Source organism: Emydura macquarii, unplaced genomic scaffold (genome assembly GCF_026122565.2).
Source record: "Emydura macquarii macquarii isolate MOO-44397 ecotype Brisbane River unplaced genomic scaffold, CSIRO-AGI_Emac_v2 contig_1551, whole genome shotgun sequence".
In the NCBI taxonomy this organism is placed as follows: Eukaryota; Metazoa; Chordata; order Testudines; family Chelidae; genus Emydura; species Emydura macquarii.
In genome coordinates this window covers 2,421,821-2,565,999 of record NW_027131688.1, presented here as the reverse complement: position 1 = coordinate 2,565,999, position 144,179 = coordinate 2,421,821, and the positions used below count along the sequence as shown (strand labels likewise).

Below are 144,179 nucleotides of genomic sequence, written 5' to 3'. Positions count from 1 at the left end.
GGGGTTGGAACCTAGGAAGGCAACACCTAACCGGAAGCAGATAGGTGGGGCTAGGCCTATAAAAACCAGGCCTGCGGTCAAGGGAGAAGGATGCCTCTCCCTTGGTGATCGAGCCTACAGCCATACCCATCCACTATCCAGAGGAGACGCTGCCAGATCTACCCACGGCGTGGGGCCCTGAGGATGTGGAGGAGCTGCCTGAACCAGACGAGCTGCCGGAGACCCCCAGATCCTGCAACCCGGAGGAGGGGCTGCCGGAGCTGCCTACTGCCTGCGGCCCTGAGGTCCTGGAGGAGCTACCTGAGTTACCAACCCCTGGTGAGTCAGAAGAGACACGCGGACCCTGGGACTTAGAGGAACTGCCCTCTGCAGAGGACCCTGAACTGTTTCTGGACCTGCTGCTGTCGACGGTGAGGGACTCATGGGACTCCCGCTCGCTGTCTACCCCAGCGACCCTGAGGGAGACGACTGGCCACAGGTGCTCTAGGGAGAGGGTGGGAGGAAGAAGTCCAAGGAAGCCGACTACGGTCCGGCTGAGCTTGCACTCGCTGTGAGTCAGCGCGTTTCAGCCAGAGCCCCGCTGACCCGGTGATGGGACACCCCGTCACTGACAGGGCCCTGGGCTGGGATACAGTGGAGACGGGTGGGCCTGCGTCCCCCTCCCTCCTTCCTACCCTGACCTGGAATGAACACCCGTTAAGGGCCAGAGCCTAACCCTGACTGTCAGCCAAGCCCTGCCGAAGGGCCGGGTATGGACTACTTACTCACCCTGCCAAGGGCCTGAGACTGTTTGCCTGCCTGCCCTACAGAAGGGCCAGGCCATAGACTGTTGCTCACCCTGTCCAGGGCTCGAGCCTGTGTTTGCCGGCCTGCCCTGTCAAAGGGCTAGGCGATAGACTGTTTCCTCACCCTCTGGGGCTAGAGACTGCTTTTCCTGCTGCTGGCCCATCCCTGGCTGAGGGCCATGCCCTAGACTGTTTGCCCGCCCATGAGGACAAGAGATGATTCCCCTTTAGGAGTGACCTGAACCCCAGGCTCGCCCTAAAAGGGCCGGAGACGGCCCTTTTAATTTGGACTCTCGAAGGGCGTATGCACTGGGAGGTGTGGCCTCCTTCGGGGATTGACACCGAGGGAGAACCGCCGGCACCGCCCCCTACAGGGGGATCTTCTACACGCAGTCTGTCCATTGAGCTTCACCTTAACATCAGTAGAGTCCAACATGGGTACAGCTTCTCCAGTGTACATCCCCAGAACGATTTTTGTTGACTTAAATGGGAGATGCTTTAACTTCCCCTTATACACAGTGTCTGAGATCGGTGAGACTGCTGCGTCGGTGTCCAGTTCCATGCGTACAGGTTTACCTTCCAACAGCGGGGTTACCCAGTATTCATGTGAGCCAACTGCCATGGAGAAGACATGGAGTGGCACTTCTTCTTCTGACTGGGTGTCACTTTGATCATCCTGAGTCTGCTCTACCGCATGCAGATTTTCCTTTTTGGTCCGCCAGACAGCAGGCTTCTTTTTCTCTGGTTTGCCTGTTCTGTTTGACTCGTCTTTCTTTTGTTTGCAGGCACGCTCAGTGTATCCCGTTTTGTCACATTGTCGACACACCAGGTCTTTACACCAGCATTCCGATGCATGGTGACCCGACTTTCCACAGCAGTAACTTTCCCGCCGCCCCACTGTCTTGTGGGTAGGTTCTTGTGACACCTTGTGCACTCTGGTCGATGCACTGAGCTGTTGGGCTTCTTTTGCGGCCAGCTGCATAGAGATTGCAATTTCAATGGCCTTCTGTCAGGTGAGCTGGGCCTCTGTCAATAGGCGCTTCTGTATTGCTTCATTGTGCAGACCACACACTAACCTACCATATAAGGTGTCATTTAACAAATTCACAGTGCTCAGCAAGCTTCTTCAGAGCTGTTACAAACTGCAGAATTGTTTCACCTTCTTGATTCTTTCTGTGGAACCTAAATCTCTCTGCAATTACCAGCAGTTTTGGAGAAAAATGTGCCTCCAGGATTTTCACTGTGTCACTGTAAGATTTTGTCTCTGGATTATCAGGGTGCGCTAAACTGTGCAATAAAGTACAGGTTTTAGCTCCTACAACACTTAAGAAAATGGGCACCTTCTTTGCGTCTGTAATTTCATTTGCAATAACAAAAAGCTGAAAATGCTTCGTATATGAGTTCCAGTTCTCTAGAGACTCAACAAAAGGTCCCAGGGTCCCCGTAAGTTTAGCCATTTCTGCCCCTCTTTTTTTTCTTTCTTTCTCTTGTCTTTTAGTGTCTTTTATTCCTGTGCGTTGGGGTCATTCACACACAATTGCTGTGATTTCCATTCACTAGCTTTGTTTCTCCCTGTTCCCAGTCTGTCTGCTTCACTTCAGTCAGAACAAAGCAGAGCCTGTTTTAGTTTCAGTTTGAACCATTCTTCTGTCTACTCACGTATCCAGGCAGAATTCCTCTGGGCCATGTCCACTAATTCCTTACACACTTTTGAGGAGCAGTGGGCGCTGTCTGGGGTTCTCTGCTCCGTGTCCCCTTCAGGTTCCTTTCTTTTAGCCCTTTGACCTTCACACCTGTTCCTGTTTTTTTCATTCATTGTCCCCTGTAATCAGTTGAGTCCCGGAGTCAGTAGCTCCTCCCCTTCGGCTGGGGAGGGGCTTTTAGCTGTTGGCTTTTAGCCCACCCACATCCCAGGACCCAAATAGTAGCACTCTCCGGTAGTCATCTGGTCTTACCCTGTCACACACTTAATGTTGGAAACAATGCTTTGAATGTTTTAGTTTTGTGTGTCTAAACCATTACTATGAGAACCAGAGAACCAGAGAATTCCCTGATGAAGGGTCCATGCAGCTAGTTCCAGGGAGATCTATCAGAAGCCAGATAGTGTGAGTGCATCTTTCTGTCTGTTCAGCAATGGGTATCACAATCATCATTGTGGTATCTGAGAGTGCGACATAATTGTCAAATCCAGAAAAGATCAAAGTGCTGCCTCTCTCCACCATACCTGGAAAAGGTAGCTTGTATGGTTTGATGGGTGGGAAAGCCATGTTCAATTAATTGATTTCACAGTTGTCCTGAAGGCTCTGGTAAGAGTCCTGCTGCACTGAACTCATGCAGAAATGGTTTCCATGGCTATGAGACAAGTTCTGCATTTGGGAAGCTGACAGTTCTTGGCTGCTGATTGTATCTTAGGTAGGAGGCCTTGATCCACAAGAGAGCTGTCCTCTTAACAGCAGTCCCACACAGTGATGGTTGTCTGAGTCCATGGGAAAAGGTTCTTAATCTCTGTTTGGAAAAGATATGATTAAACTTTATGAGGAAACTTTATCTCCCATTCCCACAAAATTGTAGGCACATCTAAATTTTAAAGAGGCCCAGGACGTATTGCATCCATCTTCTTATGATCTATTCTATCTGTCTTCCCAATATCATTTGCAATGACGACTCCCTGTCTGGTAATAATACCACGCTACAGAGTGGCTGTGTCTGAGCATTGAAGAGCAAAAAGGGTGGAGAGGTAGCGCCGTCTGTTAGAGGTGATGCCTTCGGTTAGCAGCCAAGATTATACGTTGACACACTGGTCTTCATTTTTATACATGGGAGCGAAATGTAGTCTGGCTCTGATTAGAGAGCAAAAGCTGTCTGCCATAGTGCATAGGGGAACTTTTAGAAACAATGACATGACCAGCTGTTTTGTAAGTGGGACAGCACTCCACGGTATCATAACCTAAATACGGACAGGTTCTGCTTCATCATTTCTGCTTGAGAGGAAAGCATTAGGCCAAGGCAGCAAAAATTAAAAATAAAGTCTTCAAAACACTAAATCTGGGAATATGTAAGTGAAAGCACATATGAAAAATAGGCCGAGCGGCTGCTCCATCAGCTCCAAGGACACAGGAAGAGATAAGTTAACATACCCTTTTAATAACGACTTGCTATTTATCTGTCATATTTTTGTTAAAATCTCAGTTTGCTTAGGACCTTGGAGACAGAAATAAATTACTGTGATGTTTTCGATCTCCCCTAGAATCAACGTAATCTGTTTTACATGGCTAGGGGTAGAAGGCTAACATTTTAAAACTATGCAGTTAATTTTCTCTCCCTGCCCAATTCTGAACTTACACTCTGCTGCTTAACTAGTTCATCCATTATGATCACCCTCCTTGCTTTATATTCCTAATGGCCATGTTTGTTCTTATAGTATTTGGAATTGAAAGTCTCCGTCAAATGCAGAGTGTATAAGAACTTAATCTCTTTTTTGGAGAACTCTGAGGCCTGAGTTCTCTTACGTTCTCTTTGGGGTTTTTTTAAAGGCCCTTCCCACTTTCTCTATCACAGTGAATAACCCCAACCTTACTCTTGTCCCAGACAGTCAAGTCCTTTATCTGGGCATCACCTTGATTTGGCCATTTCTTTAGATCCACGTATCCAGGCCATGTCCAGGTCTTGCCACTTACACCTACCTAATCTGTCTAAGATTTGGCCTTTGCTGTCTATCCATGCTGCCAAGACTCTTCTTTAGATCCTATCTCAAGCCTTAACTATTATAATTTCTTCCTCTCAGGCCTTGATATCAGCCACATTGCCCCACTCAAGTCCATTTTAACCACTACTGATAGGACCATCTTCTGGCTCATTGCTCTGACCACATCATTCCCCTCTTCGTCTCTCCATAGTCTCCCCTCCTCCATCAGTTGGGCACAAGCACCTTCTCTTGATGCCTGCAAACCACTCCCATTGGTGAGGCTAGCAGCAAATAATGATAATTAGTAGGATTAGTATTGCATTGGTAGTGCTGTTCATACACTAGAGCACCCTCAAATGCCTTACCAAACTATCTGATTAAAATAATTGGATTGTTCCGTGTCAGCCAAGGTGTCACCAGAACAGTTCCTCCTCTCTCCTCACGGTTATCCATGATCATCTTCCAACTGAAGACCATTAGTTCCTTTGAATTATTGCAACTCCTTTATAGTCATTTTATCAATGACGACATTTTGGTTGGGCTCCAGAAAGGCCTAGAATGTTTAGGAGACTTGTTTCAAGCTGACAGAACTGACGTGGGTTCATATATGTGGGCTGGTTATGCCTAAGTCTTCTCATGCGTGCAGTCAACACAACTGACTAGGAGCAGAAGCAGAAGCAAGGAGCAACGTAAAACATTAGTCACTGACATTACTGTCCCTCTGCCTCAGGAATAGTTCATCTGGCAAGGCAGTTATAGCCCTGCCATCCAAAAGTGGAAATGAAGTTTTGCTGTATTATTACTTTCAAATGCAGTTTTCTACAGGCCATTTATTGTTGATTATGATGCTTCCAAATGACATTGGACTTGAATTTAGAGCGACAAGAAGGCGCTGACAGATGCAAACCATTGCTTTTGGCAGCTGGAAGCTGAGCAGCTGAAAGAATGGCATTTTGCAGCTGAGCTGGAATACTTGGCAATAGCTGAGACTTATAAAGCTTACTTGTCTGATTTGCTGGTTAGATGGTTTCCAGCTTTCACAGACCATCAGGCCCCATAATGGTAAGTAACTCATGCTTTGGAGAGAAGCTAAAAAAATGGCAGCGTTAACTTGCTGAGTTCTCATTCAACATCTGTCAGAGAGAGACTGCAACACGACACAGCCTTCAGGGGAACAAGAACTATGAGCACCGAGCCCCATGGTGTGTAGGAAAGAAAAACCCAGTGGAGGGAAAACTTTAAATCATTTGTCTCCTTGCATTTCACTCAGTAGTCACTGAAGCCCAAGAAATACTAACATAAGAACGTCCATACTGGGTCAGACCAATGGTCCATCTAGTCCAGAATCCTGTCTTCTGACAGTGGCCAGAACCAGGTGTTTCAGAGGGAATGAACAGAATAGGTAATCCAAGTGATCCATCCCATTAGCCGTTCCCAGCCTCTGGCAAACAGCAACCCCTGCCTACCCTGGCTAATAGCTCTTGATGGACCTATCCTCCAGGAACTTATCTACTTCTTTCTTGAACCCCATTTATAGTCTTGGCCTGCACAACATCCCCCGGCAAGGATTTCCATAGATTGTGCATTGTGTGAAGAAATACTTCCTTTCGTTTGTTTTAACCTGTTGCCTATTAATTTCATTTGGTGAGCCCTAGTTCTTATGTTAAGAGAAGGAGTAAAAAGCACTTCCTTATTTACTTTCTCCACTCCAGTCATGATTTTATAGACCTCTATCATAGCCCCCCTTATTCATCTCTTTTCAAAGCTGAAAAGTCCCAGTTTTATTAATCTCGCCTCATATGGAAAATTTTCCATACCGCTAATCATTTTAGTTGCCCATTTCTGTATCTTTTCCAATTCCAATAAAACTTTTTTGAATTGGGGTGACCAGATCTGCACGCAGTATTCCAGATGTGGGAACCATGTGGATTTATTATTATCTATCCCTTTGCTAATGGTTCCCAACATTCTGCTAGCTTTTTTGATTGCCGCTGCACATTGAGTGGATGTTTTCAGAGAACTATCCACAGTGACTCCAAGATCTTTCCTGAGTGGTAACAGCTAATTTAGACCTCATCGTTTTATATGTATAGTGGGATTATGTTTTCCAATGTGCATTATTTTGCATTTATCAACAATGAATTTCATCTGCCATAATGTTGCCCAATCACCCAGTTTTGTGAGATCCTGTTGTAATCCTTTTCAATCTGCTTTGGACTTAACTATCGTGAGTAGTTTTGTGTCATCTGCAAATTTTGCCACCTCACCATTTATTGCTTTTTCCAGATCATTTATGAATATGTTGAACAGTACTGGTCCCAGTACAGACCCCTGCGGGACACCGCTATTTACCTCTCTCCATTCTGAAAACTGACCATTTATTCCTTCCCTTTGTTTCCTGTCTTTTAACCAGTTACTGATCCAGGAGAGGATCTTCCCTCTTATCCCATGACAGCTTAGATTGCTTAAGAATTTTTAGTGAGGCACCTTGTCAAAGGCTTTCTGCAAATCTAAGTACACTATATCCACTGGATCATCCTTGTCCACATGCTTCTTGACCTCCTTAAAGAATTTTAGTGGATTGGTGAAGAATAATTTCCCTTTACAGAAGCCATGTTGACTCTTCCCCAACAAGTTGTGTTCATCGATGTGTCTGATAAATCTGTTCTTTACTATCGTTTCAACCAATGTGCCTGATACTTTAGTCAGTGGTTGATTGTAGAACAGATGTCCAGACCTTTTACTTGTTATGGAAAGTTAATAAGTTAATAAAAATGATGCCATGGAAAAATGACTTAAGAAGCAATCAGCAATGTAACAGCCATTGGTTGAGTGCTTAAAAATAATCATAGCCGGAAAACCATTATTTGTATTAGAGTAGCGGCTCGAGGCCCCATCTGGTCTCTGATCAGGGCCTTTTTCTATCAGGGGCTCTCTTCCCTGCCATGAAGACCTTACAGTCAAAGTAAATAAAGTTCAGGACAGAGAACGCATGGTTTATCCTCGTTTATAGATGGGAGAATGAGGCAGTTATGGATCAAGTCACTTGTCCAAGGATGTAGGAAGTAGACAGAGAGTGCCTGAGACCTAGTCTAAGGCTTGTCTGCTCTGTGGAGGACTCGTTCATCTGTGGGAAAGGCTTTTGAAATGTGAACCATAAAGCTCTGGCAAGTCACTGATTTTAAACCCTCTCCCTACTAGCAAGCCAGGCACACACAGCTGGTTATTTTTCTCCAAAAAGCATATTATTCTGATTGACTTAACGGAAAGAGGGCTGAGGCAGCCATTCAAGCTGCTCCCAGTCAGCGGCTTGTGGGGAGAACGTGTCCACTGTACCAGTGTGTGGGGATCAGGGTACAAAGCGATGGAGTTAAAGTTCATAGGAGACACAAAGAACCATCATGTTATACAAAGAGAATTTTTTTTTTTAAAGTTAATGGTGGAGTGTTTGAGTAAATAGCTCTCCTGGTCCTTTGTTATAAGAATTTATTCCTAAATATCAGAAGGATTGGGATCTCAAAACACCATCAACTGACATTATAATTGAACCAGTCACTATATTCTCAGCTTTTCATGTTAGGAAGCAGTATTTTACTTTCCAAATCCTGATCCCGATGTTACCGGTTACTTAACTTATGGTCCAAAAACGCAATGCCTTTGTCAGTGTATCAGCCCACTTCAAGTACTTATGGTGAGAGTTTTTTCAACAGAGGAATAAATAATTATATCCAGTTATGTACTAAGTAGATTTTTTGTGTATTGCTGTGTCAGGACTCAGGCTCTGGCTGGAGAAAGAACTTTCCCCTCTGTAGTGCAAATGACAGGCTTTTGTATACAAGTGAAGCTATTTTGGCAAAAATATATAGACTAAATCTGGCCCTAACAACAGTTTATCTGGAGAACAGGCTGGTATAAATGGATGAAACACAAGATGGTGATGGAACACAATCAGAGTGAGTCTGGGACTAGAGAAAATTGTGTGGCTATTAGTTGAGACAGCTGTATATAGTCAGTAACTTCAAAACACCAGCGTTTGGAAAATCAGCAAGATTAGCATAACTTTGTGGCTAACTGTCCCACTTTAACTAGCAGAGACATATTTTGAAGTGGTTATGTTCAAAATAAGTTGGAAAATAGATCAGCAAACTGAGTAAACATACTCCTGAGTCTCTGAGAATGCAATCCTGGGTCAGTGTCAACATGCCGTTATCAGCAGTGAATTATAATAATCTGAACAGGAATTTGTTAACAAAAGGAGACAATTACAGAAATACACTTACAGAGCTAGCCTCTCTCTCCAAATATGCATGGAGTCATCAACCCAGAAGTGATTTGTGCCATGTCCATGGGCCAGCTCCAGCACTTGGATGTATAAACAGGAGAGTAGTGCGTAGCAGTTCAGGAGGTTTTCACCTAGGTATACTGCAATACTGTGTCCAGCGCTGGTGTCAACATTTTAAAAAAGATGTTAAACACTGCAGAGGTTGCAGAGAATAGCCACAAAAATGATTTGAGAGCTGGAGAAAATTCCTTACAGCAAGGGACTTAAAGAGCTCAATCTGTTTAGTTTATCCAAAAGAAGATTTAGAAGTGACTTGATTACATGAAATAAATTCCTTCACAGGGAAAAACCCTGGGTACGAAAAGGCTCTTTAATCTAGTGCAGAAAGGCAGAACAAGAGCCAATGGCTGGATGTTAAAGCCAGACAAATTCAAATTAGAAATTAGGTATACATTTTTAACAGGGGAGGCAGTGCATCATTTGTTCCAGGGCTGAGCCCCAGCACCTCTATGCTTGGCAGTTCATAGACCCCCCACCTCTGGGCTTGCTGGGTCAGTTATGAAAGTAAAACAATTGCTTGAGCCCCTCACCTAACTAGATGAGCCCTGGCACCTCTTTCATTACAAGCTAAGCACTGAGTGAGTGTGATGAATCATTGGAACAAACTTCCAAGAGAAGTAGGAGATCCTCCATCTCTTGTCTTCAGATCAAGGCTGGAGACCTTTCTGAAAGATGTGCTTCAGTCGAACCAAAACACAAGTTATTGGGCTGAAAACAGAGGTATCTGGGTAAAATTTAGTGGCCTGTAAGACATAGGACAGAGTAGATAACGAATGGTCCCTTGGAGAAAGGACTAAGTAGTATCTAAACCATCCCTGAGAGGTGTTTGTCTAACCTGCTATTAAAAATCTCCAACACTGGAGTATCTATCTGTCTGTCCATGTCCATGTCCAAGCAGTCCTGGAAAAAATAGCATCTTTCAGCTCTGTAATGGTGAAGCTACCTGTACGTCTTTCACAGAAGCACAGCTTTTGGAGAAGTGCCTCCAGGAAATGAGGAGGCTAGCACCATATTGGCCTTAGTGGACGGGCACAGGTGCATCGGTATCCTAACTCTAGTAGTGGGTTATTCTTAAACTGTTTGTTTGCAGATTTGGTTCAGACTGGCCCCTATGTACATATTTGGATACACACGTTCAAATACAGCAAACCTCCTGGCCTCTCACTAACTTACAGATGATAAACGCTGAAAAATTATTTAACTTCATAAGAAGAAAATGCCTGTGCTTGCTGTGACAGACATGCATGTTGTAGGAGAAGGAAAAAGAGTTACTTTCCTCAATACTGAGACCTGAACACTATTGGTAACGCAGATGCTGCCACGTTGCTAGTGGCCAAATTAACGTCTTCCTCAGCAGATCGTAGCCAAGGCATTGAAACGGGTATGTGTGGGCACACAGACTGTGACTGCATGCAGAATCTGGGTTAACGTCCACAGAAATTACTGCTTGGTCGGGTTGGCCAGAAACAGAATTTACCTTTTTAGTGACAAAATTGAACAAAGTTTTGAAACTTTTTAAGTTTTTTCCCCTCACTTCCCCTCTTTGTCCCATTGGGCGTGGGGAGTAAAAAAGGTGGGAATAGGGAAAACAAATAAAAAACCTTAGACACAATTTTTCAAACTTGTTTTTAATTTCTAAGAGAAAAATGTGGTCATGAAAAATGTGATAAACACACATTTGTCACAGTTTTTCATTTTAGTCAAAGCCTTTTTTGACTAGCCCAGCTGCTTGTGCACCAAACTCGCCATTTGCACACACATTTGTGTGCTTTGCACACGCTGCGTGGCAAATGTGGCTGCCACACGGTTCTTCAAACCCATCTCGCTCCATCGCCACACAATATCCTCTGTTGTTCCTGCTGAGTACACGACTCCACCCCTCCCGCTGGCAAAAGGCAGTGCTGGAAACGTTCTCCACAGAGCTGGCATTGGTGGCAAGGCAGTAGCGGGGAGACAGCATGGAGAAAATGCAGCAAAACACGGAGACAGAAAACAATGGAGTCTGCCCTGCTAGTTTCTTGAACCAGGATGTCCTACACAGCCTGTGGAGACGGTAACAACAGGTATTTTTCTAAGCTATCCAAACCTTGAACAGGGGTGAGATTTGAGAGAGAGAGGTGGAGATTCGTCCTGGTTCCAATCTGATCAGATAACCGGAGTTATCTGGCTATTTTAGCACGATCCAGCGAGCCCTTCACTACAGTTACTAGCTACGGTTTCTGAGGTGGTGGTTTTTTTTGTTTCTAAGAAAAAGAAATAAGAAGCTATACCTAATTGAGAGTTCATTGCACTGTTACAGGAGAAATACTAGGAGACTGGGAAGGTGTGAAATCCAAGATCATTTTCTGCTTGTTATGTATCAAATTAGAGTAAAGCTTCCTGAGGTGAAAAGAATCTCTCTCTATTACCACACTCTGGGCTATAAAATGTGTAGGTTACATCTCATTATCACTTAAGAAATTAGAAGCTCAAGGTCACAAATAACAAAGTATCTAGTGTGACCCTCTGTAGAATTGGCTTATTAAGTCAGCTGAGTATATTGGTAATTTTCTGTCATTTTTGATGACCTTCATCTATGACGGTCATTGTAATAATGTATATCACCAGAGCACATTTCTTCAAGAGGCTGAGGCTTGGCATAATAAGGGAATAAAATATTTAGAGGCATTTCACATAGCTAATGAAAATGTCACTGCAAATCTGACCCCAGGCCCTCAGAGGTGTGGTTTCCCAGAGACAGTGGAGTGGAGCGACAGCTGCACAGGCTTGGAGCTGGTCTAAGGTAGCAGTGTAGGAGGTGTGCACGTCTTGCATACAACTGAGCACAGATGATAGTTGGGGGCAACTGGGCAGAAAAAGGCAAGGGAAGAGCAAGATGGCAGGCGGGATGACCCTGCTCAGGGTGTGTAGCATATAGGAATAGGGCAGAGCAAAAGCCCCAATGAAGGAGGTGGGCACAGCAAGTCAGGGGACCATGAGAGAAGAATTTCAGAGGACCCGGCTGGCTGCCCACGTCCGGTGTGCGGAGACTTACTTTGGAAATTTGAAGGTGAAAAGAACAATTTAAAAGAAATGTTAACTGTAGGGGGCTTGAATAGGAAAGAAAATGGCACCACGCATGGCCTTAGAGAACCAAGTCCTGGCAGATGGGTAAGGGGACCTGGAGTTATCTGCAGCCAGACTGTGTTTGAGGGAGATTGCAACAGGAATGAGCGAGCCAAGGAATCCCCATGGGCGTGGCACCCTCCCTTGAGGAGGTGAAGCAGAGTTTGCAATCATACACTCAGGAGTCCCAGGGCATGCTGGGAAGCCTCTCAGGAGACATCTGCAGTATGGAAGTAGGAGAAGCTGGCAAGCCCAAGGGGGCCCCTGGCACCAACAAACGGAAACCCCTTTCTTCAGATGTGCTCAGAGCCCCCCCAAACGACACGACATGGCTGACCAGACAGCACGCGGTCAGGGGTGATGCGGCGAAACACACGTGGAACCGTAACACCCACCAAAGCCCGTTGCTCTCATCTTTTCCAGAAGAGAATATTCTCGTCTCCTCTGTCTGCCAAAAGATTCTCACGCTCATGGGGAGATTCTTGCCCGCTCCTCTCACCAGTGTGGACTGGGGGCAGGCTCTCTCACGCTCTCCTGATGAAGCTGTTCCATTGTGTATCAATCCTCACTCGGTCATCGGAGCAGTAGAGTGCCCTAAGCCCGGGGCTAGAGTCACCCTTGTTCTCTCTGGCTCAGTGAACGTTTAGGTGTTTATACACAGTGGAACAACCCAAGGGAGATAAGCGAGGGGAAGCCTCGTCCGTGAATGCCCTCCAGGGCTTAGGTGTGAGCTAGGCGCTGAGCAGCTGGGCAGCGTCAGGATGTAGGTGGCTGTGCGTGTGCCCAGCAGCAGAAACGTAGATGGCTTGTGGACTTTACCAGTGGAAACTTCGGTACCTAGGAACTTGACACGGTGTTTACAAGGTTAGGCAGCTGCTGATCCAAGGTTTTGTGAATGCCAATGATGCCTAAATGTTAGAGGTAGGTGCCTAGAGTGGCAGGTAACTACCTAAGTCCCCTTTGTGAATCTAGCTTCTCAGTGACTGACTTTCAGAGCTGTTGAGACACTGGACGCCTCCAACGATTTAGTGGAAGATGCTGGGCACGAAAAAGTCAGTTCACTTATTTAGATGCCTAATTAGACAGCTAGGTCAAGGGTTAAAAATAAATCTATAGATGTCTGTGATGCTGTGAGTTCAACATGATGCTATTGGTTCTATTTTTTAATGTATCCTTAGCTCACTTCCATTAGGTTGTGATTTTTGTGAGTAAATGAATCTGTGCTATTCATTGTGCACAAAAGACATATTCACAGCTAGAGACAAGGTGGGGGAGGGAATATCTTTTATGGGACCAGCTGCTGCTGGTGAGAGACGGACATGCTCTTCTTCCGGGGCAGCTTGGAAGCTCATCTCTCTCACCAATGACACTGGTCCAGCAAGAGATCCCCTCATCCCCCTTGTCTTTCTCGTATCCTGGGACTGACACGGCTACCACTACCCTGCATATTCACAGTTGTCAGCTTTGATTTGTTTTCCCCCCCTGCGTGTAATTCTGTGGGGCGATGCACAGTCAGCTTTGTGATCAGTAGCTACCTAAAAAGTCAGCTGCTTATCCCGCAACGAAAGCCTCTGCCTTCCTGTTTCGTGCCGAATATTTTTTGTTTCTTTCAATATTTTAACTTATCGTTGTAGTGCCCATACCTTGTTAGCACATGGTTTGGAGAGTGATGCTGCTCACTTGTTATAAATAATTCATCAGCAAGTAGGTAACAGTCCAATGTTCATACCTTGGCAGTGGTGCTATCCATCTGAGTAGCATTGTAATGAAGCAGTGCTAGAGAGCAGGCCTGGAATGATATGAAAACCCTTTCACGCTTTGCAAATGCAATACACGCATTTGCTGTATTGTAATGGACTTAGTGAGTGATACATATTGTATAAAGGATGATGAAAGGCTTAATGAATTATACCCATATGTTGGAAGCAGTTCTACTCACTGGGGCCTTATTCAGCTACTTTAACGGTGGCAGAATTTGGCCCTTCAGTATTACAATGACTTAATCGGACATAATAAAGTGCCTAACTCCCAGTGAAATCAGTGTGTTTGTACAGTCCTGATCCATGACTAGCACTCCCAAGTGCTACAGTAATACAAAAAATAAACACTGATAATAATGGAACTTCTTGGAAAGGTTGCTTTTGAAGATTTTCCCCTATGTCTCCTTTTATCATTAAGCAAACACGTGTATCATAAAATGTCCTTTATAAACTATTGAAGTAGAGAATTTCCATGCCTTGTACTGCAGGCTAATGGTCTACAAATCCCATTTTATGACAATTAGTCTTATATTTCTTAACTGATTTTGAACATTTTAATTTTCAAGTAGGTTCACCTCAAGGTTATTTCTGAAAGGAAGGCAACAATTGGGAAAGTTCAAAGTCCCTGTTGGTTTGCATATCCTTGCCTCTATGAGCTGGTGGCATGAAGTCAGTACCCATGGCTGTAATAGATAAAGCCTACACTTCCGGATGTAACTCAGAGCCTGCCACTTGGTGGTGCTCTAATCCTGCTGCTTGTTAACTCTGCTCCAACGTTCAATGAACGTTTTTTTGTGTGTGGTGGTGTAGATTTTGACAAGCAAATCAGTGTGGGAATACGAAGATAAAGTGAGCCTGAATAGATTCTTCATATTTTTTTTCCTCTTTATCTGTGCGTAAATATATATATATATATATATTTTAAATATCGAAGCTCTTCACAGTTTGATCAACTCTACCAAAAACTTATTCTTGACAGGCAGTATGGGAATATAATTCAACTTGCCACCTTGATTCCTCTTTGGATTGTCTGCACCAACTTTGCAATGCTGAAAAATAGCATATTAGATCAAATAAAAAGGCTGGTTGATTGGACTTCATGAATCCCAAGGCCCATGCAAATAAAAGGGCTGTTCAAAAACAGGGATTAGATTTTAGATGGTTTAACACTTCCCTCCTTCTGAAAAGCTTTACAGCAACTTAATTCAGTTTTACAAAACTCAAGAATACTGGTATGTGTGCTGGGCATGTAAAAAGCATAGAGGATAAAAGAGGTGGTAGAAGAAAAACTCCAGTAATTCAGGAGCTGATAGGTCTGATGAATATTAAACTATTGTTAGCTTCTTCAAAATGTCAATGCACGGGAGCTGGGTGGATAACGGATTTTTCAATTTGCAGGCAATTCCAAAAAATAAAATAAAATAATGAAAATGAAACTAATTTTGAATCAAACACAATGTTTCAATTTGAGGCATTTTGTTTAAGTCATTTTGTGGGTTTTTTTTTTTTTTTTTTTTAATAAAAATGAAGGAAATTTCAAAACAAAAAGTCATTTTGAACTTTAAAAATTGAAATGTTTCATTTAGAAAATGTTAAAATGAAACATTTTGATTTTTTTTCAGATTACGTTTAGGGGTTTTTTGTTTTGTTTTTTTCTGGCCAAAACAATTTGACAAAACTAAAAAGATTGGTGAAACATTTTGAAGTCACCAAATCCTCATTTTTTGCTAAAAAAATTCAACCACCTATTTTACCCAACTTTATGTTACACTGTCTTTACTCCTCTCTGTTTGTTTATTTATGTAACGAAAAGGCAGAGAAGACCCTAAAGTTGTGAGTTTTACCACATCTTAGTATGTTGCCAACATGTAAATGATACATATGACAAGATCAGGTGCTAAAGGTGTGACTGCAATAGTGTAAGTAGACATGTCATCATTTGCATTGATAACATGATAGTAGCTAGAGCCGCAGCTGAGTGAAGTCCCATTGTGGTCGGTGCTGTGTAGACTCCAGTAAGAAAGAGTCCTTGCCCCAAAGAAGTGGCAGTCTAACTATTCAAGACTGAAGAAGGGTGGGAGTGGAACTAGAAGCACAGAGAGAGGAGGTCTTGTCTTGTCTTGCTCAAGCCCTCACACAGCAGGCTGGCGGAACAGCTGGGAACAGAACTTAGGTCTTATGACTCGTCAACTGGTGACCTTGACATAACTGCCTCGCTGGGTACGGGAGTTTGGGGAGAGCAGAGCAGATGAGCTCATCTTTGTAAAGAGGCCAAGAGGTGACAGTAAAGCTATTATCAGGATTGATCTCCACAAGCAATAATAATAGGAGCAGGATTGGGACCCGGTGTCAAGTCCAATGGCAAAACTTCCATTGACGGTGATGATTCAAGCTGTTAAGAAAGAAGTGGTGGGAATTTAACCACATGTTTAGGGCAGTGTGTGTGGCCCCAGAAATTGCTGGTGAGTGGTGCATGTATTGTTCATGGATTGGGGCCTCCTACAGGATGGAAAGAGACTGTAAGCTAAATTTTATAGAACTGGTCTTTTTCATTTTAAATTACGTGTTCTGTAGAAGCCAAAAATGTTCCACATTCTCTTATGCACATTAATGAGTAACAACCCAGCTCTTGCAATATCCTGTGACTGCAGCTAGTACCCGGTGTTTCAGAGGAAGGTCTGAAATCATACATACAATGGGCAATTTTGCATTAACAAGACACTGGAGACAACTTTTTCCTGTCCTCTAGCTAGTCAGTGATTCCCTGGTTACCTGAAGCACAATGCTTGCTGTTCCATATAAACGTGCTAATTCCTTTAACTGTGGATGATATCCTCATTATTCATGTAAATGACTATTCCTGCTTTGAATCCTCCTAAAATATTTTCTCAGTAATATCTTATTCCAGTTAATCCAGCAAACTCATAATATAGTGTAATAAAAATGTATTTTCATTAGATGTTCCAGGGCAGTGGTGGTGGATTTTGTCAGAGAGGTTAAGCAGGGAGTGCTCTGTGCTGTTTGTAATTTGCATCCCCCTTTTTTGTCTCCTCACTAAACTGAACACTCTTCTCTTCTCTGGAATTCCCCTAATGCCTCCTAATTACTGTTGTTGCTCGTCTCTGGACCTAGTTCTGCTGTTACTTCTTCCAAGGTGGAGTGATCAAAACCGAATGCAATGGCCAGGGTGATTGTGTGTCACCTGTTTGTATCGTGGCATTCAGCCTATAATCACACCATTCTCTGTCACTTGTTGAATAGTCAGAACACTGGTAAGCACTACGCGATGCCTTCACTGAGTGTTTCTCCACCTTTTGCCTGATATTTCAGTCTTTTGGATGCTGTTACGTAGGAACGTAATGTCATTGGGGCACAGATGCTGCCCCTGTCTGATGCTTCAAGAAGGGCCTGGCATGGCCTGGAGCTGTTGATTGGCTGCATGGGGGATAAGCCAGGGAGAATCCTAGGCAGGTGATCTCTGTAATCGGATGCATGTTGGCATTAATGGCCCTGCGGTTGGTTCCATCCGTCCAGTCCCTTTATGAAACGCTCCTGCCTGCAGCCCATTGCTCAGGTGTGCACAGTGTGAGCGAAGCTGGCCTGTGCTAGTAGACTGTAAATAGCGAGCAGTCCTCCACAGACACGTCTGCAACAAGATCTGCACAGGAGGTAGGGGTGGGGTCTGAGGCGTTAGAGACACACGTACTCTGAGGAACAGGACACCGGGCCTGCCTCTAGCTCAATTTCTCTCGGTTCTATGATCTTATATTTTCCCCGGGGTGAGTTCTCTGGAGCAGGAAGTGCCCTTCTTGTCTGTACAGCACCGAGGACAACAGGATCCTGATCCTCAACTGGGATTGCTAGTTTCTATCACAACAGAAATAACTCTCTCTCCTTCTTCTTCTGAACCAAGCTGAGTTTTACTTGAACTTCTCCTGACCTCTTTATTTTAACTGTCCACGTTATTCTGCAAGGGCAGGCAGGTGACAGGAGGGCATGCTGTCTTTTCTGGAGCCAAAACATGACAAGTGACTGCAAGAGACGATAGGCTTCTGAAAGCAATGGGCAAGGCTCCACTGGTGCTTGTGGATACTGGCACTAAGGACACTGTATCACAGATACCTCAGAGAGTATAGAGCACTTCCAGGAACCCCCCACTCCAGGAATTGCCACAGATGGCTTGGCCTATTTCCCAGTCGCTGGCAGCTCAGAGGCAAAGGATGCTGAATACTTATGGATCCATATCCTAAATGACAAAGCACAAGATAGGATATTAGTCGATGTCTGCAACAGAGTACTAATCATGCTAGGGAACAGGATGGCCACCTCCTTGTGTACCAATCTATAATATGAATGGGGAAAAAACCTGTGTGATCATAGGCGATTTCATAGAATCATAGAACCATGGAAGATGAGGGTTGGGAGGGATCTCAGGAGGTATCTAGTCCAACCCCCTTCTCAGAGCAGGACCAACCTCAGCTAAACCATCCCAGCCAGGGCTTTGTCAAGCCGCAGCTTAAAAACCTCTAAAGATGGAGATTCCACCACCTCCCTAGGTAACCCATTCCAGTGCTTCACCACCCTCCTAGGGAATTTTTTTTCCTAATATCCAACCTAGACCTTCCCCACTGCAACTTGAGATCATTGCTCCTTGTTCTGTCATCTGCCACCACTGAGAACAGCCTAGCTCCATCCTCCCTGGAACCCCCTTTCAGGTAGTTAAAGGCTGCTATCAAATCCCCCCTCATTCTTCTCTTCTGCAGACTAAAGAAGCCCAGGTTCCTCAGCCTCTCCTCATACGTCCTGTGCTCCAGCCCCCTCATCATTTTTGTTGCCCTCCGCTGCACTCTCTCCAATTTGTCCACATTCTTCCTGTAGTGGGGGGCCCAAAACTGGACACAATACTCTAAAAGCGGCCTCACCAGTGCCAAATAGAGGGGAATGATCACTTCCCTTGATCTGCTACCAATGTTCCTACTAATGCAGCCCAATATGTCACTAGCCTTCTTGGCAATAAGGGCACACTGCTGACTCATATCCAGCTTCTTGTCCACTGTAACCCCCAGGTCCTTTTCTGCAGAACTGCTGCCTAGCTCATCAGTCCCCAGTCTATAGCTGTGCATGGGATTCTTCCTTCCTAAGTGGAGGACTCTGCACTTGTCCTTGTTGAACCTCATCAGATTTCTTTCGGCCCAATCCTTTAATTTATCTAGGTCACTCTGTAACCTATCCCTTCTATCTGTCTGTCTAGCTATCTATTTGTCTAGCTATCTATCTAGCTATCTAATCTTGGTGCTTTGAAAAAGCCAATTTCACAAAGCTGAAAACAATTCTGAGCCAAATCAACAGGGACACCCGGAGGGTTTTGGGGAACTTCAGCAAAATCTGAAATTGAAGCCCCTACCCTTCCAAATATTGCCATGGAAATTAAAAAGTTTCAGAAGAATACTATTGAAAACTTTATTTATTATCACAAAAGGTGGATCACATCATGTTTCTCTTGCTTGCTTCTTTGAAGCAACTGATTTATGAGGCCATCATAATTTGGGCTCCTGGCACAATTGTGCTCTGACAGCACCACAGAGGCAGATACGTGGTCTTGGCTCATGGTAAATTGGAGGCAGTTGATTTTTATCAGGGCTAATTTACTAAAGGAGCACTCTCCTCTGGAAACTAGTATTGAGATGAAAATCCTTAGGGTGATGCAGGATCTGCAGGAAATCATTCTTCAGTCCTTTTTCATAAATCTTGTTTACCCACTTAATTGCAGTCACTTTTCAAAATAGTGTGTCTCAGCTTGTTTAAAAGGCAAGTTTTTTCAACAAAATCCTCTGCTATCAAATCTCTCGGAGAGAATTGTGATGTTTCTCAAGGTTTCGTGGTACTGGAGTTGGCAGTATTTGTAGTTGGGGTCTGAATAAATGAAAATGTGCTGTTGATTATTTCCCCAGCTATTTCAGGTTATCTTGTAATTTCACAGGTAAGCATGTCTAGAGCAACACAAAAAAAGTCAACCTTGAACTTGGTTTCTTGGTGTTAATGATCATATGTTCTCGTCCTGTCTTCATGTAATGTTTTCCTCTTTCTGCCTCTTTTCTTCTTGAAATCTTCTTCAAGGCCCAGGCTAACTGCTACAAGTTTGGACTCATCTAGTTTTGGTGGAAAGGTTCTCAAAGGCACTCTAGTTCACTTAGAAGTGATTTCTTCAGCCTTGATTCTTCAATGGTAAACTCAGAGTCTTGAAGTAAATGTCTTACATTGTCGATGGTGTATGGGGTTTAAACCAGAAAGTGGCCAGTAAAATGAAATTGAAAGAGGTTAACAATTTACAAAAACAGTCCACTTTGTTGAATCAGTTAATAGGCAAGTCGAGTTCTTCCTTCGGTTTCACCAAAGCATGTAGAATTTCTCTCAATCTCTTTGCTAGTGATTTCACTACATCAATTCTTGCACTCCACCAAGTCTGCAAAATAATATGCAACACGATCTTTGCTGCCTACTGTAGAATTTTCCATCAGGCAGTACTGGAGCTGAACAAGTGTTAGAGTTTTTGAACATCTGCAAAGAAACTTTTCACCTCTCTGTTAGACTCTGCAGCATGCACACCCTAAGAATTCAGACTGTGTGCGCTATATGGTGAATTGATTGCCTGGGAACTTTTCTATAAAATTACAGCTTGTGCTCCTTTATAAATCTTAGCCAGATTGGATCTATTATATGCTTGGCCTCTACAATTCTGGAGGATGACATAACTCTCTTCTAATACTCTGCATGTTAGCTCTGCAAAGTCCTGTCCTTTCGTTTCTTTTTGCAATCCTCAAATGTCAAAAAACATTCTTAAATTTCCCATACATTGTCTTGATTTTGATGAGCATGTTACAAAAGAAAGTAATTTGCTCTGGATGTGCAGCATCAGGAGTCCCATCACCAACAATACCATAGTAGACTGCCTTCCATACTTCTTGGATAACAGCATTCAGGACTAGCTTTCTACACTCTTCTATGAACTCGTTCTGAGACCTCCAGGAAAGATAATGTGCTTGCATCCTGATCCTGATTCATTTGTACTTGATTTGGTTGTAAGACTGTTGTGCCAAGAAACAACTCTAAAATGCCAAGGAAAAGGCCATTCCCATGGCCCCCTATTTTGCAACTAGAGCCACGAAATAAAGGATTCCATTCAGCTAAAAACAATGTGACATCTAAGATGCACTTCAACATTTTGAGAGTTCTGTAGCACTTTAAAGACTAACACATTTAATTTCTGCAGGCATAAGCTTTCGTGGGCTGTAACCCACTTCATCAGATGTAAAGAATAGAAATTAGATAGGAGGTATGTATATACATCTAAGGTTAAGGAACAACAATAGGGAAGTTATGTATAAACAAAGTCCATTCAGTTAGAGTAGTTGAGGCCTATTCACAACCATTGATTAGGAGGTGAGAATGTGTGAACAGTGACAATTACTTCTTGTATTGAGAGAACCATTCCAAGTCCCTATTTAGACCCAGTTGGATTGTGTCAAGTTTGCAGATGAATTCCAGCTCTGCAGTTTCTCTTTGAAGTCTGTTTTTGAAGTTTTTTTGTAGAAGTATGGCAACTTTCAAATCAGCTACAGTGTGTCCTGGGAGGTTATTACTATTTCTGCCTCAATTTGGTTTTGAAGAGCATCATCAATTCCAGTATGGTTCTTCAAACTTTTTTCCCCAGATTTTTGCAGTCAAAGTACAGTGAGAAGTGGCTCTTAACATCATCGTACAGCTTCTTCCAGTTACCCCTGAGTCCCTCATCAGAGCTGCCAAGCACTGGTAATTTTTACTCACGTTCAGTGCATCCATCAAAAAGAAAACAAGAAGAGCAGAACGGTCCTTGAGCAGGCTGACTCTATGCAAGCCAGTCTCCAGATACCTTTTCTTGACTGGGCAAGTATGTTTACTGGAAAAGCAGAGGTACAGGAATCTCATGGAAAATGGCTGAACTCTTAGAAACCTCGCTCAATACCATCAACTCTCTGTCTGAGCTTGTTAGCTGTCTTCATGGTGCTGGGTCCCTGCAAGGCAGCTGTTGATCACTAGTTTCACTGTACCATTTCTTATCTAACGTGAATTCAGGACAAATATCTTTGTTCTCGTTATTTCAAAGAAGAAATTCTTCCTGGTGAGACTCCTTCTGAACCTCTGGGATTGTGACAGGCTTCTTTTGGTGTCTTCTTCACTTCTCAGCCAGGCTCCTCTGAGTTCACTTCCTTTTCAAGTGGTATTTCCTTTTGCTTTCATTTAGCAAAAACTGACACATATCAATGTGTCCAGGCATTTCTTTACTAGCCCGGGGTCCTGCTCCAAAAGTAAAATAGCTTTGTTATTTCATCTGTCTTTTCATCTCGGGTTTTATTCAATACAGAATGTAAATGAAATAGAATATATATTTTAGTATAGTTGAAATGGAATGCAGAGAATGCACATACCGTGCTAGTCATTACAGAATGAGGCCTTCAAAAAGCCCAATAACCTAAGCAGGAAAGACTGTCCATTATCAAAACATATATATTTAAACCAGAGTATTATTGCTTTCGATGAGCAGTTCAAGATTACATCTAGTAAGATGGGTATAGAGAAGTTAGTGCAATGCAGCCCTGATCTAGGAGCAGCCACAATACACGTCAATAATAACACTTGATAGTTTATTCAGGGTAGAGCTCTACTCTCAAAGACAGGACAAAGGAGCGCTGAAGTGGCTTGCTGATCTGCTATATACACCAAGGACGATTCCCCAAGCGGCAGATTCTAGTTTTTCTCAAAGAAAATGAGGCACATTTGTACGAGCATAAAAGCAAGTGATGGTTTTCCACAAGTGACTCTGACTAGAGACCAAATATGCCACTTTGGGGGCTTTTCCAACCACCTCGTGTTTTTCAAAGAGCGGCAGGGTTCTACTCAGACGTGTTGTGCAAATCAATGTTCCTCACGCCACGCACCGAGTCCGACTCTCCCCAGCTGTGTTGCATAAACACAGTTCAGAATGCTTCCCCATAGACCCTCCCTTTCAGCAAGCTCAAGAAATGACTGCGCAAGACTAAACCTGGCAGAAGACAGATCGGCAGAAAAATATTTTCAAGGCAGGATTCCAGGCAGCCGCCTGTCAGAGAGGTAATCCTGAGGCTTACGGAGAGTCTCATGGAGGAGCTAAATGACAGGAGAAAGCTTTCAGCATACTTGAGGCCAGAACACGGCGCAGAATGTGACCTCGCCTTCGGAGAAACACTTAGCTGCTACTGATACGCACTTCTCTTTTCTCCACGCTCATGAACACAATCCGAATTATTCTGGTTACAATTTACTGTGTGGGAAACTGATTGATTGTGTCAAACTCTCGGTGGACATTGTCCAATGTCCGCTGCTCACCTCCATCTGTGCCCCTTATTCAGCCCGGCTCGCCACCTCTTCCCCCCACCCTCACCACGGGGGTACCTGGGAAGGAATTTCCAATGCAACCCAGAGCAGCGAGGAGGGCAGGGACTGGGCACCCCAGCCCCAGCAGCAGCAGCACAGGCTCCTCCAGCCTGGTCTTTCCCCTGCACTGCATCTCCCTGCCAGGCCCGACAAGGAGAACAGCCAGACTTGTGCCCTACCTAAATCCTTACCCCTCCCTGCTGGCTCGAGGCTTCCTGCCAGTCCCCAGCGCCCAGAGGAACTGCCATGGGTTCCAGCAGGAGGGCCTGGCAGGCAGAGCGGGACCCAGGTGCCAGCTGGGTTGTCTCTGAGTAGAAGCCTCCCCTGTGCCCTGCCACTGCACTTCTTACCCCTCTGTGCTGATTTGTGTTTTCCCATGACGCCGAGCGGAGGTGCCATGGGTTCTGGCAGGTGGAGTGGGCCCAGGGCGCCGGCTGCTAGCAGGAGCGCTCCTGGCCCACCACCTCTCTCTTTACTGGCTCAAGGCTTCCCACCCATTCCTAGCCAAGAGGAGCAGACACTGGTTCCCACAGGCTGAGCGGGACCCACGTGTCAGTCATGTTCCCGGGCACATGAGATGCACGGTAGTTACTGCATTGCCTCACGTGTGTGCGTCCTAAAGGGAATCCACGCCACACTATGCCTGTCAATAAAATTTGGCCCAGATGCATCTCTGTCAGTTTGGGGGCCCTCTCAAATAGGAGGCCGGGGGTAAAATATCCCTTTTGCCCTTCTTCTCTGGGCAGTTGTGAAAACCAGTGGGGAGAAAGAATTTAAACTGGAAAACATGAACGATAATGAGAACTGTGTAAAAGTATTTTACTATATCTTCCAAACCAGTAATGGTGAGAAGGCTACACTCGTTAAATAACCAACTTGGCTTAGCAGCGATGTGAAAGCAGCTATGAAAAATAAAATAAAATAAAATAAATAAATGGAAAAAAGGGGAAGGTGATAATACTGACTTTAAGTATAAACTAAGAAGTGTAGAAAATTGATAAGGGAATCAAGTACAACCAAGGAGAAATCTGTGGCCAGCAGAGTTAAAGACAATAAGGGTTTTTTTCCAAATTTATTAGGAACAAAAAGAATCCTAATTATGGTACTGATCCATTACTGGATGGAAATGATAGAATTATCCATAATAATGCAGAAAAGGCAAAAGTGTTCAATAAAGATTTGTATTTTGCATTTTAGGAAAGAGTCCGTTAATGTAGTCATATTAGATGATGATGACATTCATTCCATTCCAATAGTAATAAAGAGGATGTTAAACAGCAGCTACTAAAGAAGGACATTTTAAAATCAATAGGTCTGGATATTTTGCATCCAAGCATTTTAAAACAGCTGGCCAAAGTTATATCAGGACTATTGATGTTGATTATTCAGTCATTTTTGGCACACTGGGGGAGTTCCAGAGGACTGGCAGAAAGTTAATATTGTGTCAATATTTAAAAAGGCTAAAGGGGATGAACTGGATAATTTATAGGCCTGTGAGCCTGATGTTAATCTCAGGTAAAACAATGGAAGAGTTGATATAGACTCAATTTCATAAAGAATTAAAGGAAAGTAATACAAATTTGTTAGTCTTCAAGGTACCACAAGACTCTCGCTGTTTTGCTAAAAAACAGACTAACCTGGCTACCCCTCTGAAAGGAAGGTAATATAATTCATGCCAAACAACATGGGCTTATGGAAAATAGATCTTGTCACACTAATTTGGTATCATCTGCTTGTGACTGGCTGTTTCTAATCATCTTGCTGCATAACTTGGAATCTTTCTACTTTAAAAAAAAAATGCTAGGTTTCCTTTACAAGTTGTAATGTGGCCAGATACTCCCGGTGTTCTTTCTGTGCAGGCCCAAGTCCTGATCATTTTTGGCTGCTATTTCTCAAGTTCCCACTCTTGGAACTCCATGTCCAACTCTTGCTGTTGGCAGTGATTTCAGAGTGCCTGTCTGCTCTGTGCCTTGTGTTCCTGTCACATGGGCTGCTTAGTCTGAGTCTGCTGTCCTGTCTAAACTGCCCAGATCTGCTGATACGGATGTTTGCATTGCCCTCTGGAGCTCTCTTCAGTTTGGGGCTCCATCGTTAGGTCAGCAAGCCCATTCATGCTTATGGCTCTTGCGGTAACAGCTGTAAGGGAAATATTCCGTTAATTCTTAATGTGTTCAGGGAGGATATTCTGACCTGAGTATTTTTATTCTCTCTTTTATTTTGCTTGCCAACATATCTTTTGAAATAAAGGAACTCAATACTTCTGTCTTTGGCAGGAGATCGGGTTTTTTTTTTTCTGCAAGTTCTGTTCTTTGGTTCTCTGTTTTAGCTGCAGGACAACAATTACAGGGACGCCGAGAGGGGCTGCAAGCCTGGAAGAGTGCGGTGGCTTCGTGGTGCTAATGGAGACCATAGCCCCTTGGTAGCTCTGCAACTTCTATGGCATATTCTTATCACTGTTAGCAGGGGTTGATGATGCTTTTGCTTCCCCAGTCCTACCCCCACAAGCTCCACTACATGCCAGTGATCACATGGGCACCAGAAGCTTTGGTCACCCAGAGAGCCCGTGATGGACATGGTCTGAATTTAAAATCAGACTACCTTCAGCACCTTGCCCGAGATCGATCAAGGTGGCAATGGATTTGCAAGGAGTACACGACCCTCTGGGATTTGCGAAGACGATGATGATGTTGCGCAGAGGAGTCTGTATCCAGTGAGGAGGATGGATATATCCTTTGTCTTCAATATCCACCTGTAACACAGCAATAATGTGAAAAAACGACAAGAGGGCAGGCACCAGAGCCAGCACTGAAAAGGACAGAGACAGAGGAAATGCACATTTAAAAAGAAGCAAAGCCTAATGAAAGGCGTTAATAATGCAATTAAAAATGTTAACATTTAAAAATGTGAAGCAAACAACCAATTTTTTCATATCCAAACAAGCATCTCCTGCTCTGAAGAAAGCTAAGCCATTCTAATGTTTTATATATGTTTTTTCTTTTTCAGAATTATAACAGAAGCTCAGTGAGTTCAGCTGTGAACAAGTCATAATGCAATTAAAAATCCCTTCACTTAAAGCCCTTGTCGTATGAATACCTGCGGCCCATGAAATGTATGGAACCCTACACCTCTGACAGCCTGTTCCACTATATGGCACCCGGTTTACTCTTTTTCTTTCCTTGTCCCAGCCCTACAGTAAAATCTACTAGTGCTAGAGCTTGTGGTGAAGACACGTCTGGGAACTAGGAGATGGAGGGACAGTTCCCTCTTCAGCCCAGACTGACCTGAGGGAAGTCATTAGGGCTAGATTCACAGAGGAACTCAGGGACGCAGCGCCCAGGTGCCTAGCCCCCCCGCCCCCACTGGAATCGGGCGTCCGGGCTCCCTCTGCAATGCGTGGGGGAAGAGAAGTGCCTAACAATGGTGTTGCCAAAAGCCAGCAAGCTGAGCAGGAAGCTGCCTAAGGCAGCTGATAGAAGAGGGGAGTGGGGGTTCATTAGCCCCCATCCCTCCCAGAGCGTTCAGCAGCTACCCCTGTTTGGGATTCGTGGCCAGGAACCCACTCCTTGAACCAGTTGCCTGAATTGTTTCTTGCAAGAAAGGTGGGAATGCCCACTTCAAGTCACACAAACCAGCTTGGTGGATAAGACCTTTAGCTCTCCTCTTACAGCATTTAGCCCCCCACCCCTCCGGTGAAGGGCACCCGCCCAGGATCGGGGAGACCCGGTTCAATTACCCGTCTCCCTGCTGTGGAGCAGGGACCTGAACAGGGGCATTCCACCTTACAGGAGAATGATCTAACCACGGGGCGGTGGGCTCTTTACGCTGCAGGGGTCGCTCTCAATCTCTCCTTTTGTAGCCGGTCCCCTGGGTCTGAAATGACTCGTTCCCAGGCGTGGGGCCAGAGCACGTGAACATGACTGGCTTGTGCAGTGGTTAGGGCATTCACCCCAGCAGCAGAAGGTCTGTGGTCAAATGCCAGACTGGAATCAGATGGCGGCGGAAGAAGGGGGGAACAGAAGTGGCTTCTCCTGCATTTCCAGGGGTGGGGGAAGGTGCCCTAAGCACTGGAGCAATGGTCGTAGGGGGTTGCTGGCCTCCCCCCTAGCCATTTTTGTGAGGAGTTGGGCAGGCTCCGAAGGGCCTACCAGATTGGGCCCTGCAGCCATGAGAGGCGGCTCAGCCACTAGCTTGAGCATCATGCTGGGTCTGAGGCGCCAAGCAGCTGAGGGGAGTCAGCACGGAGGCGGTCGTGTGCATTCCCAGCTGCTGAGATGTAGGGACCGGAAGAAACAGATGCCTATGGACATTAGGCAGCAGCTGAGCCGAGGGTGACAACATTTCCCTTCCTCACAGGGAGGTTGTCCCTCTCTAGAACCTGGCCTGCTCTAGGATAACAGCTGGCAAACATGCTGGGAGCATCATAACATGGTGCCTGTACGGGGATGTTAACTCTGGTCATGTCCTTCTCCAGTGGCTGGCATGCGTGATAACAGCCTACTACTGCTACCTATGAACAGACTTACTGCTTTAGCTCAAATGGTAGAGATGTGAAAGTTCAAAGTCTGCAGGTGACTCGTGATGGGAATTGTTCTCAAAGTAGAAGCTGCACTGGGCTGAGCTTTCTCTGTAGACATTTATCAAGTGGACACTTCTAGTATACATGCTCAAAGCCACCCACTTTGCAGAAGCCCCTCCAAGAAAATCTCCAAGGTGACACACGCAGGATCCTTCAAAGACCTGCCCATGAATTTATCTCCATGGACATGGAGTAGCTGCACTGACTGTGGAGGGACTGCTCACAGTATGTGAAGTGAAGTACATGTGTGTATTTCTGAAAGAACAGGTCCTTAGGTCTTAATCCTGCAGGTATCTACTATGAAACATCATGATGATTGGTTTGAGTAATCACCAGTAAACAATGATAAGTGTTTTCAGGATATCAGAGCCACCTTTCACGATATGGTCCACATAAGAGTTGATATTTCATTCCAAAATAAAATGTACAAGTACAAGCTTTTATAGACATTAGACCAGAATATTTTTTGACTGGGGGCATCATGCAAATATTGCCATTGATCAATACATTTGTCTCTGCTCCTAGGACAACTAGCAAGTAATGATGGATACACATTTATAAATGACTCCTTCAGCCTCCACTGGTTTGACTTAAAATACCAGTGCATTTAATGGCCTAAGCAAATATTATTTTCAATGACATTTTTTGCAAGATGGAAGTGTTGGCAAAGCAACATCGCACGTCTGACGAACGACGTCAGGAAATAACATCACCGTCGTTGTTACCCTGGAAATGCTGATTTACCTCCGCCTGCACCACAGAGCGAAAGAAAGCACAACAGAGCTTGTAGCCATTTCTGACATCGGGCTGCTTATTTTATTGTTTATGTCACCAATTCCCTCTTCATCAAGACGGCTCCTGCCTGTAGGGGTTAGAAATGCTCGTTTGGATTAAAAAAATATTCTCAGTTGAACTCAAAGACACCCCAGGGCATGATTCTATGGGGTCATTAATCCAGGCCTCAAATGTGTTGTGTTGCTGCTTTAGTCCCTTGGGGGACTTATTAATAGTCCTCTGGAACATGCCCTGAAGCGTCTAATTGCAATTAAAATACGGCCCTTTGTTTGTAACTTAATTTTTCTAATTATTCTCTTTAAAAAACAGTTTCCTGAAGAGCCCTTGTTTTAGAAAAACAGCTGTGCCCTTGCTATAACTGCTTCCTCAAGCCTGTATAAGGAGCTGGGATCTGTGGCAGGTGTGTTTCCTTTACAGGGTAGGACATCATGGTTGCAAAAAAGCCATCATGGCCTGTCACAAGGTGGGATGGACCTTTGAGCTGGCTTAATCCCAGCTGCAATTTATTAGCTGCCTTCCAAGTAATGTCCCCCAGGCCAGGGATCAGGTGAAAACCATCAGGTCATGTGGTCCTTTAGATTTAAGGCCAACCAGGAGCTGAGCTGAGAGAGACTGGTGGGGAATAGGCAGGTGGTTGTAGGAGGCCCCAGGGCTTATTCAATTTATGGTGGACTGTTGGGGTTTTGAGAACTAGACTCATCCCCATAGAGGGCACTGAAATTGTGCCTCTATTGGGAGCTGTATTTAATGCCCTGGTCAGCAATATGGCCTAGCACCTTATGAGGCCCCTGTTTAGGATAGCATACAAGCACCTGCTTCTGGGCCCTCTGAAATTGATGGGAGTGAGTAAGTGCTGTTCTGTCCTGTCCTGTCCTGTGTCAGGGGTGTAGTAGGGCTGACTTTCCCATGTTTCAGAGCATCCAGACATGTGCAGAGTTAGGGTTTACTGGGCTGTTAATAATATGTAATTGAAGTAGACTCCAAAGTATCACTTTACTCCAGAGAATCTACACAATAAGTTGTTTTAAGGTTGAAACTTCATACAGAGCCCCTTTGAGCTCCCTGTACTCCCAAACTCCTGCATGTTTCAAAGGTCTTCCAGCAATGTGACCACATGTGTCCTGTCTGTTACAACCTAAACAGAGACCTTTCAGCCTTGAGATGTTTTCTTTTTCCTTTTAAATCAGACAGTCTGCCATACTTAAACATGCTGGAAGCTGTAGTAGAACACGTGCCAGATAGAATGAGATCATTTTTTTTTTATTCAGAAAGTTTTCCCACAAAGAAACTCTCTGATTTCTTTTCCTGATTTTTTTCCCTGCTCTTTGGGGAGAACAAACAAAATAGGATTGAGTCTCATCAGCTGTGTCTACCTCAGCTGCTGTAATGCATCCTGGGAGTTGTAGTTTTGCTGGGGAACCTGGCCCACAGCGGAGAATGAACCTAAATTACATCTCCCATGACGCTTGTGGTCTCCCTTTTGGTTGAACTGCCGCAGTGCATTTTGGCAGTCCCATGGCCATGGGAGACAGTTGGACTGGGGATCCCAGCCCAGAAAGAGCAAGGGGCAGGAAGCACTGAACTACAATTCCCACAAGGCACCACAACAGCTCCAGTGGATTGAGCTCAGTGTTGCATAATGAAATGTTTTCATCTGGAAAGGTCTAAAACTTTTTAATTACAACAATTCTGAATAAAAAAATTCAAAATTTTCCATTCCATGAAAAATGTTAATTCAACTTTTGACCCGGTTAATGATGGAAACAAATATTTAAATAGGGGAATTTCTCACAGGATGGAAATTCTGGGTTTTTTTTCAGCTAGCTTTAGTCAATATATTTATCCTGTTACAGAGGTGCGTCTGCAGCAGTGGATTAGCATGGCTAGCCTAGCCTTCTAACAGTAATGTGTGTGAGAGAGAGTCAATCCTGCATTAACAGAGTATTTTCTTTAAAGCCTGTACAGCGTGATCTCACTAAGGTTCCTATCAGACCTATCAGAAGTCTCATCATTTGAGATGGACAAGGTCAAAAATTAGCAATAAGGTCAGCAAATACCAGAACAAGTTTTAAGCTCTAATTATATTCTATTAACAGGGGTGTCTCTGATCTCCAATCAATACCTGCTGAGCTGAGGGGTTTTGGAAGGCCCGGAACTGGAGAGAACTGAGGTAAGCAGTTTCTGAGATACAATCAATACTAAAAAACTTTTTTTTGTCATTGGGGCACATACTTGATCATAAGTCACAAAAGACCAACTCTGTCTCCTGATCTTGCCTGTTTGTGGCAGGTGGTTAAGCTCATGCTGCTGCTTTTCATGAATATATATTTCTCCTTTGGATTGTAATATATATTGATCATTCTCTCTAGGGAGCTGCTTTCTATGCAGATGGGGTGATAGGTGTCCCCTTGGCTATGCTAATGGAATGGTGTTATGTGAGACAGGCCATATGGTATGTTACCTTAAAGCTGTTTTAACAATTCTGCAGCTTCTCAATTTAAACAAGTGAAGAGTCTGCAATTCTACATTTTGCCAAATCAGAGAGTTCATTTTAAATTTGAATTCTTTTTCATTCTTTAGACATTGTTTTGAATTTGGGAAGACCATAAATATTGTTTGTTTGTTTGTTTTTAAAACAATGAATATAAATGTATTAAAGGGGCAAATTTATAAATATATCTCAGAGGTTTCTAAATATGATGGTAATTGGGGTCAGTTTTTATACTGAAAATGTGGTTCTTTGCAACATGTGATTGTTTTATACTGGATTTGAAATTTCTTGTCCTAAGAATGTAGGTAAAATTCGCAGCTTTTCACAGAGCAGAAATCTCTTCACTGCCCATTTTAGGGGAAGCATGTGTAATGACTTCCTTTTCATTGTCACACAGTTAGGTTTAGAATGGCTTTTGATCTTCAAGGTTGGCTGTTGAGTTTGTCTTTAATTTCTTATTGATTAAATTGTTTGAGAGTCTGCATAAATTGAACGGTATATTCTGCCTGAGTTTGATGTCCAGATAACGGATATCCATTGTATAAAATCCAGTGATATAACCTGAATTTCTGCTTAATTCTTACTGACATCTTGATCTACATGCTAGGGGTGTATTTACATATTATAAAGGATATTCGTGTAAAATATTGAAACTCTGAGACTTTAAGTTGCTATGAATGCAAATTATATTGTTCTGTTTATTTAACAAACTGGAGACCTCAGTTCCTGCCAGTGTTACTGCTATTGACTGGCATGTCTCTTTTTAAGGATTGAAAGTCAATTTATAAGTCAAGGCAATGCATATTTCTGCTTTTTCTGCAGAAGGGATTTCCTTTCAGAAAGTAAGTGACTTATTTTGGAGTGTCTTTCCCCTCCAAAGTTGCATAATCTTTATTCTGCTGTTATTGATCTGTTTTTAATAAGGCTAAAAGTGATTCAGAGCAAAGATGTTAAGTGCCACTGCATTTCTTTTTTAAAGGCTGCATTGATTCAGAATGGCCATCCTCCTGAGTCCTTTATAGATTTTTCTTACTGCCTCTGTTATGATTTGTGTGACGAGCTATATTTGAAATACAGTGTGCTTATAGAATGTATTAAAGTTTTTAGAAATATTGCTTAAAAGAGGCAACCACAAAAAGCAAGATTAAGTAAACTTTGTTTTCTACTTGGAAAATCAGAATTTTTCTCATGAGATGTTTGAAATGAAAAATCTTTGCTAAAAATTTTACATTTCCTGTGGAGAGTTTTGAACAGATTCTAAACCAGTTTTTTAGTATGCATAACCAAACTAAACCGTGCATGTGTGGTTACAGTGAGGCAGCTGTGGAGGAGCCATGTTTATGTAATGTGAACTTTTTCAAAGTTTGTGGCCTGGTTATTCTTCTGAAGTAAGCCTGGGAACATTCTGAGAGCACGAACTATCATCAGTGCTACAGACAGGGGAAAAAAATCAGTGGTTGAAAATTGTCACCTGCTGAAGGTATTCTGTAGTGTTGGTTTACATCTCACATTTTTTCAAGTTGGCATTCAGCAGAAAGATGGCTTTTCTTTTCCTTGACTAAATACAGCTGCATCCGAAAAAGCTTCATTGTCTCTGGTGTCTGTAACTACTCAGGGTTGATGTTCCAGAACCTATAGAGCCTGGGAGAGTAGGATCCATTTTAATGACTGCGGTCATTAAGTTTTTCATTTGCAGTTTCTCATTTTTTATTATTTTTAGTCCATGGCTGTACTTTAGTGCAGACTAGTAGCCCGCATCAGTACATCAGGGAAATTAAACTGCATTGAAAGATAGGACACATAAAAATAAAATGTGTGAACAATTGCAATGACATGGTCATGTTGGTACAGGAGTTTGTGATGTAGTGAAATTAAACACCTTTCCAATGTACCAGTTGTATCTAAGCAATGCAGATATTACCAGGGTGCTGGGTTAGACTTGTCCTTAGTGAAACTTGGCCTTTAGTTTGAATATCACATCAACAAATTACTACCTCCTTTATTCACTCAACCTCTAAAGCATTAAGTTTACAAAGATGTTAAAAATGTCTTCATTGTTGTTATCACTGACAATATGGGGGTCTACAAGAAGTTTGCCTAACTCCTGAAGTTGCAATTTAAGTAGCTGAATCACCTGAGAGATGAGACATCTGTGCAAGAGAGCACATACCTGCACACTCATGGCTTGCTGGTCACAGTCAGCTGCAGGAAAGCTGTTTCTGTTTGGCATAGGCTGGCTGATGTGTCGTGCTCATGCTGGCTGGTCCTGGATTTATGAAAATAAATCTCACCAGAAAAGCAGTTAAAACCTGAAGGAAGGGGTAGTGGCTGTGCTGATTGTGATATTGCAATTGCTGTCTCTTTCCTTTTCCTCTTACTAGTAGTTGATATGAATGTTGAAGGCAACAAAAGGCTAAGACTTTCCAAAGTGACTAGCAGCCATGGGGACCCAACCTGAGACACCTTAGAAAGGCCTGACTATTTCTGGACGATGATAAGCACCTTTACGCCCCTTTTAGCTGTCTCAAGTAGAACATCCAGAAAACAAGGCACCCAACATCACTAGTCATTTTGGAAAATCTTCTCCAAAGCAGTTTAAAGTGCGTCGTGGGTTATCCTCTTTCCCCTTCCAGCTGTTCTTTTGGAACTCAACACAGGATGTGCTAATTCCACTATTTTCCCCTTGTTCTCACTTGCCTCGGGTCAGAAACTAATGAATCCACGGTCAGAATGCCATCCAGCCAAAGGAAAACATTCTGGTTCTTGGTGCATTGTTTCGTCATCTCTGATTTGGAAAGGTCTGAAGCATTCGGCTGCAAGCGTGATGGGTCCCTGGCATTGTGATATGCTAAAGCTCACAAGGTGTTGCGGAGAATTCTCCGTGCTGGTTCGTACATGATAGTCACTGTTCAAAGCACCCACCATAGCAGCAAATACACTAATTTTGGCTCCACAAATTGCCCATTGTTGTTTTGATTAGTCATCGTTACATATCTTGCATTGTGTTAGTGATACACAGCTGGTCCATCTTATAGCTAAATAATGCCCTGTGGTTTTGCCTACAATACCAACTTATCCACACCCCTGAGCAATACAGTTATACCAACCTAACTGCTGGCGTATACATGGTGCTGTGTCGATGGGAGGGCTTCTCCTGTTGACATCTTCTTGGGGAGATGGAGTACCTACACCATTGGGAGAAGCTCTCCTGCCAGTGTGGGTAGCATTTTCACTAAGCGCTACAGCGGCACAGCTCCATCGGTGCAGCACTGTTAGTGTAGACGAGCCCTGTATGTTATGGTGTAAATGCTAACAACATATAGTTATGAAATAAAACTTAAAATCTGCTGTTAACTATTTTGTCCTATAGCTACAGCAAAAAAACCTACCATTTAGTTAAATGTTCAGCATCCACTTCCGCAGTCATGTCTTCAGGACAAACGCCATGCCAAGTCTTCCTGTGCGACATCTGTTCGCGGTCTTACTCCCACGGATTGGGCTATACAGCCACATGAGAACACACATGATGTTGTGGTATCGCTGTTGGATACGACAGACAGCCATATCAACACACACTGTTAAAACAAATACTAGATCCACATGGGCCAGGAAGCCTGGAGTTAAGACTCCTTATGTCCTCCTTGGTTGGTTGCACCACTGCACTAGGTAACAGGAGATCTGAGTTCAAGTCCCTGCTCTGCCATGAATTTTGTCAGGGCCTGGGCAAGTCACTGAACTTCTGTGCACTTCAGTTTCCCCTTTTGTAAAGTAGGGATACTATTTCCTTTGTCTTGTCTGTTTAGATTGTATGTTCTTTGGGGCAGGGACTGCTTCCTTCTTTAGCTATATGTGGTGCATAGCACCATGGGGCCTTGATCTTCTCTGCAAACTGAAGGCTTTACTATTATACAGTGGATAATAAGCCTTAACCTGGGCCTTTCTGCTTTATTTCTGTACCACTCTCAGATCGCCAATGGCCAGCCACTGTGCAGTGGAAGGAAGTCTGAATTTCTCGGCTTGTGTGTAAATGTGCAGCTAGATCTCCATGTTTTAAGGTGGTGGCTTATTTTGTTTTTCAAATAGTGGGAATGGAAGGAAGCAGAGTTGCATGGAGTCGTCTGATTGCCCCGGCAACGTTACAGCTTTCACTGTAATCCAGACTGCTCGCTCTCACTGGAAATGTCTGAGATGCTGTTTAAGCTTCAGTAAAAGATCCCTCGAAGCCCCTTCACTTGGATTAAAAGGAACAGTTCAGGAATCTGTGCCCCATTATCTTCAGTTCACTGACACAATCAACCCGAACCACCCTTTGGTATTTAAGGGAGTAAAAAGCACCTAGAAATTCTCATCTTACGTTCTGTCGAGGCATTTTCCACATTCCTCCTTATTCTTTCAGATCCCGGGGAAGGGAAGAAGCAGTTAAAATAGTTCCATTTAGTTGCCAATCCACATGCTTTGCCCCAGTCAGACCACTGCTGGCCCTTCCTTCGCATGTTGAGGGGCACCATTACATCTCACTCTTTACGTTGGCACTCTGTTATCCTCTGTGAAAAGTAGACAGCTGCTCCTCTCCAGGCTAACACATCTTTGGGGAGCTTTAATGCAGAAATGAGTTATTAGGGGGTTATATATCTTAAGAGCTATATACAATACAATATATTGGGTCTGATCAGGGAAATATCGCCGCCATGTATAAGGATGCTTACTAACAATCGCTCCGTAGACAAGTGGTAGTTGTATGTTTTCTAAAACTTGGTGTTTTGTAATAAACAAAAATCAATGTTGGACTGTAAAAAGATGGCAGGCTTTGAACTTGAGGAATCATAATGCTTTATAAAAAAAAAAAAAAAAAGCTCCTGGAGCTAGTCAGAAACTTCAAAATTCAACTTTTTTTTGTTCCGCTAAAAAGGGACAACATTTCATGAAAATTCACAAAAGTAAACATCCCCACCATCTTGAGAACAACTGAAAACAAAGAGCAATGAATCAAGTTAAGTCAAATCTGGTTTCAAAAAGCAACGCTTGCTGAAACGGTATGTTGTTTCCGCCTCAAAGCAACGGTTGGAAGGCGAGGGGACTATTTGGATGCCTTCACTGCAGTGTGAGCCCAGTGATCAACTCCTGGCTTAGCCTAGCCCGGGTGTGAGCATCCTCACTGCAAAGCCACCCCCACATTGCTGGTCTTCACTGTTGGGCATGTGCCAGGGTGGGTCTGGGGCCACATCCCAGGGCTCTTTGTGCTGAGATGATCGAGGATTCTCTCCTAATTGAGGGAGAATCTCTGTCCTCCGTGGGGAATTGTGGGAAGGCACTGGAGGACTACCAGCACTCAAGTGAGTTAGCCTGTTTCCTCACTGCAGGGTGGGTGGGATCCAGACCAAGTTAGAATGGAGCTTGGGTTCTAACCCACACCCCAGCTGGGTAAAGCCAGCTTACGTTTAAAGCTCCTGCATAAGCAGTGCTCTTGTGTGGACGACTGGGGGAGGCTAAAACCTGTGACAGAGCTGGGTTAACTCTGCAGCTAAGACATACCCTGAGTTATAAACCCAGGGTAAGTGGGGCTTATCACAAAACCTTCATTCCAGAAATACCAGAGGGAGCAACTGTAACCTGCAATCTCATCAATCATGCAATGCTAAAAGTCTGGATGGAAACAGCCTTTAAGCAACCTAATAAAATCACATAGAAACACACATGAACTAACCTCCCCTCTGAAATATAATAGCTGTGTAATACTAAGGAGGTGTAACTCAGCATGTGGTTAGAGATTAAGAAAGAGAATGAATAGCTCTTATAAATAAAACAAGCCCAAGGATGCCTGTTTTGCTTTGCAGTTAAAACACACTGGGAAGAAAGCACACCTGGCAATTGCTTCTCTTCGCAAATGTGTGAATTTGATGAGACGCCTGGAGATGCACATGAGGGGAGCAGGGACCATGGAGGGATGAATAAGGGAAGTGAACGGATGTAACTCAAAGTGCTTGTGCCCTGGGCCATATGGGGTGGAACAAAGGTTATCAGAAACCGGTCAGATGATCAGAGAGCAAATTCCATATTGGAGAAACTCTGCACGTATCGAGGCTGGTTTTAGGGTTTCTTGATAATCTCCTCCCCGCATAATCTGCCTTTTCCCATACATCCTCCTTCCCACATAAGGAATTACAGAGTCCTGCCTTTCCTTCCCTTTCCTCTCCTCCAGGAATCCCCCCAGATTGACTCCCCCAAACTCCTACATTTATTGAAGTGAGCCACACAGCTTCTGCTTCGATCCATCCATGGGCTAGCCCTGTACATAAAGAATGCTCCTCTTCTCAGGACTGGTTTCTGTAGGGTGCACGGAACACGGGGTTTGGGAAGCCCAAGGAAACAGTGCCCACTGGGCATGCATGTGAGCACCTTGCAAACCGGCCCCAGCTCCATCAGGCACACGTGATGCCACTCTGCAATATGTGAAGCCCCTCCAGTGAGCCAAGCCCCAGAGCCAGCTGCCCCTCTCCCCACACACGGTCTGAGAGCAGCAAGCTCATGGCAAGATTGGCTGCCCTTTTGCCAGAAACATTAACCATCCAATGATCATGCCCCCCCGCCCCCTGAAACAGGTCTGTCACTGTTGCTGTCCCAACGTCGGGTTGATCTTTCACATCGGATTGACGAAATAAACCAAGAAAATAAAAATACGCATTTTAAAGTTCTAAAAAACGTTGATGCTGGGCCCACCCATGGGTTAAGTCTGGTGTTTCTGTTTGGGGCTGTGTAAAAATGAAGCACCTACCAGCAAACCTCTGTGTGTAGATGATAAACTTTAAACACCCAGGGCTGTTAGGAGAAATGATCCCAGGCCGGGACAGAAAGCATTGGTGTCAGAACTGGGGTTGGTCCTTTGTGCTCAGGCCGCTAGACCATTGACCTCCTAGGTAGAGGCCATTTTAGCTGCACAGCAGAAGAGCTGGCTCTGCTGCATGCTGACAGCTGGTCCCTACTGCAAGGGCAGCTTCAGTGAAAATGCCTCTGTATGCTTGACGTAGGCCCTGAAAATCAGCGGAGTCACGCTGTGGATTCTCCGGACCCCAGGCCAAGCCGAGTGGCTGTGATGGGGACAGTGAGAGGCCTGTGCAAAGTCAGGGATTAGAGATCAATCCAGCTATCCACGTGTAGCACCAACTCACGTGCAAGGAAAAGAGTCAGGAAATAAGCGTTGGTTTTCTTACAGAGCTGAGATCCTCGATTTGGGTGTGAGCCTCAGCTGCTGCATGCCCTGAGAACAGACAAGGGATTGGGAGCCCAGCCAGCTGGGGAAGGCTGTTTGAGCGTCTGGACAGAGGCAGCCAATATAGCAAGGCAAAGACTCTGCAAGATGAATATTATTTCCACTTACATGGTACAGTAAGATTTCGCTCTTTGGCTTTAAGACGAAAACCCTTCCCTACACAGGGAAAAAAAGACATGGCTGTACCTCCTCTGCACGTCTCTGTCTAATGCTCCATGGTAGTGTTAAACTAAACAATGGGCTTTGTCCGGTTCTGATGAAGAGCTGCAATTTAGAAAGGAACTCTTAATCTGTTTTGGGTCTAATTATCTGGCCTCCCACAGGTTTCTCTCTCTAGTCCCCCTTCTGCCCTGATCTTCCTTTGAATTCATCCTGTGCATGTTATCATGTAGTCAAAGGTTGGCCCTCTCCTGTGTCTCCTTCCTTTATCTGTCATCTTCAGCACACACGCTTCAGAAGGCATGCGTTCGCCACTTACATGCATGAGGAAATACCCTGTGAGATATGCGCAGCGTAACATCCCATTTAGCACAGCTCCAGCGGCTTAGTCAAAGACAGCCTCCCTCTTGCCATAATGGGAGGGCTGCGGCCTGGAGACTGGGGAGGGCTACGATGATAATTGGAATGAATTATTAAGGAATACCTTTTTTCACAGTTTGCTCAGCTTGTAGATTTGGGGAAATGGTTTGTGAATATATTAATCAATCTTCCTGGCACTTTTTAAATAAAATATTTGTCCCTTTTTCCCTGTTACTCTGCTGCAGAAAGCACTGGGCTATGACGGCTCCAGCAGATCTGTTCTGTGCTATGGCACCAGATGCCAATTCTGCTCCCTTACCACAGTGTACATGTGAAAAAACTCCACTTAAGGTGGCAAATTCATTAGGCTGCTTTGACACGAGTTTGAAGAGTGGAATTAGATCCTTTGGGAGTCCAACCCCTCAGACTGGCATTTGGAAAAGCAGGTAACTTTGCTCATTTCTGTCCATACTGCAACTAGCAGACCAATGTTCGTATGCATGGTTCAACTCAAGTATCATCCCCTCTCTGGGGAATTTTTGAAGGTACATTTTTCAGTGATGATGTATGGAGAAATAGATGTGGTTATACACAATAGTGATCACCACTTGCAAAAAACCATTTTTACCCACCACGATGACAGAGTGGTATTTGAGACATCATAGATTCCAAGGCCAGAAGGGACCATTGTGATGAGATGGGACCAGTAGGACATCCTGTATAATGCAAGCCATAGATCTTCCCCCAACATAATTCCTAGATCTGATCTTTTAGAAAAACATCCAATCTTGATTTTAAAACGACTAGTTATGGAGAATCCACCAAGACCCCTAGTAAACTGTTCCAATGGTTAATTACTCTCATCAGGACAAATTTACACCTAATTTCCAGTTGAATTTGTCTAGCTTCAACTTCCAGCCATTGGATTGTGTTATAGCTTTCCCTGCTAGACTGAAGAGCCCATTGTCAAATTTCTATTCTCCATGCAGATACTTACAGACTGTGGTCAAGTCACCCCTTAACCTTCTCCTTATGAAGCTAAATAGATGGAGCTCCCGGAATCTATCACTGTAAGGCAGGTTTTCCAATCTTTTCATGGTTCCTGTGGCTCTTCCCTGAACCCCCTCCAATTTATCGACATCCTTCTTGAATTGTGGGCGTCAGAACTGGACACAGGTTTGCAGCAGCAGTCGCTCCAATGCCACATACAGAGGTAAAATGACCTCTCTGCTCCCACTTGAGATTCGCCTGTTTATACATCCCAGGATCACATCAGCTTTTTTTGGCCACAGTGTCACACGGGGATCTCATGTTTAGCTAATTATCCACCATCACCCACAAATCTTTTTCAGAGTTGCTGCTTCCCAGGATAGAGCCCCCCCCATTCTGTAAAAACGGCTTTGTTCCCAGATGCATATGTTTACATTTAGCTGTACGAAAACTCATGCTGTTCCCAGCGTACCAAAAAACCCAGATCACTCTGTAGCAGTGACCTGTCCTCTTCATTACTTACCGCATCCCCAACTGGTGTGTCATCTGCAAGTTTTATGAATGATGCTTTTATGTTTTCTTCCAGGTCATTGATAAAAATGTTAAATATCTAAGTGTATTACGTCAATGCTATTACATCTATCTGCCAAAATTGGCTCGGTTGTTGCCCTGCATTTAGAATACGAATGCATGTTGGTGGGCAAACATTGCTTTTTACTGGTGACTGCTCTGGCTTGTGCTGCATTGCAACCCAGCAACTCAAAGGGCGAATGCCTGCTGGAATGTATGCAGGTGCTGAAACTGGATTCCTATCGGTTCGTTCTCTTGCTTACATGGCATAGGTCCACTGAAAGCAGAGAGTCACTGAAAAACCACACTGGAAATCTCTCTCAAAGCCCCGGTATGTGCTGCTTTCCTGTTGGCTAGAAAGGCCAGAGACAGCCTGAAGGTGATACGTTGTTTCAAAAGACATTTTTCATCTGCTTCGACAACTGGTGTGTCTGCAGAGAGAGCACTCGCACCAGACAGGTCAGTGTCTGTAGGAGTTTTGCAGTGCGTTAGGGTGAGTCACACCCAGATTGGTCCCATCTTCTCGTAAATCCAGAACGATCATACGATAAACAGACACTGGGTTTAGTCCCACTTCCCTTTTCTCTTTTCCTTCCTAACAGCATCTGAAAACTGCCTGCCCTGGACTCTGGCCCCCAGCAGGCAGGACAGCCTCCCTCAGAGCTCTGCTCGGTTAGTTATGAGGGGCAGCATGGTGTAGTGGCTCCTGCTGGTCTGAGAGTCCTAGAAACTAGCTAGTGCTGGTAATACTGTGGAAACACTAACTGCAAATAGCAACACACAAAGATTTCAATGTAGACACTCTAACAACCTCATAGCATGTTCACACTCTCCAGCAGTGCCCTGCCCCTGCCATGCCTGGGACAATGTCTCCTGGCTTTCCCAGGAAAGCTGCTGCCTGTCTTTTCACATGCACAAAGAAGCATGACCACATCAGGTGCGGCATCAGACAGCTCCCCAGTCTTTCTTGGATCCAGGTCACAATTGCCCTGGTCTGTCACCTGCTCCACAGGACCCAAAAGACTGAGCCTCTCCCTATTCCTAGCACTGGCTAGTACCAGCCTCCTTTGTCCAGTCACATGTTCTCACCAGGGTCAGGAAAGAGCCTTTTCCTGATTTCCATGTGTCTTGTTGACTGGCCTGTCTCATTCAGAATCTAAGCTAAAGAAGTCATTCCTGCCTCTGTCTGTGTCAGAGTGCTAGGGCCCAGATCTGACCCATTCTGGCCATTAAGGTCCCCTGGAGTGGACTTACCTGGGATATGGGTACTCAATGGCTCAGGCAGGCAGGGGCTGATGAGCTAATGAGAATGCTCAACCCACCAGCTGTGAACAGTTAAAGAAGAGCACACAAGTGCAAGTGGCAGGGGATAGCGGATCTCAGGATGAGGTGATCTTTCCCACTCCCTTCCCAGGGAGCGGGCTACGGGGGGAGTTTATGTCCACGTGTATGTCGCTGCAGCAGGCTGTGCTGGTGAACTGGTGGAGGGGACTAATCATTAACACACGGGTGCTTGCAAAGTTGGAAAGCCTCTAGCTGGTTTGTGGTATCCAAAGAAAGTCGCCCTGGTACAAAGTCCCTTTGCCGTTTACTTTTAAATACCTTCACCATCAAATACTGGTTTTACGGAGATCGCTCTACAAATGCACGTGTACTCTCTTACGTAGCACCGGTGTCCTTGCAGACAGTGATATCGATACAGCCCACTCTGCTCTGACCCAGCTTTCTTTCATTCCCTCTTGTTTTCTAGCTCACATGAGTTTTACAAGAGTTGAAGCCAACAATCAGGCACCATGCTGTATCGATCAGACCTATAAACACGGGGCCATGATCAACAAAAATGACAACCAGAGAATCACAAACACCCCCTATTGGCTTCAACCTTAGCATTCCAACTCGGGCTCTTCTAGCTGCTTCAGAGGAATGGAAGAACATACGCACGTATGTCACATTTCAGTAGGGAGCAAAGCTTCACATACCTACAAGTCACAGCTTCACTTCTTCCGTGAAGGATCTGCTTCGTCTACCCACTTGAGTTAAAAAAGAATCCCTTTCTTGCAGCTGCTTGAGGCCATTTTTATACTTCTGTGTGTGTGTGTTTATTGTCTCTTAGAGGACTTACCAAATTAATGTGTTTTATCGCAGCACGGTGAGCCTGATAAGCTTTATTAGTATAAAGTGCCTTTTATCATCATCCTTAGCTCTATACATTTATTGTAATATTAAAAACTACATTCCACAACAGTAATAGTACTATCAGTCAGCCGTTTAACAGGAGCGTCAGCTACCATTGTTAGTCAGACTTATTAAGGACATCATTCACAGCAGAGACATTGCCGGTACATTTCTGGGGTGGGGAAAGAAGAATCTCAATTGGACCCTGAAATTTGTTTCTGCTTAGCAGTGAAAGTCATTGGTGAACATCTTTAGGCAGTATCGCTTTTCAGCATGGGGCAGTCTGCAAATGCACTCATGCACCCGGTGGCATGATATTTTACCTGTGTGTTCAGCATTCAGGGAAATGCGTTACCACCAATCCCACCTGTGATCAGTGTTGTTACAATGCCTGACAAAGGAATCAATAATGACCAGCCAATTCCTCTGTCCATTGGTACAGCCCTGAGGGACTCATGGACCCAGGAGAACATGCTTGGCGCTCTTGTAAAAATCACTCCAAAATAAACACAGATTAGTGTGTGTGTGTTTCTGGACCATTCTGATAAAATCAGTATTGTCTGTGCTGTTGGTATATATGAGGTTTATACAAGGCTTTAAAACATCTGAGAGGCAAGGTGGGGGAGGGGATATCTTTTAGTGGACCAACTTCTGTTGGTGAGAGAGAAGCATGCAAGCCACACGGAGCCCTTCCTCAGGGCTGGGAAAGGTAATCCGTGCATCGCAGCCACATGCAAGGTGGAACAGATTGTTGAACATAAATAGTTAGCATGTGTTCGAAGGACCATTCAAGGAGAAGTGGCCCGTTACACCTCTGCAGTCAGAGGACAAAAAGGGAGGACAGTGGGTTAGAGAGTGTTGTAATAAACCATAAATCCAGTGGCTGTGATGCTTGGAAGGCTGATTTAACTGACCTCTGGTGGGTTCTCCCAATATAACAGACCCCTTGTGTGACTCAGAGCTTCTGTAGCCGCCTTTGCCCCTTCCCTTTCCTGAGCTCTGCTGACGGCAGGTTTGCGGCGGCACGGGCTCTGGGCTGAAGATGTAACATCAGATTTAAGTGACAGACAGGAAGAGTTTGCCGGAGATGTCAATGGCATTGAATTCCTTTGCTGGTCTTACTGGATTTGGGTCACATTATAGCCAAGCCAAGGTTAACCCTTGAAAGGCTTGTGTTGTTCAGATGCCTATTAGCGTGCAGGCATTGTTTGCAGAAGAATGGCGCGGACATAGAAATTAAATCCCGTTCCAGTGATTTCCTGTTCTGTGCATCAGAGAATGAAATCAACAAAAGCCCAGAAGTGAGTCATGGTCCACTCATCACTTCCTTTCATCCTAATTCGAACATTTCTTCCTTCCTTTGCTTGTGCAGGTTCAAAGGAGTAAAAAACAAAAGCAGAACCGATGCTGTTGGGGACTCACTGAACTATTACAAGAGTTCCTAGAGACCAGTGATGTTGGTGCTCATACCCATGCAGTTAAAGCAGTACATTCTCTTTTGCTGCTCATGTACTTTTAAAATATTTTGAATCTTGAAGCTAAAACATCTGTGGAACGTGGTAGGGCATGTGATACATTTACAGAGTCTGTCGCATTTATCATGCAAAATATTTCCTCTCTCTCCTGTATTCATACATACAAAATAATAAATTATCACAATGTGCATCTGTCTTAAATGAGTAACCAGGTAATCCCATTCACCCTCATCTTTCCTTTCTCATCTTGTCCTTGCAGTTATGTGTATGACACTAGACACGTTGCGGGTGGAACACTGAGCCTATTCACTTCAAAGGGGCCAGGATTTCACCCCATGTCTGTAATTAAATGTTAAGTTCTTTGGGGCAGAGACCTTTGTCAATATTAGAAGACACTTAAATGGGCAACTGAATCATCCATACAAGTTTGAAGAGTTCAGTGAATTGCAAGAATGTATGTCTTACATAGAGAAGGCAGATAGGTTCGGCTACTTTAGTGTCAGTAGAAAAGGTAAAACCAGAAGAAACATTCCTGAACTGGCATCTGACTTGCCTCTGCAAAGTAGCTGAGTCAGTCCTTTATCAGGCACCTCTTGCAGTGTGATGTACACCAAGAACTCAGTGGCAAATATGCACTTTTGCAGTGTGAATGAGAGAAAATGGTTTGTCATATCCAAATTATTGAGAATCCCTATTGGACAAAATGTTCATACCTGACATAAGTCACTCAAATCCATACCAAAAACTTTGCTAAAGTCAAGGTATATCACATCCACCGCTTTCTCCACATCCACAGAGTCAGTCATCTCATCATGGAAGGCAATCCGATTGGTCAGGCATAACTTGCCCTTGGTGAATCCATGCAGACTGTTCCTGATCACCATCTTCTCTTCCAAGTGCCTCAAAATGGATATGTTGAGGACCTGCTCCATTATTTTTCCAGGGACTGAGGTGAGGCTGACCGACCTGTAGTTCCCCGGATCTTTCTCCTTTCCTTTTTTGAAGATGGGCACTGTATTTGCCTTTTTCCAATCTTCCTGGACTGCCCCCAGTCGCCACGAGTTTTCAAAGATAATGGCCAGTGGCTCTGCAATCATACCTGCCAACTCCCTCAGCACCCTCGGATGCATTGCATCCACCCCATGGACTTGTGCATGTCCAGCCTTTCTAAATAGTCCTGAACCTGTTCTTTCAGCACTAAGGGCTGCTCACCTCCTCCCCATTCTGTGCTGTAACATAATTAATGCCAATCATTATGGGTCTATAGAAAATAGATCCAATCAAACTAACTTGATATCTTTTTATGTGATTACAAGCTTGATTAATAAAGGTAATTCTACTGATGTAATATATTTAGAGTTCTGTAAGGCATTTTGACTAAAAAACTGAAATGATACAAAATTAACGTTACACATTAAATGGATTAAAAGATAGTTTACCGATCTGAAAATGTAATTGTGAATGGGGACTCATCATCGAGTGGGTCTGATTCAAATGGGCCCTACAGGGATTGATCCCTGGCCCTGTGCCATTTAACATTTTTGTCAATGACCTGGAAGAAAACATAAAATCATCACTGATAAAATGTGCAGCTGACACAAAGCCTGGGGGAGTGGTAAGTAACGAAGAGGACAGGTTACTGATACTGAGCAATCCTGATTTCTTGGTATGCTGGGCGCACACAACACGTATTTTAATGCATCTAAATGTAAACATAAAGATCTAGGAACAAATAACACGTGCAAAACTTACCAGGGTGGAGAACTCAATCCTGGGACACAGTTCCCCTGAAAAAGATTTGGGGGTCATGGTGGATGGTTGGCTGAACACGAGCTGTCAGTGCAACATTGTGGCCGACATGGCTAACGCAATCCGTAGATGCATAAAGAGGAGCCTCTTGAGTAGGAGTAGAGAGGTTGTTTTACCTCTTCATCTGGTGCTGGTGTGATGGGTGCTGGTTACTGTTATTCACGTGTGTTGGGGTCATTCACACACAATTACTCGTCATTTCCTTTCACTAGCACTGCTTCCTTCCTCCCCCTTCCCTATCTGTCTGCTTTGCTTTCGGTTTTCCTTACCTTTTACTTTTGCGTCTCGCTGGTGGCAGTACCAGCACAGGTCCATCATCCCCGCTGACACTTTGTTAGGTTTGTATACTTGGAAGTTACTTGCACTCAGAGAGAAACCAGCAGACAGGAACAGAAGGAAATGCAAACACACACAGACTGAGTTTATTCTCCTACTCCAAGACCAGACAGAACTGGCTGAGCTATCCCATAATAGTCTATCTCTGTTAGCTACGGCAAGCTAGGCAGGACACAAAATACACAACACCATTCTTTGGTCATTTCATCCCAGGGTCTCAACACAAGAGTGCTCATTGGTTTCTGGCTGCTGCTTTCGGGGGATCGGAAACTTGCTTGATAAGCGACTGTTCTATCTGAATGCCAGAAATTGGATACTCCCAGAAGGGATTGTCCTTTTTCCAGGTTGTGAGTTGGGGAGGGTCAGCTAGCGATGACCTGCTCTTCCCACCTTGGAGATTCCATGGAGATGGCAGCACACTCACCTCCTGGGAATGCATCAAGCCGTTCCGGGGGACCGACCACTCCCATCAGTTAAATCGCTCCAGCGGGGACTGTATCCAGTGTTGTCCTCTGGAATACGGTGGCTGTGATGAGCCTTGTGGTGGTGAACTAAAGCAGAATAAAATGGAGATCTCATACGGGCTTTATCAGGCCCCAGATGAACGGTAGGGAGGTTTAATGTCACATTGGGGGAGCTATGTCCCTTTTATAGCATGTGCCCAGCTGTCTGTCTGTCTGTTATTTGCTCTGGCATGTCCCACTTTCCCTCTTTGCTGGGAGAATGCTCATTTTGTTGCTATCTTGCAATCCTGATAAAAGGGCTTAAAGGTTTAAAGGGCTTTTTCATCTCCACCTTTCATCTCTCAAGTTCTTGACCAGCAAAATTAGTCAGTCATGTTTTTTTATCTCTGTAGTGAACTGGTGTTAAAAGTTTGCTTGCTTTGAAGCTGTGAGAACAAAGGCAGAGATGTCCTCTTCCTCTCAACGTCTTGGGTTTGTGGTAGAGCAGAATGATTCTTATACCAAAGCGTTTTGCTGCTGCTGCTCTCTCTATTTCATGCCTATGGCTCAGATGTTCTGGGCCAGCTGCAATTCTGTGTGGTCTCACTAATGCTTCTAATCTAATATTGATGATAACCTGCACAGCAAACAGAGTGCTGCTTTTGCCCACAGACCTCAGCAGCTGTGGCTTCCCTTTTGTTTTTCTCGTTAGCTTGCTTCTGGCAAAGCCAGAGTCAGACAGTGGGAGCAGAGCTTCCCATGCTGCTCTGGCTCTCTGTTTGAAAGCACGTCTTCTTTTATATGGAATCAACATGCTCTGCACATTTCCCTTCAGGGAAGCCTCAAACTCTGAGGCTTAGTCCCTCAAGTGTCTTCAATAGGACACATTTACTAGTGAAATCAATATGTCTTGGGGCAGTGAAGCAGGGCTTTACCTGATCCAGTGCCAGGTCCTGTAGCTGCCTCAGTTTCCCCTTCTTCCCCTATTAATCAGTTGTCCTGCTGTGGGTGTTTGTTCCTTTTTTGGAATCTGGTTCATTAACACAAAGATGAAATGACAAGAATACCCCCTCCTATATCCCTCCATGCTAGAAGCCCCATAACGCATTGATTTTCCTTTGTGATTGTGCTTATAATTCATAGGCCTAAAATTATAGCCTGTTCATTTTAGCAATTAAGTGGTGCCATTTATGCCCGCAGTCAATGGCTGACAAAGGTCATGGGATGCCAATCACTTGCATGTACAAAATCAGGTCCATGAACAGGGAAGCCACAGTCCAAATCAGGCTCAGCACAATTAACTAGGGTTTCTAAGAAGGACGATCATGCATAACGTGATGTGGAAACTAGTCAGCGCTTAGTACCAGCAGTCCTGTGTGGTTGTTGCAGGCAGCAAAAGTCCCTTACAGTACTTGAGTGCAGGTTAAGCCCATTAGGAAAACTAACAGTGTGTGTGCCTCTCTGCAATTTTTGTGTAAAAAGTTGCTATTCCTGCTCCCACCCCAAATTCCTCTAGGCATTCGGGTAACAAGACATAACAAGTGAGTGTCATGCCTGTGGTTTACCACTGTCTAAGTGTATGGAACTGGGCCCTGACTCCTCAAAGGACTTAGGTAGTTACATAGATCTCTTTGGGACCAGTGACACTACTTAAAGTGCTTTGCTTTATAGGAATGGACTTAATAAGGATAATTAAGAAGCATGTGTTTGTGGGTGAGATTTTAAAAAGAAGCTAAATGATGTAGAGGCATAAGTGGTTTTGGAAATGACACTGATAGTGTTTTGCTGAATTAGGCTCACTTTACCTGTTGGTCAACAAGCGCTGGATGTTGTCTAAGTACCTGAGCTGCTGCTGAACAATTAGTATGTTCAATAATACGTGGCATAGTGGCTCTATCAGTCTCCACCTGACGGTGCAAACCCAGGAGTTTCTGTCCTCGCCCAGATGTGTGAAATGAAAGTGCTTAATTTTCAAGCACCATTCTTTCGGAGTGACTCCTTAAGTCTCTTCCACTGCATTACAAGCACATTGGGAACACAAGGATACCTACTCCTTGTGGTTGTAACCAAAAATCAGAATTCAACAGCACCTCTTCAAGAGTTCTGACAGTTCTGTTCTTCAACTATGATGAAAAAAAATGAGCGTTGTAAACGCTTAGTGTACATTCGATACAGTATCTTTATCTTAACAAGAGCCACTTAGAAATACTCAAACAGCAGCTTCTTAGAGAAGCTATAAATAAAACATTAGCATTACGGAAATATCTCTGAGAATGTTACTTTATTGACCAAAAGTGTATTTTCTTACTAGGAATTCTTTTTTAACTCTTCAGTCCACGATAGTTATCCATGCCCTATAGCACTCTAATTTTCCATAGTGATCTTGCAATAATTAATAGAGCATTATAATTAGTACAGCATGCTCAATAATAGCATCTTGCACACTTTTTTTTTTTGTCAAGGGCTTTGGTTTTACCTTTACAAAACTGTTATATGATCCTTCTGTTCTCTCAGAGCAACATCCAGGTTTAAAAGTGTTCTGTTTTCTCAATGTCCTATACTGTTAAGACAACTCAGAAATTATTACAGAATGCCTACAAGTGCCACCTAGACTAAGAATTTAGCAGTGTCAGTAGGTAAACTCCATATAAAGTGGAACTTTAATTATAGAATCATAGAATCATAGAGTTGGAAGGCACATCAGGAGGTATCTAGTCCAACCCCCTGCTCAAAGCAGGACTAACCTCAGCTAAATCATCCCAGCCAGGGCTTTGTCAAGCCGCAGCTTAAAAACCTCTAAAGATGGAGATTCCACCACCTCCCTAGGTAACCCATTCCAGTGCTTCACCACCCTCCTAGGGAAAAACATTTTCCTAATGTCCAACTGAGACCTCCCCCACTGCAACTTGAGACCGTTGCTCTTTGTTCTGTCATCTGCCACCACTGAGAACAGCCTAGCTCCATCCTCCCTGGAACCCCCTTTCAGGTAGTTAAAGGCTGCTATCAAATCCCCCCTCATTCTTCTCTTTTGCAGGCTAAACAAGCCTAGTTCCCTCAGCCTCTCCTCATACGTCTTGTGCTCCAGCCCCCTAATCATTTTTGTTGCCCTCCACTGGACTCTCTCCAACTTGTCCACATCCTTTTTGTATTGGGGGGCCCAAAACTGGACACAATACTCCAAATGCAGCCTCACCAATGCCGAGTAGAGGGGAATAATCACCTCCCACAATCTGCTGGCAATGCTTCTACTAATGCAGCCCAATATGCTATTAGCCTTCTTGACAACCAGGGCACACTGCTGACTCATATCCAGCTTCTTATCCACTGTTACCCCCAGGTCCTTTTCTGCAGAACTGCTGCCTAGCTCGTCGGTCCCCAGTCTGTAGCTGTGCATGGGATTCTTCCGTCCTAAGTGCAGGACTCTGCACTTGTCCTTGTTGAACCTCCTCAGATTATTGAATGATAATTGTATGTCTCTGCTAAAGAAGTGTGAATGCTCTGTACGGACAGCAGTGTTTTGAGCAGGATATTGTGTCTAATGAGAGCTGGAGGTGGTGGGTCTAGATGTCTAACGGTGGAGTGTTTGCATATTCAGATTGCTGTTTCTGTGCAATCCCCCCTTGACGTTCTCAGCCCAGGACAGAAACCGTTGTATTCTCCTGAATAAAACAGGCAGCTAGCAGCAAGCTTGCTTTCTTCCTCTTCAAAGGAAGCCATTCTGGAGATTCTGGTTTTTGTGTCCTCTCTGGTGGCAGCCAGCCTAGTGTTAGCACATTTCCCATTGTAGCATTCCTCGGGAGGTGTTACAGCGTAGATGGAGGTATCGTGCATGTGATGGGGTGGCACCGTTATGAGTGGGAATGCATGTGAAGAAAAGAATCGCAGATATAAGGGTAAGAAATACCTAGAGAATTTCTACTTTCTCTTGTGGAAAACAAGAAGGGTTGGTTTGTCTAGGGTTGGATACTGAGCCTGTCAGAGTGGTAATGGGGCAGCCAGCTTTGTGTTGCCACAGAGCTGGCCATCAAGATTGTTTAAATAGGAATATCATGCCCCTCTGTGATTAAAAGTATCAGAACAAGCAGCATCTTCTGCCGTTGTACCACTGCCCCTTCTCCAAGCACGGACTGCACTGTAGGTCAGTCTGGCCCCTGATTTTCTTAGCCAAACTGTCTTTAAGGGTCCCCTGTCACTTGTTTTCCCCCTCCCCTGCTGTGTCCCCCCCTTTCCCATGACTAGCTTGAGCCAGCACCAGTGGCCAGACCAAGAACTGCCACACCATCATGGCTCAGGTCTAGTCCAGCAACCCCCATCAAAGCAAGCTGCCCTACCGAACCTTTCTCTGGCCTGAGCCCATCAGTCCCAAGGCCTGGTTTTGGGAGGGGTTGCTGCTTAGGGCATGAAAGCGTCTAGTGACGGCTCCGATGCTGACTAGCTAAAGCACAGAAAGAAAGAACTTGAACTGCCTCTCACTAGCCTCGTGAACGGAAAACTGAATCTTTGTCTTGTCGGTCGATGCTGCACTGCATTTTCTGTTAGCTCATCACTCAATGGGCTGTGATCCAAAGTCCGGCACAGAGAGATCTAAAGAACCTTCCACATACAGGCAACCTATTTATGGCCCTGGTAGGGTCTGAATCAATAATTGTCATCTGTGTGTTCAAAGTCAGCTGATTTAGCTGGGCAATGTCCCAAAATAAAATGTTATTTCTGAATGCTGTTATTGTCATCAGTGATAGCCAGAGGGTATTTTACTGTAATTTTGTGAACGCGCTGATGGAATAGTTATCAGTTCTTCATTTGCTTCTTGTTGTCTTTTATTGCGTCTATTGCCTTATCTCCTTCTTGAAGTTAGTCTACCCATAGGGCAGCATTGTTAAGGTTGTTGCTCTGTAAAGGTGATAAAACTTACAGGTAAATGTCGTGCACCAGCATCTTCCCGAAATAAAGAGAGGCAAAATAAAAGCTTGTTGACGATCTGACTACTTGAGTGGACTCATTTCCCTCTGTCTAGTAGAAGCCCGGCTTTGCTGTAAGACCAGTTTAGAATTTCACACCCAAAGCAATGCTCAAGTAATCTCTTGTTTAGATTGTGTTGTTACAAACAGATTGAAGACAGTAAATATTCCCTTCATTTATGCTTTACCAAAATGTGAAATTTCTGAGCTTTTTCCTCTAGAATTCTCCTCCGAATTCCAGACAGCAGCATCTTAAAAAAAATGATGGTTAATGGCATCCTGTTGTAAAACTGATAGCTATAACGAAACCTATTCTAAGACATCACAACACGAAGAAGTTGTGTGCAGAAAAGGAAAAGCTGGAGAAGGAAAAATTGCTGATAGGGCTGGCTTGTGACATCAATTTTAATACTGTCAAGAAAAGTCCTGGTTAGCGTGTGATTATATACAGAGAACGTATCCTTGTTTTAATTAGTTTTAGAGATCATTAGTTTAGTTTAGTAGATCATTAACCCATGAAAGAATCCCGTTTTTTTTAAGTGATTGGTTTCACTTGCATTTATACATGGCATTTTTTTTGCATTGTCTCCAAAACACGAAGGGCTCAGTTTGTAAGTGTTTCAGTGAAATCCACCTGGCAATCCCCACTGCTTTTCCAAAAGCCTTCTATAATTTAAACATTAACTCTTTGTTCAGCAAAGCTTTTTGTTTGGGAATTTCCCTGTGTGGTTTTGTTTAATGCCAACCAAATGTTTTCAACCCAGGTGGCATGCAAAATCTGTGTTAATGGAGCCCAACTCTGACACAATAAGGCTCCCCCATGGTGGGGCTCCCTCTTTTAGACACAGGGATGGGTTGTCTAGGGCCAAGTCTACCTGGACAGGATATGGGGCAGTGGACAATGGGATCCTTTTATTCCCACCGAAATCTTCTAGCATTAGTTGACATTTTGTAGCTATAAAACTTCAAGCGCTAGAAGTCTGCATTTAAACAACTGGCCCCAGTACCCCAGCAATGGTTGCAGTGCCAAATGCAGAGGTAAAACAACCACTCTACTGCTAATCGAGATTCCCCTATTTATGCATCCAAGGATCATGTTAGACCTTTTGGCCCCAGTGTCACACTGGGGGCTCATGTTTGGTAGCTGATTTTCCCATCCCCCTACACAAATCTTTCTAGAGTTCTCGATCCTGTACATGTGGCCCACTTTCTGTGTCCCTAGATATATACATTTACATTGAGCCATGGTTAAATGCGTCTCGTTTGCCTTTGCCCAGCTTACCAAGACATCCAGATTGCTCTGTATCAGTGACCTGTTCTCTTCATTGTTTACCACTACTCTAATTTTTTTTGTTCTTGTCTGCAAACTTTATCAGTGATGATTTTATGTTTTCTTCCAGGTTATTAATAAAGAATATTAAATAGCACAAAGCCAAAAAAATGCTCCATGAAGGACCCCACTAGAATAATACCTGTTTGATGACAATTCCCCATTTACAGTTACATTTTGAAATTCAGTTAGCAGGTTAAATCCATTTAATGTGTGACATTCATTTTACATAGTTCCAAGTTTTAATCAAAATGGCATGCGATATCAACTCTAATGCCTTACAGAAGTGCAAGTATATTACATCAACACTATTACCTTTATCAATCAAACATTTAATCTCATAAAAATATATATCTATATATCTGACTGATGGGCCTGTTTGCCAGTGTTCCAAGACTTGTTGAAAATCAACATGAATGGAGCAGCAAGCTCCTCAGCCCGCTCTTTTAACCTTCTTGGATGAAAGTTACCTGGACCTGCAGATTTTAAAATGCCCACCGTCAGCAGCTGCTGTTTTCATCTTCTTGAGATTCTAGTGGAATGGAAAAAGTGTTGCAACCCTTATCTCCCCCTCCACCCTTCATCATTCTCCTCGTTTTCTGTGTGCCCTCACCGCCCCCAGATCTTCCTCTCCAACTCCGTGCATGAGATGCAATTGTAGGCCTTGCTGGAGCCGTAGGCATAACTAGCAATGTGAACCAGAGTAGGCCTGGCCTTGGCAGACAGTAGGTATTAGCTAACACCAGGTAAGCACATTGCTGACTGGAAAGGATGGTACAAAAACACACAGATCTCTCCAGTGACTGAGTAAACAAATTCCTAAGAGACCAACCCCTGATCAGATAAGGAGGGATGACAGGACAGTGGATGAGGCTGTTCTGTTCGAACTAGCGGGCGCAAGGACTTGGGGGGGTAACTAACAGCATCTGGAGCGCAATACGTAACTTGTCTATATCAGTGTCTAAAAGGAAAAGTCACAGGAGGGGAACCTTGGTGCTAGCCTAGGGGACAGGATCCGGGTGTGCTGAGTGAACAGGTACCATTGTCGCAGGCATGTGTGCCTATGGCGTGGTAGGACGGTGCTTTCTCGACAACAAACCTGGCCGGGCGCCTGTGCCACTGAACTGAGCCTCTGGTCTGTCTTGACAATAGGATGGACGGCTGCTGAGTGAACAGGTGCACTTTTGCTAGCCCAGCTGCCATCAGCGCTCGAAGAACGGCAGCACTGGGTGCAGTAACAGCATGCGCCAGACTCCACAGCACTAACCAGGGTGATGAGCCAAGGGAAATGAGTGAAACATGGACAGGTAATGCCAGACCTCTGAAACGCCTTCTCATTCTTTCCAGACTTCCAAGAAACCTTCTCCCCAGGATGAGATGGGGCCTGTCAAATTTCAGAAGGCTAGGTTTCTTTTTGTGCAAGTTAAATGAGGGGGGAGGGTTGAAAATCCGTCCGAAGCTAGACTTAACATGCACTCTGGAGCAGCTACTGCTGCTCCATAATAATCAAATCAATCCGCTGCAGCTATGGTTACTAAAATCCTATTATGAGGATGGACAGAGTGTCTCTTTCCAATAAAACATAACTCAATGAAATAAAACAAAAAGGTCATTGTATTATGATTTGCCTTAAAAATAAATCTGCTTTAACAGAATGTCGCATCTCATCTGAGATTATCCTAGGACATCCTGCTACAACACTTTCTAGCGCTGCAGACCTACCGCACACAAGTTGGACTGACTGCAAGAGTTGGGAGAATAACTGATTTTTTTGGTTTGCTGCCCGTTCCAAAAAAAATGGCTCAATCTGGAAAGTTGTCTTTGGGACGTTTGTACACGGCTTGATTGACAATGTGGATGGAGAAGAGGTAGTGTTGCTGGTGCCCTCCTTATAGCATTTAGCCCAGTGGCCAGGGCTTTCACCTGGGAAGGAGGGAGACCCAGATTCAGTTCCCACCTGTGCTGGATGTGCGGAAAGGATTTGAACTTGGGTCTATGTAGGATGGTTGGCTGTCCCTCACTGTTCGTTTCGAAGGGAGGCCACCCCCACTCCCTACCCTGCTCCAGCAGGGGTTGGCCCAGCCCAGGGCAGGGGAATGGTCTCCGGGCTCGGGTCTGGCTGCCCGAAGGCGATAGCCCATGTTCCAATGGGCAGCAAATAGTCCAGAGGCCCCAGGCGGGGCCGCGCGCAGTCCAGAGGCCACCGGGGTGGTCTCAGCCCAGGTCCCTAGCCAGAGGTCCCTAGCCATGGCAGGGGGTATGCCATAGAGTCAGCGGGGTTCCAACCGCAACACACTGACTCACTGTCCGGTTCCCCAATCCCCAGACTGAGTGGCCCCTCCCCTGGGCTACTTCCTTCCCCCTTTCCCTTGGGTACCTGGTGTGACACCACCCAGTCTACCTTGTTGGGGTAGGCACCCAAGGGCAGGTTAAAGAACCCCTCGATATCGTCGGGGGGGCAGTAGGTCGGGCAGCTCATTGGGGAGGTCGGCGGGGGCAATTCCTCCAGGTCCGGCCTTGTCAGGGCCCGTGTCTCATCGTCGTCCTCTGGAGCCTCCAAAGTCAACTCCTCCAAGTCTTTCCCTGGTATGGCCACCTCCTCCTCGTCTGCATCCGGCAGATCCTCCAGGTCTTGGCCCCTCTGGATCACCGGGTCCAGCGGGGTGGTCGGATCCAGGGGTACCTCTGGGCCTCAGGCCCCATGCTGTTCGTTCACCGGCCTCTGGACCCTGGTCCGCTTACCTGGGGACCAGGTCCCAGTCTGCTCACCCGGGGACCAGGCCGCAGGCAGCTCTGGAGGACAGGGAGGTACATCCTTTCCCTCCAGGAGCTGGCCGCCAACTGAGCTCCTGGGCCTCTTTTATATACTTCCTGTCCCTCCCCCTCGCTTCCGGGTGGGTGGACAGGCAGTCTTCGGCTCCGCCCACACAGGCCCGGCCTGTTTCTGCCTGTCAGTTTCTGAGGGAGGCCACACCCACTCACTACAGTCTACTACACTTCAAGAGAATGCCCCATCCACTGAGCTATCTGATGGGGGCTGGGGCTGGGGACTATCTTGGTCTCTCCGTGTGAAGCTGTTCTACTGTGTATAAATAATTAAATAGTCATTTGGAGCAAGGACTCCCACATACTGGTGAGTGCAATAACCACTAGCCTATAGAATCATTCTCATTCTCTCTCTAGCCCACTGGTTAATCATTGTCATTTACAATGAACGTTTATAGTCACTCATAGTGACCATGAATGAGTCATTGGCCAGAGAGAGAGTCTCTGTAGCCTGGGGGTTGGGATATTCATCAAACAAACTATTTGCCTGAAAAAGTTGCCCAACATTAGCTATAAAAATAACTTAGGGATACAAGAGAAGGTCTGTCTACATAAGAACAGCTATACTGGGTCAGACAAATGGTCCATCTAACATTGGCCAATCCCAGGTGCTTCAGAGGGAATGAACAGAACAGGTGATCTTCAAGTGATCCATCTCATCACCCATTCTCAGCTTCTGGCTAATTGCCATTGATGAACCTATCCTTCATGAACTTATCTAGTTCTTTTTTGAATCATGTTATAGTTTTGGTCTTCGTAACATCCGCTGGCAAAGAGTTCACAGATTGACCGTGCACTGTGTGGAGAAATACTTCCTTCTGTTTGTATTAAACCTGCTGCCTATTAATTTCATTTGGTGACCCCTAGTTCTTGTGTTATGAGAAGGAGTAAATAACACTTCTTTATTTATTCCTTCTCCACATCAGTAATGATTTTATAGATCTCTAGCACATCCCCCTTAGTCATCTCTTTTCCAAGCTGAAAAGTCCCAGTTTTATTAATCTCTCCTCATATGGAATCAGTTCCAAATCTGTAACAATTTTGTTGCCCTTTTCTGTACCTTTTCTGATTCCAATATATCTTTTTTGAGATGGGGTGACCAGATCTGCATGCAGTATTCAAGAAGTGGATGTACCATGGATTTATATAGAGGCAATATGATATTTTCCATCTTATTATCTATCCCTTTCCTTTCCCCATGTTCTGTTAGCTTTTTTGACTGCTGCTGCACACAGAGTGGATGTTTTCAGAGAACTACGCACAATGACTCCAAATCTCTTCCTTGAGTGGTAACAGCTAATTTAGACCCCATCATTTCACATTTATAGTTGGGATTATGTTTTCCAATGTGCATTACTTTGCATTTATCAACATTGAATTTCATCTGCCATTTTGTTGCCCAGTCACCCTATTTTGTGAGATCCCTTTGTAACTCTTCACCATTGGCTTTGGACTTAACTATCTTGCGTAGTTTTGTATCATCTGCAAATTTTGCCACCTCATTGTTTACCCCTTTTTTCCAGATCATTTATGAATGTATTGAACAGTACTTGTCCCAGTACAGGCAGCTGGAGGACAGCACTATTTACCTCTCTCCATTCTGAAAACTGACCATTTATTCCTATCTTTTAACCAGTTACTGATCTAGGAGAGGACCTTCCCTCTTTTGTGATGACTGCTTACTTTGCTTAAGAGCCTTTGGTGAGGGACCTTGTCAAAGGCTTTCTGAAAATCTAAGTACCACTGGATCCCCCTTGCCCACATATTTGTTGACCCCCTCAAAGAATTCTAATAGATTGGTGAGGCATGATTTCCCTTTACAAAAACCACGTTGACTCTTTCTCAACAAATTGTGTTCATATATGTCTGTTAATTCTTTTCTTTACCATAGTTTCAATCAATTTTCTTGGTACTTTAGTCAGTGGCTATCCTCCAGTCATCTAGTACAGAAGTTGATTTAAATAATAGGTTACATACCACTGCTTTGAACCTGCTCCTATTAAAAGACAATGCTTCTGTTGCCTTCACTTCAATTGGATCAGATGTGAGCCCCCATCTTTTCCTGGGATCTAGTGATATCCAAATAATACTATGTCATTTAAATATATGATAGTCTTTGAATGGAAAGTAGTACAAAACTAAATTACTGCTATTCCCTCCAGCAGCCTATAAGAATACAGAGACCAGAACTTTAACCAAGTTTGTAAACCTACCAAACTAGTGATAACCTGCTGAAATGGCATGATTATAACTTTGTTTCCATGCTTAGGCAACTTGTGTTCAATATGTTTTTGAAGAGTGGCCAGTGTCTAGTATCCATCAGTTGACCACAATGCAAATTCATTGCTTAAGACTGAACTTCTACATATTTGGAGTTTGCTAAACTGATGAGTAAAGCATTACTTCATTATTCTTGTTTGTATTTTGCTAGTACCCAAGCCCCTGACTAGGTTCTGGGACACATAGCACAAGGAACTGCTCTGTCATAGAGGATGACCAGTTCCCTTCCCTGAAGAACATATAGTCCTTAGAATAAATGTTTATATTTTATGTCATTCTGAGAAATAAGAACGGCTATGCTGGGTCAGATCAATGGTCCATCTAGCCCAGTATCCTGACTTCCACAGTGACTGGTGCCAGGTGCTTCAGGGGGAATGAACAGAACAGGACAGCTATTGATGATCCATCCCCTGTTGTTGACTCCCAGTTTCTTGAAGTCAGAGACTTAGAGACACCCAAAGCATGAGATTCAATCCCTGACCATTATGGCTAATAGCCATTGATGGACCTTTCCATGAACTGATCTAATTCTTTTTTGAACCCAGTTATGGTTTTAGCCTTCACAACATCCCCTGGCAATGAGTTCCACAGATTGACTGTACGTTGTGTGAACTAGTACTTCTTATGTTTGTTTTAAACTTGCAGCCTATTAATTTCCTGGGCAGTTTGTGTATTATGTGATGGGGTAAATAACGGTCCCTTATTCAGTTTCTCCATACCATTAATTTTATCATATCCCCACTAGTCATCTTTTTTCTAAAATGATAGTTCCAAGCCTGTTTAATCTCTCCTCATATGGAAGCTGTTTCATACCCATAATCATTTTTGCTGCCCTTTTCTGTACCTTTTCCAGTTCTAATTAATATTTTTTGGGATGGGGGACTTTTGTGCTCTCTGGACTCCAAGGGGCAAAGATTCCTAAACATAAGCAAGAGATCCCCAGGACTAATCTGGGTTAGCCCTATAGGACATATAGAGCTGGTATGTTTCAGCAGCTCTATCACCTTCTGAAACCTAAGACTACGACTCATTCATGAGTGTGTGGTTTAACATCGTAAATAGCTCTCACTTCTTTTTCTTAGTTAATAAATCCATAGTTAATTTACTGTAGGATTGGCTACCAGAGTTGTCTTTGGTGTTAGATCCAACATGCAGCTTGACCTGGGGTGAGTGACTAGTCAGTGACTAGTCAGGAAGGGACCTGAATATTTTGTGCTCTTTGGTGTAAAGAGAACATCTGTCAAACCGTCAGGCTTGCCTGGGTGGCAAGATAGATTGGACTACCCAAGGGAACTGTCTGTGAGTCCTTGGTAAGACTGTTACAGTGCCTGAGGAGTTTATCCCTGTTGCTTGGTTGGTGGAATCTAAGTATAGAACTCACCATCAGTTTGGGGTTTGTGCCCCGCTTCTTAACAGTCTAACCTGAGGTTGGTATTCTCACTCGTGAGCCACTCCAGACCGAATCTTCGCCCCTCAGAGCCTAAACAGCATAAGGAGACCCTAATTCCTTCTGGTCAGGGGCTTTTATCCCCCTTTCCTTAGAGTCCAACCTGATGGGATGAGCGCTTCAGCATGTCCCCCACTTCATGGGTGGATGGGGAGCAATCAACAAAGTCCTTTTTCATTGATGGCTTACAATGGCTCATTTTGATTCAATGGACCTTCCAGTTGGGCCGGAGATATGGGCACAAACCAGTATTTCACACTTGGGGATGTTTCTTTCCTGGCTGGGTTTACAGTTGTAGAGCAAACATTTTTACAGTTACAGAACAAGCAGTTTTCCCTTATGGAGTGAGTTCCAGATAGTCTAAGTGAGATTAACGCATGCAGCCGTTTCCAAGCATTTCATAAAGTCTAATCACTATGCCGATTGTTACGAGTCTAAGACCTCTTTGAACAATACTACCCCACTGGTGAGTCAGACAGGTTTCCGGCTTGGCATTTGAAAGTGGTCAATTGAGACGCAGGGACATTGGCAGATGTCAGTGTCACAAATCGTCCCAACATCCTCTGCAGTGAAGACCGATGAAGGAATTCATTTAGCTTCTCTGCAACCTCCTTGGCTTCCCTGAGTTGCTTTGTTAGCACCTCACTTGCCCAGTGGCCCCACAGATTGTTTGGCAGACTTCCTGCTTCTGATGTATTTTAAAAAATTGCTTTAGTTTTTGTGTCTTTTGCTAGTTGTTCTTCAATGTTTTTTGTCCTGATTAATTAAACGTTTACACTTGACTTGCTACAGTTTATGTTCCTTTCTATTTTCTTCAGTAGGATTAGACATCCAGTTTTTAAAGGATGCCTCTCTGTCTCTATCTCTTTCACTCTGTTTAGCTAGTGGCAGTTTTTTTTGGTCCTCTTATAGTTTTATTTTTATTTGGGATATACATCTATAGTTTGAGCCTCTGTTATTGTATTTTTACATACTTTCCATGCAGCCCGAAGGCATTTCATTCTTATGACTGTTCCTTTGAATTTCTGTTTAACTAGCCTCATCATCTTCGTGTAGTTCCCCTTTCTGAAGATGAATGTGTCTGTGTTAAATTTCATTATATTATGGTTGCTATAACTGAGTAGTCCAGCGACATTAACTTCTTGGACCAGATCCTGTGCACAACTTGGGACTAAATTAACAACTTCCTTTCCACTTGTGGGTTCCAGGACTAGCTGTTCCAAGAAACTGACATTAATGGTGTCTAGACACTTTATTTCTGTATCCCATCCTGTAGTGTCATGTACCCAGTCATTATGGGGTTAGTTGGCATACCCCATTATTATTGGTTTTTCTGTTTTTGTAGCTTCCCTGAAAATTTCACAGTCACCATCACCATCCTGTTCAGGTGGTCAGTAGTATATTCCTACTGCTATGCTCTGATAAATCAAGCATGGAATTTCTATACATAGAAATGTTGTGGTGCTTGTTTATTCATTTAAGAGTTTTACTGTATTTGACTCTATGCTTTCTTTTACACACATATTGCCACTCCCCCTCAGCACAGCCTACTCTGGTTTTACTATGTCCCACGGACTATCAAGAAGTATAGGTTGGATGAATGAACTATAAAATGGATATAGAACTGGCTCAACGAGTAGTGATCAATGGCTCCATGTCTAGCTGGCAGCCGGTCACAAGCAGAGTGCCCCAGGGGTCGGTCCTGGGGCCGGTTTTGTTCAACATCTTCATTAATGATCTGGAGGATGGGGTAGATTGCACCCTCAACAAGTTTGCAGATGACACTAAGCTGGGGGGAGTGGTAGATACCCTGGAAGGTAGGAATAGGACACAGAGTGACCTAGACAAATTGGAGAATTGAGCCAAAAGAAATCTGATGAGGTTCGACAAGGACGAGTGCAGAGTCCTGCACCTAGGACGGAAGAATCCCATGCACAGCTACAGACTGGGGACCGACAAGCTGGGCAGCAGCTCTGCAGAAAAGGACCTGGGGGTTACAGTGGATAAAAAGCTGGATATGAGTCAGCAGTGTGCCCTGGTTGCCAAGAAGGCTAACGGCATATTGGGCTGCATTAGTAGGAGCATTGCCAGCAGGTCACGGGAAGTGATTATTCCCCTCTATTCAGCATTGGTGAGGCCGCATTTGGAGTATTGTGTCCAGTTTTGGGCCCCCCACTACAAAAGGATGTGGACAAGTTGGAGAGAGTCCAGCGGTGGGCAACAAAATTGATGAGGGGGCTGGAGCACAAGACGTATGAGGAGAGGCTGAAGGAACTAGGCTTGTTTGGTCTGCAGAAGAGAAGAATGAGGGGGGATTTGATAGCGGCCTTTAACTACCTGAAAGGGGGTTCCAGGGAGGATGGGGCTAGGCTGTTCTCGGTGGTGGCAGATGACAGAACAAGGAGCAACAGTCTCAAATTGCAGTGGGGGAGATCTAGGTTGGACATTAGGAAAAAGTTTTTCACTAGGAGGGTGGTGAAGCACTGGAATGGGTTACCTAGGGAGGTGGTGGAATCTCCATCTTTAGAAGTTTTTAAGACCTGGCTTGACAAAGCCCTGGCTGGGATGATTTAGCTGAGGTTAGTCCTGCTTTGAGCAGGGGGTTGGACTAGATACCTCCTGAGGTCCCTTCCAACTATATGATTCTATTATCATAGTTTCACCAAGTTTCTGTGATGCCTATTACATCAATATCCTCAGTTAATATGAGGCATCAAGTTCAACCATCTTAGTATATTTAGACTTCAAGCATTTGTATACAGGCACTTATACAATTTGTGAATATGTTGTTGTCTGCCTTTATGTGATGCAATTCACTTGGACTCTTTTATGTTTGACTGCTTCTCTTCAGTTCCTACCTGTATTTTATCAACTGCTGTGCTCTTCTCTTTACTAGGATATAGAGTATCACCTTTAATAAATCCTCCCATAAGGGATGTCTCTGTCTGAACCATGTGCTCCTCCATACCTATTGGCTTTCCTCCAGATCTTATTTTAAAAAATCCTCTACAACCTTTATAATTTTACATGCCAGCAAACTGGTTCCATTTTGGTTTAGTTGGATTCCATCCTTCCTGTATAGGGCCCTTCTGTCCCAAAAGGTTCCCCATTTCCTAATAAAACTAAATCCCTCCTCTTCACACCAATTAAAGATGTCTGAGAGAAGCAACCGAATGAATAGGATGTTTTTTCTCTAGTGCTTTGCATTGCAGGCATTCCTCGAGTAAACTGACTGGATTTTGCAAATCGTTTAGGGAGGAAACAATCCAGTTTACGGCTCACTCTGGCACTTCTTGTGAATGGGAGTGTTGACTGTGCAGGGACTGCAGGATCAGTCCCTTAATTTGGAGGCACAGGCTAGCACCACATTTAGTATTGCTGCAGCCAAGGAATGCCTTCTGGATGTTACATCTTCCCGTCTCTATGCTTTATTAAACTAGTTCTAGTTACAGCAGCTGTTATTAAAACATTGTCCCCTTCACCATATAAGGCTGTTATTCCGTTTCCAGAAAAAAAAGTCTGGGCTAGAAAAAACCAAGTTAGATTCTCTGAGGGGAAAAAAAGAGTATTGAGTTGTTCTCACAGAGTCCAATTTTATAAATTATTTTATTGCCTTTCTATTTATATTGTCATTCGTGCCCCTGCAAAGTGAGTGTCAGAGACCGAACCAGAACGTAAGTGACTGTGAACATGCAGGTTAGTGATGACCTGGGCCTAGAATGCTGGAGAAAAAGAAATTGCTGCTCAAATCTGAGCTTCCCCGTGGTTCCGGGAAGCAATTGGAATTGTATTTGAACTGTGAAGGTATTCTCTAATGGTGGGCCAAGTTGAGAGATTCACAAAGCTTCGTTCATTAGGGGTTGGCAGGTTTCCAGTCGTTCCTGGCAGTTCTATGGGCTTCGTAGCATTTTTGGCTGTGATCCACAGCATGTATCTTCCAAGTCAGAATCATTAGCTTACCAGCGTCAGGAAATGTGAAGGTAAATCTTTAAGAAGGAAAGATTCTATGCCTAGAGCTGGCTAAAATGTTTTTTGTGGTAATGATGTTTTGACCAAAAATGCCCTTCTTGCAAAACAGTCTTACCAAAAAATTTTTATTAAAATTGCACTGGCAACTTCCTGGCTGCCTGTCCCCAAGGCCTGTGTTAATTTCACTTTCTGCCCTCCTGTGAAATTGACAAGCACTTCTTTAGGAGTCTATTGAGGCTTGGTTGATTTCCCCACATCCCCAAACTTGGGGGATGAAGAGGCAGCAAGCTCAAGCACCCCACTTCCCCCCAGCCTGGGGGCATTGAGAGGAAAAGAACCAGAGCACCCACGCTCTCTGCTATCTGGTTCCCAGAGCTGCAATGGGAGGATGAGCGGCCGGGCTCTCTGCTTCTCCAGCAGTGGGGCTAGAAGGCTCTTGTCAGCATCACATGTGAAATTGAAAAGAGCCTTCCTCCCAGAAGCCCTTCAGTTCTCCCAAAATTAATTTTTTTCTTGAAATTCCTTTTTGTAAAAAACTTAGAGCTGGAAGGTCATCTCTGTCTATGTCCCCTGCAGCAGTTAGGGCCTCTTGCCCATGGTAGGGACAGACCAACTTTGCTTTTTCAGCTCACAGCTTTTTCCTTTCTTATTCTTCCTCGACTTATTCTTATCTCTGGCAGGAAACACTGCTCAGCTGGTTCGTAGCTGTCTTCTTTTCTTTCCTGGATGTTTATATTGTATTTCAGGTCACTTATCTTAAATCAATACCTCATGTTAGACTCTGGAGAAATAATTTTCTTATCTTTTGTGTCTCAGGAAAAACAGCTTACTGTAAGCCAAGGTTTCTCAGCCTGTGGATCAGGACCCAAAATCAGGTCACCGGACTGTTTCAAAGGATTGTGTGGCAACTCCTGTCCCCTGGGGCTGGCTGGGCTCCCCTCTCTGCTCCAGGCTCTGCAACCCCTGGGGTCCCAGCACCACTCATGTTTGGCCCAGCCATCATGACGATGGCATTCTGGGTAGGCCAAATGTGAGTGAGTGGCTCTGCCACCCCATGAGTCAGGTCACAGCTTCACCCACACCAATTTGGACCAGTCAGGGGGCGGAGCCGTACCGGAATGGTGCTGTCACCCAGGAGGCGGCAATGCCTGGGAGTGGAGAGCTAAGTCCAGCCAGCCCCACAGCATGGGAGCTGCAGGATCCACCACCGTGGGGTGAGTACCGGCCAGGACCCAACCTTCCTGGGTGGGCAGAACCTAACTGAATCCACCCCAGAGCCTACACCCCCAGACAATTTACTGGCTTGCAGCAAGCCATAAACATTTACAAATGGGTCCTGAGCCCAAAAAGGTTGAGAACCACTGCCATCAACCTTCTGCCTCCATTTACCCATGTGTGGAATGGTTGTTAAGATGTTGCCTGCCATGCAGGAGAGTAGTGAAGCTGCCCTGAGAGCCGTAGGTGCAAGGCACTACTTTAACAAAGGTACCATCATTGCTACTCTTCCAAGTTGTTTTGTTGCCCTGCCATTGCGGGAGAGATGAGACCTGGTGGTGAGCTGCAATAGAAAATGCCCTCTTCATGACAGACTGCCGCAGCCATGAATCGGTCCTATCCTTCCCCACCTCTGAGCACGAAGGAGTCTCAGATAGGTCACCTGACATGTGAGTCAAGTCAACTCTTCATCAGTCTCTTTAATCCAAGACCTTTGCTTCCATTAGCTTTGTGATGGTCCAGGCAAAACTTAGCAGTCTTAAAATGTGCTAGAGAAATTAGATTCGTCAAGGAATACAGTCAATAACACACATTTCTTTTATATATAATCTCAGGAGAGAGCAATTAAACAGAAAAGAATACAGCAGCACCACTAAACTGGTAAGTTAATGCCAAGTGAGGTTGATATTGCTGAAAGCATGAATGAAATTTGCTTTTTTATTCTTCAGAAAAAATGAAAGGTCATAGTGTATTCTGGAGGCACGGGTACATTGCTCTAGAAAATGAAAGATTTTATGTTCATAATGGAGCATAATGGATGGTCTGATGGGACAGCCTAATTTGGCGATTAACTGATCTTTGGATATTAGTGGTAAATATGCCAATGGCCTGTGATGGACGTTTGATGATGTGCGTTCTGAGTAAGAACGGAGAATTCTTTCCACGTGTCTGGCTGGTGAGTCTTGCCCATGCGCTCAGAGTTTAGCTGATCACCATATTTGGGGTCAGGAAGAAATTTCCCCCCAGGGCAGATTGGCAGAGAGCCTGGCGGGGCTTCACCTTCTTCTGCAGCATGGGGCACAGGTCACTTGCTGGTGAATTCTCTGTACCTTAAAGTCTTTAAACCATGATTTGAGGAATTCAGTAACTCAGTTATAGGTTAGGGGTGTATTACAGGAGTGGGTGGGTGAGGTTCTGTGGTCTGCATTGTGCAGGAGGTTAAACTAGATGATCATAATGGTCCCTTCTGACCTTAAAGTCTATGAACCTAAAAGGTAAGAAAATTAGAAGACATTTGAAAATTCATATAACACTTAATTCCTCTTTAATCAGAGATTCTGAATAGTGGCTCGTAGTAAAGAATTACTGATTTTTATTTTTCTTGAAAGCTCACAAAGCACTGGAGAAAAGCATTGGAATACAGCTCATTTAGCCACATGCATTCAACAAGAGATCAAGAAAACATTGCCAGAATTATTGATCTGGGAACATAGCTTGAAGTTATTAACAGACTAAATCTGAATGGGGTAGGGAGATCTACTAATGAATAATGCCTTTAAACTGGTCTTCACCATGCCAAGCAGACAGTGGGCAATTGCCTGTGAGATAAAAACCAAAGGGACTGGCTTCTTAAAGATTAAGCGTCTTTCCCGTAATATGGTAATATTTACAGTGCTCACATAAGTTTTAAATCTAAAAAATCCTTCTGCAAGTGCCAAAATGGGTAAGTAACTATGTTGTGGCTGAGAAAATGGAGATCAATTTTATACTCACTATTTAAATAAGCATTATACTGTAAAGGTGGTGTGATGGGGTGTACAAAACCCAACATGGGGCCACAAGGGTCTAAGAAGTTCCAGAGGGGTAGCTGTGTTAGTCTGTATAGAGCAAACACAACGAGAGTTCTGTAGCACTTTAAAGCCTAACACATTTAATTTCTGCAGGCAAAGGCTTTCCTGGGCTGTAACCCACTTCGTCCAGCCAGCCGCATAAGGCCACTCCTGCAGCAAATGCTCCACCTGGTGGAGGAATTAAAAGACGGGGAGACAGCTCATTTGCGGGTAGACCAGGGAAGGGAGCAGACCTGCAAATCCCTTCTCCAGCAGCGCAGAGCTGAGGGAAGGCTGAAATCTCTAAGATAACTGCCCCAAAGGGCCCACCCTGAGGGAAGGAAGGACCCGCCCCAGAAAGAGTCAGAGAGGGAAGACTTCTCCTCTCCCCCACAAATGGACCCCAGACATGGGTAATCCCTTTTATTTTCTTGGTTTGAACTCCCCCGGCAGCAGAAAGTCTTGGACTGAGCTGGCCCGGGGGGCAGGGAGGGGGGGAGGAAGTGGCCCAGGGTGGGGGGCAGCCTTAGGCACCTCAGCTGGCCAGGCTGTAGGGCCAGGATTTCACCCTGTCTGTACCAACTGGGAGCCCCCTTCTTAGAAGGGTTTGACGGACAGGGTGCTGGTAACTTTATGCCAGTTTCTGAGAAAGGAAATGAAGAAGCTGGTTGGCCGTATCAAGACCCAAAGTCAGTGATCTCTTCGTAGGAGCACCGTCGAGCTGTTTGCTGAGGGGGAAGGAACAGCCATGTTAATAAGTGATGATACTGCAGTAGCACTTCAGGGCCCCGTAGTGCTAGTTACTCTGCAAACATGTACCATGCCCCAAGGAGCTTACAATCAACATGTCAGGTGAGAGACGACAGGGGAGCATGCCAAACAGACGGGGGGAATGCGAGCAAAGAGTGAGGCAGTTATGACCATCCTGATGAGCAGTGGTCTCAGCACATCAGCTTGTTAACAGTTGCCCCATGAGTTCCGCCAATAGAGCTCTACTCAGAGCTGAATAAATTGTTGCCACGAACAATGACATGACGACACTATAACGCTTGACAATGGCTGACCAAAGATGGATGCAACAAGGTCACCGTCACCAGGTCAGCAGCCTCTCACGTGCCCCCTTGTGACTTTCAGGTCACACTACAGCCAGGCTGCTTCGGTTCCCCATTGGACTGTTCAGATAAAACTCCACCCGACTTATTGTGGTAAAAAATACCCTTCCTTGGGGACTAGGTTTATTAATATAAAATAACTCCAAACAAAACATACAATTCCAGAACAAAGTCCATCCAACAATCCTCCCAAAGCAAAGACTGGTCTTCCTCTTCCCAATCTGCTTGCCCTGGGGCCTTTTCTGCTTCAGCAAGCCACTCCCAGGCTGTGCTGAGCCGACGTCTCCCTCCTAACTCCCAGGACGCTGCTAGAACCTGCTCACTCCTCGCAATCTCTGATCCATGAGCATCCCTCCCCACCACTGTTGCAGCCTCCTTCTGATGTTTACAGGGAAATCACCTGATCTCTCCCTGGTGTGGCTCCTTGTGGCTCCTTAGCCATCAATTTTGGCTAGTCCTAGACTCCCCAGCCATAAATAGGTGACATTCATGGCTTTGGGAAGGGTCCCAGCTCCTACCTATCTCTTTAGTTTTGAAAGTAAAAAAATTGCTTGAGCCCCGGCACCTAATTCCTTGAGCACCTGGTGTGTATGGCACTAGAGAGGTAAGCTCAATTGCAGGAAGAGGAAAAATAGAATCGTAGGACTGGAAGGGACCTCGAGAGGTCATTTAGTTCAGTCCTCTGTACTATGGGAGGACTAAGTGTTCTCTAGCTCATCCTTGACAGGTGTTTGTCCAACCTGCTCTTAAAAATCTCTAATGATGGAGATTCCTCAACTTCCCTAGGCGATTTATTCCAGTGTTTAACTACCCTGACTGTTAGGAAGTTATGTCCTAATGTCCAACCTAAACCACCCTTGCTGCAATTTCAGCCCATTGCTTCTTGTCCTGTCCTCAGAGGTTAAGAAGAACAATTTTTCTCCCTCCTCCTTGTAACAACCTTTTAGGTACTTGAAAGCTGTTATCATGTCGCCTCTGAGTCTTCTCTTCTCCAGGTGAAACAAACCCAGTTCTTTCAATCTTTCTTCATAGTTCATGTTTTCTAGACCTTTAATAATTTTTGTTGCTCTTCTCTGGATTTTCTCCAATTTGCCCACATCTTTCCTGAAATGTGGTGTCCAGAATTGGATATAATACTCTGATGAAGATTGGCTAGCCACTCCTCCACACAGGATGATGTATTATCATGGCTATACCTCGGAATGGTTGATAAGGTCATTTCTTGTTTTGGGAAATGAAATAATGGAGATTGCATCCATCAGCCCTACCCCTTCCAACTGACTCCAGATTAGGCTATGGAGCTGCTGAGTTTATTATTGTGTTGGCTTCCCTGGATTGTTTACCTTCCTGCTCTTTAGGCCAGCATGGAGTCCGATCCGTGAGGTCTTAGAGCTTTTCTGGCATAGAAAGCCCTCAGTACATGTTAATGAATAGGTCTCTAAGGGCTTCTGCATTCCACACATGCCAGCTGGCCAAAGAGGGGATCGTTACAGTAACACGATAGACTGAAACTGGACCCAAGTGGCTCAGGGCGTTCATTATACAACATACTGCAAGTGGTGTGATGACAGAATGACCCCAGTGTCTATTTTACACATGGGCCAATGCCTCAAAGCTTCCTAGCAGGCCTCATTCCCTGGAAGAGCATGGATTGTCCATGGTCTCGGCCCACCATACTCCCATTCTGTGCGGATTCTCAGTCACTGGGGCCTAAGCTTCAGTTTCCACAACAGTGGCTGAGTGACTAAGCTCTAATGCAAGCTCCCAGGTCGGCCGATAGAACTGGGAGATAAACCAAGTGTTGTAAAACAAATGCACCCAAATGAGCTAGCCAGCAGTCTGAGCTTCTCATGCAAGACACACTTGTGCACCCCCCTTCTCCCCAGAGTTGTCATGGATATATTAGCTCACAGCCCAGCTCTGTAGATGCACAGAGAGCAGGAGGGCCAGCGGGAAAGAAAGCGAGATTATATATGCATAGCGCTGTGCAGCCCTGCATCTCAAAGTGCATTGGGAAGGTGGGCATGCGGTTATTTAGGATAGTTGCTAAATAAAGGCCATCAAAGACACCAAGCCCATGGGTGGAAGGAGAACATGGTCCCCTGGGGGGTCTTGTCACCTAGGAGGTCTCATCAAGTCTTCTGTCTTGGAGGACGTTGAGGTCTTTGGTCTATAATTCTGGACTGACTGTGGCCTGGTGTGTGGACCGATGTCTGCCCCACTCCACAGCTACCTGGCAGTTCTGTTGGTCTCTCTGTTCTTTGCTTGAGGGCACCAGCTGAAGGCTGACAGACCACAGGACTCTCCCTGCCCCCTGTGCAGTCGCTGCACCCAGTGTCCAAGTGGCTGTCCCCAGTGATCCAAATCGTGGACTTGGCTGTGTCTTCCACTCAGGCTGGGGTACGTTTCTTGCTAAAACGTGCCTCCCTGCTAAGGGAGCAGCGTAGCCTTTTCAAGCATGTTCTCATTAATGCCCAGGATCCCCAACAGCCTCATGGAGCTGTCTGTCTCCTTTGGTCCTGTTTGGAAGCTCTGACAGAATTAGCTGGTGCTCTCCCTTGGAGAAGAGCAGGAAGGCTAACTCCTTCACTTGTATCTTGTGTCGTTTTGGCTGCATTATACCCACTCACCCCAAATCTTCCTTGTTCTGCTGCTAACTTCTGCTGCTGGGTCCTTCAGGCCCTGCTACTTGCAAGACAGGAGCAGGAAATGGCTTGGTCTTCTTTGGTCAGCCTGTCAGCTATTAAATCCATCCTCCCCTCTGGCTGTTTCCTTCTACTCCCAAGTGGTGACAGCCAGCCTTTCTGCACTCACCCAGTGCCAAGGCTGTTCCCTCAGTGGAAACAGGTGGAAGAGGTAGGTCAGAACTGCGGGTGGTTTGTTGTACGATGTTACGTGGGATTCTTCTGCATGTGCTTGTTGAGGGCGCTCTTGAAAGCTTAGCTAAGCAGCTGTTGCTTACTGCGGCTGTTAAATACAGCTCAGGCTGACTCTGAAGTCACACAGCAGTGGGATCTGCACTGCACAGTCTGGAAGACAAAAACGCTGTGCTCTTTAATTAACTGTTGCAAATCACATAGAGAATTAGGAGGAACAACCATTTAGTTCGCTTTAAATTTATTTTCTGGTATTCCTGAGCCCGGCATTACCCCAGGTGGTCCAATGGCAGGACCATCACTTTGGCTGTAATAACGTCACATCTCTCAGTTAATGTCCATTTGACTGGAGAGACCTTAACAAACCTGGACTGAATGGTATCATTTCCTCTTCATCTGCTGCCAACTAGTCCACTCTCCGCTACCCAAGTCACCCATGGGAAGGCAGAAGAACTGGAGTCCACTACATGATTTACTTAATTACTTTTGGCACAGTCCTTTGTTTTGTAATTGCTAGTGGGAAATTGCTGGATGTGAATACACTCTTTAAGTAACAATTTATGAAAGTGACATTTAGATTAATAATACAATGGAACACTTTGATTTTGTTTTGGGAATTTAATGGTGCCATTAGCCTCCCTAAAATGCAGCATGCACATTTCAAATGCACGATTTAGCGAATGAGTTCTGTTTTCCATTTACAATGTACTGCTTAAAGCTTCCAATGAGAAATTAAAAACATATTACGAACAGCACAAATCATTCATCACCCAACACTTAAAGCTTGCAAAAACTACACAGCCATCCCCTTTTTATGTGGTTATTAAACTTCCAAGTGGTAGCCTGTTATCAGTGACCTTATCTCAACATTTTAAAAAATCTACTTAGTAAAAGGAAACAGAAAAGAGAGATCCCAAATGTCTCTCTTGCCCCTTGTTTTCACAAACTTGGGCTTAAATGAATACATGTGCATTTTCTACTTGTCTTGTGCTCCACTAGTAACACTGAGAAGACTGCTGGGCAGCTTGCAAAATGGACACGGTTCTTTTCACACTGAATTGTCAGACTGTCAGCATGAATTCCTAGTACGATTCCAGCATACCTCCAGCACTAGTGTTTTACATTGTGTGTGCGGTGTGAGTGTCAGTCTGTATTACTCATGCAGTTTGTTTATATACATAAATAAGTATGTAAATAAACTTTGCCCTGTCAATAATTATTCAGAAATATCGTTTCCAAGAATTGCGCTCACGGTATTAGGTGTCATTCATGCTGCCCTTCCCACGAAGTTAAAGAGCTTTTTTAAGGAAAAGCTGGGTCTTTTTGATCTATTTATTTTCTTTAGCAAAGCTGAGCACCCGCCAGTGACGTACAAAGTCTTCTTTATCCACTATGTCTTCTAGGACCAAGGGCTTTCATGTAGTCTTCTATTCCCATACAGTATTCAATATACACCTTGCCTGCATGAAAGTCTTTGCCATGGAGAGAAGATGACCGTTGAGCAGTCTGAGGAGTTGAACAGGAGCTGAGATGCCTGGGTGGGATTAAAGTTTGGCAAGATAGAGGGCTGAGGACGTAGAGTTGGACTCAAAAGTGCTCAGTGTTGGCTCAGCTGGACCCACTGAAGTTAATGGTATTGAGCCCAGTGGGTGTGAGGCCAACACAGCCTGCGCTTGAAAACTCCACCTTTGGCATGTAGCACAATTTAAGATTTTATTTTTGGCCTTTATGGTTGGGAAGAGAACCTGTCACATGGAAAACTAACATGAGGTGGTGGAGTATTGCCTTCCTTAGAAGAGGGACAGCTTGAACAGTAGCTCTAAAGGGGATGGGAACTCCCCGTTCATCTCAGTGGTGTGATAACTCTGAAGCTGATGCTGACAATTGAAATGTTTCAGTTTGCATCAGAACAGTTAGTAATGATTGGACGACTGAGACAGTGCACATCAAAATAAATGGGGTAGGATATGGGGCTAAAATAGGAAAAGAACAAATAAAGAATTACTTATACAAGTTAGATGTTGTCAAGTCAGCAGGGCCTGAGATCTTTGAGCCATTAGTGATTATCTCTGAGAACTCGTGGAGAATGCAAGAGTTACCAGAGGACAGGAAAAGAGCAAACATAGTGCCTACCTATAAAAACAGGAAAAAGGGCAGCCCCAGGTATTACAGACAAGTCAGCTTAATTTTGGTACCCAGAAAGATAATGGGGCAAATAATCAAACAATCAATTTGTAAGCATCTAGAAGAAAATAAAGTAATATCCTTCTTTGGCAGGGCAACAAGCCTTGTGGATGGGGGAAAGCAGATGATGTGATATATCTTGACATTAGTAAAGCTTTGATAGTGTCTCACATGACCTTCTCATAAATGAACCAGAGAAATATTTCCTAGAAAAAAACCTACTGTAAGGTCGGTGCACAATTAGTTGTAAAACTGACTCACAATCAAGCTGGAAAGGCATATTGAGTGGGGTCCTGCAGGGATCTGTCCTGGGTTCAGTTCTAGTCAATATCTTCATAAATGATTTGGATAATGTCATAGAGAATACACTAATGACGTTTGTGGATGATACCAACCTGGAAGGGGTTGCAAGCACTTCGGAGGACAGGAGAAGAATTCAAACTGACCTTGACAAACTGGAGAATTGGACTGAATTAAATAGGAAGACATTCAATGAGGACAAATGCAGGAAGAAACACCACAGAAAAAGAGGTGGGGGATTATAGTGGATGGCAAACTAAATATGGATCAACAATTTAATACTGTTGCAAAAAAAAAAAGTGAACCTCATTCTGGAATGTATTGGCAAAAGTGTTGTAAGCAAGACATGAGAAGTAATTCTTCCACTGTATTCAGCACTGATAAGGCCTCAAGAGCAATTTGTGTCCAGTTCTGGGCGCCACAATTTGGGAAAGATGTGAACAAATTGGAGAAAGTCCAGAGGAAAGCAACAAAAAATATTAAAGTCTAGAAAACATGACCTATGGAAAAAAAATGGACTTGTGTAGTCTGGAGAAGAGAAGACTGAAGAGGGGGAATATGATTTTAGTCTTCAAATATGTAAAAGGTTATTATAAAGAGGAGGGTGAAAGAAATTGTTCTTCTGAACACTGAGGAGGGGACAAGAAGTAATCAGCTTAAAATGCAGCCAGGAGATTTAGGTTAGACGTTAGGGAACAGATTATCTGGGGAGGTTGTGGAATCTCCGTCATTGGAGGTTTTTAAGGACAGGTTAGACCAACACCTGACAGGAATGAGCTAGATCAGTGATACTCAGACCTCAATGCTTCAGGAACTAAATTAGCCATCAGTATTACCCAAAAGACCCACATTAGCGTGACTTCATTGTTTCCGTTACTGTATTACTATATTAATACTCTCACAGCCAATAAGTTAATAATTTAGTGCCAGTTAATAACCAATTAAGTTATCAACATAGTGACAGCATCCGGATTGATTAATAACTTGGATTGGTTAATAATGAAATCACCCAGTGTTTTAAAATCCTGGGCTGCAAAGGGCGGTGGGAGACACATTAATGAGCCACTTGTGGCTCGTGAGCGTCAGTCTGAGCGTCGCAGTCTAGATAATGCTTAGTCCTGCCTCAGAACAGAGGATGGACAGGATGACCTCTCGAAGTCTCTTCCAGTCCTACATTTCTATGGTTCTGTCTCAACTCTTGTAATTGTTTCCCTGCTGTTGCTTGTGGCAGAACCATCCAGCTGACAGGCTTCTTCCTTGCTGGATGCAGTGGCAGCTCACACCTCTGTTTCACTGAAAAGTCACCCCAAGGTTTTCATCGGACCAGGAGATTTTTGGATAAGGACAGTGCTGTTAAACTGTGGTGCTGTCTGAATTTTTTAGACACTGGCAATTACTTCAGGTCTTCAGTTACTGAGATGGAAATGCCAGTGATAATAGAGGCTTCAGTTTTGAAACAATCCTGCAAATGCTGGTACGTGCCCGTGTGACATGTAGACAATGCCAGGTGTGTGCATGCAAGTGAAGGAGCCGCATGTGCCTCTGTGCACTTTGCCGGCTCGGTCTGCGGTTCACGTATCAAGCACGTTGCAGATGGAAGGTGGGGACACCCCTCTGAAACTGTAGGTCTTATTTTCTCAACATCCATTATTGCTTCATACATTGCTGCCAATCCATGTAGTATACTGCATTGTGCTCCATGCAGCTCTGGTCAGCAGAGAGACTCCTTCCTCCCACGGTGACACGGCAGCGTGTCTCTTTAAGGCCAGGAGGCCGAGAGCTAGTCAACACTCTTCAGTTACCCTCAGCCTGCAACACCTGTGCAGGGTGAGGCACCGAAAGGGAGGAAGAGGAAGCAGAGAGGGAGTTCCCTGGGGCTGGCAGACAGAATCCTGTGGAAGGGGGCAAGGCAGGCTAGACTGGCTGAGAAAAAGAGCTGGGTGGGGGGAAGGTCTCCAGGGTCTAGCCCTGAGGAGAGAGGGCAGCCAGACAGGAGAAAAAAATAGCTTGGGTGGAGCTGGCCTAAGGGGAGGAAAGCCCAGCAGCTGGGTCTGGGCGAGAAGAGGAGCAGACAGGCTGCTCCACTGTGGGATAAGGAGCTGGGCTCAAGCTAAGAAGTGACCTGAGGGCTGTGGCCTGCCAGTAGGAGGCTAGACCTGGCCTGGATGGTTGGAGCCCAGGAGCTGCTGGTTAGACAGTGTGATGGGCTGTTGCTGCTGCGATCCTGCCTGAGGGGAAGGCGGCTAAAGGCCGAGCCCCGTGGGGCTGAAAACTTTTGTTTTCATGTGGTTTTCAGACTGGGGCTAAAGGACTCTGTTGTCCTGAAAGGGACTGAATGCTCTAAAGTGGCATGGGCCAGAAGACCCAGTCACCTTTATGGTGGGAGGAGACAGAAGAGCATGGGGGGGGGGGGGAAACTGAGGCGGAAGTGCTGTGACACTGATCCTTGCCACAAAGAAGATGTTCAAGTTTAAGAATCCACTGATCTGAGAAGCCGGTTAATTCTCCTGATGAGTAGCAGCATTGCTGTTCCTGACCAAAAGAGACTTCCAAACGGAAAGGGAGAATTGGAACTTTTTGAAATTCCACCATTTTGCAGTGTGAGGAGAAATCCCAGCCCAGGGTAAGCAAGAGAACACAATGACAAACAGAGCTATAGCAAAAAGACTCCGCTTCAGTCAGCCTCGATCAGTGCAATTGTTGTGTCTGCCTCCTCTGTGCATGCTGCCAGGCAAGCAGCCGTCAACGCAGGACCACTTTTTCCTATGTAGAACTCTTCATGGCTGGTGGCCGCAGTTCCTCTTTTCTCTGCAATTTAAAATTCAGAGTGTTCTTTGGAAAAATATTCCAAATGAAACCAGATAACCAAACAGGTTGTGTCGGGGTGGATTGGGCTCTCTTGCATATTTATACAAACACAAACAAAGAAATTACATATGCATAAATTCTTAATGCTTATTGGTACGATTATTATTATTATTGCTATTAACGTTACACTTTCTACCTCTTCTAACTATAAACATATGCATAACATAAAAGATAAGGGCAGAAGATTTCAACTTATCTATCAACATTGTCTAGTCTATTTCTCAAGACTGAAGAGAAAGCAAAAATTACTTAAGGCTGACTCCTCATTTTTCCTGTTACTCTCTCTCTGACCTTGGCAGAGATAAGCACCATAAACAATCAGAAGTGGAGGGGGTGGGTGATTTCAACAGAAAGCAGAACACTAAAAACAACTAAAATGGAGTAACTGTGGTCAAGCAAACAATTATTTTCTTTCATAACCAAACAGGTTGTGTCGGGGTGGATTGGGGAGACGGAACCCTTTACTGCCTGCTCATTCACCTCGGAAGTGGAGGGGGTGGGTGATTTCAACAGAAAGCAGAACACTAAAAACAACTAAAATGGAGTACGCCGTGAGTGAGCAACGGGGGTTACTTTACAATTCTTTCATCCATAACAGTATGTAAATGTATACATTTCCAGCAACTCCCCATAGACCTGTATTTGGTTACACTGACACCTGTAAAATGAATATTAACAGCTACATAATGAATACAATTATACCCGCCCCTGTTTGTTGTTACAGGATTACCATACAGAGGTCAGGCACATCACCTTAAAAGCTATTAATTTTACGCTAACATTCTTTGAAGTAAAGGCATGCCGGGGGAGGGGGGAGATAATGCTTTCTTCCCACCAAGGCCTTGTGCAGGAATGGCGATAGCGATCTTGTTAGCCTCATCCCCAGCGCAGATGTCCAGGAAGGGAGGAGGAGAAGAGAGATAACAGACTCTAACCAGAATTCACACCAGTTAACAGAAACAAGGTTTGCCTGTGCCTTGATCCCGTTCCCTGTGGCTTAGGCCTGGGCATTTGTCCAGGTTTTAACTCTTTACTCTCCTGCAGTACTGGCTCCTAAAACTGTGATTGTGTTGCTTTTGTGTTTGTGATGTTGCCTCTTGCCAGTCACGTCTCCTGATTTGTGCAGCTTGTACCAACAAAGAGGGAGTCTGGGACAAACAGGAAAAATGTCTCATTTTCTCTTCATTCCTCTGAAATATACGAGCATGAGAATGGTATTCTTACTAATGGGCCACTGACAGTTCACTCTCCAGATAGAGTTCACTCCACTTGATATAACACGGGGCAAAGGTATCAGGCTCCAGCTTTATTCTCTGATCTTTTCAGCAGTCTCCTCAAATACCCAAGCAAAACCCCCTGAAATCATATAAAGGGACTGATTTAAGGCTCTGGGCCAAACTTTCCAAAGCCACTAGATGGACCAGGGGAAATCTTGTTGAGTGACAATCCAGGACATTCAAATCAGTGAATTACAGTGCCTGTGTGCCCATGACACAAGGTGCCAGCCTGAACTTTAACATCTTAGGTGCATCCCACGTCAGACTGAAAATGAAATCTGACATTTCATCCTCCATATCGATGCCACCAACCAACAGAGGAAAGTTGATCTCCTGCCAGCTGGATTAAAACTGGCTGATGGACAGTAAATAAAGGGACTTGATGAATGGCAAAGTTTGGAGATTTGATACAGTAAAAAACTTTGTCATTCCGGGTCCAGTTTTATTAAGTATTTTCACTGATTACAGAGAAGAGGGGACAAGCAGCATGAGAGTGAAATATGCAGGTGATGCTAATCGAGAAGGAGCTTCAAACATCAGTAAGGACAGTGAATGATGTAAAGGAATGGGAGAAATAAACAAAGTAAGATTCAGCAGTGGAAAAGGCTGACAATCGGGGAAATAATGTGAGCAACGTATAAATGAGGATGTGTAAACTTTTCAAGTGTGTTGCTGAAAGCAACTGGGTGTGAGTGGGTAGCCAGCAGATTAGTCTGAAGTTTCTAATGCAATATGGCAGGAAATAATGGCTCACGCAGTTTTGAGTTGGCAATGCACAGGTATCACAGCGTGCGGTAAGGCAGTAATCAGCTTTCTGTAAACTTCTGCTATATTTAGAATATGTGCTGTATTTTCTAACCCTCCGGATATTGGCAAACAGAAGAGAGTTCAGAGACCAGTGAGGCTATTAAAGGGGCAGGATTAATGGATTTACAAGTGAAGAGGTAAGAGATGAATATGTCTAGTGGATAGACTAAATGACAGGAAACATGGTACCAGTCTATAATATTCAGAGTGTGAACAGCAAGAGGGGAGATGAATTATTTTTTCAATAAATAATGACATAAGTGTAAGCAGTGTCTGACTGTCCTGCCGAGCTGGCTGGGGGAGGGGAACAGGTGTCAGGGCCAGACTGTATTTGCACAAGCATAGTCACCCTGAACAGCATCATGCGACTGCTTTGCCCAGATGACCCCTTTTGGCTGGTGTAGGGTTACAAATCACTCTAGTGTTCAATGTAAGGTAACAAAACGGTGTCCCCTTATTGTCTGAGCAAAGGGAAGCAGAGCACTGTGCTTAGCCTGTTCTGATTGAAGGGTCTCTCTCCTCTGAACCCAGCTGGCTAAACAAGGGGCTCAGATGTGAAGGCTGATGGGGGTGGTGGAAGACAGATATTCCTGCCTGGACGTGTGGGGTCTGCCTAAGAGACCCAGGCCTGGTTTAACCTCACCCTCCCACTGTTTGAAGATACAGCTAATTAAGATTCCTTTAGCAGTCTTTTCTTTTGTTAAGATGACATCATCTGGTGTGGGGCAGTGTCTTGCCTGCATCAGGACTGAGATTTCCCCACTGAGAGCTGGGTGGGATCTCCAGAGACGGAGCCGCAGAGGTCTAGTGGAGAAGGAGGTGGTGGCAGAAGGTGATGGTGTGCAGCGGAGCAGCTGGCAGGGCAGGTAGCGGGCGGCTGGCAGAGCTGCCTGTGGAGCAATAAGCGGCCGGCCGGGTGAGCGGAAGGTAGCGGAGAGACAGCGGAGACTGCACAGTTCCTTCTTTCCCCCTCCCGCCAGGCAGGGTGGGAGGTGAGCTCTGCACCTGCACCTCTAGACTCTGGGCTTGCCCTGATTAAGGACAATTCCTATGACTGGGGGCTGTGTAGGGAGGGGCACGTTAAAGGAACTTCTTGTTGCTGGACTTAAAAACCTGAGGCAAAAGGAAACTGCCCCACGTTCTCTGGGGTGGGTGTTTTGTTCACGGTTTTATGCGTGTGAATCCTGCTTGCGGCGTTTCCCCCAGTTAATGCTGGATTACTTTCCCCCTTTTTATTAAAAGTCTCTTTTCTACACTCTGTCTCTGTGTTTGCGAGACGGGAAGTATTGCCTCAAGAGGTGCCCAGGGGTGCTGTGCAATTGTCCCAGGTGACTGGCTGGGGTCTCAAGCCAGTTTTACGTTCTATTGTTGAAAGGATCCCCTAGATATTGAACCCGGCCCTTGTTGCTGCTGACCCGACTGGCGGAAGGGTTACATAAGTAGGAGCAATGGGTTGAAATTCAGAAAGGGAAAATACTGGCCTGGTATCAAGGCATTTTACTTGACACTGAGATCCATTAACCTGTGGGATAATTTCTCATGGGAACTGATGGGAGCTGCATTGCTGGTCCCATTTAAAACTAGACAGGATACACTGGTACATTCATAGTAGGGAGCCACCAGTCCTGGCAGTGAGATGGAGCAGCAGACCTCATGGGTCTGCTTCATTTCTAGATTCCTTACCAATAATTAGAACAGCCGGTGCTGTGTTTCAGCCCCAGATAGAATAGGATCTAATGTAATCACCCTCCTCTGCAGAAGTAAACTTATTATGAGAGATTGAGAGTCATTAGGATTGACTTTTTTGATATGCTGGGGAGTGGTATGAGAAATCAAGGGTCCAATCTTGCAAACATTTATTAGTGAACGTAGTGGTTTCTAGCTGGGCTTCTCAAGCCATGGGCTCTCTTCTGCATGCATTTATTTTCAGTTCTCAGTTCAGTCTTCACAGCTCAAAGAAGTTTTATGAGGACAATCAGTTATACCTGATCAGTTAGGTTCTAGATGGATAACTCCTGTTTCCCATCAACTGGCCTTCAGCGAGTTTGTACCACTAAGCAGTTTGCGTGCCATAACATCCACAATATTCACTACAGACATTTTTTGGTCTTTATTTAAAGCGCTCATGAAAGATGCTTTACTCAGAGCACGAATGGTCCCTATTTATCCACACAACACCTACGACACCGACAGGAAATACCAGCTTCTTCACTCCACCCCACGAATGTCCGACAGTCCTCACTACAGTGGCCCCCCTCTGGGGGGGAGTGAAGTTCAATCTTCCCGTACATTGTAGCCTTTTATTGTTATTTCAAATAATTTTAGTGATGTTGTGTTACACCACAGTGGGTTTGACTCTGGCTACAGTCTGGAATTCAACCATTCCCTCTGTCACTTGTTTCAGATGTAGAGCTCAAAGGAACACATGAAAACCAAGGAAAGTAGCATGTAAAGGCGCAAGAACAAGGGCTAATATATTTGATCAATTTTATTAAAGTTTCCAGTCCAGTTATGAATATCACTGTGTATACAAATCCTAAACGTATCCAAAGAAAAAGTACAGCTACAGCCATACTCACATCCTCCTAGATAGTGTTAGGGTCTGAGGGGTCTCTCATGGGAGTGATCATCAGTGGAGGGATGGTTTCTGCTGGACTTTTCCCGTAGGAAGCTCAGTTTTCCCAATCTGGGCACCCGCTTTTTATAATGTGATTTTGACAATAGCTTCACTCTGCGCATGTGCATAAAAGCATCTGCCCTCTTGTTCCTGACTGTCTGGTGTCCATGAAACTTGAGGTACCATTTTCTATAGGTTGTGTATAGTTCCTTTTATTCTTGTTAGCATTGTCGCACAACCTGCATCCTGCGGTTCAGGCACATGTTAGAGAAAAATGTGCTTCTAGAGAGTTTCTGCAATCTAAAATTAACCTTCTGGCCAATTTTTTGCAATTTCACCCTTTGGTACATCTTTTCCCATCATTTTATGGCATTGGCTTATTCTTCAGTCACTTATGTCAGCATTTCTTAACTCCAAGGCCTAAACTAACTAAACTAAAATCTTACATGCCTCAGCCTATAGGCCTTGATTTCTGCCCTCCTTACTCAGGTACCTAATACATATTTATACCATCTGACTACTTCTTATCATTCCATCACCCTATCACTTACCATTAGTTAGCATGCAATGATTATATATGGCATGACATTTTAGTTTATCACAGCATCACACAATAAGTAAATAATACAATGAAATTACTGGCTACACATTAAGGTATGCTAAGATAGTGACAAAGGTGCTGACTATGAAAATGGGTTTTGTGATTGATTGTTTGTGTATTTGTTTGCATGGTATTTATTTATTTATTAAATCACACAAATCCAGATGAAAAGTCAAGCACCGTTATTTTCATGGGAAGGGATTTCCAGAACAATTCCATTTACAGAAGAAATGAAACTATACTTGGGTTTGCCAGCTGAATGCCGAGGGAAGCAGGCAGCAAGGCAGACCTCAGGAGCCGGCTGTCAGGAGAGCAGGCCAGGCAGGCTGCTGGGGAGCCCAGGGCATTGGCCAGGCCAGTGAACCTGGCAGTCCGGCAGGTGGGCAGATAGAGAGCTTTGTGAAACATGGAGTCTGGGAATCCCAGTATGTGGCAGCCTGCCAGGATGGCAGTCATGGGGCTGGGATCTTGAGTAGCCCAGGAAATGCTGGGTACTCATGAAATGGGCAGGTGAGATGGTAGGAAACCTGCCTGATTTTCATCCAAAGTTTTGGCAGAATCAGCAGTCCAGAGAAGAGCCATGAGTAGGATTAAAGGACTGGAAAATCTGCCTTTTAGTGATAGACGCCAGGAGCTCCATCTATTTAGTTTAACAAGAGGAATGTTCAGGGGTGACTTGATCATTCTACAACAGGCGTAGGCAATACTTTTTGCAGAGGGGCCACTCCACGAATTCTGGTAAGTCTCGCGGGCCACATGACGCTGGAGTGTCAGGCAGCTTTCAGCCGGTCGCTACCCGAACTTCCGGCTTCTGGTCACATGACTGGAAGCAGGAAGTTCAGGTAATAACCGGCCAAGAAACTAAAGCCATGTCTACACTGCAGCGCTAATTCGAATTAGCTTAATTAGACTTTCAGCAGCCAATTTATATAAATCGCAGCAGACTGTACACACTACGCTCTTTGCGCTGGTCTCTTGCATTCACACTGGCCAGCCTTAATTCAAATTAGAAAGCAATGCAATGTGGGTAGCTATCCCACAATGCAACTAGCCACGGTAGCTGTTGTGACGAATGTCATCGTCCCAGGAAGCAATGCTGCTTCACTCCTTCCCCCACCAAACAAACAGGAAAAGGATTTTTGTGCCGTTTTTTCACTCCCTGCGATTGCTATTGGTGCAGAGACACGGAGCCAGCTCAGCTCTGCAGCGTGACAAATACACTGCGGCTTATCATGGAGTACTTTAGAAATAGAGCAAGAAGGCACAGCAGGTACTACACCGATGCCACCGAAACTGCCCTGCTACAAGACATTGAGAAGAACAATTCCTGATTGCTGCAGGCTGTAACGTGTCATCTGCAGTCCGTGGAGCGCCGGTTCTAGTGCAGGGAAACAAGCACAGACTGGTGGTACTGCATCGTTATGCAGCTGTGGGATGATGATCAGTGGCTGCAAAACTTTCAGATGCGAAAGGCAACTTTCCTTGAACTGTGCTCGGAGCTGGCCCCATCCCTGAAGCGCGTGAACACTCGCTTGAGACAAACTATGATGGTGGAGAAGAGAGTCGCCATCACTCTCTGGAAGCTGGCAACCCCCGACTGTTACCGCTCGGTTGGGAATCAATTTGGAGTTGGTAAATCTACAGTGGTCATAGCCGTGAATCAAGTGTGCAGGGCATAAATAGACTTCTGCTATGAAGGCTAGTGACTTTGGGAAATGTGCAGGACATGGTGGATGGGTTTGCCATGATGGACTTCCCAAATTGCGGGGGAATAGGGGAGAGCATTGATGGGACTCACATCCCCACCTTCACACCTGCACACCTGGCGACCGAGTACATAAACCCCAAGGGGTACATCTCCATGGTCCTGCAGGTGCTTGTGGCTCACAGGGGTTGTTTCACTGACATCTATGTGGGGTGGTCTGGGAAGGTGCATGATGCTCGTGTATTTTGTAATTCAGGGCTGTTCTCTAAGATGCAGGCGGGCACTTTCTTCCATGACCAAAAAATTCAGATCAGGGGTGTGGAAATGCCCATAGTGATCCTGGGGGATCCTGCTTACCCCTTGCTCCCTTGGCTAATGAAGCCGTACACCGGTCACCTTGACAGTGACAAGGAGTGTCACACCGGGGTGGAGGAGAGCAAGTACTGCATCCTGGCCAATCTCCTCCGAGACCTGTTTGGGGCAGGTGAGGGGGAGGGCGGCACAGCACTCCGTCGAGGAGCATTATGGAGGGCCTGCAGCGGGACTCCATCCACAATAAGCAGGAGCAAGTCTGCCTGGTCCGGCAGGAGTCGCAGCATCTCCTGTGTGGCGCTGCAATCATGTTACTGCATTTGTCCCATGTTCTGGGACAAAATCAGCATCCACGCCCTTTGCTCTGTCTCTGCGGCTGCCCGAGGTGTTGATGAGCTCCAAAAAGATGTCATCTCTGCTTTTTTTCTTCCTTTTTCTAATCTGAGACAGTCTGTCCTCAGCATTGCTTAATGGTCGGCCCACTGACTAGATGTCTACAGAATGAAAGAGAAATAACAAGGTAGCCATCGTTCGCATAGTGAAGAACAAGGTACATATGTGTCAATCTCAATAATGATGCCTTGATACAATGTAGCTAATGATTTTCTCTCTGTGCTTGTATTTAAAACCCTTCCAGAGAGGAACTGCAGATAGCGTGCTGCGGGGGGTAGGTTGGGGGAGAATCTGCTTTTCTTCCAAACCCTTACGGAGAGGAAGTGCGGACTGCATGTGGGGGTGGGAGGGGAGGATATTCTTAAAACGCGTGAAGCCATGATGCTGGCTACCGAGAGTGCAGAGAAGAATCCTACCATGGAGGGAGGAACAAGGCAGCCGTCCTTGAAAAATTATTCAAGGGAAAACAGATTGCATACATTAACTTTTTCGTGTGTTATCAACTGATGATAAAATTAGCATTTTGCATCACATAAAAAACAGGATCCCTGGGTAACCACCCAGTAGTCACTGAAACGCCTGAGATCCCCTTCGTTCCCCCCACACCCAATGTTCGAGGGCAGAAATGCTAAGAAGAAAGAAAACTCACCAGATGTGCCTTCCCCGGGATCATTAGTGCTGTCCTGTGTGCTTCTGGACTGCTCGGGGGTCAGGAATAAGTCCTGACTTTCTGGGAGAACGGACACCCCGCTCTCCTGCACCCTGCTCTCCTCAGCTTCCTGCTCCTCCTCCTCCTCATCCACAGAGTCCTCCGCATTGTTCATGGACTGTGACCTAGCGGAGGTATCGATGCTGCGGGGAGGCATCGTGGTGGGATCGCCCCCCAGAATTGCGTGCACCTCATCATAGAACCAGCATGTTTTGGGAGAGGAGCCCGAGCGGCTGTTAGCTTCCCTGGCTTTCTGATACGACTGGCGCAGCTCCTTGATCTTCACGCGGCACTGCTGAGCGTCCCCCTGGTGTCCCTTCTCCAGCATGCCCTGGGATATCTTCCCATAAATGTCCAGATTCCTTTTGCTGGCTCTGAGCTGAGCCAGAACAGACTCCTCGCCCCACAGCCGGATGAGGTCCAAGACCTCCGGCCAACTCCATGCTGGAGCACGTTTGGGCTTTGCAGTAGCCGTGCTGAGAATAGTGGCAAAGTTCTCCCAACCCTGGCAGCAAGCAGAGGAAATGGAAATTCAAATGTTCCCAGGGCTTGAGGGGAGGGGACTTTTCCTGCTTCTGTGACCACGGAGCAGCACAGCGCGACTGTGCAGAGCGGTCAAAGTGGGGCATTTTGGGATACAGCCTGGAGGTTAATTCATTTGATTTGACACTTTGTGTCTACACTGATGCTAATTTGATTTAACAAATTTGATTTAGGTGCTCACCACTTGCGGAGGTGGTCTTATTAGGTCAATTTTACAGGCACCTTAATTCGAATTAACAGTGGCATCAGTGTAGACGCAGATGTAATTAATTCGAATGACGGGTCCTTAAGTCAACCTCAGTCACCAGTGTAGACCAGGCCTAAGCTGCCCAACACACCAGTTACCTTGACAACTGGAGCATCAGACAGCTTAGTGATTCTCTGCCAGTCGCTTCCCGGACTTCCTGTTTTTGCCTACGTAACTGGAAGCAGGAAGTTTGGGTAGCGACTGGCCAAAAGCTGCCTGATGCTCCAGCGTGTAGTGCTCCCACATGGCAGGCTGGCGGGCCAGGCAGAAAAGTTAGATGGCTGGATCTGGCCGTGGGTTGTGTTTTGCCTCCTCTGGTCTACAAGTACCTGTATGAGGAACAGAAATTCGATAGTACCAGGCTCTTCAGGATATCTCAGAAAGGTATAACATGATCCAATGGCTGGAATCATAAATGATTAGGGTTGGAAGGGACCCAGGAGTTCATCTAATCCAACCACCTACTCAAAGGAGAACCAACCTCAGCTAAATCATCCCACAAGTTGTCAGGCCACAACTTAAAAACCTCTAAGGATGGAGATTCCACCACCTCCCTAGGTAACCCATTCCAGTGCTTCACCATCCTCCTAGTGAAAAAGGTTCTCCTCATATCCAACCTAGACCTCCCCCACTGCAATTTGAGACCATTGCTCCTTGTTCTGTCATCTACTACTATTGAGAAGAGCCTAGCTCCATCCTCCCTGGAAGTTCATCTCAGGTAGTTGAAGGCTACTATGAAATCCCCCCTTATTCTTCTCTTGCAGACAAAACAAGCCCAGTTCCCTCAGTTTATCCTCATAAATCACGTGCTCCAGCACCGTAATCATTTTGGCTGGACTCTCCAATTTGTTCACACCCTTTCTGTAGTGGCGGGTCAAAAACTGGACCCAGTATTCCAAATGTGGCCTCACCAGTGCCGAATAGAGGGGAATAATTGCTTCCCTCGATCTGCTGGCAATGCTCCTACTAATGCAACCCATTATGCCATTAGCCTTCTTGGCAATAAGGGCACACTGCTGACTCATATCCAGTTTTTTGTCCACTATAACCCGCCAGGTCCTTTTCTGCCGAACTGCTGCCTAGCCAGTTGATCCCCAGTCTGCAGCAGTGCATGGGATTCTCTCATCCAAAGTGCAGGACTCTGCACTTGTCCTTGTTGAACCTCATCAGATTTCTTTTGGCCCAAATCCTCTAATTTGTATAGGTCACTCTGTATCCAATCCTTTCCCCCCAATGTATCTACCACTTCCCCCCAGATAGTGTCATCAAATGCAAAGTTCCATTTTCATGTAATCTCTGAGTTGAAAAATTCTGATAATCTGCCAGATCTTTAATTTCACTTTAAATGAAGGTTTGGGCTTCACCTTTAAATAACACTTTCCAAACTTGAATTCTTATTAGCTGAAGATTTCAGTTCTGCACATTCCTCATGAAAATGTTGACATATTTTTCACTCCCTACTCACCACAAAAGAACATTGCAAATAAAAACAAATTGCACCTGAAGGTATAACAACAGTTAAGGCTATGCAAGTTTTGAGCTCAGAGATTGGCTAACCCATGGGAAGTTTATTAAACTACTGAGTTTGCACAGCTCACAAGGTTAGGTATCTCTTGCATGTAATTGAAATTGGCGTTCAGGGATTCATCTCTGCTCAGAAATGGCATAGAATACCCAAATTTTCACCTCTTTGCTAGCACTCGGTTCTAAAGAAAGATTTCTTTTGCCTGTCTTCTCACTGAATGCCATTTACGAAGTGTACATGGGAGAGGAAATGTAACAAAGAAGAAAGGCTCTCTTCTTAACAACCTGTGTATAAGGAGTTACATCAAGGAGAACATGGAATCCTTGCCCATTCCATGGATGCGTTGGGGTGGGGCTATAAAAGTTAAAGGGGAAGCTGTTGCAGTGGTGGTTGTAGCCCATAGGGCTAGCTCGCCTTTATTATAGTCATGGCTTTCCATTCTATTCAACAGTAAAGCAAGGAACCTACAGACCTGTGTCCTGTCAGACGTTAGTTTCAGAAACTTAGCCAAAGGCTTGAGGCCTATGAGGTTTGAACAGATCAATGGCTCAGTGGAAATCCCCAAGTACCGGGAAGCTGAAAATAGAGTGTTTAAGAAGACTTTCTAACCACAGGTACATGATCCAACCACAAGAGTGTCATGGCAGTGAACTGACGTACATAACAGGTCTGTCCGCAGACATCTAACCACAATAGGGCCATGGTAACGAATTAACACATATGATGAGTTAAGATTATTGATATACCAACCTATAGGAGAAGACCACTCCAAGATTAGTAGGGTGAGAAAATATAAATAAGGAAATGGGGAAAATCCCCTACTGACTATGCATCAAACATAGTGGTGTCAGCATAATATATTACAAAAGTTACATCCCATCCTAGGGGCAGTAGGAGAGAGAGATGTAGTCCTTGGGAGGTGCTAGAATGATGGCCACTGGTGTTGAAGGGGAAGGTGATGGTAATGGTAATGAGGGAGATAATGGCTAACTTTTCAGATTGTTCTGCAAGAGGTGCTGTGCGTGTATGGATGTTCAGATGTACATTCCATAGTCTCTCTGTCGACTCTACTGAGTTGGGGTGTTTGTGACTGTGCTAAATGTATTAATAAACTGTTTGTGATTACAGAAGTGTTCCTGTAGTGTGAGTGTTGTATCTGCACACATCGGTGTTCCCAACTATATAATAATTTGAATAACACTGAGCCTGATCTTGGGACAAGAATCTGTAAACCCTCAAAGTGATAATTGGGGATTCTTAAGTAATCAAAATAATCTATAGCTCAGGCTACATGGTTTAGCAGGATGCTCTATATCTGCACATATTCATAGATTGTATAGGCCGGAGAGCACAATGTGATAATCTAATCTGACCTCCTGCATAACACAGGCCAAAGGCTTCCCTGAATCCTTTCCTGTTTCCAGTCCAGTGTTTCTGCTTGAACTCGAGCAGATCTTTTAGAAAAATGTAGTCTTTATTTAAATATTTCCAGTGATGGAGAATCACTACAACCCTTGGCAAGTTGTTCCAATGTTTAATTTCCCTTACTGTTAAAAATATATGCTTATTTCCAATCTGAATTTGTCTAGCTTCATCTTCCAGCCATTGAATCTTGTTCTACTGTTAGATTGAAGAGGTCTCTATTATCACTTTTCTGTTCCCCATGTGGGTACTGTGATCAAGTCACCCCTTAACCTTCCCTTTGGTAAACTAAATAGATAGACTCAAGGAAAGATTGAAAAAATGGTTTGTTTAGTGTGGAGGAAAGAAGGCTGGGGGAGGGGTCATAATAACTGTCTTTAAATATGTAAAAGGCTGTTATAAAGAGGAGAGTGATAAACTGTGCTCTTTATCCACTGTGGACAGGACAGGAAGCAATGGGATTAAATTGCAGCAGAGGAGATTTGGGTTGGACATTAGGAAAAACTTCTTAACTTTCAGGGTAGTTAAACAGTGGATGAAATTACCAAATGCGGTTGTGGAATCGCCATGACTGGAGGTTCTTCAGAACAGGTTAGACAAACAAATGTCAGGGATGGTCTAGATGATAATGAATCCTGCCTCAGTGCAAGGAACTGGACTGCATGACCTATCAAGATGCCTTCCAGTCGTACATTTTTCGATTCTATGAGTCATTGCTATCAGCTTCCACTTTTTCTCTTTGTTATAGACTGGGTTTAGTTTGGTTTATTTTCATAGCTGCTTTCACTTTCCCTCTAAGACAGCATATTTTTTCAACCAGCGTAGTCCTCTTTTTCAGTTGTGGGATTGTGTCTTTTGGGGCATCTAGAAAAATACTCTTAAACACTTCCCAATTCACATTTTTCTATTGAAATTCTTTGTCCCATCTATTCTGCCTCATAATTGCTTTTTGCTTTGTGAAACTGGTCCTTTTATGCATCACGTCTGTGTAGTATTAGTTCGCAGTTTATTCTGTTTGCACAGAACAAATGCAATAATGTCATGCATCTAAGCTACCACTGAACTTCAGTTCTGCAATCAAATCCTCTTTATTTGTCAAGACGAGAATTCCTCTATGTTGGATGCAACATTTTTTGAGATAGGAAGTTATGTGTACTTTTTAGAAATTCTGAATATCTTATAGTACTTGCAGCATGAGACCTGCAACATGTGTCTGTCTCTCAGATAGAAGTCCTACGTGATGATGCAGCTTTTTCTCCTACACATTGTAGACAGGTGCTTAAAAAGCCAATCAGCCTGGTGTGCTTTGCTGGTTTGTAGCAGGTGCCTCTTGCAATGGGGTCCCGGTCCATGACTTACGCTCCTGGGAGCTATAGCAATAATAATAATACCAGCAAAGCCCCCATCTTGTAGTTGGTTTGTTAGGCCACTGATCCATAAGCATTCAAGATGATTTGCTTCTGAGTTATCAGTGACTTGGAAATAGCTAATGCCATTTTTCACATAGAGTGCCCTTCCCCCTCCACTTGTGCCTGTTTGATCCTTCCTAAAATAGGTTATAACCATGGAGTATAGTGTTGCAACCCGCCGAATCTTCCCACTAGGTTCCAGTTATACCAATTAGGCCACTTTTATGCTCATTGAAGAAGAATTCCAATTTGTCTTGTTTATTACCCAGGTTCCTAGCATGTGTAAATAGTTACTAGATAAGATACCTATGGATGGTGCTCAGTGACGAGTAGCATAGGTCCCAGGGTTTGTAGGATCAATAAAACACATTCCTGTGCAATGCAGTTTTAGCCACGCTTTACATCAGCTCCTAAGAGTGGCTACCTCGGGGGAAGAGCTCATCCTTTCCGCTCCCAGCTTGCTAAAGTCTGGAAAAGCCTCTCGTGGTCACTGCCGAGCATTGTGTGGTGCTTTGCTCTTGAATTTTAATCTTCTTTGTCTTAATAAATCCAATCTGAGGAAAGGGACATGCACTGAACGACACTTCTGAGGTTTTCTTTACCTTCCCAGGCTGGTGTATCTGCTCATTGGTTTATGGGGGGATGACCTTTTAGAAGCAAATACACGCCTCCTCACAGCCACCCCTCGAAGTGATTGTGTGGGAGCGTGAGGCAGTGTGGTGCCCACAGTTTTCAAAGTTGGGTGACGGAAGTTAAGCAGGACCTTGCAGTTGCACATCTAGAAGTTCCGCCCCCTCGTTGAGATGCTGTAGAATGGAGTTTGGTGCCTAACGTTAGACATCCAGGTTATGAAAAGTTGTTCTTAGCAATTTCCTCTAAGTGCCGCTATCGAAAATGCAGGATCAGACTGCTAAGCAATTTGAGGAGCATAGCTGCTGTGCGACTTCATTTATCAATAAGGAAAAACTGCACTAATTTCTACTTGCTTTTATGGGCAAAAAAGAGAGAGAGAAGGAGAGTTGCATGCAGGGGGACATGCAGACTGCAGCTGAACTGATTTAATCAGGCTGATCAAAGAAAGTACCTGGGAAGAAAATAGCTTTGGTTCTAACCTACCTTTTGGATTGGTTTTTTTGCTGAGTTGCACTTGGTCTTTCTGAGCCATCTGCATTTTCTAAAGGAGGAATAATGTTCATGCTTTGTTGTCCAATTTTCCTGACACAACAGTCTCCCAGAATATTCTCAGTCAGGGAATACAAAATAGAGAAATGACAGTTCGGAAGAAAATCTGATGGCATCCAGGTGAGATTGATTTGTATGATAAATGACAATGCAGAGGCCACTTAAATGGTACAAGAAGCCAAACAGCTTCAGAAAAATGCTGTCTTCAGAGAGTTGACATAAGTGTGCTACACGTACAGCACACGGGATATAAATATGCAATGAAGCAGGGATCCAATTCAAAACATATCATTTGAATTACCAGAGACACTTTTAGTGCTGATTTGCTTTTGCAACATACTGTAGCCTACGGCTGACTGTATTTTAAATATGAGTAATTGCTCTCCAGAGTTTACAGAAGATGCCAATTTCCTCACCTTGGGTTTCGTTTACTCTTGGTGATCAGTAATTGTTTTTGCAGAAGAAAAGAATGAAACAAATAGCACCGAATAATGATGCGTGTCTTAACACTTAGTTAGCTGTGGTGGTATCACAGACACTGGAGTAACACGCAGTAGTTTCCTGTCTCTGGGGCACAAAATACTTGTGACACAGTATAACAGGCAGAACATTTAAATGCAGGTCTTCTTTCCTCTCTTTAGCATATTACTGCACATTTAAGAGCAAGAGTGGATGCAAAATTTGTATCATCTCTTGCTACCGATGGCGTAAATTAGAGAGGGGATTCACAGCATGTCTAATGTCTTTAGATTCTTTTTGAAAGGGATGACCCTGATGCCTTTCTGTTTTTACTGAATTGCATTTTTAACCTACTGTGCATTTTATAAATGATATTCATCTGCTTTACCTAGTATCTGAATATTGTTTTTATGCTGTGAAACCGAAGCAGGGAAATACTTTTATCATCCCCAGTGCAGACAAAATTATGCTGACCCACATCTAAACCTGATCCTTCTCTTCTGCTTTTCAGCATCGCACATGTCCACCAAAAGTGGCAGAAGTAAGTGGGCTTTTGCTGAAGACAGACAGGAAATTTAATTAGAGAGTGTCTTAGGTTCTGCCTTCAACCAATCATGTATCTGAGGTCTCAGGGTTTTCAGCACTTGTACCTATTTTAACCTAATTCCTTGCGTATATGTTTTCACTAGTGACTGATGCCCAGAGTTTACCTCAGCATCGCTAGAAAAACTCACCCTTAATGTAGCATGTGGCCTGAAGCCATAGGGCTGTCTACACTGCAATTTGACGCCGGTGGCTGGCCCATGCCAGCTGACTCAGGGTCGCGGGGTTGGAACTTCAGGACTGTTTACCAGAGGTGTAGACGTTCCGTCTCGGGCAGCAGCCTGAGCTCTGGGACCCTCCCCTCTGGAGGAGGACTGAGGATGAGACTATGGCTAACGGCCTTCTGAGGGGTGTGAGTCTTACCTAAGGGAATCTGTTGATTTATTAATTGCATTCTCATCCAAATGCTTCCTCTTGTCCCTCCCCGAAGTCCCCTTAATGAAGTTCTCTTTGTTTTAAACTCTTGGCTCACCGCTTGTGAGTGGGAAAGTATTACCCATCCGGGGCAAGAAGGCCGATAGATATATTTCCTAGGTTTTGGGGGAGGAGGGGCTGGTCCCAGTGTTGGCTAAGTCTTTAAGGAAGCCCCTAGAAGACTGAACGTGGCCCTTTTTGCTGCCATCAACACCTGGCAGAAGGGTTATGTTAACATTCAACACATGGAATGAAAAAAGAGATGTTCATATTTGTTCCAGACCATTTCGGAGGGTTTCCGTTCAGGTGGCTAGGTGCTTCTTTTAAGATACTTGTTCTTTTGACAAGCCATTGGTTCGTAAATACAACCCTTCCTGGAGATGCACTGAAACAGACGTTCCTTTTCTCATTTTAAAATCAAGAGGGCCAGCACTAGAGTCTGTTTTATCTGACATACCCCTTCTGTCACCTCCATCGGCCTCAAACTTTGGGGAGGTGGCTCAGAGGGAGCTGAGTCTGAATTGAACTTTTCAGCGCCGGGGTGAGTTGAAAACCGTGTCACAATTACAAGCTGTCACTGAAGGTAAAAGGGTTCGCTGCTCCTGCATGCAGGCTTGGGGTCTCTGTAGGGAAGTCTGCCATCTGAGTCTTTCAGCAATCAGCCTGCAAAGCGCCAGCCTTGGGCAAGTTGGGTTGAGATGTGCCTCTCTGCCTTAGTGGGCAGCCTGCCTTGTGTCTTTCTAGTTTGGGTTGGTGTGTGTCCGGGTTCTGCGTTCTGCGAATCAAAGCGGTGTTACGTTGCCACCTTCCAGAAAGAGAAAAAGAAATACAATATTCTAATTGGTCTGTGTGTATGCTGACCACCTAACAAAAAACAGAGCCTGCGACCATGTTTTACAAAACCACAGTTACCCCAGTTTTCCCTATCGCTTCTTCTGGTGGCCAAGCACAGCCAGTACATGGTTAAGGCATGGCCGTGGGGTATCTTTTGCAACTCTTTGTGAAGTGACTTCAAATGACCAGCCGTAGGACTTGGGAAGCTGACACATAATTCCCACAGAGTGGGGCTCTCCTTTCAGATGTGATGTGGAAAAATAGAATGGTATTCTACTGGGGAGGAAGCTGTGTGGGTAAAAACGACTTACCTTTGCTGTGGGCTTGTCTCAGCTCCAGGGTTTGCAAGTATGCATGCTTTCCAAATCATTTAAGCTCAACTCTTTTCCTCATAGACTTCACTCTTGACTTCTTACAAAGGCAATAATTGTAGTATGAATCTGAGGGGACACATCACTTTTAATGCATCCTGGTAAAGAGTGATATGTAATTATATTGAACTGTCAACTCCCTGCTGTCTACACACTACTTTGGTCTTCAATTAACGGCCCATATTTTCTCAGAAGCTGTTTCTGCCACTTAAATGTATATGTTACCCTGTCAGGAGATTGCTCTAACAAACCTGTCAAGCAGACTTTATTTGTGTGACTGGTGGATGTAGCAGCAATGGATATGTATGAACCAGCTGGCCCACTAACAGATTCAAACTGGAAAGGGATCAGCAGTTTGGATGAACTGAACCAGGAAATCTCTTTACATGTATATCTTTGGAATATGAGCCTTGAAATAACTAACCAATCACATCTCCTCCTTCCAAACATAGCCTGATCAGGGCTGAAAGGACACATGCAACGTACACCAATTTATTACTAGATGGTAATGTCTAGTGATTTATGTCTCAGCAAGATTATTTCATGCTGCATTCCTGTTAGCGCCACTTAACCTATTTTCACTGCCACAGGGCACATCAGATGTACTAGGGGTATATGTAATAGCATGAGCAGTACATTATCTGTTGAAGAGAATGGAGATGTGCCGAACTGACATAGCCCTGGCATGGACTGCTGGCTTCAGGTGTACTACCTGTTCTGGGAGGCGTTCCTGTCTTTGCCTTGTATATTCCCTGCTCCCTAGTATCTGACATCGTTTTCCTGATTTAGTGGCCATTTGGGGACTGAAGCCCTCTCTCTATCCACACGACAGATCAAACAGCAGTTGCAGCAGTTAAGGTTGGCCCCTCACACTCCATCAATATACCTCAGCCAGGTTTGGGAGTGACTTTGTCTGTTGTTTAGACCTCAGTCCGTTGTTCATGCTGGACTTGAATGGACCAAGGCCCACACATAGGAGAGTCCAGAGCCACAAAACGGACCAGATCTTCTGATCTGGCCAAGCGGAGCCTGATGCAAGACCAGGCTAGGGGGTAAAGGTGACCATACAGTTCAGCCCTTGAATAAGTTAGAGCAGCCTCTAGGTTGCTACGGCTTGTGCCTAGTTGTCTATGGCCCCAAGGAAGTTCTTCCAGCATCCAGGAATAGAAGGAGCGTAGCCACACTCTTTCCACCCCTCTTTTCCTGAGACTGAGCCCTGGTTTAGATGGTGCAGAGGAGCCAGGGCACTGTCTGGCCACTTAAGGATTCTGTCTCCATGGGGAGAGTTGCCAGGTAGACGATGAATCTGGCTATGCAGCAAGTTGGCATCACATGAGCACACGAAGGGGCCTCAGTGGAGTAAAGACTTCAGCCCAGTTTGACTCTCTTATTATTGGAAGCTAAGATTTTTCCAACTCCGTCTTTTAATACAAATTGTATCAGAACTAAAGAGTGACTTCCCAGAGCGCCAACCTCAAGGAGTTAAGGATGATCCATCACGCTTAATCCAGCATGGTACATTTATCCCTTTTGGACTGGGAAGATGCTCTTAAAATGCTAATATTTAAAAATTCTATTCAAAACCTTTTTTCGAACTCCATTCCAAAAACCAAAGCCTATTAAACGTAATCAAAGGAGCACTGCATTGTGCTATAACATACCTATGAGAGACAGCTAGGCATCTGCTATCCAAAACCGTATAATTTCATAATGTTACATTAGGACAAGAAAATACTTTAAAAATTAAATAGAAATTAAATGCATAAATCAGCCTGGAGTTATCTTTTAATGCTCCCTATAAAAGAAAACAAATAAAACAATTGTAACTGTAGTTATTTTAGAGTTAAGCCCTAGGTCATTTTTTCATGCTTTCTTGGGTATGAGAATTCCTTGTTAAAAATAATAATCATAGGAAGAGAAAGACACACTGCAATGAATGCAATACAGTAGACCGTTTTCCACGAGAAAGTCTGACCTTTAGAATTCACCAGAGGCTCTCAGGATTTATTGGGCATTTTGTTAATAATGAAAATAAAGCGTTTGTTTGATAAGCTCCCATCTCCCTGTAGGTGCAGTGTCTCTCTCTCGCTCGCTCTCATGCATCTGTATATGGGCACTGACCCATATGTGACTAGAAAGACTACAATGCTCGGAGAGAGGTTGCTTACAAGTAACTGGCATTCTGTGATGCTGTGTATGTAGATTCTTGCTGCAGAGCTGCTCTCCTAGTGCTGCAAACTGACATTTAGATGCCCGAAAGTTTCTCCTGATGAGGTTGGATGTTCGAGGATGTAAAGGACGAGAAGACCTCCCTGCTCCCAAGTGCTTCATTTCCTTCCATTGAATTTCAGCACCCCAACACATTTGAAAGGACTCCAGAAAAAGGTGAAGCAGGGCACATAGTATGAATGTGCAGACGCAACACACTGGCTGTACTTCACTTACCAGTAAGTAGCCTCCATTTCCATTCTCTGGGTGGCCTCTGTCCCCTGCACGGGGAGTCTGACAAGTAGTGCAACCCCCTTAAATTGTTAATGGAGAAGTAATTGCAAAACTGCTCCCCCATGCCTACCATCAGAGCTGGATTTCAAATTGAGGGAATGACAGAAGATTAGAGTTGGAAGGGAACTCTGGAGGTCACCTAGTTCAACCCCCTGCTCAAAGCAGGACTAACCGCAACTAAATCAGCCCAGCCAGGGCTTTGTCAAGCTGGGACATAAAATTCTCTAAGGATGGAGATTCCACCACCTCCCTAGGTAACCCATTCCAGCGCTTCCCCACCCTCCTAGTGAAAAACTTTTTCTTAATGTCCAACCAAGACCTCCCCTACTGCAACTTGAAACCGTTGTTCCTTGTTCTGTCACCTGCTGTCACTGAGAACAGCCTAGCCCCATCCTCCCTGGGACCCCCTTTCCGGAAGTTGAAGGCTGCTATCAAATCTCCCCTCACTCTTCTCTTCTGCAGACTAAAGAAGCCCAGTTCCCTCAACCTCTTCTGATAAGTCAAGTGCTCGAGCCCACTAATCATTTTTGTTGCCCTCTGCTGGACTCTCTCCAATTTATCCACATCCTTGTTGTAGTGCTGGGCCCAAAACTGGACACAATACTCCAAATGTGGCCTCATCAATGCCGAATAGAGGGGAATAATCACTTCCCTCGGTCTGCTGGCAATGCTCCTGCTAATGCAGCAAAATATGCCGTTAGCCTTCCTGGCAACCAGGGCACACTGCTGACTCATATCCAGCTTCTTATCCACTGTAACCCCCAGGTTGTTTTCAGCAGAACTGCTGCCTAGCTCGTCGGTCCCCAGTCTGTAGCTGTGCATGGGATTCTTCCATCCTAAGTGCAGGACTCTGCACTTGTCCTTGTTGAACCTCATCAGATTTCCTTTGGTGCAACCCTCCTATTTGTCTAGGTCACGCTGTATCCCATCCCTACCCTCCAGTGTATCTACCACTCCCCCAGCATAGTGTCATCTACGAACTTGCTGAGAGTGCTATCCATCCCATCTTTCAGATTATTAATGAAGATGTTGAACGAGTTCGACCCCTGAGGCACTCCTCTTGATACTGACTGCATACTAGACATCAAACTGTGCATCACTATCCGTTGAGCCCGACGATCTAGCCAGTTTTCTATCCAACTTACAGTCCATTCATCCAACACATACTTCTTTAACTTGCCGGCAAAAACACTGAGACCGTATCAAAAGCTTTCCTAAAGTCAAGATATATCACATCCACCACTTTGCCCTTGGTGAATCCATGCTGTCTGTTCCTGCTCACCTTCCTCTGCTCCAAGTGTTTCAAAATGGATTCCTTGAGGACCTGCTCCATGATTTTTCCATGGACTGAGGTGAGGCTGACCGGTCTGTAATTCCCCTGATCTCCTCCTTCCCTGTTTGGAAGATGGGCACTATATTTCCTTTTTTACAATCGTCCAGGACCTCCCCCAGTCACCATGGATTTTCAGAGATAATAGCCAATGGCTCTGAAATCACATCAGCCAACTCCCTCAGCACCCTTGGATGCATTGCATCTGGCTACATGGACTTGTGCATGTCCAGCCTTTCTAAATAGTCCTGAACCTGTTCCTTCAACACTGAGGGCTGCTCACTGCCTCCCCATTCTGTGTTGCCCAGTTCAGTGGTTTGAGAGCTGACATGTGAAGATAGAGGCAAAAAAAGCTTTGAGTACCTCAGCTTTTCTCATGTCATCCGTCACTAGGTTGCTTCCCTCATTCAGGAATGGTGCTGTGCAAACATATGTATGGCATGATCTCATATCTCAGTGAAATTGTGACAAAGGCATGTGGACTCAACAGTAGCTTTTCATTGTCTTTGGATCATAGAGGTGCCTTCCATGACACCGACTATTTACCTCACTCAACTGTAAAAACTGCCCATTTATTTCTACCTTCCGTTTCCTGCCTTTTAACCAGTTACTGATCCATGAGAGGACCTTACCTCTTATCTCTCAGTGCTTAGTTTGCTTAAGAGCCTTCGGTGGGGGACCTTGTCAAAGGCTTTCTGAAAGTCCAAGTACACTGCATCCACTGGATCACCCTCGTCTACAACTTTATTGCCCCATCAAAGAATTCTAATAGGTTGGTGAAGCATTATTTCCCTTTATAAATGCCCTGTTAACTTTCCCCAACCAATCATGTTCATCACTGTCTGATCATTCTGGTTTTTGCTACAGTTTAAATCCATTTGCCTGCTACTGAAGTTAGGCTTACTGGCCTACAATTGGGAAGTTTACCTCTGGAGCCTTTTATAAAAATCTGTGTAACATTAGCTATCGTCCAGTCATCTGGTGCAGAAGCTGATTGAAGCATTAGGTTTCATACCACAGTTAAGTAGTTCTGCAGTTCTGTATTTGAGTTCCTTCAGAAGTCTTGGGTGGATACCATCTGGTTGTGGTGACTTATTACTGTTTAATTTATCAATTTGTTCCAAAACCTCCTCTAATGCCACTTCAGCCTGGGACAGTTCCTCAGATTTGTCATTTAAAAAGAATGGCTCAGATGTGGAAATCTCCCTCATGTGCTCTGCAGTAAAGACCGATGAAAAGAAGTCATTTAGCACCTCAGTCATCCAGTAGCCCCACTGATTGTTTGACAGGCTTCCTGATTCTGATGTACTTTTTTTTGTGTCTTTTGTTATTTGCTCTTCAAAGTCTTTTTTTGACCTGTTTAATTAGACTTTTGTACTTGGCTTGCCAGACTTCATGCTCCTTTTTATTTTCCTCGGTAGGATTTGACTTCCAATTTTAAAGGATGAAAGGATGAACAGCCTCTGTTTATCCAATGTGGCTTTTTGGGCGGCGGGCGGGATTGGTGCTCTTACTGCTTTTTAAAAAAAATATTTTATTTGGGTATACATAAAGCTTGAGCATCTATTATGGTTTTAAAAAATAATTCCCATGCAGCTTTTATTTTCTGTTTAACTAGTCTCTCCTTTTTGTGTGGTTCCCCTTTTTTGGAGTTAAATGCTCCTGGGTTTGTTTGGTATTTCCCTCTCCCCCACAAGCAGGTTAAATTTAATTTAATTGTGATCGCTATTGCCGAGGGGTTCAGCTATAGTCACCCCTTGGACTAGATCCTGTGCTTCACTTAGGAGTAAATCAAGAATTTCCTCTTCCCTTGTGGGTTCCAGGAGTTGCTTCTCCAAGAAGCAGTCATGAGTGGTGTCAAGAAGCTTTCTCTCTGCATCCAGGCCTGAGGTGACGTACCCAGTCAGTGTGGGAATCGCTGAAATTCCTCTATTTTTGGGTTTTCTGTTTGTGTACTCGCTCTAATCTCCCTGAGTATTTGACAATCACCATCACAACCTGGTCAGGTGGTCTGCAGAATATTCCTGCTGCTATATTCTTATTATTCAGTCATGGAATTTCTATCCATAGCCGTGTTATGGTACCATTTTATTCATTTAAGATTCAGAGGGGTAGCCGTGTATACAGAAAAACAATGAGAGTCCTGTAGCACCTTAAAGACTAACAAATTTCTGCGGGCATAAGCTTTCATGGGCTGCAACCCACTTCGTCAGACGCATGAAATGGAAATCACAGATAGGAGGTGTGTATATACATCCAAGGGTCAGAAACATAACAATGGGGAGGGCAGGTGTTAGCAAAGTTATTCTAACTGAATTGACTTGGTTAGCACTTGCCCTCCACATTGTTATGTTTCTGACCCTTGGATGTATTTATATACCCCATCACTCTAGTAGAGAGGAGGCTAACAAGCTCTTCTGAGCTCATTCAGCACTAACCAGGTGTACCTCTGCCTGGATCGGGGGAGTTTAAAAGTGGAAAACCTGCCACAGGAGAAGGCCAGTAAACTGGGAGAAGATTGCTGGACCTCAGAGACAGATCAGCCCAGAGGGAGACAGTCACTGGCCTCCATACCCAAGCAACTGCATGGACCAGTTATAAAGCAGGTTTCCTGAAGAGGAGGGGCTGGAGGTAGACCCTATTTAAAGACACACTATCAGTTGATAAGCCAAACCTCTAAGGGATGACCCCAAAAGACTGCCAAAGAGACAGATCACCTTTCCCTTTCCTTGCATTTATTCTGATTCCCCTCTCGCTCAAGGGAAAGAGAGAGAAAGGGACTTTTCTTTTGTTTGGAGAGCCTCTGATGCCCTACAAACAGGGGAAGGACATTATAAACACCTTGAATTGGGTCTGGTGGGGATTCAGGGGCGTCTCGACTCCCACCTTGTACAATAGAAGTCTATAAAACGATGAGTGGTGTGGAGAAAGGGAATAAAGAAGTGTTATTTACTCCTTCACGGCACACAAGAACCAGAGGTCACCCAAAAAAATTGATAGGCAGCAGGTTTAAAACAAACGTAAGGAAGTACTTCTGCACACAACCTTGACCATGTGGAACTCATTGACAGGGATGTCGTGAAGGCCTAAAGTGTAAATGGGTTAAAAAAAGCGTTAGATCAGTTCATGGAGGATAGGTCCATCGGTGGCTATTAGCCGAGATGGTCAGGGCACACTTTACAGGGTACACTTTACTGGGCCCGGAGGTTCTGGGGGGCCTGGCCCAGGCTGCAACCCCCATTAATTTACCATGAGGAAAAAAAATGTTCATGGCTCATGTGATTTTATGCATGGGATGAGGGATTGTGGTATGTATGTGGGAGGGGGCCATGTTACAAGTTTGTACTGGGCCTGAAAAAATTATGCTTGGGTCCTGGTCTGGGTGTCCCTAAACCTCTGACTGACAGAAGCTGGGACTGGACAACAAGGGATGGATCACTCGGTAAATCCCGTTCTGTTCACTGTCTCTGAAGTATCCGGAAGCAGCCACTGTCAGAAGACAGGGTGCTGGGCTAGCTGAATCATCCTTAAATGCACTGAGATATTAAAGCAGTTTCAAGTTTCTCAGCCTTCTCTCCATCTAATACCAGTGTGCTCATGAGAAATGTAAAATGGAAGAATACCTCACCCTTCCCTAAGGCCCTGGCTTTCCATCTATTATTACTGCTTTAATTCTGGGTAATCAATAGTGTCTCTGGGGGGTATATCTTTTTCTCTATTCCCACTGCCAAACCAGAAGGGCTTTGACTTGGCTGAATGATTGTTTTGTTCTGTTTCATCAAGCTGATTTCCAAACTCTTGATACACTGAGGACAAAAGCTTTCTGTGTGGTAGCCTAAACAGAATAGGATCAATTAAAAGTAATTGGTGCCCAACTGTAGCTGTTCAACTAAAATTGAACAGTTGCTGGGAAAACAACTGCTTTGTGCGTGAGCTCCTGTTTCAGGTGCAGTTCTCTGCAGGTACTGTATTCTGCTCGTGCTGCTCTGAAACGAGAACAGCCCATAAGCTGAAGGGAAAAACTCTTTGTTCAGGAAACATCTTGGATGAGATCTCCCAGTATAATTCTGCAAAGTACCCAGATTCCCCAAACTCAAACTGCCAATTTAGCAGCATTTTCGTGCATGGACTTTTACTGAATTACTGTCATGGAATTGCCCGGATCCATTATGCTCTTCTCAGGAGGCACTTCTCTGTTGGCAAGAGCCACCTCTCCCATCTCCAGGACTTTTGGTTACTTTGTTGCTAATTTCTGAGTGCTTCTTTGTCTATTGACATTGAAAAATAAATAGCCCAGGATAAAGAGAAAAAGTTAGATTGTCTACAGAAATAACAGGACCCTGCCAGGAGCTTAATTTAGTATTCTGTTGAAATCAATTAAATCTTCAAATGTTAAAAGTTATTTTTATCAGGATTTAACTCTAAGCTTATATTCCTGGCTCTGCCACTGGCCTGCAGGGTGAGCTTGGACAAGTCACTTCCCTGCATTGTGCCTCAGTTTCCCCATTTATAAAATGAGGGTAATGATTGTGACCCCCTTTGTGAACTGCTTTGAGATCACTGATGCAAGTATATAAGAGCTAGGTGGCATTATTATTATTGATTAATAAAGCACTTTTGCATAAGAGAACATCATCTTAATTTCAACCAGCGCTTGTCAGAACATTCTATTGATTTTTTTAATATCATTTTTTTATTAAAATGGAAACATTTTTGTAGAAAATGGAAACCTGTCCTTTGAGAAGGGTTGTCAAAAGCAAAAGCTTTTCCCTCCCCCCCCATTTTTGGCAACTGAAAACCAAAACATTGCAGCTGAATAAAAGCCCCCACAATTTTTTTTTTCATGAAAATCTGAAAAAATGAAAAAGAAATATCGGAAAAAATGTGTTTGAAGAATTTTGTTCACAGGGAAATGACTTACTTCCTGCTCAACTCTAATTCCAATGTCCTTGCTGTTGTGTATTTTGTAGAATCTCTTAGAATCATCAGATCCCAGTTGATCCTTCAGCCCACTTGTGTGTCTCAGCTCTTCGGAGATCTGTAATTCTCAGCCCCTATGTTGATTCTTCAAATTTCAACCAATTGTTAGGCTGAAATTAGAAAAACGTGCTTGTGGAGGAGAGGCTATTTGAGCAAACATTATCTCAGAGACAGCTGTATTCTTATTCCCCATTGTTACTGTTCCCATCAGCTGGGGCATACTTGCCGTCAGTCCAAACTCTAGTATGCATCTGCCAGGGTGTTCTCAGTGGAGGAGTCTTTGCCTCTCAAATACGTTCCATCTGATGGTCCATCAGAGGCCGAGTTTGGCAAAGGTTCAAGGCATGTTACAAGGCATACTCATTTCAGGACTGACCCAGTGCTCGCTGAAGACTGTGTTTGCTTTTCCATTTACCTGAAGGCTGGGTATGCAGCTGAATGCTGCTTGCTGGCTGGGGCTACTTAATGGCGTGCTGCACGTTAGTTACCGGTTGTCTCCTGGTCACCAAAATTATGCAGATTGACCTATGTCCATCTCTCTGGACAACCCACACAACCCCAAGTGAAAGAGAGGATAGTGTGTCAAAAGAGGCAGAGATTCATGATATGTGTCTATTCTACACTTTAGCTAAACTGCCCACTGGAGTCTGAAAAGCCTGTTTGTGTTACCCGTGTTGTGTTACGGTGACTGACTCATTAATTTCCGGGGTAGCAAAGCTCAAACAGTCCTGGACTGCTTACAGCTGCAGTAAGAGGTCATTTGAGCTTGTGGTGATGCCATTATCGGCTGAGGTCAAGCATCCTATTCTTCTTTGGGTTCAGAGGGGTTATCCATCCTTGAAGACAGCATGTGACAGGTAGTTCATTCATGTTAAAAGATCAGAATGGGCTCCATTCAATAGAGTCAAAAGTGTTTCTTCACTCTGCCGCTAATCAAAAGGGAATAAGTAGAAGTTGCACATTTCTGTAGTAAGAGTTCCCTTGTGAGACATGGAGACAACAATATATAATTTAGGGAGTGAGGGAAGAGGATTCTCTCTTTATCTTCTTGTCATTCATAGCTCACTACTTAAGTGGCTAGAGGGAACCTGAGAAAATTGTTTTTTACAAGCCTGAAGCTAAAAAGCGTAAATACATACATTAAATAAATGCAGACATTGATTATGTAGCAGTGAATAAACATGTCAAACATAAAACATTCATCTGCATATAAGTAGCTAAAAGTTTCAAAGTCTCACTAATTTATTTCACTTACAAACCCATTGTTAAAGGGTTTGTGAACTGCAGGGGTGTGAAAAAATAGAACCGAATTCTGCTGCAGCTGGAAATCTGCCTATTAATTTACAGTTGTCTGAAATAGCAGTGACTCCACCTCTTGTTTCTTCAAACAAACAAACAAATGACTCTTGTAAAAACATGGAAAGCAATGGAAAAGGAGAGCAAAGGAAGTGAAATATAGGTGCTAGGCCTCCATGCAAGTGTCTCAGGATCTGAAAATCAAAATCCCACTTTAATAGCAACATTTTGGGGGCACAAAGTTTGTGTGTCTATATTGGCATCATTTCTGCTAACTTCTGGCTCTTCCTCCTCTGCCTTTCAATTCCCCCCTCATGACCATAGAGAGAAAAGGGGCAAGTATCTACTTTCATGTTCCTCAGTTTCCCTGTCCCACGAGTAGCCAGAGCAGAGATTTCACACTGGGTAGACGGGGTCATCCATTGTATGGACTTATGTTGCTGTGGTGTTGCCATAACAAGCATTGGGAGGCACATTTGTGTCATTCTGTGATGGGGATGAAAAGTGCGCACACAATGCTTTGCACTGAGTAGTAACACCCATAGAACACACACACATTCTGTAGATTTTTTTACTCTGAATGTTTTGACTGACAAAATGACAACCCCAGACCTTTCAGCAATCCTTAAACAAGTTCTTTGGCCATCAGGACCTCTTAAAATCTGGGATGCAGGTTCTCTTTAGGTTAGGAGGCCAAACCTACCTCCTCTTTCATGGGGGAGCAGCAGACCTCAGCCCAGGACGCATGGATAAGGAAGAAACTATGCAAAATGAAAGTCTACCATTGAGGCATGTGGGGGAGCATGTTTGGGCTATACAGCTAGAAACCCGTGTAACACCAGCAGGCCCTGCTTGTCATTGGCTGGGATCAAACATGGGAGCTCTGGAGGTTAATGCATCAGCCTCTTCCGCCTGAGCTAAAGGACGCACCTCTCTTAGCCGTCGCTGTAGCAGGCTCATCAGTCCCTAGCTGCCACGAGCGGGGCCAGTGTGCCATGCCAAGCAGACATGGGTTACACCTGCGTCTCCACGTAGGCTCTGCCCAGCCAACATGTTCGGTAACACTATGAAACACACGCTTGGCTGGGTAGTTCCAGGAGTCTAACCGGGCGAAAAGCAAAGCCAGCCAGTTTGAATAATCGGTACAGTGCAAACTTTAATGAAATGTTAGTGTTGTCTGTGGACAGGACCTAACGGTGGATCTTTTTGAAACTTTTTGGACTGAATATTTTTCTGTTGGAAAAATGACATTTGGTCAAACTCAAAAAACGTTATGGAAACGTGTCAATTTTGACCATTTTTGTTAGGAAATGGTTTTGGTGGCAGCAGTCCTTATGTCTGTCAGTTCCCCCCCTTCAGCTGCATTCCTGTCATTCTGCATGTTCAGTTGCATTGTACATGTTATCAGCACATCACACGGGAGGAAGGATTAACAAGCAGCCACGAGGGACCTGGGACAATCGGTCTTGGTATGTTCCAGAACTGGAATATCCTTTGTCATGGGAAATTCCCAGGTTTGACAATTCTCATCTGGAAGAGAACAAAACCTCAAACACATGAAATTTCCCACAGATTGGAAATTCCATTTTCCGGCCAGCTCAGAAGTTTGGATGATGATCTGAATGGAAGCTCTAATACACTGGCTGGGCTTTCTCTGTGAGGGCCCTGTCACTCTGGAATTCAGCCACTCCAGTTAGCTTGCACCTGATGATATACTAGACATGTTGAAAACCAAATGGTGGGGCAGGGAAGGTGTTGTGTGTGTGTGTCTAGGAGAGGGAAAGTTGATCTTTTGAGGGGACTGACTTGCTGGTAGTGGGCTATTCTGATGTGTACTGCTGCACTTTAGTTATGTCTGCATGGTTTTTGTTGTATTTTTATGATGATGGGGTCAAGAGTGTGTGAATAGCATTTCTATAAATCCAAATAAATGACTGGAGGCATCTGGATTACTCTCTGGAACCAGCTCTAACTTTTTGTGTGGACCTCTTATATAAACTGTGATATTTTATAGCTCTTGCTGAAACTGGTGTTTACCGGTGCAAATGACCGGGATGGGAACCTTTAAAATCAAATGATGTGCAGTCAAAGGTTGTAATACTATCCTCCAACAGGCAGAAATTAAAATGTTCAGTAGAGAAGTTGAAAAAACAAAAATACTCTGAAAGAACATTTCAATCAAGAAGTGAAACGGAATTGGAAATTCAACACCTCCACGAAAACTAATCCAGGAATAAGTGTTCATTACATTTCACTGATTATGCTGAGTTACAGTGGCGGTGTTGTATTTGAAATCCATTAAGAATTCTGAGAAGCTGAAAATTATCCAGGTTAGTACAAGTTTCTAAAGTGCTAATAAACTTAGGAGCCTTCGTGAATTATAAGTCATGAATCATGTGACTTTGGAGACATCTACACAGAACAGTGTACAGTAAATGCAACTGTCCTTTTTAAGTTCATTAAGAAATATAAAGGAATTAATTTGAGTGCCGATGTAGATTGCACCACAATTATTGCAACAGTGTTCTTATTTTTGTTGAGTAATTTTGATTAAACATTTCTTTAAAATTATCCTATCCCATGTTGCAAAAGATGTGACACTTTGTTTGTAAAACAACAAAAAAGACTATGTTATATGGGCTGAATTCATGGCAAGCTATATTATTATTGCACTACAGTTGGGGAAAATTTGGGCACAGATTTGGTGTACACACCACTTTTGCTGACAGACACATAGTTATGAATGGGGAACAGGCAGTTTTTAACAAAGTAAGAACCATCTTAAACAGGGTCATAATCGTGAACTGCAGTAATATGCACGAGACATTTGCTTTCTCAATATGTTCTGCTTTATTTAATTAATATTTTGTTTATGCTGCTTACTTTAACAGGATTTTCAACTACAGCTTTCTTTTTAATGCCAGATAATCTCCAAAGGGCAGTATCATTGTAGTCTCTGTAAGAAGTTCACAGCATCATTTTTTCCTGCCACTTATGTCTCTCGTTTTGATCTATTCAACTTCATGGAAAAGAAACAGAATAGAATTTCTTGATGAAAAATCATCATAGGTTGGCGTGTTCTTTGGTGTGGAATTCTAAAGAGCAAACGGTGCCTCTTAACATCCTTGTAGGCCAATATATTACCCCAAAGCCTTTTTCCATATTATGGAACATGAACAATGAGATTCTTGAGTTGTGTGTTGATCTCTTAGCAATGGATGAAGACACAGTTTCCATGCGGATTCTCTTAGATCTATCAGCAGCTGTCAGGACAGATGACTGAGATTTTTCTCCTGCTTCTTTGTGGTCACTAGCATGGTGGATATACCTGCTCTTCAGTGGATCCATTCATACTTTTTTGAGAGAACCCAAAAGGTACAAAATGACTCCTTGGCTGCTCTCTCATTGGGCGCTGCAGGGGTTGATACTGTCATCAATTTATTCATAAATTCCAAGGCCAGAAGGGACCACTGTGATCCTCCAATCTGACCACCAATATAACCCCGGCCATGGAATTTCCCCAAAATAAGTCCTAGAGCAGATCTTTTAGCAAAACATCTAATCTTGATTGGAAAGCCTGTTGTTAATATTTGTTTCCCGTGTAGGTGCTTATAGACGGTGAGCAAGTCATCCCTTCACCTTTTCTTCAAGCTAAATAGATTCAGCTTTTTTACTCTATCAATATAAAGCATATTTTCTAATCCTTTAATCATTCTTCTGGTGCTTCCTGAACCCTGTCCAACTTACCAACTTCCTGCTTGAATTGTGGGAAGCAGAATTGGACACAGTATTCCAGCTCTGGTCACTCCAGTCCCAAAATACAGAGATAAAATAACCTCTCTGCTCCTACTCAAGATTCTCTTGTTTATCCATCCTAGGATCGCATTAGCTCTTTTGCCCTCAGCATCACACTGGAAGCTTATGTTCAGCAGACTATCCACGGCAACTCCCAACTCTTTTTCAAGGGTCATTGCTTCTAAGGATAGAATCCTCTATTCCTTGAGTATGGCTTGCATTCTTTGTTCCTATGTGTGTACATTTACATTTAGCCCTATTCAAATGAATAGTCTTTGCTTGCTTCACTCTTTACCACTTGTTGTGTCTAACACTTTATCACTGATCATTTTTTTTTCTTCCAAGTCATTCACATAAATGTTAAATAGCATAGGGCCAAGAACCGACCCTTGCATGATGCCACTGGAACCACACCTGCTTGGTGCTGATTCCCCAGTTACATTTTAAGTCCTAGCAGCTACCCCTTTTTTAATCCATTTAAAATGGCATGTTAATTTTATATTCTTGTTTTTTAATCAAAATGTTGTGTGGCTTACATGAGACGTGTCGTCCCAGGCCGTGCTGCCACAGTGGAGATCAGCAATATCAACGAGGGGGCACTGCTGGCGAGGCATTCTCGATTTTGAAGCTCAATCCTCTACTTTTGTTCACTGGACTTTGGGTTTGCTAACCCTCCGGAAACATTGCCTAGCCCTTCAGATGGCTGTGGGTGATATATTTATGGCCAGCTTATATTGTGCTTTTTAATGCACTCCATAGGTGCCCAGAGCATTGGGTGGCATCTAAAGTGGCATTTTATAAATGCAAAGAAAGAAAGAGAGAGAAAGAAAGAAAGGCCCAGCTGTGGCTGTTGCCAGAGTACACTGGCAATAGCATAGATGCAACTGATTTCCTACGTGTTCACATGTGAGACAATGAAAACAGGGAACAACCATATCACGGCTCAAACAAAGCTGCTTCTATCATGGGATGAAATAATGTTCCACGCAGTATCACAGGCTGGAGTCACTCCTACATGTGATTGCTTTCTGCCCCATGCCAACGGTGAGGAGTTAATGACATGGTATCACAATAGCAGTAGGTGTTACAGTGTTTGAGATCTCCCCTGTCTCTAACATGCTTTTTGGTCGACGCTAAGTCATGCTAACCCAAGGTAAATGACTCTTTAGTATCCCAAACACTGTGGAAGAGCTTTATAAACCAAGAAGAAACACGCTGTAGGGCCCATATTGGTGGATCAGAATCTAAAGCATTCGGATTGTTGTGCAAAATTAAGCACTCGGGACTTTTTCAAGGGGAAAAGGCAGTATGCCGCATTTATTGACAAAAACTAAAGTAATAACTAACTTAAACCTACACACACACACACACACACACACACATTCATGCGCCCAAAAATACCAGAAAGCATTCTATAGTTATATATAGCTTCCAGTCCTAATTGTGGCTTGAGATCGTAGCTTGGGTCCGTTGCTGGAGCTCGTGGCAGCTACCTGGCCAGGGAAGCTGGGCACGAGGAGAGCAGGGTCCTTGTCGGGCGCGCACCGACGCTCTTCTTTAGATGATGTGTAGAACGCTGTTTTTCCCCCAAAGCCTTGAAATCTCACCCAGTCTTTTATAGGTTTTTCAGTTCTGCTGTGTCACGTCGCTTCTCTGTGACCCTTGATTGCTGGTACAATAGCAGACGTGACTTTCAGCTTGTTCTTTGATGTCTTTGATTAAGTTTGATTAAGTTTTTCTGGGGTGGATCCTTCTTTGCTTTTTGGGGCTATGTTCACACTCTTCAGCCTAGGATGGACTTCACACTTCATCAGGACAACTTCATCAAGACAAGCTGGCAGTTTGGGTCTGACTCACACACACATACACCCTCCATTCATACCTTGTTCAGATAACTATCTTATTCATCTAAAGGTTTAGAAAGGGTTTGACACAAGATGGAGGACATAGGGTCAAAATGGGGTTTTTACATTCACAATATGGAGTATGACTGAGAGAAGTTCAAATGTTACATGATATCAATAATAACCATATAGAGGTTGACACAAATAAGGGTATGAATTAAAAGATATGAATTAATCTACAGGGTTACAATTACAATTAAAAGCTATGAATTAATCTACAGGGTTACAATTACAATTAAAAGCTATGAATTAAGCTACAGAGTTACAATTACAATTTTATTCCTACAGGATATTAGTAGAACCTGAGAGATGCTTTACAGCACATGTGAGAAGAGGTACACAAACAGCCTAACTGGAAAACAAACAAACTTGGTGTAATCCTAGAGGGCAGCATTCCAGGTTTTGGGAAGCGTCAGAACTTTCCCTTTGCTAATCAAGATTAAGCAGACAAAGTTGTTTTCTGATTCCTGTAATGATAGAGCCTTTGAAAGATCTGTGAGTGCACTGTGTTATTGCACTGCCACAGGATACAAAATGCTTCAGCTGTGTTGATTCGCAGACTAGAAGAAGACTGCTTGCCTCCTAGGTCTGTAACTAGCCTTTGGAGACCACTGTTTCTTTCCCTCTGTGATGCTGATCATGCAATCAAGAACGAAACGGATAGATCCTATAATGAAGTCAGCTGATCTAATCTACTGCATTCTTCCATTAGGACTTACAGGTCTCGTCACCTGTAGTGCTGGCAGAAATGGCAAGCCTCTTTTGCTAACAAACAACCTCCCCCCTGATTTTCTCTATTTTAATAAACAATCCTTTTGAACACCCTATCTGAGCAGGTCAGAAATGGTAAGTGTCATGAGCTGTCAGAATAAAACAGAACAAGTACAACTGGCCAAACTCACAAGCAGCACTCAGGGCAAGAAGAAATGTTCAGAAAACACAATCGATTTTGTCTTTTATCATTAATTGGCCCAAACCCAAACTCTGGTTCCTGGAAATTCCCGAATGTAAGGGCTAGGCATCCAGATCCTACTCCCAACTTTCCCACAGTGTGGAGAGTGCTGTTTCATCCTCCATAGAGAGAGAGGTTCAAACTGCACACTCAGATCAGAATCTGAATAAGGGTTCAAAGATCTGGGCCTCCTTTTTCGATGGAAACGAAAGCTCTCTTAATACAGGTTTAAATAAAGCGACAAACCCTGACCCTGACTTATTATCATGAAACTTGACTTGACCTGCTAGTGCACAGACACAGAGTAACTCGGGGCTCTCCCTGCCGGAGGATTCTGTACTTTGGGGTGGCTAAACTCTCCCCACACAAAGCCAGTTGATGTGCAATTGTCGAGAATAGCAACGAGGACGATGAGAGAAGAATGAGGGCATTCACCTCTTGAGTGCCTCCGTCTGCTGCATGTGGTTCCAGGGTAACAACAGTCCAGCAAAGCTGTTTATCTGCCCTCCCCAGGGTTCTCAGCTCTGGGCCCTTTGTATTCATCCCTTTACTCAGGCTTAGAAACGAGCCGCCTTCTCTTCATTTTGCTGGTGGTCAGTGGGGGAGCCCAGGCCTGCCCACTACTGCGGATCCCAACCCAGGGATCCTATAACAGCAGCCACATGCCTCTAACTTTGATTCATTACTGCCACTTCCGTAGGCCTCTTCCCATCTGGTCCCTTTACATTCACCCCTTAACTCCATGGCCTCTCCCTCCAAGCTTCAGCAAATTCTGGTGATCCCTCAAGCTCCTGTGGCCAGAGGGGAAGGGAGGAGAGTGGAGCACCCTGCCCCGTCCCACGCTGCCCTGCCTCACCCTGCTTTTTTATCCCAGCCTGCTGGTCTCTGATTGGAGGCATCTATGAGGCTTCTCAAGGCATCCTTGGAGGACCAACCTTCCCTGCTCCTTCCTAGGGCACAGTGTAGTAGGACTGCAGGGACTCCTGCAGGGAGCTGCGCAGGCCAGGTACGTCCCTTTCTCGGGACCAACCAGTCTTTTCTAGTCTCTCTCCTTAGAATCAGAGAACCATGGGGTTCGAAGGGACTGGATGGGCCATCTAGTCTAACCCCCTACCAAGATGCAGGATGTGTTCTGTCTGAAACACCCAAGACAGATGGCTGCCCAGTGACCTCCAGTGAAGGAACTTCCATGACTTCCCTAGGCAGTCTGTTCCATTCTCCTACGGTTCTTACAGTTAGGAAGTTTTTCCTGAGATTTAATCTAAATCTGCATATTTGGGGAATGGCTGTTTATATCCTGCTGGTCTATCAGAGGGAAGACACAGACCTCACACAGCTCGCTCCCAGGCTACTGAATAGCTGAAGAGTGTGTGATGCCTATCTAAGCCCCTTTGACATTTTTCCTTTTTTCCGACTTACACGTGTGTTTTATCTCCCTACTTTATAGGGTGTATTTTGAACCTTTTCTCATCTTTATTGTAGCACTTGTGCATTCACTAATAATTATCACTGTGAGAGAAAACTGATCTTGGGGAAAGTGAAGTATTTAAGATGGGGAAACCACATTTTTTATGGCAACACATACAGATCTATAGATATTAGTGCACCTTATTAAAATGTGTCTACACCACTCCGAATATTTTATTCCGGACCATTTTATGGTGATATGTAATACCTGTCTTATTTCTTTGCTGAACAAAGATTCTTTCTGTGTTGACTGACTGAGACAGGAAGATGTTGGGGGCTTAAATGGAAAATGAACGTTAACCAGTCCGCTCACTTTGCCTTGGGACACAAGCTGCTATTGCTAATTTCCACAGTTGTAGATGGCAGACTAATACAAGATGGCAGTGTCACAAATGATGACTGTAAAGTGAGACTCTCAAAAACAAAGCATAAGAACACCCAAATAATAGTTCATGCTAAACTTAGAGGGAAGATAGCTACAGGCATCAGTATTATACTTGATCCAAGACGATAGGATGGAAGCAATTGAAATTTGTAGAGTGTGAAGTGTTTTATAATCTCAACATGCTGTGTCTGTTCAGTCAGGAGGTTGGAGCCTATCTAAATATGGTGAGTTGGAATATTCTACGGTGAACCTAGACACTTGCAAACTCCATGCCCTGGGCTTGGTCCCACTGTCATTCCCTGCTTCAAACTCCCATTAAAGTCAAAGGCCGAGCCAGTTGGTGCTGTAGGGATGATAGGCACCATGTGTGCTGCATTGGTAGCAATTTATGGCAGATTGGGGTGAATCTGATGCTGATGCTTAATTGGACTAAAACAGAAGGAGAGTGTAACAAATCATGATATGGGGTGGGTGAAAAAACTAAAATGAACTGCAGGGTCCTTCTGCAGCGTGAGTTTTGACATCTCAACTTGAAATCTGAAAATAAGGTTTTTCTTTTGTCAAGAACACTGGTACCACTTCATTCAAAGCTAGGACAATCTCATGCATCATCGAACCTGACAGTTGAAAAGGGGGAGTCTGGCTCTCAAAAATTAATTTTGAGCAAACCCGTTACATTTAAAAATGATATATTTTTTCCAATAAAAATCAGTTCATGTTTAAAACATGTAAAATTTCAAATCCTGGGGCATTTCATTCAAAAATGGTGGTTTTAAAGAAAAAAAATGAAAATGTCACAAAGCCGCTTTGAGAGAAACGACAGCTATTTTTATGCCAGTGTTTCCTCTCATGCACACAGTCCCCATTTGATACCTTCTGCTCTCCTGTCTAATTGCATGGCTTTTACATCTTTTCAATAAATGAGGGCGTTATAGATGAGCTTGGCCATAAATGGTGATGGGCATGAGTAGCCTCACACAACTGTATGGACCAGGCATGGCAAAAGAGGCAGGACATAGGGGGATGTGAACACTTCATGAGCCCAGAGTTACGCTGGTCTCCATTTTAAAATGCCAACGTTTGAGACACTGTGAGGTATTTCAGCTGCCAGGCACTTCCTTGAACTGTCAGCAGGAAACAACATGGGGATCTCAGAAACACGGGAGTGGTCATTGTTGGTAAATCCTGACATCTGTGGTAGTTATAAAAATAGACTCTCCAGTTCCATGCCATGGCTATCTGTGGAAGATTCCTCCCAAAGTGAGGTGGCTGCAAAAACAAATGCAAAATAAGAATCAGTTGTATTCTTAGTCCCGGATCCATGTGAACAGACTCATGTCTTTGTGCAGACTGAGCGTCACTGAGTTGGGGTCTCCGCATCCTCCCTTCACTCTCATTGTTAGTGTTCTTTCTAAAGAGAGACAGGTGGGTAAGTAGATCATGAGAATAGCCAACCTTCCAGATACGAGCATGGTGCAACATGCCCACACCGCGTTGTATCTCCCTCTCAGAGACAGAACATTTACCAGAGAGCAGAGCATCGGCCAGAAAGAACTCTACTGTTCTGATCCTACTTTTACAGTGATTTGCTCTGAGACTTCAGCCCCTTAACTTTCCCCAGAGAGATAGTACTTACTGTACAAAGAAGTGCTTTAAAAATTCATGCGAACTTCAACTTGAAAGTCAACTTTCTGCCTGAAATGTCTTTAACTATTATTTTAACAAGGAACAGCTAACTATCATTGCAAGAAATTAGAAAGGGCTGGAGGAATCCCAGTTTGTTTCCTTTGCGCAGGAATTCAGCAAGCATCAGTGGCTGTGCTGGGGAAGGAGAGAGACAAACTCTCAAGGCCATAGCTTATCTAATTAGTGGATTGTGTTTAACAGATGCAGAGAATTAAAAGGACAGGGAAATCTAAAAATATCAGTTGTGACAAACTGGCATTTAAACCCTGGTCTACCTTGTATTCATTTTAGAGGTGATTAACCACAAAGCCATCCAAGAGACAACCAAGTCTGGAAGCCTTTATGAACTTTTTATTCAGTCATTTGGCAAAATGCCTGTAATGATCACAGCTGTCAGCAGAGCTCTAACCCAATAACTGAACACTCATGTCCTGTGCAAAGTACATGTATTTAAGGTGTTGGCCTTAGTCCTACACAACATCCAATTAAAACAATTAGCGCTGTGCAATATCAATAGATCACACGTTATGTGGATTAAGAACTGGCCAATGACATCACAAAAAGGAGTTCTCAATGGGGAATCCTCATCGAATGGGTGTCTCCAGGGAGTGGTAACAGGCCTGGTGTTAGTCAACATTTTATTGATGATTTGGAAGTAAATCTGGGACATATTCAAATCGATGGCAAAATTCCCCTCAAATTCAATGGGGCCAGGATTTCAGTCAGAGAATGTATTTCTCTTCTACTGCGTAGACAAAACCTGCAGTTCCACAGATCTCCATTATGCTGACTTTGAAAGCAATGTTGTTTTAATTTAATTTTTATTGCATTTACCATTATTTACCTAGAGTGTTAGTTTGTGTATACGTTGTTTTCGTGCTGTGTACTAAGGCTGAGAATCTGGCCTGGACCTTGGCATATCCTTTTGCACCAAGGCCCTAGGACGCTTATTGTTTCTATTTATATTTTCTATTAAAGATTTTTTTTTAAAAACAACAGCTGTAATGCAGAGGAGTATAAATTCCAAACTGACAGCAGGTCACAGCAGCCTCATATTCCAAATGCAATGATCCGAACTAATGCATGGCCAGAAGATTAAAACAAATAAACAACAAGAAGATTGGGAAAAAGAAGGATTGTAATAATAGAAACGGTTAGCCTTTTTATTACTATAAACAGTGCAGGGAAAGTATTTCAGTCAACACCTTTTTACCTCCTAGGACAAAAGTCTTATCTCTCCACCACGGACATTCCTCTAGTTTAAATTCTTGTACAGAATACAGCCCCTGTTCTCTTGGTACAATACTTCTACGCACAATGACTATTGAGTTCAACTGGAAACAGCCTTGCTGCATTGAATCAGCCCTACTGAGTACTAACAAGTCAGGTACTTTGGGTTGTTCTTTGGCTTTGAACATCACAAACTTCATTGGCTCTTTTGTTGCTTTTCCTGCCGAACAAAAGGGAATCCTTTAAAGCCGCACACACAGTACCGCTCTCAATGTTCACAGATGCCATGCAAAATAAAAGGAAATTGTTTAACACATACAGGGATCTTATATATTAATTCTCAGTCAAAGAAACTGTGAGAATGTAAAATTATCTCTTTTCTTGGAAATTTCCTTATTTATTGTAGGCTAAATCCTCATTACTACTGGAGTTTTGCCTGAGTAATACATGTTGGCTAATTGTTTCCTTCAAGTGGGCAGCTCTCTGTCCAAATAAGAACCTGATGATTCTCAGTTAACAGACTTAGTCCTTTAGAGTTCAAGTGGAAGGCTTAGTTCCTTCGGGGCCTGATCCTTCAGTGAGCAGACCGGGAGCTCGGTTCGGTCATAGAATCCTAGATTTTAAGGCCAAAAGGGACCATTAGATCATCTAGTCTGACCTCGTGTATATCACAGGCCATTTAATTGCACACAGCTCTCCCTGTACTGAGCCAAATACATTTTGGTTTGACTAACGCATATCTTCCAGAAAGGCATCCAGTCTTGAACCAAAGGCATCAAGAGATGGCGAATCCACACTTCCCTTAGCTGTTTGTTTCAATGTTCATCAGCCTCACTGCTAAAAATGCGTGCCTTATCTCTGATTTGAATGTCTGCTTCAGCTTCCAGCCAGTGGTTCTGCCTTTCTCTGCTAGATTAAAGAGCCATTTAGCACCTGCTATTTTCTCCACATGAAAGTAATTATACACTGAAATCAAGTTTTCTGTGTGATAAAGTAAACAGATTGAGCTCTTTTAGTCTCTCACTGCCAGACATTTCTCCAGCCCTCAAATCACTTTTGTGCCTCACCAATTTTCCAGCATCCTTTCTGAAATATGGACACTGGAGATGGACACAGTATTTCAGTATGGCTCTCACCAACGCCCTATACAGAAGTAAAGTCCCCTCCCTGCCTCTGCTCTCTGTTCCCCTGCATATATGTGCCAGGATCGCATTAGTCTTTCTGCCACAGCATCAGCATAGTCTACTGCTGTGCCTTTAATGGTGTCTCTTTGAAAAACTGCCAGCTTTCCTGAACTCCTTTTTTCCCTTAGATTTTCTTCCCATGGGACCTTACCTACCAGTTCTCTGAGTATGTTAGCCTGCTTTTCTGAATTCCACTGCAACAAGATGTTCCCCTTCCCCCAATAAATAAATACGTACATAAAATAATAAACAAAATAAAATCAATAACCAGCTAGGTATATTACAGGCATGATTCGGAATTGAGAACGCCCAACCTGTAACACAAGGCTGACGAAATGACTGCTCTATGTAAGATCTTGTCTACCTGTTAATTTAAGCCCTGATCCTGCTAGTGTTTAGGCAGGTGAATGACTTTACAGACCTGAGACGTCCCATTGAATTCGGTGTAAATTTACTTATGGATGAGAGCCAACTTGTGATTTAAATCCAATTTAAAGTAACACATTGAAATCATGGCCTTACATGAAGGTGTGTGGTGAAGAAACGTATCCCTTTGATTACTGTTAATTGTGACTAAAGTAGGGGAGATGGTGAGATTTTAAAATACATACTTTTTAAAAAATGTGCTTATTTGAAAGTAGAATAACTTTTCTGATGCACTGAAGCTAAAACTGTTCAATTAATGAGACAGCACAGATTTTTCAGTTTGCAGACCACTTTCCTAAAGAAGAACTCAACTGCAGTAAAATAATGATCATTTTATATATATTTTTGTTTAAATAAAATATTTAAATTTAATGTTTTAGAGACATTTAGAGGTGGACAAATATTGCAAAAAAAATGTGGCTGTGAATTCGTTTTTGCTGTGTGCCCCTCTGAGGTTTTCTTGTGTGGATATTCTAGTTCATGGGTTTCCTGGTAGGAATGTTCATTGAAACTGTGAATTCCAGAACGAAGGGCGTGCTCTGGAAACCTGCTTGTGAGTTTCACTCATCCCCTCACATAACAGAAATGTACTGTGTGATCTAGGGGTCCAAGAAAAAGAGCTGGAATACTTGTAACAAACTGCTCATGAATGAGTTGCAGAAAAAGAATTATTTGAAGAAATTATTCAGTAAATACTTCAGAATTTAAGAATTTTTTTATCTGTTTGAAGATGGTTTGTGAATGAAAAAAGGACTGAAATATATAAAATAAATAATTTGTTAGAAAATATTCACCAGGGTGTATTCTCATGGCCCTATTTAATTTAACAATGTGGATCGTCTAGTCCATCAATATCTGAATAATAAAGGGCTTAGCAAAGAATACAAGCGTTAGGCCTTTCTTCCAAATAATGTTGCTATCTAAGTATCGAGAGCCTAGGAACGTCAAACTGTTATCATCGTTCTGGAGTCTGATTTTTAGTTGGTAGATAGTCAGACGTGCTGCATAAAGGCCTAGAATTAGTTCCTAACTCCTGAAGAGTTTGTATTCACAGGTGATCTCTAAAGAGCAAACGGTGAACATAGTATTTTAAAAGAGGATTTTTAAAAGCACAAAATGTTTCTGACCTAGTAGTCTGAGTAGTGCACAAAAGGTGGAATTAATTGATAGACTGTCAGAGTGCCCCTGAACACACTGACACTGGGCTCCGGTGGCAAGTCTGGGAATGTGTTTTTCTTTCTTGTAGAGGCTTCTGGCTTTCAGAAAGGTGAGGCTGCGGCTGGGATTATTCACCTTGTTTTGAGATTTGGAAGAGGCTAGGATGAAGGAATCCGCTGGAGTCACCACAGATCAAATCCTGCTCCTTTGAGCTGAGGGGAAGCTGAGCCTGGAGATAGACAGTGCAGGCGAGGGTGGAGAAAAGATTTGTTGTTTTGTTTTTCCCCCCTGACTACCGTAATGAAGAGAATGAAAGGAAAAGGGAACTATGGAAACGGAACTCCCTGCTGTTCAAAGAGCTCTCCTTTTTCTTTGAAAATGAAGTCGCAGGGACCACGTTTGTTTGGGTTGTTTGTTTGTTTCTTCGTAGAGCTGGGTGAATAACTGATTTTCAGGCTTGCTGGCAATTCAAGACATGCTCCCCCTTCCACCCCCAATTGATTCTGGACATTTTAACCTTTTTATTAAAAAAAAAAAAGGAAAGGAAAGGAAGGAAAGGAAGGGCAGACGTCACAAAATGTGGCGGTAGTGGCAGCAGACGCCTTGTGTCCAATAGCCCAGTGGTACAGGTGCTCTCTTGCAGTGTGGAAGACCCAGTGAGAGAGACTCTACATAGCCTTGTCACTATGGCAGTCACTCTTGTATCTTGGGCAGCAACCTCACCCCTGGTAGCCGAGAAACAGACCGTGTGCTCTACTCCAAGAGCAGCCTGAGGGCTGTTGACCTGGGTCCGATGTGGGTTGCGTAGGAAGTGCCACGCCTGCAATGAAAGCTGCTCACATGGGACACCAGGATCTGGACGGTGTCAGGGCAAGTTAAAAAGTCTGGAGAAGAGAGAGCCGTTTTCTGGATCCCACTTAAAAGTCAGCACGAGTGAACAGCACTGATGTTTTCTTTCCAGCGAGGCTCCTGCTTTGTCATCTATTCACAAAGGTGGCTGGTTTTCCCTATAGCTCAGGCACTGCTTTTTAACGAGATATATTTTACGTGACAGGTGTTTCTGATTTGGGTTGCACTGCATGGTTGAAGTTCCTCCTGCTATGCCACGGCCAGTGTAACACACGTTCCTGAGACCATTATTTTACAGTGGTTACAGGGACGTGGGATGCTGCACAGGCAACTCAGAGGAGGTGGGTCTCTTTCCGCAATGTAAGGCCACAGTTCTGTAATCAGGTCCATAAGAGAGACTTGCGACTGCACAGATCTGGTTGGAGAGTTGGGGCATAATGATGTGTTTCCTTCTGTAATGGTCTCTCACATGTACCAGGTAGAGGAGGTGCCGGAAAAAGACAGGGCTCACAGATATGTTATTTGTGCCATGGGAGTGCCTGAGAACCCCGATCCTGGACGGGGCCCCAGTGTACTTGGTGCTGTGTACAACAGTACCAAAGGCAGTTTCTGCCCCATCCCACACACAGCCTAGGGGTCAGACAGGATGTGACAGGTGGGCTGGACAGATAAACGGGAGAGGAGGCATGGATGGGTGAGTGGGTGAGCTGAGAAATTTAGCAGAAATGCAAGTCTCAGCTCACCGCTTTGCCTAACCAATGTCATGATTAGGCATCTACTCATCAGAGCCGTCTGCGGGTCTAGGTGGGTGGTTGGTTGTATCTGAGGTGTGAATGCATTCATTGACTGCATACCTTGCCGTACTAACATAGGCTTCAGCCTGGCCTGAACAGTCATATTTCCTACACCCAAATCCTTCTACTCCTCCCATATTTGGCATATTTTCATGAAATACCAGGTATTGGAGCTAATGCACAGAACAAAACAAACAAAAATCTTGGGTGAGATCCTGGCCCACTGAAGACCATGCGAATGCGGTCATTGATTTCCATGGGGCTACGATTTCACCCTCCGTCTTTATCTCTTAGTTATTGTGGGATATTGTAGCATTACTCGGCATGACCTTGCCTGGGAGGAAATTATGAGAAGAACTGAGTGAGCCTTCCAGAAGGGAGCCTGGATGCAGGAAAAATGGATGTTTTGTCTTCGTTTATGTTCCTGAACTTTCCTGGTTTGCTGGGGCTCAGCAGCCCTGAGGGAGCTTGAGGACCAATTAACCTTTGATTTGGCTAGGAAAGTCCCTTCCATGTGTGACCCGGCTTCCTTTTAACAACCCCAGACTGTCTGCTCTCTCCCGGGGATGTGATGGGGTAGATGAGGGAAGTCCAGTGGCCTGAGGGTTGCTCTAATTTATGTTGGGCGGCCCATGTTCCAGTGGGCTGTTCTGACAGTGAATCGGTGGCCCGGGGGTGAGGGTAGGAGCTGCTATGGGTTTTATGTTGCCCTTGCATTGACAGACTGGTGAAAAGTGGCTGCAGCATTGTTGTTATCCTGCCCCCCCGGGATGAACCTGGAGCTTCTACAGTTGCTCTAAGCTGTTTTTTCTGAGCCTACCCCGTGCCTATCCCAAAGCAGCCAGACATGAAAGCCTCACGTGACAGGAAACTCGACACACCCAGTGAGCACAGTGTAGGGAAGTGCCAGACATCAGATCACTTAAGAATGAAGCATGTGTTGGTGTGTGGGAGTTCCTGCTTTTCTAGTTCCCAGCTCCTAGGCTGATGACTGGGGTAGCCTAACGCAGCCCTTTGCCGATGGTTTCTTGGCAGTGGAGTTGTACGTTATTCAAGAAACATCCTGGCCATGTCCCCCGATGCCTCACAGAAGCTGTAGAAGTAAAAAGTTCCATATCCAAGCTCAATGGGAGGACCTGCCTGAAATGTGCCAGCGTTCCTACGGCCAGGAAGTTCTCTACACAAGGGAGCAATAGAGCCTGTTTCTTCTTTCACACACCAATATATTATCAACATGGAGATCCAGAGCATATAGAAATATTTGTTTTGTTTGCATTACATAACTCCTATCCTGTCTTGCGACCAGCTGGTGGAGGTAAGTTGGAAATGGCTGGGCTCTTGATTAAGTCGCTTCCACATGTATTAATATTATTAAGGGATAGTGCTTTAATGTACAAGAAAAAGGTCTGGCTTTGGAACCTGCTATTCCTTTTGTCTGGTCAAACTATAAAGTATGGATGGTACCGCCTGCAAGCACTAGTCTGTTTAGCAATATATCCTGCACATCGCTTGGATTTTCATTTAGAATGGAGCACTTTCCTCCGCAGAAGATGAACAACTCAGAACAGCTCATATCTTCAGTGAAAATAACCTCTGTGGCAGACCAGTAAGAAATCCTCAAGTAAAGAAAGAGAACTCACAGAGTGTGAGTAAATGTGAGACAGACTGAAATAAACGTTAAGATTTGTGAGATTAAGAAAATAGGAAGGAAAATCACTGTAGTGTGTGGAACACTCCCTGCCTGGCAACCATAGGTAGGAAAAACACCCAGACTACATTTACTTTGCAAAGGGAGGGCTGTCAATTTGGAACAGATGGATGCTTTGCAATATTTGGGCTGGCTTGATATAGGCCTTATGTCAGCTGAAGATACTTTCCAAGCAGCAAAAGACAAATGCTTTCATTCACAACTTCTGGCTGACAAAATATAGTCAAGATTATAGACTTTATTCTATAAACAGATCTCCATGCCTATAGCAGTCATTGCCCAAGTTCCCTTGGCCTCAAATGGTGCATAATCTGGCCCATGTACAAATCTTTGGGTCAAAAGCAAAGAGTTTTCCTTCCAAGCAGAGTCCAGTGTTACCCCTATAGACTGGGAAATGCTACGGTCACGTCTTCAGACTGAGCTGAATCTCTTGGTAAGCTGAGCTCATTCAAATGATGTGTGTGATAGCACAGCCAAATGCAAGGCTGTAGGTCTAGGAACAAAGACTATGTAAGTCACACAGGTGTGTGTGTGGGAGGAGGAACTGCATCCTAGAAAGCATTGACTGACAAGTACTTAGAGGTTACGGTGGGTAAACAACTGAACATGAGCAGTGATTAAGAGGGCTAATACAATTCTTGGCATATGAAAAGGGAAATACAGAGTAGAAATAAGGAGGTATGATCTTTGAATGCAGCATTAGTGAGAACACTATTGGAATAGTGTGTCCAGTTCTGGTGTCCACACTTAAAGATTTTTAAAAATTGGAAAGGACTCAGAAGAGAATTACCAGAATGATTCCTGTACTGGAAAAACTGACTTACAGTGAGAAACTTAAGAAACTCAATCTATTTATTTTATCCAAGAGAATGTTAAGAGGTGACTTGATTATGGTCTTCAAGTATCAACATGGACAAGAGATTTTGGTAGTAGGACAATTCTTTAATCAAGCAGAAAAATGGCTGAAGAACATCCAATGGGGCTGGAAACTGAAGCTAGACAAATTCAAATTAGAAATAAGGTATGCATTTTTAATGGTGGTGGGAATTAACCATTGGAACAACTTATCAAGCAATGTGTTGGATTATCCATCTCTGGAAATCTTTAAAGCAACATTGAGATGTCTCTTTCTAAAAAAAATTATGCTGTAGCTCAACCCTAGGATATAAACTTGATTTAGGAAATACTTGCTGACGTTATCTGGCCCATGTTACACAGTAGGTCAGACTAATTATAATAAATTAGGGCTACAGGTTTGTTGCAGCATTTTTATAAAAAATCATAGAACAGTCATGGTAAATGTAATAAATTATGCAGATAGTTTGTGGACATTTGCTTTGAAGTTAATTTTCTATTTCCTATTGTGATATAGCGAGGGCAGAGGGCAGTAGGAGAGTGGTACTATTTGCAAACCAGGAAGTGGGCGGGCTGGCTGGCTGGCGCCCGCCCACTGCTAAAGGCCCCTCCCCCAGCCTAAGGGGAGGAGCCACTGAGCCTGGAACGCAACCGATTGCTTGGGACAACTAATGAAAAAACAGGAAGGGACGTGAGGGTCACAGGTTTAAACGAAGGGAGCCAGAAGGGGACACCGAGCAGAGAGCCCCAGACAGCGTCCACTGCTCCCGGAAGGTGTCGGAGTGGTGGAAGGGAGGTATGTAAGCCCCAGAATGCTCAGGGCTCTGTTCCCAGTAGACTAACCAGAGTCATTAAAGGGCAATTAGGAGCAGCTGAGGCCAATTAAGGCCCGGTCAGGTGCCTGATAAAAAACCTCTGCTCCAGAGAGACAAGGCAGGAGCTGGAGGAGCAGGTGTGCTGGGCTGGGCTGGGCTGGGCTGGGCTGTGCTGTGCTGGGCTGGGCTGGGCTGGGCTGTGCAAGGAGCAGACAGGAGTACTGTGTTGCATGGAAGAGTGGAGGAGTTCTGAGAGCAGTACTGGGCTCAGGAGGGGGAAACCTGCCCCTGGCAAGACTGAGATATTCCCCCAGGCACATGGGCCTGGGTAAGGAAGCCCAGTCCAGGTAGTAAGGAAGCAGGGCCTGAGGAGCCGGAAGGACTGAGCGGGGAAAATTAGCTCAGGGGAAAAGTCAGCAGCTGTGAGTATGGTGCCAGCAGCACATTGCTGCTAGTCATAGGGCCGCTGGGCTGGGACCCGGAGGAGCGGGCGGGCCCAGGTCCCTATCCCCCTCGCTGGGGAGACGGGGTAACTAGCAACACCCTGGCCCACTATGAGAGGCAAAAGCACAAGACCCACTAGGGTGAAGGCGGCCCATTGCCACACTATGCATACACAGGTAAATTAGTAAAACTTATTTACATAAGTCAATTAACCGTTCCTCCATTATAATGGAGAAAGCTGAAGACAATGTAGATAATACAGCTAGTTTCCCACAGTATCTTACATTTTTGACCTTGAGGTTAACTGAAAACAGTTACACACATAAAGTAAGGCAATTAAGACAAGAAAGGGAATTAGCATTTACAAACTAATTTGGTTACATTGTTAAACTTCTAATAAGATATAGGTAAACACAGACAAATGCACTTAGCAACTCCCCTTGATTTCTATTACTACAAATGAATGAGTTGGGGGTTGCTATTCTAATTAACATTTCTTTGATACTCATACATAAATGGATTGTCTTGATTACAATTGCAATGCCTCTTGTTAAGTTGTTATGGGTCCTGCATCTGGTTCGCTGCTATGCCAGTGTCACAGGAGGTTTTTAAGAACAGGTTAGACAAACACTTGTCAGGGATGGCCTAGGTTTACTAGGTCCTTCCTCAGCACAGCGGGCTGGACTTGATGACGTCTCAAGGTCCCTTCCAGCCCTACAATTCTATGATTCTACTCTGCCAAGTAGAATTTCCTAAATTCTCTAGTTGCAGTTGACACAGTATGTTGATGTTTTAATTCACAGTAATTACTTGTATGGATTGTTTACTATGCACTGAAACAACCTTAGTTAGCGTAAATGTACTTATGCTATGGGATCTCTCTAACAAGTGCTAAGGGAAAATGTATTCTGTTTATTAGCACAATGTACGACGTTATAAAATGATGGCTATTCAGGTAATACAGACTTTTACCAGCATGAAGGAAGAGAGGGTTACAATTTTTCAGTTTTTTTCTGAATCGCTGCAATAATAAGTACAACTGTTATCAATTTCCCTGGTGTTTTACCTATCTATCAATCAATCGATCTATAGATAGACTGATATGAGATCTGGTAGAAGGATTGGGCTTGTCAATGGATACTAGCTCTTTCATATCTTACATACTTCACAGTTGTAAATAACAACACAAAGTAGAAGAAAATTTACTAGACAAGACCCAGTAAATGCTATGTATTTGTCATTGATTAGTATTATCGGTGTATTAAAAAAAAAAGCTTTTATTAATAGTTGCTAACAGAAGCACCTAGTTAGGGGGTAGTGCTTGTAGTAAGAAATGAGAGCTTACGGACTGCAACCTAGCAGAACAGGCTAAGGCATAAGGCCTAAGTGGAAAAAGCCAAGTGAACAGAAATCAGGCTGTGAACTTACGACCTAACAAACTGTCATGGAGAAAATGCTGATACTGCAAACACACCTATTTTCAAAATATTACTAATGTCAAAATATTATTATAAATTAAATAGTAAGTGCAGAAGGTACCAAGACATCCTAACATCAAAGAGATAACAAGGGCAACCTGACCCCTTGAAATGACACTTTGATGGATAGAAATGTCTAATAACGTGATAAATGGAGTAGTTTTGCCCAAAACATCCAATTTACGGTAAAGGGTAGTATTAGACTACATCAAGAGGGTGGCAACTACATCAGAGGGGGCAGAACAAAATTGTCTGTAACAATGTATAAAAGAAGGTGTCAGAGGGAATAACTTTGTCCGGCCTAGGGGATAATGGAAAGTCCCGCCGTTGGGCCGTGTCCATTGTAATGATGCACTCATATGTGAAGTAGACCCATAGATACTCCGTAGGTCACCTCTCATTGTGCCTCAAGTGCAATGAAACCTGGCCTGGGTGCCTTCGTTGCTCAGCTAATCCGTGGTCGTGTCGATTCATTCAATCGTGAGAGCTGTCTCGGCTATCTGCAGAGCTAAGACAGCACCTACACGAGGGGACACACACACAGCCCACACGGGCAAGCACCAACAACTGACAACAGTGCTCAAATTCTAAAATCTCCCAGAAAATTCAGCTGCGTCATACAGTACAATTAATGCTATTCTATCCTTCCTCTGTTACCTTATTCCCTATTCCTGGAAGCTTTCCGACAGGACGTGGAAATCGCTGACCACAGTTGCATCTTATTTATTGTCTGATGGAGCTATGCACAAACTGGCATATTGTGTTTTTTTGCCTTACTGCACACAATTGCCTGAAAACAATAATATAGCCAAAGATGAATGACAGCTACAGTGTACCTCCAACATGCATGCAAGAGGGGATTCACATGATAGATCCATTTGAAATTGATCACGTAGGACATTATATCAAGCAAGAAGAGAGATCAGAGTTGGTAAGGAATGTAAACATTTATATTGGTATTTCTCAAACCAGTTACTTGTGATAAATGTGCAGAATATATGAGCTATATCCTCTTTACACTTTAATTAAAATATAAATTGTTCATTTCATGTTCCATTTCTACCAATGAGCACTCGCTTGTGTAAGATCAAGGCCAGTAATTTATGACTTCTCTTATTTTTCGACATTTATTTTCTGCCAATGATTACTGAAAGTTCACTTTATATTTTCTTTCTTTCTTTCTTTCTGCCTCAAAGTTTTCCGTAGTGAGGAGGAGTCAAGCAACATAAAGCAGTTCTGAAGGTGTCCTCCTAACGGCTGGCATTCTGATAATCTAGGAGCGTACCTCTGGCCTTTCAGAGGTAATACTCCAGCAGCCGCCAAAAGGCCAGCTAGATGCTTTACTGCACTTTCCCATGTAAGACTTGAGAGCTGACATTTATAAAACCGCTGGTGAGTGATGGTGAAGTGAGTTTTAATGTCTGTGACGCAGTAAGAACTGGACTATTGGAGTGATATTGAAAGATCTACAGTCGGAGTTTTATAGACGACCTTTGGAAGCTGGAGCAATGGCAGCCAGTGCCAAGCCTGGTTTTGTAGTCTGGAGTGCTTTTTGGCCACATGTTCTTAACTTTTAATCTACTGCAGGTCATGGGCTCTCCTTTTAGTAATCATGTGCAGAAAGCGCGAACACCCCCCACTTCACTGCAAGCAAGGAGCAGGATGAGTTAATCCAAATCCTCCCATGCATTCATGAGACGGGCAGTTTGTACTGTAGCCAGCCTAGAGGTGACTAGATACGTACATCCATTCACAACATCTAAGAACACACCAACTGTGCTGACGCAGAGAGAGCAAGGTCTGCAAGGTCTGTAGTAAGGGGACTTGGCAGATGGGAATGTACAGCAAAAGTTTCCAAGCCTCGTGCACTGTGATGTGAATTATACAATTAGCATGTTACCTCTATAGACTTACACATCCATGGAAACTTTTGTTTTCTGCCACTAAGGTGCTGATAGCAAATAGCTGCTCCCCATTATAAAAAAAACCCAAAACAAACCCTCCCACAAAACTCTGAGAGAGAGTTCCTGTTCTCAGGGTAGCATATATAGCAGAACTCTGACTTTGGGCTGTTTCTGCACACGTTTTTATAGATCAGTCCTCCCCGCTGCCATGCAAACTATCTTGTAAATGCGTTATAGTTGTTTTGTGCTGTAAGCTGGTAATGCAGCATACTGATGGAGAGGTCTCAGCTTAGATCTAGAGTTTGCAGGCAGGTTTCATAGAAGTTTGCTATACTTGCAGTGTGCAAACTGAGTTTAAGCAAGAGCTAATTTTGGACATGCTAGAATTGGTGGACAAATGAAGACGTCAGTACATGCACACTCTTCTGTGCTGTCTTGAAGGCATGATAGGAGTCTGATGTGTAAAGTCACACAGGCAGATCTGCAGGGTAGATCTGAAAGACATCCCATTTGTCTTGCTATCCAGGCAGAAATGGCTATCCCCCAAACACTCTCATCCAGGGGGAGTGTGCCGATTACATACTGCATCTGTTTCAGAGAACCCTGTTCTAGAAAAGGAAGAATATTTCATATTACTAATAAATGAAGGTCTAGCTGTGAACCTGTACCTCATATTGGTGAGTAGTCTCTCTCTCTCTCTCACACACATATGCACTCACAAATGGTCCTGTGTACTTCAGTAGAGTTCTTCATGAGAGTAACTGCTCACTAATGCGAGTAAAGACGTACAGCAGGGAAGTACGCTCCAAGTCCAGCTTGAACAAAGGCCATTTCACTTTATTCTGCATATCGGGTTATTATTTCTGTCCTGGAAGCAGGTCAGACTGGAAGTCAACCAGCACAGCAAATGTCATTCTTCATTGCAGTAGGAACTTGGGAGCATGCTTGACATTATGAATGACAGAAACTGTCTCCTTGTATTACAGTCCCTGGAAAGAACAGAGGGGAGTTGCTGCTTATACATTTATTTTTCTTTCCTTTTCTTCTCTTACTGTTTTCTGTAATTATGACACTTTCTAAAATCCTCGCATTTCTTTCTGACTAGAAAACCAGAAGGAGCACGACTGGTATTAGACAAATGTGTCCAGATAATGTCAGCAGTGGAGGTGCCGGCATTTAGATAAGAAATAGAAGACATTTCTAGACTTCTAGTGGTTATTCAAGATTCCATGGCCCGTCTCCATACACTAGGGTTTTAACCCTCATCTACCTTGGTCCTAGTACGAGGTGGGTGGAAGGATGGCCTAAGGGCTGCTCTGGGTTTTAGGAGAGCTGGGTTCAGTTCCTGCCTCTTCCAGATGCTGTGTGTGACCTTGGACAAATCATTTACTCTTCCTTGTACCAATTCTCCATCTGTAAGGTGGGGGTTGCATTTGCCCACTTCACAGGGAGGATTGGGAGGTAAAATGCATTCATTGATTGTGAGGTGCTCAGATAAAATGGGGACAGGGCCATATGAATATCTCGATAGGCAACCTAAACATAGGCAAATTTCTATTGCCTGCCTACATTTCCCTTCACTTCTCCACTGGAGAAATTATTCATTACGACTCTCATAAAAATGTTTTGTAGTGTTTCTGGCACAGAGTGGCCGTCGTATTCCACTCCAGAGCTGGCAGCATTTTAGAGATGAATATTAGTTTGTAATGCAATTTGAGACCCCTCTGCTTTAAAACTATCATGTAAATCCATAATTATTTGTGCCTAGTTTTATTTAAAACTAGGAAAATAAAAGGGGAGGAGCCTGTATTGTACCTAGTCAAGGATAGGAGGAATGATGGACTCCTAATTATAGGCGCCAACTTTTGTGCCAGCTATTGGGGGTTGGATTCTGCAACGTGATACCCCTTGGAATTCCTGCCAATCAGAGTGCCATAGACTTGGTTTTAGTATCTACTTCTAAAGACAGAGTAGTTAGTGCATGGGAAATAGGAATCTGATCCTTAGCACAGCACAATTACCTGATCTGACAATGGTCACTGAACTTAGGGTAAATGTAGTGTTCGACCCATCTGTCCAGACACATCTATTTGGAGTCCACCACAAGTGTTAAGTAACCGTGGGAGTGGTATATTGCTAGGACGGCAGTGAGTACGCCTTTGGGATATTCTTCTGGTGGTGAGCTCATGCTGAGAGTCTTTGCTGTTCAATACATCCAGATGAAATGACCTATTAGTTACATGGAACTTTGTCTCTGTGTTTTAGCCAAGCCATATTCTCCTTTCAGTTATGCACTTGCAACTCCACTGTCTCTGCATTCAAACTAGTGCACATGAAAGGAGGTTTTGGCCCTTTCTCTTCACACGCTGGCTATTGGTCGACTACCTAAAAAGCCTAGCACAACATTGATCCTCTTTCATGCATCCTGGGCAAAATCATTCTCCCAGTTATACTAGGCAATCCCATGCTTGCAGGGCAGAACTGGGCTGGTATGCGTAACTCCTCTGGAATGTTATTTCCAGTATGGCAGAGCACAGTCAAAACACACAATCTATGGTACTTCATGGACCTCCTTCCAGATTGGTCTCCATCTTTCACATTGAAACAGCCTCCGGTATTCTCTCCTCTTCATTGTGGGTGACAAAAAGGAACGCATGTTTTATTGAAAATATGTGTTTGTATTCTAAGGCACTTAGGCATTTGCATATTCTGATTTTAAAACTGCATTATATGACAAATTATAGCCCCCTGGAATCCAGCTTTTTTGCTTTCTTTGTATTAAAATACTGCAGTTATTTATTAAGTTCTCAATAAAGCCAAAGTTAACATTCACGCAATAGACTATGCACTTTTAAATCTATCCAGTATGTGCTTTGTTGTTGTTTCAAATTGCTCTAATTAATTAAATAAGACTCAGATTCATAAAGCAATTGCTCAAAAATGAAATTTTATTTATATCGAAGTATATTAAAAATCACCAAAATGTAATTACCCCTTTATACAATCTGTCTTGAAATACCACTTGGGAAGTGTCATGGGGATTATATTTCAAAGCGTTTTTTTTTTTCTTTCTGTATTACTTTTTTCTAAATGTATTCTATATTGAATGCATTTGCACAAAACCTGAAATATTTTAATGAATACATGATTGATCGTTAGCATAATGAGCTAATCCTGCAGCCTTTACTCAGGAAAAAGGGACAGAGGAAACAAGGACTGGAGTTTGGATGATAAAATCCAGTCCGGTTATTTTTATAAACACCATTTGAATGAACACCACTTGGCAAATTTTGGATGAAAAGTTCTCTGATGTTATTACAAGCCATTGCCAGGAATCAACAGCGGACGTGTCCTGCATTCCTGCATGCGCCTCTCTGCACTAGCTCAGCGTTCCCAATTGAGGGTCCACATGCACCTTGCAGAATCTGGCTGTTAGTTCCGTGGTGGATTTGTCAGTCCCTGAGATTGCTGATTGACTGGAGTTGAGTGTGTCTTTTGGCAGGGTTGGCGGGAGGGGCTGTTAAGAAGCTATAAAGCTGCTCTTGGCTTTGAAAGCATCAATCTAGCTGGGGAACTCGGTTTAGACAGAGGCCCGTTCCAGCTTTTTAAGATCTGCCAATTCCAAAGGTTTGAGCCAGCTTTGGCAAGTTTGGTTATCCTGGGAGTCTAGCCTTGGCAGAGACCTTTTCTGGCCTGCAAAGGTCAGTCTAGCTGGGGAAGCTTGGTTTAGACTGAATCCTGCTGCAGTTCTTTAGAAATACCGTGGCGGCTGGAGGCTCAAGCCAGACCAGGCTGGTTCTCATTCCGAGGTTCTTTCCTTTTGGGGGAACTGTATTGTTAAGAAGCTGCTATGGAATCTTTCTTATTTCAGTTTCCATGAAACCTTCGTTTTTTAAAAGTCTACTTGCCTTGGAGTTTTTGTTTACAGGGCAGCATGCTGCTCCATTGTTACCTTTATTGTTGTACCTATCGGGGCACCTTTTACAGTAACAGTTGACCTCTTTTTTAACAGTTTGGTTTTCTAAATAGGTAGGACTTATCAATAAGTAAGGCTGGGCAAATGACTAATGGGCAAATGTGACCATTGTCTTGCTTTCTGAATGGTCTGCAAACACCACGGAAAACATATTCATTATTCAAAATTAAGACCTGATCTGGGATCCATTGAAATCAAAGGAAAGATTCCCATTGGCTAATGGATGTTGAGTCAGCAGCCTGGGCATTAGTTACTGTCTCCAAAAAATTCTTAGTCCGTTGCTTATTCACAAGCAGTTCTCTACTAGGGATACACTATTAAACATTCAGGCAATTTTGAGTGGGCAGCTATATCATATGTTGTTTTTCTGCTCCTTGATTGGGCAAGGATGAGTCTATGGATCAGGTTTCCACTGAAAATACTTGGAGTTATAAATAATAAACATCCTTTTGGTGAATATTTTGCAATATAAACTTACAATTCGCTCATTTTCTTTTACAATGAAATTCCTGAAGATAAACTGATTTTCTAGAATTATTATAGAAATTGTTATAGAAATTGAACAAAAGAGTCCCAAACAAAGTCACAGTAAATTTCTTTGAAAAAAATTAATCAATATCAACAGAATGCATATTTTAAAGTATTAGCCTACATAGGATAGATGTTTAGTACTAGCCTACCCAAAAAGATGTTGATAAATTGGAGGGGGTTAAGAGAAGAGCCATGGGAATGATGAAAGGATTAGAAAAGTTTCTTTATAGTGATACACTCAAAGAGCTCAATCTATTTAGATTAAGATAGAGAAGATTAAGGGATAACTTGATTACAGTCTACAAGTACCCTACATGGGGAACAAATAATGGGTCTCCAATCTAGCAGAGAAAGGTACAACACGATCCAATGGATGGAAGTTAAAGCTACACAAATTCAGAGTGGAAATAAGTTGTACATTATTAAGAGAGAGAGTAATTAACCATTGGAACAGTTTACCAAGGATCATGGTAGATACTCCATCTCTGGCAATTTTAAAATCAAAATTGGATTTTTTTTCTAAAAGATCCACTCTAGGAATTTATTTTGGGGAAATTCTATGGCCTGCGTTACCTAGGAGATCAGACTAGATGATCACTTCTGGCCTTGGAATCTATTAATCCAATGAAGGTATAATTTAGAAACAAGTACTTCAGTAGTGTGTACTTCTACAGCCTCAGAGAGTGTTTGAAGCTGTATGAAATTCTAAGGGCACAAGAAGGTTATTAGAGAGACAAGGTGGGTGGGGTAATTTCTTTTATTGGACCAACTTCTGTTGGTGAGAGAGACAAGCTTTCAATCTTACATAGAGCTCTCCAGGTCACAGCAGACATCTAGAAACTATTGTTGGCAGGAAACGATTTCCCTGTCCCAGAACACTTTCTGAGCTTTCACAACTTTTCGCATTCCTAACTGGGATGAAGTGGACCTTTTAAAGTTTTTCACGAAAAATGAGAGACACCCCTGGGATGTGGGCACCCAGGTACAAGTCCCTGCTCTTTCTGATTAAGATCAGGGACTTGAATCTCTCACATCCTATGTGAATGCCCTGACCATGGAGCTCCTGGCTAGTCCAGGGTCTCTCTCTCTCTCTCATTTTGACCAGAAATTTCTTTCTGAACCTGAGAAAATTTCTTGATAAAAGTTTCATTCAAACTTCCCATGGAAGGCTTTTGTTTCAATGAATCAACATTTTCCGGCCAAAAGTAAATAAATAAATAAAATTCCCAATCTGCTCTAATTGAGACCAGACACCTGTGATACAGTCAAGGAAGGCCTGAAGGAGTACATGAGGCAGCAGAAGGGAGTGAGAGGCACAAATGGAGAAAGAATGCACATATATTGTAGCCAAGAAAACAGCACATATAATATGAGTGCAGAAATATCCCACATTTCATTCTGTAGAAGGAAAAGTAGTGAGTGCTAGAGTGGCCTGGAATGGATTACAGTAATACATGTGCATATGAGGAAAGAATGCGCTGAACAGCTGAAGATTTATTGGTGCCCAAGTCCAGTATGAGTGCCCTAGAAATGTAAGTGTCCTGGGATAAGGGTTCATTAGAGTGGGCAGTGAATGAAGCACAGTTCCCACTGTCAATGAGAAGGGGAAACCACATTGAAAATATAGCACAGTGCAGGTCTTTGGAGCTACCTTTCACTATAGCTTGCATTTTTAAAAAGTGCTAATCAGTAAAGTATCATGTCCATAGGGGCAGTCTGCAGTCTGTGGCTTTCTCTGTGCACAGCGTTCACAAATTTAAACTGCAGACTTTGTTCACCTGGATTTAATGGGTCCTTTTTGAGCTTTGGGCTTACAGAAACCTAAAAGTTTGGCTTTAACTTCAAACTCAACTCAGTGAACACCACCCATCCCCTTTTTGCCATTCCTTTTCTTTGAATAACTCTATCTCCTACACAAGTCCATTTTTGTGAATTGGTTCAATGCCATTTCACATAGGCCAGTGGTAATTACGAATTACAACATCCTCAGTATTGGCATTAATTGGCATCCTCGTTGATAATCTTATCAGAGAGTTCAAGATTTAAAAATGCACAGAGTCTGTACTGCCCTCTCAGCCCTAACAGTTACCCCTTCAGTTTTGTGTTGTGACCTCGGAGACTTGCATTCTCGCTGTCCATGGGTGACTGCTCTGTAGATATGGAGTGGATGTTACTCTTTGCTTCTGTTAATGTAACACCTTTCCCAAGGGCTCAGAGAAAGATCTTGCAGTTCTTTATTCAGGCAAAAGTCAACTGGAGTTCAGCCTGAGCAGGAAGGCCTAGAAGGCAAGATGAGGACCTAAATTTAAGATTGCTTTAAAGAAGTTTCTCTAGCCGCTTCCTTGTAATGGAGATGGTGCACATTATTTATTCCTGCATCCGTTGTTTACAAGGGTGCTGACAATTTGCTGCATTGTTATAATTGGCTCTACAAATATTTTGGTTTAATGTTCTTATACAATTGAAAAAAATGTGTGTGGTTATTTCCAGTGATAGAAGCACATACTGTACAAGAGCCTACGTGGAAACCAACTTTGTTTTAAGTACATCATTTTCCCTGAAAATTGGTTGTGAAAATAATCATTGAAATGACTCTGTAGGCCCATATTTTCATAGCCCTATCCGAGTAGCTAGCAGCGCAAGGAGAATGCACAAACACTCTCTCTTTCTGCACTGGTAAAACCCCACACTAGCACAACTTGTTACACGGTTACTTGAATGCACACATTGGTGCTCACACAGACAGTTGTCCAGCTGTCTGGGCAATCGTGGCTGTTGCCTTATTCTGGCTCATCTGAGGACTGAACCCAGACAGGGCTAGACACCTGCAACATCCACTGAGTTCAGTGTGAGTTGTAGGTGTCCTCGCCTATTTGAAGTGCCCCCCTGATCCTCTGCAGAGTTTTGTCAGCCCTTTAAATCTTTCAATCCTCAAATGGGCTGTTGTGCTGCAGACATGTCATAGGTAAATCTGTCAGAAGGGTGGTTGTTATGCAGTTCTAATGTGCAACGATGTAGAGCTAAACCGTGTAGGGCTATTGATCGCTATTGAGCTAATGAGCCAAGTACTAATCAATTCTCTAAGAATTGTCAAGAGAAACAGTTATGCCTCTCCCAGTGCCCACACTGACTTCTTATTGACAGAATAATTGTCATCTGCCTCCAATTGCACCAGCTAGACCAGAATAGATCTGAAGAAGCAATTTACAGTCAGTGCTGCCATAAGACATCGCGAAGAAAGATGAAATATAACGTCTTTAAAGACCGGCTATGTAATGTGCTTGGCTTTTTAAATGTAAGTATGTGTTTACACCGTACAGCCCCTAATGGCTGAACAGCCCTGACGGTACATTGTCTGCTCTCGCTCACCTACCACGTGGCCATGTTTACAGACAGGTGGATCAAGCTAAGGCAACATATTCAGGATTTGCGCTTAATTTTGTCTTCTGTTCTGAAAGACTGTACCAGTTTGTGAGAGACCCCTTCATATTATATGGGGATACTGGTGAGACAAGGGGGGGATCCCAGTGACGAGCACATGTGGGTGCACATATCTTGTTGGTAAATATTTTGTGCCTGTAACTCAAAAATTGGCGCTAAATGTTCTTAGACTCTTTCCTTACAATTCTGGTGACGACAGAGGAATACTTTGGTACCACACATGGCTGGAGTGCGAGCGGAGGTGGTAAATGGAAGACATCCTTACATGATGAATTACTGGATTTCAGCATTAACCAGTAGGTTCAAAATCAGGTCTACATGGACCTTCTAGGGTTTGTAGGCAAAACAGTCCAATTTTGCCTTAGTAGATTGACGGAGCTCATCACTGGTAAAAACTGTCCTCACTTTCTCTGGTCCTGCACTTTAATGTTGAACTTGCTGTAGAGATTATGACAATGCACCCGCCCTAGAAGCCTGAGACCTAGAAAATGCAGGGTCTCCTTGCAACAAAACAAAATGCCTGCAGAAACCAGTGATCTCTGAACTGTAAGAATAGAGGACACTTTCTGTTTCACAGAACTGAAAAATGGAAGACTGACTTTACCCTTTCAGTCAAATTGTTTGCTCTGTTTTCCAGGGTCCACTTGGGGGACACACTCAAGGGAGAGATTTTAAAAGTACAAAGGACAGGTTGGCACTCAGCTAAATCACTGGGATTTGGGTGTCTGGCTGCCCTTTGAAAACCTTCTCCAATATCGTCAGTATGACATGGACAAAAATCCATCTGTGCCACCCTGAACATAGCTCTTTATTAATAGTTGTGAAATCGAAAACAACCTGCAAGCTTCATTTGAACCATCTTCTCATGCAACACTTTGCACTGATTAGCCGTGAAGGTGGAAATAATTATCTTGGCAGTGTAGCTATGCAGTATAAGGATACTTAAAGCTAACATTAGCTACTTGGCTCACTTTCTAAAATGCTTAATAAACTTTATGAAGCCTTAAACCAGGAATTTATTTTTATCAAAAATGGATGTAATCTGATTTGAATATAAACGCCCGGATTTGAAAAGAGACAATGCAGTGTTCTGTTATTAGAGGCAATTGATTAGATTGTGGTCCTTTTTTTATGATGGAATAAGACAAGTTTGCGCAGACGTGACTAAACTAACCTTGTGCTTTTCATGTGACTGATTATCAAATCCTGTGGCTTGCGTCAGACTCTTTTGCACTCATCATCTCATTGGGAAGCTTGTCTGGAAGAGCTTGATGTACGGCCAGAGAAAACGTGTGAAAGTGTGTGGAAAACTCTGTGTCCCCCTGAGATTATAACCCAGGCCCTGGACTGCTGCACCTGATTACACCATCCAGGGACTCTTTCCAGCTTATCATAGTAACTCATTGGCTATGGAATAGTATCTCTGACATTAGGCTCAGATCACACGAATAATCATTCTAATTCAACATAGTGTTAGATTAATTACATGGCCATTTGGATAACACACAACCCCGTTCCCATACGGAGAACGACGAATCACTAGGAAACTAAGATTAGTGCTGCTTACCCTTATTTCCCACAAGCACCTTTGTGCTTTCTCCCATGCTGCCCATACTCGAAGAAAGCTCTGCCAGAATTCACAGATCCAGCACCTTGTCTTCTCCCCTGTCCTTCCTTAGAACCTGCTGATCACTGCCAGTTGGCGTCAGTTTAGCTGCAAGCCGCCTGCGATTACTGCAGCCATTGAGAATGCTAATTTTATGCGTATGTCTTTGTCATTGTGTCACCCAAGCCAGCCCACCTCCCTTTGGCTCTTCATGCCCCTGCCAGGTCTTATCCCAGCCTGTCAGATCGCCGTGCCAGGGACTGTCTTTGTGTTACTGGTTTGTACGGTGCCCAGCACAATAGCCTCGGGATCCCTGACTACCCTGCAGGTGCCACTGCAATACAAAGAATAATTCCTCCGTGTTTCATCATGTTACCGGTTGGTTCTAGCTCTACGGGAAACTTTTCCTTCCAGTTTTTGAGAGAATTATCACCCTCTCCAGCATTTTGCTGAGATGGTCTAGCCTCCCCTCCCCCCTCCGCCCCTCTCCATATTCTGAGCACAGTGAGTACACAACCTCTCTCTGCTTGGGAAAGTGCTGCTACCTTATCCGCCAGCTGAAGCACATCCAGTAACATGGGCCTGTCCCACTAGTGGAGTCCCTCACAGCTGGTAGCAGGACCTACTATTTAGGCCTCTGTTTCAAAAGCTGAGACTCAAACAGGGGATCCTCATGGTCTTTGCCACCTATCCCAAAGAGAGCAAGTCGGATCTGGCAAGGGGGATGTGTCTCAGCTGGAAGTGTCCCCTCGTGCATCTCACAGCAATAGGACCAGGCTGCATCTTTGCCGAACGTATCGCCATAGACTTACTTGTTGTTACGTACACTGTAAAACATTCCGATGGCAGATACTGAATCGTCTCCATGTAGAGCGTTCGGCATCCATTGTTCCTGCAGAGTTCACCTATCACAGGAATGTGGGTGCTTTAGATTTGTGGCTGTTTGAAGAATTCCACTGTAACTCTTGTTATACAGCATAAGGTGATGTTTATATCCATTTATCTAGACGGTATCCTACTAGCTGTTCCAACCTTCGCTCCAAGGTGTGAGTCACCTCTTAAAAGCTTTAAACTTTGAGATTGGTCCAGTGAAATCCATCCTACATCGTATTTTAGTCTCTCATGTGCAGAGCCTTCGAAAGTGCACTCAGACTACTTCACTTCTCTGGAAATCCAGACTCGGCGGTGTGTATATACAAGAGCCTTCTGGCAGAATTTACAGGCTAACAATTTATGGCTATATTATAACCTCTTTGCTTAGGGTGAGGTAGTTGGGTATTGGCCATAGAGTGCGTGTCTGCACTGCAATTACACACCCGGGGCTGGCCCTGAGGCACAGGCTAGGAGGCTGTTTAATTGTACATTGCAGGGTCCCTCCAACCTGAAGCCAAATATCTACACTACAGTTAAATAGGCCCTTCACCTCAGCCCAGCGAGCCCACGTCAGAGGGCAGGGGCCAGTGGCGGGTGTCTAGCTGCCATGTAGACAGGCCTGGATTCTCCAGGCAGAAGGAAACGAACAGAATTCCCAGTGTTTGTCTGAGTGCAGAGCAGTTAACAAGCGTGACGTAGGGTTAGGAATGAACGGATCAGATCTGGAGCCAGTGTAACTACATTGATTTCCATGGAGTGACACCAGCTGAGCTTCTGTTCCAGTAGGTTCATGAGGAGAGCAATGTAAAGGAGAACCATAGACATGAAGTGAGTGTGAACATAATTTTACATGGAAAGAATAAAAAGAACCTGTGTAAAGTCTCCATGAGAGGAGCCCAGTGTGCCTCTTTGGAGCAGGTGATGCTGAAGCACAAAATGACGTTTACTGACACACTGGACACACAGGCTGTGCTGCTGCACATGGGAGCAGAGCCAGAGGGGGTCATACTGTGCCCCAGACAGCACACTGGGGAGCCAGACCTGCCAACAATGGGCCAGCAAAAAATTGCATAAAATATGCATTTAAATGATCTCAGTTTCCATCAATACCCAAACAATACGTCAATTTCAAATACATCAGTGCTCCCACCAATAGCCATTCAACCCATCAATTCTAGCCCTCCTCTGCATTGTCTTCCATCAATTCTAGCCCTCTCCACGGTCTATTAAATTCCCATCATTGCCCCCCAGTCCACTGCAATTCTCTCCCTCCATTCCTGTATTCTTTCTCCAATCACTCAGTTGCACTCACCTTCCCTCAACCATTTCCTGCAGCTCCACTCCAGTGCCCTTTCTCTTGGTACCTGAATACATTCATACCTGAATAACGCATTACATGTAGGAGACTTTTCCACCGATTCCTTTCTTCTCCTGCTACCCTCAGGCAGTTTCTTAGATGGAGTTTACAGAATGGGGGGGTGAATCAGATGGGCTGAGTCTTTTAGAGTGTTTTCCTTCATATAAGCCATTTGGAGATCTTGGCAACAGTGAAATATTTCCTGTGCATATCAGCATAATTTGTTTGATGTCTGCGATTCGTCAGCTTATTGAATGTTTATACTACAGGCTCTCACTTAGATTTGATTGAACCTGGCATCCCTTGGCATGCAGGTGCAGCTTCCTGAGGACAGAGAAGTGACAGGTTTTGCTAACGACTAAAAAGAATAAAGCTTCATAACAATTAAATTTCAGGAAGTCAACGTTAAAAATAATCCTGATGAGCTGTTCTCTGTGTGCCGTTTTGGGCTGTTTTTTCTTCTGACCAGGAGCAACAGAAGCATTTTTGTTAGTTGCACAAAAGCATCAAACAAAGATCATGAGTTTTGTGTAGTCTCCTGTGGATTGCAGAACTTTGGTCTCATTTTGGTTGTTGGATTTAGTATTGGTGATGTAAGGAGGTCTGGTTAGATGACCTAGAATCATAGAAGATTAGGGTTGGGAGGGACCTCAGGAGTTCTAGTCCAACCCCCTGCTCAAAGCAGGACCAACCCCAATTAAATCATCCCAGCCAGGGATCTTTGTCAAGACGGGCCTTAAAAACCTCCGAGGATGGAGATTCCATCGTCTCCCTAGGTAACCCATCCCAGTGCTTCACCTAGTTGTTTCACCTTCCTAGTGAAAAAGTTTTTCCTAATATCCAACCTAGACCTCCCCCACTGCAACTTGAGACCATTGCTCCTTGTTCTGTCATCTGCCACCACCGAGAACAGCCTAGCTCCATCCTCCCTGGAACCCCCTTTCAGGTAGTTAAAGGCCGCTATCAAATCCCCCTCATTCTTCTCTTCTGCAGACTAAACAAGCCTAGTTCCTTCAGCCTCTCCTCATAAGTCTTGTGCTCCAGCCCCCTCATCATTTTTGTTGCCCTCCACTGGACTCTCTCCAATTTGTCCACATCCATCCTGTAGTGGGGGGTCCAAAACTGGACACATTACTCCAAATGCGGCCTCACCAATGCCAAATAAAGGGGAATAATCACTTCCCTCGATCTGCTGGCAATGCTGCTACTAACGCAGCCCAATATGCCATTAGCCTTCCTGACAAGAAGGGCACACTGCTGGTTCATATCCAGCTTCTTATCCATTGTAACCCCCAGGTCCTTTCCTGCAGAACTGCTGCCTCGCTTGTCGGTCCCCAGTCTATAGCTGTGCATGGGATTCTTCTGTCCTAAGTGCAGGACTCTGCACTTGTCCTTGTTGAACCTCATCAGACCTATTGGTTGCTTCTGGCCTTAAACTCTGCCTCTATTTACAGCACACCTTCGTATGTGGTCCTGCATGATGCTAACAGGCTCAATTGCTGTTGAAGTCATTGGGCTCTGAGAGCGCTCACAACGATCCCCACTGGGCCCTGGCAGAGTTGCTCTGAACATAGTACAGCTTTTTCTTTGTGTTCAATCATCAGCTGACTTGCCGTTTGCTTTATCACATTAACAGGGTTGTCCACATGTCAGTTTGTCTTAGCAGCACATTAATGAGAGCAGTCCCAAAGCTCTCAAATGAATGGAGTCCCAGCAAATAGTGTATATCTTGTTGTTAATAATTTTGTTATGCAAAGAAAAGGCCACCCTCTTTTATTTACTCTCTGTGACGGGGTGGACGTACCTTGCACTGGTCACAAAAGGGTTAAGCACATACTATGGGTTGCAGAAGTAATGCCCCCGAGACTGTGCTGGTCATGCTCCAACTGCTGTCCCAGTATAAAAGGGAGCAGCCCAGCTCTTTCTAGGCTGACCGCTGAGGAGGCAGGGTGAAGGCTCCAGCCCAGGCGCTGCTGCAGCCCTTATCAAATGCAACCACAGACCGCAAGAACCAGGGAGGATCCCTGGTGTATCCAGACCCCAGATCAGAGTCAGAGTCTCGGGGGACTAGGTGTGCTGAGGAGCCTGGGATCCCTGATGACCTGTGGACCTCTATGCCAGGGTACAGGGTAGGAAGCAGCCCAGGGAAGGGGGAACAGCCGTAACTCCCAGGAAAAGTCAGCGTGTTGCAGGCAGATTTCCTGCTGACTCAGTGGTAAGCAACCTTGCCACTACCAGTGCCCTGGTGGAGTAGGAGGGCCCAGGTCCCCCTACCCCAGCCATCACTGCCCCCCTGTTGGCAGCCCCCTGGACTCCATCCATTGGGCTACACAGCCCTGATCCCCAAGGCAGCCATACTGACTCTGGACTGTCCTGAGTCCAAGGACAGCCAGGTGAGCTCTAACCATGGGGCTGCCACACTCCCCAGTCTGCCCAACAGAGAGACGGGGTAGACCTACCCCATGATGGCTTCCTTTGGGCACCACTTTGGGTGATCTCTCTTTATGGGTTTGATGCAGGAATCACCAGGTGAAATAGTCTCTGTTATGCAGGAGTTCAGTGGAGATGATCGCTGTGGACCCTTCTAGCCTTAAAATGTATGAAACTGTGAAAATTAAACATGTTTTACAAAAATACAAGGACATGTTTGTGACGTTTAGGTGAAACCTTATATTAGAAAAAGGATAGACTGAAAGCATGCATTAAACTGTTATTAACTTTTATTTCACAAATGACAATAACATGCTATAAGTTAGGTATTGCAGGGGGGAAAATGGTATGCACAAAACAACAGAAACATGTAGAAATAAGGATGGCAAATTTATGCTGCCAAGTGCTTCTTCCATGAACAGTGCTAATAGTCCAATGTATAGTATATTTGGTATATATAGTATATTTGGTGGTGAAGCACTGGAATGGTGGTGAAACACTGGAATAGGTTACCTAGGGAGGTGGTGGAATCTCCATCCTTAGAGGTTTTTAAGCTGAGGCTTGACAAAGCCCTGGTTGGGATGATATAGCTGAGGTTAGTCCTGCTTTGAGCAGGGGGTTGGACTAGATACCTCCTGAGGTCCCTTCCAACTCTAATATTCTATGATTCTATGATATTTCTTGGCACAGACTGCTGATAAATTGGAGCTCAAAGTGACTTTTGAAAGTCAGCAGCTAAGTGCAAACGTTTGTGGTTTGATTACAACATATTTTGATTTCTCTTTTTTTTTCTTTCTGATTTTCAAATAGCAGTTGAACAAGCTCAAAATGGAGCACAATTTATTTCATGAAAGGTAGGTAGGGCAGGTAGATAGGTGGACACAATAGCCTACCTAAGATCAATACATGAAAAAAAACCCTACTTTTTAGTATTGAATTGTTAATTTGTGTTTATCAACAATGACAAATCAGTCAGGTTTGCTATAAAAAAGAGAGCTGCAGAGAACTTTCTCGTTAAGGGAATAAGAGGAAAGTGAAATACATATACTTTTCCCATTATAGAAAGTAAAAACAAAATAAAATAAATTACCTTTTCTTTTAAACATCTCTTGCACCAAAAGAGTAGGGAGTAGACAGTTGAAAGTTGGCCAGAAAACAATCTGCTATCTGAAAAGTGGCCTTGAGTTCTGGTGAAGTTGGCTTACTGCGTTTTTGGCCAGACTTCTGAGGAAAAGAAGGCCATACTACACTTATGTGCATTGGTAACATATGTTATCTTTTGTTGGCTCCGTGTGTGTTCTTCCCTCGTGTAAGCTGTCCCAGCTCTGCGCAGATAGATGATACAGCAGACTATGATTGGATTACCCAATAAAATTAGAGATCCATTTCAGTAATGAAATGGCTGAGTTTATTGTTGACGAGGCATGATAAAACGCGCCCTATACATGACTACAAGTATACTTAATACATTTGTGCCCGTGACAATGGATCAGCTCAGTAAATGGCAGGACCTTCCATTCCTCTCTCGGCCAGACAAAAACACGTGCTTTGAGACTTTATTTTATACACTGATACAAACAAGTTGCATATTGCCCCTCTGAAGTGTGTAGTCACCACCCTTTGAAGTGGTAAGATACCATCCTTTAACTTGCACAGGGTGGTTTGGTCAAAACATCTCTATCCATCACATTGTCATCCTGACCTTAAAGCAGGGTCAGTGTGTCCTTGTTATCTGTGAGGAGTGAGCTTGTACCATTGCTGGTATTGAGGTGTTTTGGAACCACCTTTCTGGAATGCTTGCTGAGTGTTCTGTGCCCAGTGCTTCTTTAGGAATGTGTGTGTTGCAATACCAGCTCTGGTCTGGCCAGTTTCTGTGAACTTGCTGCTAATTTTGTTTTATAACTGCACGGTTAGACTGTTACTTTAGCTCAGGCCTCGTAGCATCCAGTTATACTAGGCCTCATGTCTCTCATTTTATACTACAACACAGATGCACAAGGAAGGCGCACCCTAATTAAAGATGCTCATTTAGGACCTGATTCAGAGCTCATTGAAGTCGGTGGAAGGAGAGCCATTGACTTCAGTGCCTCTGAACTGGGACCTGAATGTAGTGCAGCTTGGTAGTATGCGCTGGGCGCAGGGCAGGATGGATCAGTGTCTGTCCAAACGGACACAGATTGTGGAATTTTGTTTTGCTTTTGAAAAGACGTAAGAAATTACATGTAAAAAATACACCCACCCACACCCACTTAATGAATGTCTTAAGGCTGTGTGGTCAAGTGCTGAAATGCCAGGAAATGGCTTGCTAAGCCTGAGTAACTGTAAAACTCAGTCAGATTTAACCCTTCCACTCCCAAGAATTGGAGCCATCATTTCTCATCATCCTTTGGGAATGAGGAAGCCTCCTTTTTCCTATTTGGAAAAGAATACTTGGAAATCAGCTGACACTTTCTTGGAGCTTATTTGCTTGTGCATTATGTCACTAGTGGGTGGATTCATATATTTATTAGTTTTACATGGCACGCCGTTGATTTTAGCGCTGAGGAACAGTTATTTAAAGAGTGAAGTGCTCTGCAGGGTGTTGATGGAGCCCCGTGGGAGTGAGAAGATGAACAGTCACAATCAAACAAGCTCCGTGTGTGAGACATAATCAATATCATTAGTGTCACCTGGCGGAGCACCTAGGACTAAGTGCTATTTCTGGCAGGCACCTTATTTCAATAGAATGTAAATGCTTTATGATTAGTAAAGGTTTCTAGTGGACTGACGACGCTGGAGAAGTTAATCATTTTGTATGAGCATGTCGTTATTTCTTCAGTGCTCCTAATTTGTAGTGTAAAGATTTTGTGTCAGGCGGTGGTTATGCAGGAACTAAATGAGCCTTATTTTCATTTCAATTTATTTGTATCCCACGTGGAAAGATCTTAAAGGGATGGGACTGCCTCAGCAGAAAATCTCCTCAGCTTTTTGGCCATGGATGCCAGGGGTCCGTGAGTGAATAAATTGAAGGGGAAGGATGGTCAGCTATGCACAACCATAAAGTAAAAACACAGCAGAGATGTGAAGAGTAGTGGAGGAGAGATGGGAGCCTTTTTCTAACCCCTCAGGCTACAACCAATGGGCAGTGGTGTGCACTCCCGCTCTTTCTTCAGGTCGAGAAAACCCCCATCCCTCCCTCGCTATTCAGTTATCAGCTCTGTCACTCCCCTAGGCTGCACATGGTTTGATAGAAGCCCTGGCATTCCACAGTAGTGGACAATCAAGGAGGTGTCATCTTCACATCAGATACTCTAATGTAAGGATTGATGGTTCAATGGCTATTTGCTGAAGCATTCCCTAACATAATTCCCGTAAACACTGCTGCTATCAAGCTGAGTGGAACCTGTAACTCTGCCCTTGAAAAGGGGGCAGACCAGGGGCTTCAGAATAGTGGTGTGTACATCGGACCTTTTTCCCCACAGGGGAAATATGGTAGCTTCCGCCTAAAAAGTCAGCTTAGTGTATTTTTTTTAAATCAAAGTGCCTTTGCTGTACTTGAAAGATTTTAGTCAAGAAAAACACAAGTGATGGTGATTTCAAAACTATGTCCTGAGGAGAGCTGAGTGAATGCTGAAATGTAGTATTTG

The 144,179-nt window shown here is 44.0% G+C and overlaps 1 long non-coding RNA gene across 2 annotated transcripts; it reads left to right on the top strand.

The window, feature by feature from the left end:
* Positions 1-28,971: 28,971 nt before the first annotated feature.
* On the top strand, positions 28,972-125,895 carry LOC137157688 (uncharacterized). 2 transcript variants are annotated; one of them, XR_010921185.1, is made up of 3 exons: positions 28,972-29,344; positions 30,595-30,668; positions 125,632-125,895. It is a non-coding gene; the product is annotated as an uncharacterized lncRNA (long non-coding RNA). The 2 variants fall into 2 exon arrangements; XR_010921184.1 differs by lacking the exon at positions 125,632-125,895 and adding an exon at positions 54,515-54,591.
* The last annotated feature ends 18,284 nt before the right edge of the window (positions 125,896-144,179 follow it).